This window comes from Salvelinus alpinus, chromosome 1, assembly GCF_045679555.1.
Source record: "Salvelinus alpinus chromosome 1, SLU_Salpinus.1, whole genome shotgun sequence".
NCBI classification, from domain to species: domain Eukaryota; kingdom Metazoa; phylum Chordata; class Actinopteri; order Salmoniformes; family Salmonidae; genus Salvelinus; species Salvelinus alpinus.
The window spans coordinates 31745496-31875628 of record NC_092086.1 but is presented as its reverse complement, the minus strand read 5'-3'; the positions used below and the strand labels follow the sequence as shown (position 1 = coordinate 31875628).

The window sequence follows — 130133 nt, the reverse complement described above, 5'->3', positions numbered from 1 at the left end:
AAATCTATCCTTTCGTAAAAAACATGTTGAAAGATGTGAGAGCTCACATTAAGCTGTGTCTCTCTCTCTCTGAGGGGGGCGTGTCCTCTACAATCCTACAAATCCTTACCCACATACGCAGTCAGGCACTAGCCTTTTGGGGGTCCTAAGCCCAAAATGTTGACTTTTTAACGTTCATTTCCTGCAATCTTACACATTTTGCCATGGATCATAGAGATAATGTTTCAGTTTTATAGCAAGGGCACATTTTGCAGTTTTACAGGTAATGCCTTGCAATTCTACACATTTTGCCATAGGGTGCAGAGAAATGTTTGCCGTTTTTAAGCTAATTTCCTTAAATTCTACACATTTTGCCTTGACTTATGGTATGTTAATATGATATCTGAGTGAGAGTTACTTACCAGAGCTGGCTAGGCTAACTTGCTGACATGGGCTAATTGAGTGACTGCCAGTGACCCCAACTGAATTCCTAATATTTGGAAAGTGATCTGCGGGCCGTGCCGCCTGTTACCCAATTCCTTGCATAGAGCATTACCTTTGGCCAAGGGTGTGCTGGTATATGCAATCTCAGTGGTACATCTCCTGCTATCGCAAAGAACAACGGGCAGTGCGTATTTTTGTGCGATGTGAAAAGATCTATGCTGGCTAGACCGTATCTCTCCCAGTCTTGGTTCACCACCTCGGGATGGAACCTCCAATCCCTGTATAGGGGATTCCCTCTGGACAACAAGTTCGCTCTCACATTCAGTACGCCTGGGACATGACTCACGTGTAGTGAAAGTAGGTGTGCCCTGCTCCACAAAATAATCCTGACAGCTATTCTGTGTAGATGCAGAGAGCGAGTGCCACCCTGGCAGTTGATGTATGCCACCCCAGTAGTATTGTCTGTCCCAACAAGCTCTTACAGTCTCACTGCAGAATTAGACATTCATCCACGTTCTCCAAATGTCAAATTTCAAAGTTGTTCCAAACGCCAAATTTCAACGTTATTTAGTTAGTCTTACTGCTCTGTATCGTTCCATTTCTCCAAACATCACATTTTGAAGCTAAGGGTTAAGTTTAGGCACTCATTACGAATGGTTAGCGTAAGGGTTAAGGTTTGGGATAGTGGGATCAGTAGTGGGATCAATAGTGGGATCAGACACACAACCTTCTGATCCAGAGTTGCAGTCATTCCAATGGGTAACGGTTAAGGTTAGGGATATGGTTGAACAGGGAGAGGCACTGTTGGAACAACATGATGTGGCTGTCCGATAGCGTAGCCCGATAAGAGAGAGATCCCAGTATTCTATTTTATGTGTGGGCATCAAAGAGCTCTTTTTCTGGTTGATCTTGAACCATAACTCTTTGAGGTGGGTTACAAGGGAAGCCGTGTCTCATACCGCTTGCTTGGGTGCTATAGCCTCCACACACTTGCTGAACGTACGGGAAGATAGGGCTAGCCCGAAGGGAACAGCAAGGTATTCGTAGGCTGTGTCTTCAATGGCGAACCTGAGAAGCTTCCTGTGAGCAGGCAGAATATTTATGTGAAAATAAGCATCCTGAGGTCGACTGGTGAACCAGTTGCCTTGACAAATAGAGCAAGACAGCACATTGATAGTAAGCATATGGAACGTGAACTTCCTCAAGAAGCTGTTGAGGACCCGTATGTCCAAAAGGGAACCAGGAAGTACCGGGAGTATAAGCCTAGATTGTTACAATGAGCGAAGGGGGGGAACATAAGAGCGGACTCAGAAGAGGAAGCCGGGATGAATGCACAAAAAGGTTTATTGATCACAGAGAAATGGGGAGTGCAGAACCGGGGTAGCTCAGAAAAACCAGGAGGGTGGAGTGAGGTTGGAGTTGGCTGAGTAGAACAGGTCCTGAGGGGAATCGAAGGTGATGGTGGTGAGTGATATACAGAGCAAGGTGGTTGGTGGTGAGATGTGGAACAGGAGACAGGAGCCAGAGACAGAGCGGTAACTGCAAGGAGAGGACACAAATGGTGTAAGGCAGGAAAACGAGCAAAGCAGCACAACAGGATCTTGAGAATAGACAAAAGGCTAGAATGATAACTGACTGAGCAGAGATTACGATCTGGCAGAGTGGAGGTGGCAGGAATGAGTATGTGGAGGTGGCAGGAATGAGTATATGTAGAGGTCTTGATTTATGGGACGATTTGCAGCTGGTAGGGATCTGCTCTGACTCCAGCACACCTGTCTCCAACCACACAATCACAACTGCAGGTTAAGACAATACCGGATGAACACCAGAGGGCGTAGTGGGCGCAGATGTGACATAGATGGCTCAAAGCCACTGATATTACTCTGCCCCTTTGATTAGTAGAGAGGAAATTGTCTGCTCTAGTATGCAGTCTGAGTCGCCATTTGCTATTGAAACCAAAACTCTGTTGAAAATGGGTGGCTTCATAGAGAACTGCAGTCTGTACCCCTTTATGACTGTGGACAAGACCCAGGGCTGGACTGCCAGTTCCCTACTCTTGCGGTGAGTCGCCCACAAGTCTGATGACTCTCACACACCAGTGTCATATTTTTGCTCTGTACCCTAGGCAAGGCGCCTGGATGCAACAAACTTTTGTATTACAAAGCACAGTGTTAAAACACTGGGCAATTTGTCTTCCTGCCTCTCTTGCTTGTGAAAGCGCCAATGAGAGAGTTATGGCACAGGGGGTGAGGCCCCTCCCATCTTCCCTGTGAGCGGATGCATAGAGATTAGCTGCTCTATATGAGCGGCAGGGTTTTAGGACAAGGACAAGGAGTGAACTGTTGGATGCTCCTCAGAAGCCCTTCTTTCCCCCAAGGGATTCAGGGTGCAGGACCCTGATGCGGTAGCAGCGAAAGACCGCTTCCCCTACTGTTAGCCTCTGTTAGGAGAGCCGAACTGTGGGTTAGCTGCCTGCTGCATTTCTGTGGGTTTTGAGTTACGTTAAACCCTGAAGCCCTGGCTCGTGGAAGGGGAGACCGGGTTACCACAGTACCCAGGTCTACAGGGCAAGCAGAAGTTGAAGGCTTCACCTTCATTCTTGCAGAGTTTGTACTTCTGCTGCATGGTTAATTCGGCACTATAGGAGCATCAAGGAAATCTGCCTATTCTTTGTACGAGAGGTTGGACAAGTTGAACCACACCGCTCTCTCCCCCGCGCGCCATAAGACTCATGGTGCACCCACAGCCTCTGGAGGCTCGGAAGTTGAGATCTGCAATGACGCAGATCTTGTCCCATTGGTCCTGGTTGGCTGTACCTTTGACTTAGAGAATGCTCATCTCTTGTAACAAATCGACCTGGTAAGCCAACAGTAGAGACGTTACATTCAACGCCCGTACTGAACATGCCACAGACACGTATACCTTTTGGAATATGGAGGCGGTGAAGCACTCCATCTTCCCAGGGAGATCAGTGCTGTTCATACTTTCCTCCCATTGAACCAGTCCCTCTTGGCACTGCCACCCCCCATGGGTGCAGGCCATGTATTTGTCATTGCGTGCTGATGTGCGCTGAGGGAGGAAGAGTACCTCGAGCCAATGGTCTTGAATCTCCTTTTCCTCCTCTCCCTACTTTCACTTCTCGTCCTCCTTGCTGTTTCATCTTGATACAGCAAATCGAGGACCCCGTATTCCATAAGGTATGTGGGGTAGCCTCAAGACAAGTTGTTTGGGGGCTGCTCTGCACACTCGCCGATGGAGGGAGTTTACAGGCAGTGCCCTACAATGTACACAGTACTTGTATTATTAAGCAAGTAAATCCAAGACACTCAATTTAGAATGTATGTTACGTTTCGTATGGTATGTATTAATTTGTGGATGTCCATCACCCATTTTGTATGATATGTTAGGAATAACAATTTGTATTATATGTTACGAATTTGCAAATCATACAATATGTTATGAATTTGCTAAATTTACAATATGTTACAAAATCTGCAAAACGTATGTTATGTTATGAATTCTAGCTAGGTGGCTAGGATAATAACGTTAGCTAGCTGGCTAGGATGCTAATGTTAGCTAGCTGGTTAACGTTAGCTAGTCAGCTAGCTTGCTAAATAGTGATTTTCGTAAATTAACTTTGTCTCTACATTAACTAACATATTCCTCTCAACTGTACATTTTTTTGCATGATTCGTTTTAATTACTTACATTTGCTTCCATCCTAGTATTTTTGTCAGCCATCTTTGCTGAAGAATATCTCCAGCACAGGGTCGCATACCGTCAAATTAGTCATGAGAACCACTCGATATGATTGGTCATAGCCCAGTGGTCGTCGCAGAGGATTTGCATAAAGTTGGGAAATTTTTAACTTTTTTACATCCTCCCACGCCACGTTTATGCCACCCAACAGTCCCCCGCTCTCCGCTTCCCAAGGCTTTTCTTCCATTGAAAATAAATGGGAAGCGGTGTTTCAATGCACGGCACCACATGCTAGTGTACACGGCAGGGCAAAAGAGCTTTCATTGTCTGCTTATATACCCCCTTTATTTATTTATCCTATAGTTCAGGGAGAATACTGTAAGAACAGCCCATGTTCTGAATTCTGTCCTCTACATTTCAAAAGTCTTAGCTTGCTCATTAATGTCTTAATTGAAATTACGTATTGCCTCTTATCCGCTCGTCATTCCCTTATGCCATAGTTTGTACATCGCAATTTTAAGTAGAAACCACATTAGTTTAAGCAAGTCAGCCATATCCACTATATTTCTTAAAAATGCAGTAAATGAGGTTGAATATCTGTTTCGTTGCCAGACAAGACTCCGTTGATAGCCAGGTGTAGCTGTGGTAAGGATTTACTCCATGGTGCTGAAAAGAAAGCTCTGCTGTTGGGACAGCTTTATGTAGGCCCTAACAGTTTGTGGGCACTGTTTGTCACCGTTATAGTGCAATTAATGTATTGTTTAATGTTGTGTTGTGTAGTGGCTTTGCTTGCACACATCTAAAACATTCTTTGGGAGTTTGCCCCACCACGATTTACATGCTAAAATCACCACTGAGAACAGGGTTTCCCAAACTCAGTACTGGAGCACTACACAGCTGATTAAAATAATAAACTCATCATTTTTATTTATTTTATTTCACCTTTTTTTAACCTGGTAGGCCAGTTGAGAACAAATTCTCATTTACAACTGCGACCTGGCCAAGATAAAGCAAAGCAGTGCGACACAAACAACAACACAGAGTTACACATCTAACTGAGGAGTGTGAGGTCTGAAGAAGTCATGTGATTTATTAGCTCAGCCTGGATGTAATCTTTTTCCTGTTTTTCCAGTTGAGCATTTTTCCTCAAGCACCTTCATTCATTGGTTTAAAGAAGTCATGTGATTTACCAGAAGCGCACAGTATAAATAAAGATGGACATGCATGACGCAGACACAAAAAAACGAAACTAAAATATTATCAGAGGGGTGTGAAAAGTAGTGTCAATATAACCATGACACTTATTTGGGACATCATTGAATACTTGAGAAATCTTATTCTTTGGATAACAGGTATAGACCATTTTTTGTCAATTTGTTTATTTTATATTATAATAATTGTATCATTGATGTTATGTTTACAAATTAGGCATACATTATATAGTTACTTATTTTGATACAGTGTTTCTTATTTTAAAGGGATATTTAGGGATCTTTTAGTGTTATCTTAATTTGTCCAATGTTGATATGGTCCCAGAAAATTGTGCATCGGCAGTAATATTTTTAAGATAACCGTAGCGCACTTTCAGTAAAAAAAAAAAAAAAAGTGATTAAGATGCATTTTGCACACAACACTCACATAGTCTGAGCAGACCTGGGTAAAAAATATCAGCTACATAAAATGCACTAATAAAAATAATACAAACTCCAGCACACAGGTAATCTTGATTCCAACAAATTAATGGATCTTTTAACTATTGTTTCAGTCTTGGTCGACCTTCATCAGGGTAGCTAAATAAAGTGCCCCTGAAATATTTGAAGTATTGGACAGTATATATTTGACCCCAGGTCTGAGTCTGTGATACAGTCAGGGTTAGTTAGAGTCACACCTGTTTACAGAAGTTGTGGCAGACAAGACAGAAGTGTAAGTAAAAGTAGGAGACTAATCGGTGTGTGTGTGTGTGGGTAGTCAGTTTTATGTACAGTAATTCCATTGGACTTTGTCTTTAAAGGGATGTGGCTGTTTAAATCAACTACACCACCTATGCCTACTGCAGGTAAGTTGTAGTTAATCAGAAACAAAGGCACATTCACTCTGTACCGTCCTACTGTAATGTACAGTATGCTGTCTCTGTTCCTGTATTGGTTGAACTCAGTTCACGTCCTATGTGTCTGGTGCATCATAGCAGCTCGGCACATGATTTTATGCCAACCTCTTCATTAGCCCACTACAGGACCATTTACTTATAGAAGTACAAAAAATATAAACCATCAAATTCACAGAAACTTTTTCATAACACATCAGGACGAACTATACACGCACACAAAAGTGTGATGTGAAGGTTGATGGTTCTATGTGGAATCATAATGACTCAAAGAACCCTTGGAGCTCTTCAATGTTTTTTTGCAGTTCACAAAAGGGTTCTTTGCTCTTTTAGTGATAATTAAAATGTAGGGGAGGTAGCTTATTCAAATATTTTGGGGTGTGGTGTTATAAGGGATTTGCGTCAATTCAATCTGGTATCAGGACAAAATGTGATTCAGAGTCACCGAATATACTTTAAGTATTTTTATTAAACTCAAGCGATAAATGGTAAATGCAATTTTCGTATATACGGGTTCTCTGTATCACCTCGCAGGATAGAACAGAGAACTGGCAGGATGTAAGTAAACAGCTGTTCTTATACGGTGACAGACGTAGTTCCAACCCGTCTGTTGGCCTATCACAGTAGAGGCTGAGCATGGTTTAAACTTTGCTCAGCCTATCGCCGGCGCTCAGGCTAGTCCCAGCCTCTTGGTGCTCCTTGGTGTCCGGCGCTGTTGCTGTGTAGATTACGCTCTCACACCCTAGAGACTGGGGCCAGACAGTTCTGTAACATTGTCTGAGCTATTTGCACCTGCATAGAAAGCATACTGTTCTTGCACAAGGTTAACCACAGCTTCTCAGCACACTATCTGGAGCACAATGTTACTTTCAGCACACACACACAGACGCCCAGGCTAACAGTTGCTAATATTATATCACATGTGATATAGCATTGGGTTATAGTGCAATAAACACAAATCCTAACAGTGTGCTCACAGCTCTTTCTGTGCAACTGGGAGTGTTGTGTGTACCTAATTTGTTGTGTTTTGCCATTACATATTATATGACCATGGCCAGTGACAGTGTCTTGTGAAAGAGTTGCATAACCTTGTGTCAATTGAGAATGGTTGTGGATGAAAAAAGGTTTGGCTCATTAATCTATATCGTCCAAATCAGGATGATCCATACTTCTTTGAAAATATTTATACCAATTTATTGAACTTACAGGCAACAAACGATCAAATCACTATTGTGGGAAACCATAACACAGTGTTAAGTACCTGAATGAACCGTAAGGGAAATCACTCTATAAACTATCATCACCGTGCCCTTAAGGAAATCACAAATAGTATGGACACATTAGAAATAGTGGATATTCGGAGACTAGTGAGGTATACATGAAGGAGACTTAATCAAGCTAGTCGTCTTGACTACTTTCGTGTCTTTTTCTCTCTTGCATCAAAGGTTAAAAAAGTTTTAATAGTAGACAGAATGTGATCGGATCATTATCTAATTGGCCTTCACATAACTCTCATAGAATTTTCACGTGGACAAGGATATTGGAAATTTACTGAAAGTTTACTGGAGGACAATTTATTTTTAACTAAGCCAAAATAATTTATAACAGAATTTTTCCAGTACAATATACAATAGCAGTCAAAAGTTTGGTTCACCTACTCATTCCAGGGTTTTTCTTTATTTGTACTATTTTTACTATCTTCTCTATACCACCCTACCTTGTCACAACACAACTGATTGTCTCAAACGCATTAAGAAGGAAAGAAATTCCAAATTAAACAAGATACACCTCTTTGAACAAGATACACCTGTTAATTGAAATGCATTCCAGGTGACTACCTCATGAAGCTGGTTGAGAGAATGCCAAGATTGTGCAAAGCTGTCATCAAGGCAATGGGTGGCTACTTTGAAGAATCTGTATTTGAAAATAGATTTGGATTTGTTTAACACATTTTTGGTTACTACATGATTCCATATGTGTTATTTCATAGTTTTGATGTCTTGACTATTATTCTACAATGTAGAAAATAGTTTAAATTTTTTTTTTTTTTTTTGAATGAGTAGGTGTGTCAACGTTTGACTGGTACTGTAGGTTCAGAAAATCCATTATTGTTTGGTATACCTTTAAATGTACCTTCAGAGGTCATTCAATTCAATTTTCATCAATAATACGAAAGCAGTTTCTGTCTAAGGAGACAAGACTAACAAGGGAAATACATTAACTAATAGTACAGGTAGATAGCAATAAAAACGATACTACAGAGATACAATATAAGTTAGAGAAAAAACTAAAAGAACTGGAGGAACTTATTCAAGAAAGATCTAATGTAATCTATTACAAAAATAAAGCAAACTGGATGGCAAATGGAGAAAAATTCACCAAATTCTTCCTGAATCTCCAAAAATAGTTTGCAGAAACGTTTTACTAAAGACGGAGTCATCTATGATTCTCTGAATTATAAACTCAGCAAAAAAGTAAACATCCTCTCACTGTCAACTGCGTTTATTTTCAGCAAACTTAACATGTGGAAATATTTGTATGAACATAACAAGATTCAACAACTGAGACATAAAATGAACAAGTTCCACAGACATGTGACTAACAGAAATGGAATAATGTGTCCCTGAACAAAGGGGGTGGGTCAAAATCAAAAGTCACAGTCAGTATCTGGTGTGGCCACCAGCTGCATTAAGTACTGCAGTGCATCTCCTCTTCATGGACTGCACCGGATTTGCCAGTTCTTGCTGTGAGATGTTACCCCACTCTTCCACCAAGGCACCTGCAAGTTCCCGGACATTTCTAGGGGGAATGGCCCTAGCCCCCACCCTCCAACCCAACAGGTCCCAGACTTGCTCAATGGGATTGAGATCCGGGCTCTTCGCTGGCCATGGCAGAACACTGACATTCCTGTCTTGCAGGAAATCACGCACAGAACGAGCAGTATGGCTGGTGGCATTGTCATGCTGGAGGGTCATGTCAGGATGAGCCTGCAGGAAGGGTACCACATGAGGGAGGAGGATGTCTTCCCTGTAACGCACAGCGTTGAGATTGCCTGCAATGACAACAAGCTCAGTTTGATGATGCTGTGACACACAGCCCCAGACCATGACGGACCCCCCACCTCCAAATCGATCCCGCTCCAGAGTACAGGCCCCGGTGTAATGCTCATTCCTTCAACGATAAACCCGAATCTGACCATCACCCCTAGTGAGAAAAAAAACACGACTCGTCAGTGAAGAGCACTTTTTTCCAGTCCTGTCTGGTCCAGCGACAGTGGGTTTGTGCCCATAGGCAACGTTGTTGCCGGTGATGTCTGGTGAGGACCTGCCTTACAACAGGCCTACAAGCCCTCAGTCCAGCCTCTCTCAGCCTATTGCGGACAGTCTGAGCACTGATGGAGGGATTGTGTGTTCCTGGTGTAAGTCGGGCAGTTGTGGTTGCCATCCTGTACTTGTCCCACAGGTGTGATGTTCGGATGTCCTGATCCTGTGCAGGTGTTGTTACACGTGGTCTGCCACTGCGAGGAGGATCAGCTATCCGTCCTGTCTCCTTGTAGCGCTGTCTTTGGCGTCTCACAGTACGGACATTGCAATTTATTGCCCTGGCCACATCTGCAGTCCTCATGCCTCCTTGCAGCATGCCTCAGGCACGTTCACGCAGATGAGCAGGGACCCTGGGCATCTTTCTTTTGGTGTTTTTCAGAGTCAGTAGAAAGGCCTCTTTAGTGTCCTAAGTTTTCACAACTGTGACCTTAATTGCCTACCGTCTGTAAGCTGTTAGTGTCTTAACGACCGTTCCACAGGTTCATGTTCATTAATTGTTTATGGTTCATTGCACAAGCATGGGAAACAGTGTTTAAACCCTTTACAATGAAGAACTGTGAAGTGAAGCCCAGCAACTCCACTCACACTTGTCTCCAATTCCACATCCCAACCCTCAGCTTCCCTCATCCCATCCCACCTATCTCTGCCATCCACCCTCTTCGGATTTCTATGCACCATATATCTTTCAACTATTCTGTGATATTTAACATACAATTTGAATCTATCTAATCGATTAGAATCCACAGATTGCGAGATGACGATAAGTACTTTTACTAAGAGTGTCACATTCGTCGTCGTGGAAATGACAGGACCAAAGCGCAGCGTGGTCAGCGTACATTTTCCTTTATTTGATGAAATGTCGCCAACAAAACAAGAAACAAAGAAACGACCGTGAAGGTTACTAGGGCAAAAGTGCCCCTTAACAAAGTTAACTACTGTCGTGTCTTTGGTAGGTTGGATTAAGTGTTATGACACGCCATTCTATAAAATACTTTCTCCGTAATTAATATTACCTGATTGAACTAATCATGTAAATGTAATTAACTAGAGAGTCGGGCACCACGAAATAATATTTATAGAGCTGTTATCTTCCGAATAAACTCTTAAAGATTTAGCAATATTTTACATCAATAGCAGTCAACATTAATCGTCATCTTACTTCAGTCTCATCTGAAAGTTGTAAATTCTTGGTTATCTTCACGAACCCTGGCTAACAAGTTGAATCAGCAATACAAAATTGGGTTTAATTATTTATTTACTAAATACCTAACTAATCACACAGAATCACACATACACAATTAAATCATAACTTGATTACAAATTGCCGTCATAGGAAAATGTCCCTAGCGGGCGGAACAGATGTGACAGCTTGTTACACAAAGGAAAGGGGGCTGGGTTTTAGTGAAAGAGCGGGAGACTGGAACAGAGGCGAAGCTGTGCTATCGTAAATACAGTATCTTATGCATTCTAAATTACCGCCCATTTGGAAAAGGAAAATGCAATAAATATTTACTCTGTGCTGCGCTTCAGTAGGTTGGTGGTAGATGGAAGACCGTGTTGCCAAACCGAGTCCTCGGTCCTTTGAAGAATGTCTCTGGTGGTCACTGGATACGTTGTAGTAACGTCGTTGTGTAGTAGACGGGATACTCTGACTGTCCTTCCTAACCTGCATTTGTAGCAACTGTTGCTAACTCAACGGCTAGAAGGTATCACTTCTGTAGTGAATAAGATTTCAAAGTTCATACCAGTCGCAACCAAAGCTCATGCTGATGTTGGCTTCGTCCTGTAGTTTTATCTGAACCATTCTGACATGGGATCGTCACCCTCATATCCTCGGAACAGAAAGTTATATTTTCGTCAATGGCTTATATAGTGGAGGGAGAGGGGTGTGTCTGAAAAGTTTATAACCCATGTCTCTTCACAGGGGCGGGCCACTGGTTGAGCAGAGGCCCAAACTTATGAAAACCCAAATCTCTCATTTGGAAGCTAAAATTACATTTCATCTCTTCACAAATAATTTCATATTCAAACATTTGAATTAAACAACAATTCCATGTGAATCCGATACCTCTGATGTTTAGACTTTCCACAGTAGAGTTTATGTCATTCTATCATTGATGAGAATGTATCAGAGGGCAACCGAACTGACATAATATACCTTAAGTACCACCGCATATGTTCAGTTGGTCGGATTACCAGAATATAGTTCATTTCCCCCCAACTTCTGATGTTCCCAGAATCTCTATGTTAACCAAAGGGGCTTTCTAATGTCACATCAGTAGAGTAGGGAGAGGAACGGGGGGGGGGGGAGAGGTATTTATGACTGTCATAAACCTACCCCCAGGCCAACGTCATGACACTACCCACACTGAAAGAATAAAAACCCTGTATAACCATGGATCAAATGGATCTACAAAGAACATTGCAGATTGAGAATGGTTCTATAAATAACCTTTCACCATAAAAGTTCTATAAATAAGCATAAAACCTCTTCCAAAAGAGTTGTAACCATAGCAGAACCCTTTGTTGGTGCTATGTAGCTTCTTTATATAACCTTCAAAAAGGGTTCTGCAATGGTTATAAGCAAAATAACCCCTGTTTGGTACTATTTAGAATTTGTTTTGTGTGTGTATGATCCAAGATCATAGTAGTATATCATAGTATATTGCATTTATATCAACATATGTTTGTTTAACAGTTTTTGAAAAGGAATGGAGGATCACACCCTGGGGGTACGTTTGAAAATACTGTGTACACTGTTCACCTCCCATCTAAACCTAACATTTAACTAAATGGCATCATTCCAAGTGCGTCTATTTGTTTAAAAGGTACACTCGGTGATATGACAGCATCATACAAATGGGGCGACTTCCTGCTTACAGACATACAGTAACAACAATAAAACAACAGATTGCAAACCAACCAAAACAGCCGCTTCTGGCTCTTCACAAATTATGCCTTCCCAATTTATGTGGCAGTCTTGGCACATGCTGTTGATTTCTGTAAGCAGGAATCTGCCTGCTGTGTCATGTCATATCGCTGAGTCTACCTCTAAACTTGTTCTCTACTCCCCTATGACAGTCAGAAAGAGGTAATACTGCAGAAATTGAAAGACTATGTTCCTGGAAACCCTGATATTAAGAGTATCCGAGTCTTGCTCCATGGACCAGTCGGAGCGGGCAAGTCCAGCCTTATCAACTTCATCAACAGTGTCTTTCAGGGTCACATTACCAGCATCGCACTAGCTGACAGTGCTATTGCAGGTGAAAGCTTCACCATAAAAGTAAGTTATTTACCAAGTGTTATATGAAACCCATTTATTGAAACCACAACATATTACCACAAATGCCTGTGAACTATTCTGAATTATTACTGCAAACTCAAATTGCAATGCTTTCAAATCTGCATTCTGTGTATAATTCATGAGAAATGCCACATCCTATTTTACAGTACCAAACCCACAAAATTGAAACAGGGAAACATGGAATCTACTACCCCATCGTCTTCAATGATGTCATGGGTCTGGAGGAAAGCAGTGGCAAAGGTGTGCATAAGGATGACATCATCAACGCCCTAAAGGGCCATGTAAAAGAGGGCCACAAGGTAACGTGAATAAAGTAAAACACAATATCACCAAGGAATCTCTGTTTCAGTCAGTATTGATTAAAACACATTTTTATTCCTCATCCTTGGCTAGTTTAATCCCATGTCACCATTATCAGAAGAGGATCCTGGCTACATAAAGATCCCCAGTTCAGAAGACAGAGTTCACTGTCTAGTCAGTGTCATGCCAGCTGATAAAATGGCTTTCTTGAGAGAAAGTGTAATCCAGAAGATGAGGGACATCAGACTAGCTGCCGCCGATATGGGTAAGAGGGCAAAATGTTGTTTAGTAGTACTTGTTGGCTATACAAACTAATAGTATGATAGGTGTACTATGTCTGAGTATGAACATCATTGCATTGCCTGGAAAGAAAAAGGACTGCTGGATTAAATCAGTTTGCTCTGGCAGGGATTCCCCAAATGGTTTTTCTCACCAGAGTGGATGAAGCCTGTCCATCAGTAAGGAAAGACGTGAAGAACATCTATCTGAGCAAGTACATAAAGGAGAAGGTGAGCAAAAAAAAAAATGCTTCTACACTAGAATTCTTTATTATAAGACAATCAGCCATAGACACACACATATAGATAGGCTACTGTCACGCTGGTATAAAGGATTTGGAGACAGGTGCAGGAATACATATGTATTTTTTTTAATATACCCAAAACAAACACGTATACAAACACTGGGATGTACCCAAACAAAAGAGCGAGGGTAAACCTCGTAGAACGACATGGGACGAGACCCGTAATACACGCAGCACAAAACACGCAGCACAAAGCTGAACCAACACATAGTTACTCACACAACCAACGGACATGGGAACAATAACCAACAAGACAATGGTGAACAGAGGGCACATATATACAATTACTAATCAGGGGGAAATAGGAAACAGGTGTGCGTAATTAGACAGTCTGGGGTTGGTGGTAATGAACCAGTTCAGTGAAGCCTAGAAGGCCGGTGACGTCGACCTCCGGAACTGGTGAACAGAATGAGCAGCAGTACCGGGGGGATCCATGACAGCTACAGCTCATTCCATTGCATTCCAACTGTATTCTTTCATTGCAGATGGAGCAGTGCAGTGCCAAACTGGGAGTACCAGTGAACTGCATCCTGCCTGTGAAGAACTACCATGAGGAAATTGACTTGAATGAAGACATGGATGTGCTGCTATTGAGAGCACTGAGGCAGATGGTGGACTTTGCAGATGACTTCATCAAAAATATCCCTCTCAAAATAACCCCAAAAGGTAACTGAGGATGCATGTACAGTATATTAGGGCTGACCCCATTTAGTCGACTGGTCGATTAATTGGTCGATAGGCTATTGGTCGTCGAATTGTTAAGTCCAGCAGTTGCAAACAATTTTTTTATGACATGTCTTGATTGACGCCTGTCTCAGTGGACTAATCTATTGCGGAGGCCGCGGGGATGTCACACCAGTAGTACATTTACCGTTAATTCCCAGAATTTCTAATCTACAATGTTTGTTTGGTGACCATAATTTCTGTTAATGTATTCAATATATTATTATTAGTCTTTTACAGTTCTCATTGTGGAGCGGACACATTATTTGTCATAAAATAGGCCTACCTGATTACGTCTTATTCCTTGTACAAATAGCCTACAGCTGTGTCTGTCCAGAGCTCACTGGTGCCGGAAATTCTGAGGGTCCAGAATATTTTATACAATGTTTTTATTTGTTGGCTTTAATTATTTTGCATAATTGGTAAATGCAATAGAAGTTACTTAAAGATTTGAATAATTTAGATTTAGATATCATTTTTATTAATCACATGACAATGATTGAGATATGACGACTTTATTATAAAGTAAATGAAATTGTTCCACGAAAATGTGCATATTAAAATCATAACTGGCACGCAGATCGGTAGAAATGGTAAGATGAACAGGTACTCCAATTGGAAAAGGTTGCCGACCCCCTGGTGTAGCATATTACCGACAACGGAGCATAATGGCAGAATCTGCAAAGGCCAGCAGCAGTGGGAGGAGGTGGTTCGGGAACAGGTTTTCACTTTGTAACACAATAAAATGTGACGAAATCCAAGTGGTATGATTACTTTTGCAAGGCACTGTATATAAATCATTGTCTCAGACGATTGTTTTTGTTTGGTTTTTGTTGGTTTTGGTTTTGGAGAGATGTCCCCCTGTCGCTATGCCTTTTTAGTAAATCACATGATCACATCAAACTTCTCAGTTAGAGACCTCAGACATCTCTAATCTGTGCTTCCTGTTCACATGAACATGGAATCAAGTAACAGAAAGAAATATTAGAAGATAAATCTTGATGAAGGTCATTTGACTGAAACCTGGATTAAACAGGACCAATTTATTAAATTGTTTTTTCCCCCTCATCAATCTACAAACAATACCCCATAATGACAAAACAAAAACAGGTTTTTCGAAAATTTGTGGTTATTTATAATTTTAAAAAACTGAAATATTAAATTTTTCTAAAGTATTCAGACCCTTTACTCAGTACTTTGTTGAAGCACCTTTGGCAGCGATTACAGCGTCGCGTTCTTGGGTATGACGCTACAAGCTTGGCACACCTGTATTTGGGGAGTTTCTCCCATTCTTCTCTGCAGATCCTCTCAAGCTCAGTCAGGTTGGATGGGGAGCGTTGCTGCACAGTTATTTTCAGGTCTCTCCAGCGATGTTCGATCAGGTTTAAGTTCGGGTTCTGGCTGGGCCACTCAAGGACATTCAGAGACTTGTCCCAAAGGCCCTCCTGCGTTGTCTTCGCTGTGTGTTTAGTGTAGTTGTCCTGTTGGAAGGTGAACCTTCGCCACATTCTGAGGTCCTGAGAGTTCTGGAGCAGGTTTTCATGAAGGATCTCTCTGTACTTTGCTCCGTTTATGCTTTCGTTAAAAAAATAATGATAAAAATACTCCTTCAAAATGCAATGTTGATTTAGTTATGGATCCATAACGAATTACTATGGGAATAAATATCACTGATTTACAGAAATATTGGAACAAAGTTGTCTAATGAAGGCAAACAGTTTAGAATCCTCCAATCCACTTGTGCTGAAGTCTACTCCCGACCGTCACGTTGTACAGCGACATATTTTCCATTCCATCCTAACGGAAACCCTGAGAAACACCATAATATGAATCAAATTGGCTTCTCAAATGGCTTCTCAAATGACTGCCTCGCCTGGTTCACCAACTTTATCTCAGATAGAGTTCAGTGTGTCAAATCGGAGGGCCTGTTGTCCGGACCTCTGGCAGTCTCTATGGGGGTGCCACATCATTCAATTCTCGGTTCGACTCTTTTTTCTGTATATATCAATGATGTCGCTCTTGCTGCTGGTGATTCTCTGATCCACCTCTACGCAGACGACACCATTCTGTATACATCTGGCCCTTCTTTAGACACTGTGCTAACAAACCTCCAAACGAGCTTCAACACCATACAACACTCGTTCCATGGCCTCCATCTGCTTTTAAACGCTAGTAAAACTAAGTGCATGTGTAATGATTGTGAAATGGCTCGGTAGTTAGCGGGTGCGCGCTAATAGCGTTTCAATCGGTGATGTCACTGAGACCTTGAAGTAGTTGTTCCCCTTGCTCTGCAAGGGCCGTGGCTTTTGTGGAGCGATGGGTAACGATGCTTCGAGGGTGGCTGTTGTCGATGTGTGCAGAGGGTCCCTGGTTCGAGCCCACTTCGGTGATGTCATTTACAAAATAGCCTCCAACACTCTACTCAGACTACATCCAATTTGTTATCACAGTGCCATCCGTTTTATCACCAAAGCCCCATATACTACCCACCACTGCGACCAGTATGCTCTCGTTGGCTGGCCCTCACTACATATCTGTCGCCAAACCCACTGGCTCCAGGTCATCTATAAGTCTGGTCATCCCCAAAGGCAACACTTCCTTTGGCCGTCTTTCCTTCCAGTTCTCTGCTGCCAATGACTGGAACGAACTGCAAAAATCTCTGAAGCTGGAGTCTTATATCTCCCTCTAACTTTAAGCATCAGCTGCCAGAGCAGCTTACCGATCACTGCACCTGTACACAGCCAATCTGTAAATAGCACACCCGACTAGCACATCCTCATTTTATTACTTACCCTCTTGCTCTTTTGCACCCCAGTATCTCTACTTGCACATCATCATCTGCACATCTATCACTCCAGTATTAATGCTAAATTGTAATTATTTTCACCTCAATGGCCTATCTCCCTGCTCTTCTACATTTGCACACACTGTACATAGATCTTTCTATTTTTCTTTTCTTTTGTGTTATTGACTGTTTACATTTCTCCAAAAAGTATGATCTTTGTCCCTAGGTACAAAAGTTTATATATCCACAGTAAAACAAGTCCTATATCGACATAACCTGAAAGGCTGCTCAGCAAGGAAGAAGCCACTGTTCCAAAACCGCCATAAAAAAGTCAGACTACGGTTTGCAACTGCACATGGGGACAAAGATCATACTTTTTGGAGAAATGTCCTCTGGTCTGATGAAACAAAAATAGAACTGTTTGTTCATAATGACCATCATTATGTTTGGAGGAAAAAGGGGGATGCTTGCAAGCCGAAGAACACCATCCCAACCGTGAAGCACGGGGGTGGCAGCATCATGTTGTGGGGGTGCTTTGCTGCAGGAGGGACTGGTGCACTTCACAAAATAGATGGCTCATGAGGAAGGAAAATTATGTGGATATATTGAAGCAACATTTCAAGAAATCAGTCAGGAAGTTAAAGCTTGGTCGCAAATGGGTCTTCCAAATGGACAATGACCCCAAGCATACTTCCAAAGTTGTGGCAAAATGGCTTAAGGACAAGAAAGTCATGGTATTGGAGTGGCCATCACAAAGCCCTGACCTCAATCCTATAGAAAATGTGTGTGCAGAACTGAAAAAGTGTGTGTGAGCAAGAAGGCTTACACCCAAAATTCACCCAACTTATTGTGGGAAGCTTGTGGAAGGGTACCCAAAACGTTTGACCCAAGTTAAACAATTTAATGGCAATGCTACCAAATACTAATTGAGTGTATGTAAACTTCTGACCCACTGGGAATGTGATGAAAGAAATAAAACCTGTTAATAAATCATTCTCTCTACATTTATTCTGACATTTCATATTCTTAAAATAAAGTGGTGATCCTAACTGACCTAAGATAGGGAATTAGAGGCTCCTCCAAGCCGTCGAGAGGGATGCATCCCAACCTGATGCTCACAGGAAGGAGGATGAAGAGACCCTCTTTGCCATGAGCCTGGTGCCAACACTGAAGAGGCTGCCTCAGCAAAGACAAGCAGCAGTCAAGGTTAAAATGTATCAGCTGCTTTTCCATGACAAGTTCAAGGGTACGTTTTTTTTCTTCTCCACATCACAGGTAGTGTCATAAGTGTTGCGACAGTGAAGTAAAGTAGGTCATTTTTACAGTATACTCATGTAGGTTAATTGGTATTTCAGATCAAAGTATTAATATGAGGTAAATGTATAGCTGTTGTTTCTGGGTTAGAAAATTTCCTAAAACAACAGTTTGCTGTCTAAATATTTGCCTGTCACATTCATCTTTTGATCTGAAATACAAATTCCGTGAGTAAACAGCAAGTATTACCAACTTTACCACACTGTTACTATATTTATGCCACTAACTACACTATACAAGCAGTATTTAGTTAACATAAATCTCACCTTTTATGGTGTCATATTATGTTAAGCTTGTATGTGTTGTTTTTCTCTTCCCTTTCAGAAATGGAGTCAATTTAGCCGACCAGCTCACAGGAAGAACAGGAAGAGGAGTTGTCTGGTTGTTGTTTTAACCTCCCTCATTGTACCTTTCTTTTCACACACGTCAGTTCTGTTTAAATTCAGTCAATTCATAAAGTAATTTGTTTATAAAGTCTTAGGATAGCATTCATTATTAGTGTTACATAGATTTCTGAATTGACAGAATTGAAACTCATACACCGGAGAATTCACAGATGCTCTTGTTGGTCTCTTACGAGACTAAAGGTGAATATATTTTGTTCATTTAAAACCACTTGAAAACCAGGGTGTTGAAACTGTTTGTGAAGTTATGTTCCATTGACTGGTCCATGACGTCCAGGGGCCATTTGTTTGTTTAGCTGTGTTATGGCTACACATTGTATTTTTTACAGAGACAGAGACACACACACACACCTCTTCTCCACTCCTCTCTGTACCTCAGATCTCCAGTGCCCTGCCCTCTCTCTCTTTATGGCCATGTCTGAAGTTCCCCTACTACGTCTAGGCTTTATGAGTAGTCCCTGTATCGGTCTGCAGTTGTGCCAAAAATACATGCTCTTGTTCTCTTACAGAGTACAGGCTACACATTCATTTTATTTATTTTTTACATACACATACACACCTCTTTCAGTAGTTCTATTTTTTAAAATATTTTTACAACACACATACCTGTCATGTTCTTTCCTGTACTTGAATACTTATTAAATTATGTTTTCATATTCAGTTGTTTCAGTTGTTTATTAATATCTCATTTAGACTTAATCTGCTTATTTCTTGATGAAAGTAAAAACACATTCTCTTCCTAATTCGTTTTTTTTCCATCTGTATTTTGTCAGGCCAGTGAACATGGTGGTAAACTGTACTATTTGTATGGACCCTAGGTTACCCTTTCCCTTTGTTATCATACTAACTGTATGTCGTATAACCTTAATTAGTACTCCCGCTCACCTGATGTACCATGCTAGGTGTGTATAATACTGACGTTAATGGGAGAGGGAAGGTTGTTAAGGTGTGGTCTTTACTCCCAAATGTCACTTAAATATAGCTTCCAAATGAAGAGAGACAATGATACATAAAGTAATCTGGGGGAAAAATGCTACTTTATGGACAATGGTGGATGGTTCTTAAAATAACCTTTGTGGTAGGGGGCTCTTAAAAGAGCCGTTTCACTCCACGGCATGCTGCCATGGGACTTCACCTGCTGGCGATGAGAAGTAGGTGGTCAGCTTCTCCCTCACCTGGAGTGCCTGTCTGGGGGCGTTGTTGGCACCTGCCCTGGTGACATCAGGTAGGTGACCATTTGACCTGCCCATCTCCATCCGGAGCGGCTCCTGGAATGACCTCCGCAGGTAGTTATAGAGAACATGTGGTCTTCACGCAGGCATCGACATTTGAGGGGCTGAGACCAAGCACTCTCCAATACATTCTCCACCGGGCTGCCAGAATCCCAAAGGCGCATTCAACAACTAACCTTGCCCTGGACAATTGTTTGTTAAAGATCCTTACAGGCTTTGGCAATGGCAGCTGGCGTCCAGCGTTGGGCCTCATGAGGTTGGGTCTTAAAGGGAAGGCCTCATCGCCGACGAAGATGTGGGGAACAGGTCCCAGGTCTTCAGCTCCAGGGAGTGATACAGGTGGTGGAATCTCCAGGGTGCCATCCTGAAGTGCCTGGCCGAAGGTAGAGTCCCGGAGGGTCCCGCCATCACTTCCCTTGCCGTAAGCACCAACATCGACAACACGGAAACAGTAGATGGCATCTACTACAGCCAAGAGTACAACTGAATATGTACCCTTGTAGTTGTAGAATTGCGAACCTGAGCACGGTGGAGCCTGGATTACTACATGTTTCTCGTCAATGGAGCCAAGACAGTTGGGGAAATTCCACCTCTCCAGGAACTCGGCAGCGATGGCCCTCCAGTCTTCCTCCTTGGGGACAGGCATGTATTCACCAACCAGACAGTCCCAAATGGCTTGTGCCACAGAGGGGACTGTAACGGCAGCCTTCCTCCTCTTCACGAGAAGAGAAGGTGTAGCAGGGATCGGACCAACACGCAGCGTAGCCAGTGCTCAACATGTTTAATAAACGAAACTGTGAACACTTACAACAATACAAAAATAACAAACGTGGCAAACCGAAACAGTCCTCTCTGGAGAAAATTAACACAAAGACAGGAAACAACCACCCACAAACCCCAACACAAAACAAGCCACCTAAATATGATTCCCAATCAGAGACAACACAAAACACCTGCCTCTGATTGAGAACCATATTAGGCCAAACATAGAAACAGACAAACTAGACACACAACATAGAATGCCCACCCAGCTCACGTCCTGACCAACACTAAAACAAGTAAAACACACAAGAACTATGGTCAGAACGTGACAGTACCCCCCCTCCTGAGGTGCGGACTCCGAACGCACCACCTAAAACTCTAGGGGAGGGTCTGGGTGGGCATCTGTCCGCGGTGGCGGCTCTGGCGCTGGACGTGGACCCCACTCCACCATTGTCTTAGTCCGCTTCAGTAGTGCCCTTTGAGCTGCGACCCTCGCCGCCGACCTTGGCCTGGGAACCCTAATAAATGGGCCCACGGGACTGAGGGACGCCTCTGGACTGAAGGACGCCTCTGGACTGAAGGACGCCTCTGGACTGAAGGACGCCTCTGGACTGAGGGGCAGCTCCGGACTGAGGGGCAGCTCCGGACTGAGGGGCAGCTCAGGACTGGCGGGCGGCTCTGGCGGCTCCTGACTGGCGGGCGGCTCTGGCGGCTCCTGACTGGCGGGCGGCTCTGGCGGCTCCTGACTGGCGGGCGGCTCTGGCGGCTCCTGACTTGCGGGCGGCTCTGGCGGCTCCTGACTGGCGGGCGGCTCTGACGGCTCAGGACAGACGGGCGGCTCTGACGGCTCAGGACAGACGGGCGGCTCTGACGGCTCAGGACAGACGGGCGGCTCTGACGGCTCAGGACAGACGGGCGGCTCTGACGGCTCAGGACAGACGGGCGGCTCTGACGGCTCAGGACAGACGGGCGGCTCTGACGGCGCTGGACAGACGGGCGGCTCTGACGGCGCTGGACAGACGGGCGGCTCTGACGGCGCTGGACAGACGGGCGGCTCAGGCGGCGCTGGACAGACGGCCGGCGCTGGACAGATGGGCGGCGCTGGACAAACGGGCGGCTCAGGCGGCGCTGGACAGAGGGGCGGCTCAGGCGGCGCTGGACAGACGGGCGGCGCTGGACAGATGGGCGGCGCTGGACAGACGGGCGGCTCAGGCGGTGCTGGACAGAGGTGCGGCTCAGGCGGCGCTGGACAGAGGGGCGGCTCAGGCGGCGCTGGACAGACGGGCGGCGCTGGACAGATGGGCGGCGCTGGACAGACGGGCGGCTCAGGCGGTGCTGGACAGAGGTGCGGCTCAGGCGGCGCTGGACAGACGGGCGGCTCAGGCGGCGCTGGACAGACGGGCGGCGCTGGACAGACGGGCGGCTCAGGCGGCGCTGGACAGACGGGCGGCTCAGGCGGCGCTGGACAGATGGGCGGCGCTGGACAGACGGGCGGCGCTGGACAGACGGGCGGCTCAGGCGGCGCTGGACAGACGGGCGGCTCAGGCGGCGCTGGACAGACGGGCGGCTCAGGCGGCGCTGGACAGACGGGCGGCGCTGGACAGACGGGCGGCTCAGGCGGCGCTGGACAGACGGGAGACTCAGGCGGTGCTGGACAGACGGAAGCACCTGTAGTAAGGAGACAGAGACAGCCTGGTGCGGGGGGCTGCCACTCGAGCTTCCTTGCCAGCCGTGTTTCCACATACCGCTGGTTCCTCTCTCCGGCTGCTTGTGCTCTCCTAGCTGCCTCCACCTGTTCCCATGGAAGGCGATCCCTTCCCGCCAGGATCTCCTCCCATGTGTAGACTCCCTTGCCGTCCAGAACGTCCTCCCATGTCCAGGAGTCCTGAGATCGCTGCTGCTGCTGCTGCTGCTGCTGCCCGTTACCACGCTGCTTGGTCCGGTTGTGGTGGGTGGTTCTGTAACGGCTGTCGTCGGTGGAAGAAGGTGAGGACCAAGGTGCAGCGTGGTAAGTGTTCATGATATTTAATAATAATCAAAACTGTTCTGTCTGGTGCAGACACACAAAGACTGAAAATAACCACCCACAAAACACAATAGAAAACAGGCTACCTAAATATGGTTTTCAATCAGGGACAACGATTGACAGCTGCCTCTGATTGAGAACCATATCAGGCCAAACACAGAAATAGAAAATCATAGAAAAACTAACATAGACAACCCACCCAACTCACGCCTTGACCACACTAAAACAAAGAAATAACAAAAGAACTAGTCAGAACGTGACAGACAAGTATTGAATATCCACAATAATGACTTAATAACTCAGTGAAGAGAAGAACAAAAATATATAGAATATATTCCAAAAGCATACATATTGAATGCAAAAAGGCACTACGCTAATGTAATATTGAGAAAAAAACATGGCAAAGGAATACACTTTTTGGCCTAAATGCAAAGCCTTATGTTTGGAGCAAATCCAACACAACACATAACTGAGTAACTGACTTATATTCATGTATGTTGGTGGCTGCATCAACGTATGGCTATGCTTGACATCAGCAAATACTGGAGAGTTTTCAGGATAAAAAGAAACAGAATGGGGCTAAGCATAGGTAAAATCGTAAATGGAAAACCTGCTTCAGTCTGGTTTACACCAGACACTGGGAGAGGAATTCACCTTTCAGCAGGACAATAACCTATAATACAAGGCCAAATCTACCCTGGAGTTGCTTACCAAGAGAACAGTGAATGCTCTTGAGTAACCAAGTTGCAGTTTTGACTTAAATCTGCTTGAAAATCTATGGCAAAACTTGAAAAATGCTGTCTGGCCTTGATCCCCAACATTTTGACAGAGCTTTAAGAATTATGAAATGAATAATGGGCCTTTCTGGAGGGCTGGTGCCATCTCTGCTCCTGGGAAACGCAGCTTGGTGGTGCGGTTTTGATGCCGGTGCTGATTGTATCCAGAAAGTCAATCCGAAGTCCAGCCACATGATTGCACTTCTCACCTACCCTAGTCACACAGGTACAGTGTGCCCTTGCCACTGGTCCTGTATTATGGATGACCAGTCCAGCTTGTTCATTTTTTTCCTTTAAATCAGGCAAGGACTTTGGCCCTGATATGAGTAGCATACTGCACCTTGTTGAGTTCCACCTCACTCGCTCACATGGTCTGACCTAAATACATTGTACCCTTCCTGAGAGGCTGCTCTGACCATAGCTAAAAACACAAAATTTACATCACTCTCCTCCCCAGACTGAACTTCCTCCTCCCTTATTCCTATCGTTCTCTTTGTGAGGAACTCCACTATTGAGCGGTAAGAGAATTTGAAAATACAAGTAGTTGAATATTGGAATGTATTTGGAAATACATGCCAATATTTTCCAAGTGTATTTGAAAATATACAAATACTTATATACTCCCATGCATTTGAACCCTGTCTGGTTGGTATTTGAAATAATGTATTTGGAAATAAGTATTTGAAAATACTTTAAAATTATAAGGTTAGGGTTAGGGTAAGGACGTCCCAATGAATCCCGGATAGCACTGGCTAATATGGTGCATTGGGATGCTATCAGAAACATTAACATTTGAAACAAGCATGGTAACAAGCATTCGTTGTTACACCTCTGTAATTACAGACTACAATTACCACCAGTTACATGTTATTACTGTGTAACTATGAATAATTACAATAATATGACGTGTTACCCAATCACTTGAAAATAGGTTCAAATACTTCCAATAAAAGTAGATGATTTGGCCACATTATTTTAAAATAATCAAATACACATGTATTTAAACACAGGTCTGATTAGCACTGTACATTGATATTACTTTGTTGCTAACACAAACTAATAGTATGATAGGTGGACTATGTATTTGAGTAGGAGCGTCATTGCATTGCCTGGAATGCTGGATTAAATCAGTTTGCTCTGGCAGAGATTCTCCAAATGTTTATTCTCACCAGAGTGGATGAAGCCTGTCCATTGGTGAAGAAAGACCTGAACAACATTTATCTGAGCAAGTACATAAAGGTAAAGGAGAAGGTGAGTAAAAAAAGCATCCGATTGTATTATGAAAGACTAAGATTTGTTAACCATCAAAAGGGTAGCTAGCCAGTGTCCCTAATACATAATCCATGGTAGTTACATACACAGCTACAGCTCATTCCATTGCATTCCAACTGTATTCTTTCATTGCAGATGGAGCAGTGCAGTGCCAAACTGGGAGTACCAGTGAACTGCATCCTGCCTGTGAAGAACTACCATGTGGAAATAAACTTGAATGAAGACATGGATGTGCTGCTATTGAGAGCACTGAGGCAGATGGTGGACTTTGCAGATGACTTCATCAGAAAGCCCCCACAAGATATCCAGTTGTGTTCAACACCACTGAAAGGGAGATGGATTCAAGACAGAGACCGGAGCAAATCCAGTCAGTCAAGACCAAGACCGGAGGGGGGGGGGGGGCGAGAACGAGTCAAGCCTGAGATCGGGAGGGATGCGAGGGGTTCGAGACCAAATCAAGACTGATACCAGAAAAATGTGAGTCCAATTCAAGAAGACCATGCTTGCCACTAGGGGTGTGCCGAGTGCTCGGACCAAACAAGTATCATAATGGATATGGAGAATTTTCAGAATACGATTATGACGCAAGTATTTTTTTGTATTTTTTTTGTAGTTATGCATGATCTGAAAAAAGTCATTTTCAGCTGCCAGCACGCATCTCTCTTTCACTCAACGTGTGAAGAGCTATGTGTTCTAAACAGCTATTGGCTAGTTATTCTGTCTGTAAAGAAACAGGTGGGATATCGGTTGAGCCTGCTGCAACGATTGAATTAGAACTAGCCACACTCCCTCTGCTTTCATTTCCCCACACAGACACACACAGAGCTCTGTTTCACTCACTCACTTTTCTCAGGGCACAAGTCTCCACTTCTCCAAACATTGTGTATGAATCAGAATCCGTTGCTAGTCCTTGTTGTTCAATATAGTTATTTCCTGTGTACTTTGCTGTGGCCGTATAGTTTTTTTTTTCAGTCTACTTGGCATTGTTTAGTAGGTCTACTTTGTATGTCCATATAATTGTTATGTCGTGATCCAAGCCCATGCTTGCTTGCTATTATTTTTTCTCGCCCAGGCATGTTTACTGAGTGACCGATCGGTAGAAAATAAAATGACAAATGTAGATAGTTTATTTAGATTTTGTTGTGGCATAATTGTCAGGAGAGAATTAGCCTACCTTAATCTCAGTCTGTTTGGTATAAATGCAGGCAGTAGTAGCCAGCCATGCATTAGGCTATTTATGAGCATTTTGATCTGTCAGGGTCATTTACCTTTGAACAATGTGTGTTAATGAGTGAAGGAACATAATGATGCTGTCTGCAATGCGCTCTGAGTGATAGCGCAGTAATGCACACTTGAAGTATAGGCTTTACAGGCATTTAAAGTGCACGCCGGGGGTTTTCTGATCAAGATCAGTGGCGATTTTGGCATGTAAATCTTGGTGGGGCAAAAAAATTAAAAACAAAAAGGGATGCATGCCAGGAAAGCCACTACACAACACTGTATGTGTGTATATATATATATATATTTTTTTTAGCTAAACAGGTGAGGCTCAATGCCCTGTATGACGGGTCGCCACTGATCAAGAGTAATCAAGAGTACATACGATTATGTCGGTACACATCTAGTTTCCACCATAATAAGAGAACCAAATGTCCACTATTTGTTCATCTAGTTTCCATCATAATAAGATAACCAAATGTCCACTATTTGTTCATATAGTATTTCACAAGAACATATGAATTCTTTAGACATACAGAACTGTGACAAATGCATGCTGAGGGCAAATAGAGAGCCACTCACCAACTCAAACAGTTCTAAAATAGATAAAAATACAAAATATTCCCCCAGTCTCACCTTACTAATAGTGAGCTAGCAACTTTCAAACAATGATCCTCACTCTTCCCTACCAGCAAATCAAGGAAATTCTGAGGAGCACTACACAGTTTTAGGATATTTTTCAATTAAAGTAAAGAACAGTAATGTTAAGAGTAAAGTAGGAAGACCAGAAAATAGTTGATAAGATATTAATGTGTCATGAAAGGAGGGTGGCGATTTGGCCTGGCAAAGCGGTTTTGTGGGCTGACTGAATGGGAGCTGATGATTGAGTTTTTCAATCAGCTGGTCTTGAAGAAATGATGAGTCCTCATTGTCCGAGACCGAGTCAAGACCGAGTAAAAAATGTATCTGACACCTAGACTCCGAGGCCGGACTCGAGTAGGCTACTACAACACTGAGGATAACTGAGGGATGCATACATTATCCAGAGTCACTTGCCTACACTGAATCATAATACAAGTGGGTCTACCATACAGCCACATAAAACCCCACTGAATAGTGTAGGCTACTTCTTCCTGTCTTATTATAGCTTTCCTTTCACATTGTTTGCTTATAACTGACAAACATGATCCCTCTAGAGTGGGACAATTTTGCCAATTGTTTTTTGTTGTTTGTTTTAGTCTGCCGTTTAGGTCTTTGGGTTTGTGAGATAGTGGGTTACAAATACAATTTATAATTTGAGGAAACATTTTATTTATTTTATTTTATTTCTCGTATATATTATTTAAATATTGTATTTATTATTTAGCTACTTTGTTGAGGAAAACTTTACTATGACTGATAGCTATCAATCTTAATTAAGATGAATGCACTAACTGTAAATCGCTCTGGATAAGAGCATCTGCTAAATGAATAAAATGTAAATGTAATCATTATTAGAGCAGGATCTTAAAGTATTTTGTAGACACATGAATTTAAATAGAGATGCCTTTATTACGAGTATAGTGTCGTATTACTATGTTATTACTATGATGTGTTTGACTAAATGACTAGCCCTAGGTTTAACATTGTAGGATACAAATATTCGGTAAAACTACATTCCCCGTGTAAAGATACGACGTCATCACGTGAAGGTATACTCAGCTGGGCTGCGTTCAGTAAGTTTTTGCGTTCTGGAACATTCAATTGAACAGAAACGGTGCTGTACTGAACGACCAGTTGAATAACGGGGAGATTGTGGGTTGGGGAAACTGAGGTATAATAAGAACGGTTGGGGAACTCTGTCAGCATGGCCACTGCCCTTTAAAGCGTCACTCATTGCTTCAAGCCACTCATCGCCACACCCACCAAACGGGAGCAAACGTACAATAACATTTTTGAAAACGTGTCATTCAGTACAAACACTTATTCAATGTAGCAACCGTTCAAGCGAACTGAACGCACCTCTCTTGTGAAAAGACGAAACTGGAGGAAAAAAATAATCCACGTCTATCGAACGCTTCCAGGGAGGTACTATTGCACGGATATTGTCTTTTCAATTCAAGCTTTTAAAGGGAATACACATTCGATTTTCTTAAAGAAAATAACGGAATTCATAGTGGCGGGGTAAGTGAAAATCCTATTCACAGGACCTATTTGTTCAAGGAAGGGAAGAAAATGGAGTTGGAGGACGGAGTAGTGTACCAGGACGACCCGGGGACATCGGCTATGATGTCGGAGCGGGTATCGGGCCTGGCCAACTCCATCTACCGCGAGTTCGAGAAACTGATAGGAAAATACGACGAAGACGTGGTGAAAGAACTGATGCCGCTCGTCGTGGCTGTGCTGGAGAACCTGGATTCGGTGTTCGCGGAAAACCAGGAGCATGAAGTGGAGCTAGAACTGTTAAAGGAGGACAACGAACAGCTCATCACGCAGTATGAACGGGAGAAAGCGCTGAGGAAACACGCAGAGGAGGTGAGTCCGGGCAGCGAAAGACGGAGAGAGGGAGTGAGATGGAGGACATTGACAGCCGATTTGAAACGCTGCCTCTCGCTGCAAGGCCACGCAAGCCAGTGTTTTTCATCACCAAAGCATCCCTACCGATGTCTATGTGTTTTGTAGAACATGCACGTGGTGCAAGGTTGTCAACAAGGGATACCCACGAGGCTAATAATCTTATATTGTGCAAGGAGAGCCACGTTCGTAATATCTGCGCCCCAGTTAGATGAGTAACTGTGTGATTAGTTTAGCATCATGCTAACAGTAGCCTACCCATCCATGGTGGATGGATTCACAGTAGCCTCAATTTCATCATCATGCACTAACACACACAGAATGCCCGAGACCTAGATGTTTTTCTCCAAGTTTATAGGTGCGCTTTTGATGTTGCCATGAGAGGACGTAGCCCCCAGTTACATTCAACCATCCATCCTTTTTTGTCAGACTGTTTGCCTGCTTGGCTATTGTAGTTGACAGAAACAGCTGTCAGCCTCCTATCACTTTGCATGTAAATATCTTTAGTACATTGTTTCTTCTCCAAAGATAGACAGAGACACTGGGAGAACAGTCTTCCTGACGCGGTAAATCCAGTCATGTCATCAGAAACATCCCACCTGTGTTCTGCTCTCATAGCCATTTGCCCCTGTCTAGACCAATGATGTGTATTAACCCTGGATGACTGACAGGGGGTGCTGTATTTAAGCCACCTAGCAGTCATCTTGGTACTTATCAATTGTAAAAAAAACATTTTGGAAGCTATAGAAATGCATTTATCAATGTCTACATTCGTTTTTGCCACGGCTATTATAGTACAGACACTTTAATGCATACTTTAAGTAAGTCAGGTGAGAGGCAGCTTCACCGCTGCGCCCTCCTCTGACTGACCATCAGATGCAGACCATCAGTCCCAGTAAATAAATGCAAATGATTATGCTCAGTGCCTTGCAAGTAATACCAACAAATGTTCTATTAAAAGTGTGATCATATACCTAAAATGTTTTAATATAATTTCAAAATGGTCTGAGAAGAACAACTTTGGCAGGGCAATTCAAGCATAGCCAACATGCATTGATGATGTATTGGGCCTATAGTCTACTGCACAAACCTCATTGTTACAGAACTGTTTTTAATTGGTTAATGTTGCATAGGTTTAGGTTTAAAACAAAATCTGAGCGGTAGATCCCGGATTGCATTTAGACTCAAAGTGATCTTGCATCAGTAAAGGTTGGTGACCACTGCTCTAAACTAAAGCATCAGTAATCAGACAAGAGTATAGACAAATACAGCCAGGCTATTATACAGCGTCCATAAGTGGGCAGCACTTACCTATTGTAGTCTAGGAAAAACCCTTAACTGTTTATGAATGAGTAGTTACACACTTACATTTATGAGAAGGGTGAATCAGGACTCATGTTATAGAGACAAACATTCCTAATCGAGCAAGGTACATTGGACACACACACACACAGAAGATGCTGTATTCTACCTCAGAAGCAGCAGGTTTAGTGACTCAGCAGTTTATCATGACTGCTCATCGGATGGAGAGAGGAGGAGAGGATGAGGTGAGAAAGGACAGAACAGAATTGAGAGGACAGGACAAGCGAGTGGAGAAGAGGAGGGGAGATCAAACAGAACTTGGTTTTACTGGTACTTGCAGTATGAAGGGCTTTCATGCTATATCTGCAATCACACCTTTTCTCACTGTATCATCCTGAATGAGTTGTTACTTGAGTAATCATGACATTGCTACTCAAATATGTAAAGATATAAAATAATCCGGAGTGTATAATACTGTGAGAATAAAGTTCCTTCTGTCAGTTCCACCCGTCAGTCTGCATCGTTTCAACTGCTTTGGATATGCGTCTGGGCGGCAGGAAGCCTAGTGGTTAGATGCAGGTAGCGTAGTGGATAGAGTCAAGTAGCCTAGTGGTTAGAGCGTTGGGCCTGTAACTGAAAGGTTGCTAGATCAAATCCCTGCCCCTGAACAACACAGTTAACCCACTGTTCCTAGGCTGTCATTGTAAGTAAGAATTTGTTCTTAACTTCTTTGGGCTGACAGCGCTTTCACTGGCTGATATGACAACAGCCAGTGAAAGTGCAGGGTGTCAAATTCAAAACAACAGAAATCTCATAATTAAAATTTCTCAGACATACAAGTATCTTATACCATTTTTTAAAGGTATTCTTGTTGTTAATCCCCACCACAGTGTCCGATTTCAAAATGGATTTACAGCGAAAGCACCACAAATTATGTTAGGTCACCGCCAAGTCACAGAAAAAGACAGCCATTTTTCCAGCCAAAGAGAGGAGTCACAAAAAGCAAAAATAGAGATAAAATGAATCACTAACCTTTGATGATCTTCATCAAATGACACTCATAGGACTTCATGTTACACAATACATGTATTTTTTGTTTGATAAAGTTCATATTTATATCCAAAAATCTGAGTTTACATTGGCGTGTTATATTCAGGAGTTCCAAAACATCGGGTGATTTTGCAGAGAGCCACATCAATTTACAGAAATACTCATCATAAATGTTGATAAATACAAGTATTATACATGGAACTTTAGATTAACTTTTCCTTAATGCAACCGCTGTGTCAGATTTCAAAAAAGCTTTCCCGAAAAAGCACACCATGCAATAATCTGAGTAGAGCGCTAAGACAAGACAACAAGCCAAACAGATATCCACCATCTTTTGTAGTCAACATAAATCAGAAATAGCATTATAAATATTCACTTACCTTTGATGATCTTCATCAGAATGCACTCCCAGGAATCCCAGTTCCACAATAAATGTTTGATTTGTTCGATAAAGTTCATAATTTATGTCTAAATACCTCCTTGTTGTTCGCCCAGTAATCCAAATCCATGACACGTGAGCAAACAAAGCAGATGAAAAGTCTAAAATTTTCATCACGGCCCGTAGAACTTGTCAAACGATGTATGGAATCAATCTTTAGGATGTTTTTAACATAAATCTTCAATTATGTTCCAACCGGACAATTCCATTGTCTGTAGAAAAGCAATGGAACTCAAGCTAACTCTCACGTGAATGCGCGTTTTCAGGTCTTGGCACTGCCAGTACCTGGCTCAAAGAGCTCTCATTCCCCCCTCCTTTATAGTAGAGGCATCAAACAAGTTTCTAAAGACTGTTGACATCTAGTAGAAGCCGTAGGAAGTGCAAAATGACCAATATCCCACTGTAAGTTCAATAGGGGCTGAGTTGAAAATCGACCAACCTCAGATTTCCCACTTCCTGGTTGGATTTTTCTCAGGTTTTTGCCTGCCATTTGAGTTCTGTTATACTCACAGACATCATTCAAACTTCAGAGTCTTTTCTATCCAATGCTACTAATAATATGCATATATTAGCATCTGGGACTGAGTAGGAGGCAGTTTACTCTGGGCACCTCTGGGCACCTTTTTCATCCAAGCTACTCAATACTGCCCACAGCCATAAGAAGTTTTAACTGACTTGCCTTGTTAAATAAAAAAAATAGTGTCTTAAGCTCCTCCCTCTAGTAAATATAACATATTAAGCTCCTCCCTCTAGTAAAGGTAAAGAAATAGGCATCAGGAATAGAAGAGCATCTGTCCAGGCCCATACACAGTCATGACCCTACCTTAGTGGGCAGAACGATCACCATAGAGCTAAAGGTTGCCTTACCCCTACAGCAGACCTAGGATCAGCTCATCCTACCACAATTTTTACCTCAGCCATTTGGGGTCAAAATAACAAAACTGAGCTTTGATCAGTGGTTACAGACAACTTCATCCAAGACTCCGAGACTGGGACTACAGAGAGACAGACGGTCTGAATCACATCCAATTCTCCTTCACTAAGACTCAGGGCCAGGCAGCAATAGGTCCACCAAACACACACACACGGACACAAACCAAAAAACACAGAAATAGGTCAAACCAGACTGGGCAGTGCAGTTTGGCTTCACTTGCTGCACTGCCCAGTCTGGTTTGACCTATTTCTGTGTGTGTTTTGGTTTGTGTCCATGTGTGTGTGTGTTTGGTGGACCTTTTGCTGCCTGACCCTGAGTCTTAGTGAAGGAGAATTGGATGTGATTCAGACCGTCTGTCTCTCTGTAAATTGCAATGCCTATTTCTACACTCAGCGTGTGGTGCTGTTTTAGGCCCCTCCGCTCTGTCCAGGCTGTGACACAGAGACAGTGAGACACACACACACACACACACACACACTCCAGCCCGCCTTGGGTTTCTTAATCCCAGGAAGCCCTGTGTTCCCCAGAAAAGATGCAGATGAGGAGGAGGGGGGGTGGGGACCGAGGTTTTCGTATTGTAGGCTGTGTGGGTTATGATTTCCAGGTCATGTGATCCTTTGTGATGGCCAGGGCTCAATGAGATGGAGAGACTTCCCTGTGCCTTGGCTTCTATTACGTACTCATGGGCCTGGTGTTGCACCATAAACCTTCCCCATTTTACTCAATATTGACCTACTCTGTTTCCAAGGGAATGGTTTGTCAAACCCTCTTGGATTTTATCTAGGAGAAAATAAAGAGCAACATCTGTTCCCCTAATGTCTTATAGGCCACTCTGAAATATGAAAAGGAAAACGCCACATTGCTGCTCATGTTCCTAAGTGATGTTATTATAACAACGTTTCCACCCTTAGGTCTTCATCAGGCAAAAGTACCTGGTTGTGCGTGTGTTCTTCAGCTTTTATAGGCCACTCTGCCACGTATTGATTCTGTTGTCGTTATTTAACAGATCGCTCAAATCGAAAACACAAACCTGTAAAAATAAAAAGGGTGTTTGGGTATGTGCATCTTCTCACCACTATGAGGAGTAAAGTCTCCATGATATAGTAGTTTATCACGCAGTTCCCTTTGTACAAATGATTGATACACTGTTTGACTGTTTATAGAAATGCGAGTGAGCGTAAGTAGGTTTCACTCCAGTTCGACATTCATCCCTAAGGTGTGGTTATAAACTGACACTTTACAGACATGTGGCAAGTAATACTTAATCCGTAACCGATGTTATGAATCTACATGGATGCAAACAATGGCCGCTCCCTCAGAAGTGGCACCACCGGTTCAAAAGTGGTGTGGCAAAATTAGTCTGTGTCTCTTCTGGGGCCTGGAGTTTTTCCTGATCATGACCTGGTCAGGTAAAACTCTGGGTCCTATTCGTAGGCTATGTCAAAATATTCTTATTATACACAGCTTCCCTTTTCATCTGTGCTATGACTATAGGCCTGTGGTTTTAATTGTCTGGTCATGTGAATTGAAAACAATCTTTGACCCCCCCTTTGTTCAGGGACACATTATTCAATTTCTGTTAGTCACATGTCTGTGGAACTTGTTCAGTTTATGTCTCAATTGTTGAGTCTTGTTATGTTCATACAAATATTTACACATGTTAAGTTTGTTGAAAATGAACACAGTTGACAGTGAGAGGACGTTTCTTTTTTTTGCTGAGTTGAGATGTTCTCGACCATGGACAGTGAAAACATATTTCACCCTTCGAGACTCTGCTTGCCTAGACTCACTACACTGCTTTCAACAACACCTTGTTGGGACATGAGACGGTCAATGAAACACCAACATTTCAGATGACACAAACTGACACTGGTAGTACTCCAAAACAAATTATGCAATTTTAACCATCGGTTCAAGAAGTATCTCTGGGTAGGCCAAGGGGCCTCGTTCAGAAGAGCAACATTAGATAACTAAAGTGCTGCAGTGGAGAGTGGAGATGATGACAGGGCAGTCCGTGTCCCAAATGGCATCCTATTCCCTATATAGTACACTACTTTTGACCAGAGCCCTAAGGGCCCATTTGGCGCACTACATAGGGAATAAGTTGCCATTTGGGATGCAAACTAACTGTTGAACTGCATTAACCAGAGTCCCGATGAGGGGTGTTATGAATCATGGGGATATGGAATGTTCCATGCTGTGATTCCTCATATGCATCATCTCCTCTCTCCTTTCCTCTTTATTGTGTCCATCCTTCCCAGCATAGGTTGGTTCCCTGGTGCTCACTGTAGGAACTGATTGCCTGTCAAATCCATATATTCAATTATTAAATCAACTACTTTCAACATTTTAATAGAAAATAATATACCCCTTTTCATGAAGTAGATTTTATTGAATGTTACTCATTCTGTTGCACTCTATTCTAACCAAACCTGCATTACCAGTTCATATCAGTAGGTGTCACTATGCGCTAGCTAATGTGTGGTCATATTGTCTGTAGACTGGTTTGTGGTGGAATTTGTAGGTTTTTTACTTTTAAGACAGGGAAATTTGCAACACAAACCTTTGTGAATAATCACCAGCTGTGCAAATAAATTAATATGCCAATGAACATTACTGGACTAACAAACTGTCTGACTAACCTTTCCAGGAACTTCCGTATCCATTGTCCTTGGGTAGCAGCAGCAGATCGTTTCATCTTCTTTATCCTGTGCCAAACACATTTATTCAGTGAGTCTAAATTATAATGTTAGTTGCTGGCTGCATGATTGCATCAACCTAGCTAGCTAATGTTAGGCTACTCTAAAGCTAACGTTAGTGATTTTGTTAGCTAGCTAGCTAGCTATAGATTGGATCATTCTAGATCGTTTTAGATGACTAAACTGCTTTTATTAACTGCTTTTATTCACACATGCCTTGTTTTCCATGAAAATGTGTGTTCACTCTCATGAGGAGGGTTTCCACTAGATAACACGACCACAGAGTCAGATTGCTCCAGGATTCCACACTGGAGAGGAGCTTGAGCGAAGAAATAAACCAAGTGCAGAGTCAAAAAACGATGTGCTGGTGCAACCAAAAAGAGTTGCTGAGAGGCGTGGTTGATTAGGCTCTGTAGGCTGTAGCTAGGAGACCACTGTGACTGACAAGTGAATCCACCTGTCACAGCGAGCATGGGGGTTACCATGTGAAATCCCAGGGAGAGGGTGTTATTCACTAAACATGTAAACGGGCTGAAATTGGGGGAGGTACTATGTCAACTTGTCCAATAAGAAATGCCTGCTTTCTTTTCTGTTGCAAAATGTTTTTCTATGACGTGAACTATTGAATTTGTCTGGTAAACGTGTTCAATGCCGCTGCATTCACACCAGATTGAAGTGCTGGGGGAAAGGCTGTCTTGCCACACGTTTTCCAGCAGCTCTGCGCTCCCTGGATTGTTCTTCTAGGGGAGAGGAGCACAGAAGGCCTGGATAATACAGTATGGTGGCCAGATGATTAGCTGCGGCCTTTCTTGCCGTGTTGAACGTTACAGGTAGAAATGTATTGTATAGAATGTCATGGCTTTGTTTAATGATGAAAAAATATAATTATCTGATGTACTGTAGGTAGCTCTAATTTCAATGCATCTATAAATGTGAAAACAGAAAAGAAGAAAGGAGAGGACTGAAGAGCAGGCTAGAGTAAAGGATTACAGCTGGCAGGATGTGGAAACACACACACACACACACACACACACTGGCTTTCTGTCCAGGACACACTTCTCTGACACACCAGGAGGATGTGGGAGGGGAGGGGACCTGCATTTCTGGGTGAACAGAAGACTTCCAGATCCTCTCTATCCTGTGGGAGTGTAACGTAGTAGTAGACATCCCTGCTTCTTAGAGTGTAGTCTAGACTATGTTGTGGCAGTAGATACACATGTACCCCTCTGCATAACGTACAGGGGGGTCCTGTATTTGGTCAAATAATAATTCTGCTTTCTATATTCGCAGTGTCTCTTTTAAACTGTATTACGCAATGTGTGGTGTGTGTGTGTGGTGTGAGAGAGTGGTGTGTGTGTGTGTATATATGTTACTGACGAGAAGAGAGAGTTACTGAGAGTCCTCTGTGTGTCTCTGAGCAGAAGTTCATGGAGTTTGAGGACAGTCAGGAGCAGGAGAAGAAGGACCTTCAGAACCATGTGGGCAGAATGGAGTCCCACTCCCGCCAGCTGGAACTCAAGATCAAGAACTACGCAGACCAAAGTAAGTTTACACACACACACACACACACACACACACACACACAGGCTGAATCCCAAATCAACCCCTTACCCTCCACTTGCACGTTCACACGCACCTCCGCCATTTGCACAAGTGTCCCAAAGCCGAGTGAGTGAAAACTATCGAGGGTGTGTAGGGGCTTATTAGCCCCTCCGGTAGGCACTTCGACTGAGCCTGCAACACTGCCTGCTCCATAGCAAAGTTCAATCCCATAAAGCACTGTGTTATTTTTGAGTTTGCCCAATTTCACACAAAAGAATGGAGAGACGTGCCTTATGCATTTGTTTATGTCTAATGTCGAGACTTGACACATGTAAAAGATGAAATACCTCCCAAATTAAATGTTTAACTGTTGCTGAGGTTTAGATTTTGTAAAACGACAGGGTGGATTTGTTCATTTGAAATTCATGCTTGTTTTATTATTTAAAAGTGGAACATGAATTGCATCATTCAAGTCAGGAGTGTGTCCTGACGATGATGGGTTTATTGATCCCCTCGCCACTCTCTGGAAGTCACCCTCAGAGTTTCATCAGCAACACGTGACAACGGAGTGATTTGGTAGGGGCGAGGAGGTGGTTCTCCTCTTTCTCCTCTTTCCCTCTCACACTGAATCCACACATACATTACCCACCCACCCACACACCTACATACATGCATTTCACATCATTGGTATGCCTACCATTTTGCACACAGCAGTCCATATATAGCATCTCCATGGAGCCCAGTGCAAATGTATTTCCACACACACACACACACACACACACACACACACACACACACACACACTCATTCACACTCTTTTTGGGTAACAGTAATGGGATTACAGGATTACTGTTACTCCCATCCTCTTTAAGTGGCAGCCAGGCACCACATCTTTTAGGGAACACAAGCATCCACAGTCTGATGTGATAGCTCAAACCTCTGTTAGCAATGACGTATTGAGGAGGAGAGAACCACAGCTTCATAAACTGACATACTGCTGTTGTTCTTCAGTCTTAGGAAAATGCCAATCTGACTGCCAGTTCCTGCTTCAGCCATTTCCTTTATTGTTGTCATGCTAAACAATTGCTAAAGCAGAAACAGACTGGCAATCCAGGACTGGGAAATGCAGATTGTAACGGCACACGCCCTGTGTGTATAAACAGTCACGAGTCCCATCCGTGTAGTTAACAATCTGTAGAGCACGCTGCCCTGGCTGCTGCCACTCCCAGTCTGTGGTGAATAATTCATGGGTCATTATGCTGTTCCAGACAGGCGTTCTCCAACCAGGGCAGAGTCCACAGCTACTCTGTGTAGAGTAGTCCACAGCTACTCTGTGTAGAGTAGTCCACAGCTACTCTGTGTAGAGTAGTCCACAGCTACTCTGTGTAGAGTAGTCCACAGCTACTCTGTGTAGAGTAGCCCACAAGCTACTCTGTGGATAGTCTTGAACAGCAGGCATCTTCTCTTACTTGCCCTCCTACTTCAATTGGGAAGCTTGTATGAAAGGAGAAGATGAGTGGACTTTCAGATCCGTGGTTACTTTGCAGGACAATGCTACACTAGACTGCTGTTTAGACATGGTGTGTATCTGCAGCAGGGTTGTGGTCAATTCCAGTAAATTCTGGAAGTACACTGAAATTTCAATTATTTTCAATGCTTTTCAGTTATGAAAATTGGATTTTGGTTTACTTTCTGAATTGCCTGGAATTAAAATGGAATTGACCCCAACCCTGATCTACACACACAACTCTTGGTTTCTTTGACAATGGCGTTCATTGTCTTTTGTCAAAAGAAACAGAATATTGCGTAGATGCAGTTCTTCCTCTCACCCAGTCCACCCAACAGAGTGAGCCAACGTTCTAAACACACTAACTCGGTCTACATCATACCCACTCTCGCCACTCCTCAGAGAAGGACCGCATAGCTGTCCTGCGGATGCCTGTAGGGCAGGCAGAGAGAAAGGCCCCTCCCATAGCTGGCCACAGTCACTGTGGTTCGTATGAATGGCTGGGAAGTATTTCCACCACAATGTGCATGTTAATGTAATACACTGCACTGATTCTTAAAAAACGTGATGAATCAATCCATCCATATGTGGTGACGGTTAGGCACCAGGCTAGACATGTACAGTATACATGGTATATGGGTGCAGTTGTATAGCACATACAGTATATGGCTCTGGCTAATTAGCCCTAAAACAGGGAGACAGACCTACCTACCTACCTAACTAATCCGGAGTCAGAACAACCTGTCCTCCTCTATGTGATGTGGAGTAGTGGTCCCTCATTCAGGAGATGTGTAATGGCTTGATATAATATCAATAACACCACATGGAGATGATGTTAATTAGGGAGATGGGGATGCGGCCCTTATCATGTAATCTACAGTCAGATAGAATGAATTCATTGGTCCCTGCCATGCTGATCAAAGGGAATTCATCCACCAAAGAGGAACTGATCATACTGTAATGAAGACCCATGAATAACGACACGCTGCACCCACTACTGGACTGCACTGCCAGTCCGATGACATCATCATAAATGGCCCACTACCACAGCCTTGTGTGACATGCGTTCCTAGTGCCAGTAGGCTACATCATGGAAATGGTACTGTTGACCTTGTTGTAGTGGTGCCATGTTCCCATGTTATATCATTCTCCCAGTACGCAATTATCTGACTTTACAGATTATTCTAGGGTTATCCCTGTACCAGAACATCACCACGAAAACCTCATAGCCGCTTCAACTCTGTTTGATCTAGACACAGAGTGGAGATGCTCTGTTTGATCTAGACACAGAGTGGAGATGCTCTGTTTGATCTAGACACAGAGTGGAGATGCTCTGTTTGATCTAGACACAGAGTGGAGATGCTCTGTTTGATCTAGACACAGAGTGGAGATGCTCTGTTTGATCTAGACACAGAGTGGAGATGCTCTGTTTGATCTAGACACAGAGTGGAGATGCTCTGTTTGATCTATACACAGAGTGGAGATGCTCTGTTTGATCTAGACACAGAGTGGAGATGCTCTGTTTGATCTAGACACAGAGTGGAGATGCTCTGTTTGATCTAGACACAGAGTGGAGATGCTCTGTTTGATCTAGACACAGAGTGGAGATGCTCTGTTTGATCTAGACACAGAGTGGAGATGCTCTGTTTGATCTAGACACAGAGTGGAGATGCTCTGTTTGATCTAGACACAGAGTGGAGATGCTCTGTTTGATCTAGACACAGAGTGGAGATGCTCTTTTTCATCTAGACACAGAGTGGAGATGCTCTTTTTCATCTAGACACAGAGTGGAGATGCTCTGTTTGATCTAGACACAGAGTGGAGATGCTCTTTTTCATCTAGACACAGAGTGGAGATGCTCTTTTTCATCTAGACACAGAGTGGAGATGCTCTTTTTCATCTAGACACAGAGTGGAGATGCTCTTTTTCATCTAGACACAGTGGAGACGCTCTGTTTGATCTAGACACAGAGTGGAGATGCTCTGTTTGATCTAGACACAGAGTGGAGATGCTCTTTTTCATCTAGACACAGAGTGGAGATGCTCTTTTTCATCTAGACACAGTGGAGACGCTCTGTTTGATCTAGACACAGAGTGGAGATGCTCTGTTTCATCTAGACACAGAGTGGAGATGCTCTTTTTCATCTAGACACAGAGTGGAGATGCTCTGTTTGATCTAGACACAGAGTGGAGATGCTCTGTTTGATCTAGACACAGAGTGGAGATGCTCTGTTTGATCTAGACACAGAGTGGAGATGCTCTGTTTGATCTAGACACAGAGTGGAGATGCTCTGTTTGATCTAGACACAGAGTGGAGATGCTCTGTTTGATCTAGACACAGAGTGGAGATGCTCTGTTTGATCTAGACACAGAGTGGAGATGCTCTGTTTGATCTAGACACAGAGTGGAGATGCTCTGTTTGATCTAGACACAGAGTGGAGATGCTCTGTTTGATCTAGACACAGAGTGGAGATGCTCTGTTTGATCTAGACACAGAGTGGAGATGCTCTGTTTGATCTAGACACAGAGTGGAGATGCTCTGTTTGATCTAGACACAGAGTGGAGATGCTCTTTTTCATCTAGACACAGAGTGGAGATGCTCTTTTTCATCTAGACACAGAGTGGAGATGCTCTGTTTGATCTAGACACAGAGTGGAGATGCTCTTTTTCATCTAGACACAGAGTGGAGATGCTCTTTTTCATCTAGACACAGAGTGGAGATGCTCTTTTTCATCTAGACACAGAGTGGAGATGCTCTTTTTCATCTAGACACAGTGGAGACGCTCTGTTTGATCTAGACACAGAGTGGAGATGCTCTGTTTGATCTAGACACAGAGTGGAGATGCTCTTTTTCATCTAGACACAGAGTGGAGATGCTCTTTTTCATCTAGACACAGAGTGGAGATGCTCTTTTTCATCTAGACACAGAGTGGAGATGCTCTTTTTCATCTAGACACAGAGTGGAGATGCTCTGTTTGATCTAGACACAGAGTGGAGATGCTCTGTTTGATCTAGACACAGAGTGGAGATGCTCTTTTTCATCTAGACACAGAGTGGAGATGCTCTTTTTCATCTAGACACAGTGGAGACGCTCTGTTTGATCTAGACACAGAGTGGAGATGCTCTGTTTCATCTAGACACAGAGTGGAGATGCTCTTTTTCATCTAGACACAGAGTGGAGATGCTCTGTTTGATCTAGACACAGAGTGGAGATGCTCTGTTTGATCTAGACACAGAGTGGAGATGCTCTGTTTGATCTAGACACAGAGTGGAGATGCTCTGTTTGATCTAGACACAGAGTGGAGATGCTCTGTTTGATCTAGACACAGAGTGGAGATGCTCTGTTTGATCTAGACACAGAGTGGAGATGCTCTGTTTGATCTAGACACAGAGTGGAGATGCTCTGTTTGATCTAGACACAGAGTGGAGACGCTCTGTTTGATCTAGACACAGAGTGGAGACGCTCTTTTTCATCTAGACACAGAGTGGAGACGCTCTGTTTGATCTAGACACAGAGTGGAGACGCTCTGTTTGATCTAGACACAGAGTGGAGACGCTCTGTTTGATCTAGACACAGAGTGGAGATGCTCTGTTTGATCTAGACACAGAGTGGAGATGCTCTGTTTGATCTAGACACAGAGTGGAGATGCTCTGTTTGATCTAGACACAGAGTGGAGATGCTCTGTTTGATCTAGACACAGAGTGGAGATGCTCTGTTTGATCAGTATACATCAACAGCACATATCAATTCATCACATGAAGTTACCCCGCCCTTGTTTTTCTTTCACATCAGAAACAAACACAGAATCCCTCTAGAATAGTCATGGCATTTTCAATTCAAACATTACCATAACATCACAGCAGTATTTTCAATTCAAACAGTACCCCAGTGTCCCAGCAGCGTTTGAAGAGTGTTAATGTCAGTGTAATTGATAGTATCCCTGTGCTGTGCTCCGGCTGTTGTGCTGCTCAATGCCAGGTTTTAGGCTAAACCAGACAGACTAATGGGAGGATTAGGGGTTTTTGTCACCTCTTAAATCTGGCCCATTTAAAATCATTTGAGAGAGATTACCTCCTCTCTCAGTGCTGTGAGTTCCCCGCCCCATTGGCGTCACACATCAGTCTAGTGTCTGATGGCTTATTACTGTTGAAGCGAGGACACCTAGTGGCAGATCATTGTCATTACAGGGAGTAGAGTACAGTTGGTCCCACATCTTTCCGTCTTGGGCTGCTTTCAATTGATGTTGAAATGTGGGCAGTTCAAATCAGAGCAGTTCTATTTGTGTGGTCGTTGAAGCTTTACCTTTTGTCACAATATGGTGTTACTGATGATTCCCATTGGTTAGCCTCTGTGTCTGTGTGTTTCCTTATAAGAACAGCTACTCATTTAACAGCTGACTAGACTGGCGTTGGATAAGACTGATGATGTCAGTCAGACTGACTGACTGTCTGTCTGACACACTAATCATCTGACTGTCTGTCTGACACACTAATCATCTGACTGTCTGTCTGACAAACTGATCATCTGATTGACTGTCTGTTTGACAAACTGATCATCTGATAGACTGTCTGTCTGACTAACTGATCATCTGACTAACTGTCTGTCTGACAAACTGATCGACTGACTGACTGTCTGACAAACTGATCATCTGACTGACTGACTGTCTGGCAAACTGATCATCTGATTGACTGTCTGTCTGACAAACTAATCATCTGACTATCTGTTTGACAAACTGATCATCTGATAGACTGTCTGTCTGACTAACTGATCATCTGACTAACTGTCTGTCTGACAAACTGATCGACTGACTGACTGTCTGACAAACTGATCATCTGACTGACTGACTGTCTGACAAACTGATCATCTGATTGACTGTCTGTCTGACAAACTAATCATCTGACTATCTGTCTGACAAACTGATCATCTGATTGACTGTCTGTCTGACAAACTGATCATGTGACTGACTGTCTGTCTGACAAACTGAACATCTGACTGACTGTCTGTCTGACAAACTAATCATCTGACTGTCTGTCTGACAAACTGATCATCTGATTGACTGTCTGTCTGACAAACTGATCATGTGACTGACTGTCTGTCTGACAAACTGAACATCTGACTGACTGTCTGTCTGACAAACTAATCAGCTGACTGTCTGACAAACTGATCATCTGATAGACTGTCTGTTTGACAAACTGATCATCTGATAGACTGTCTGTCTGACAAACGGATCATCTGATTGACTGACTGTCTGACAAACTGATCATCTGACTGACTGTCTGTCTGACAAACTAATCAGCTGACTGTCTGACAAACTGATCATCTGATTGACTGTCTGTTTGACAAACTGATCATCTGATAGACTGTCTGACAAACTGATCACCTGATAGACTGTCTGACAAACTAATCAGCTGACTGTCTGACAAACTGATCATCTGATAGACTGTCTGTCTGACAAACTGATAATCTGACTGACTGTCTGACAAACTGATTATCTGACTGACTGACTGTCTGACAAACTGATCATCTGACTGACTGTCTGACAAACTGATCATCTGATAGACTGTCTGTTTGACAAACTGATCATCTGATAGACTGTCTTTCTGACAAACTCATCATCTGACTGACTGACGGTCTGACAAACTGATCATCTGACTGACTGTCTGACAAACTGATCATCTGACTGACTGACTGACTGTCTGACAAGCTGATAATCTGACTGACTGTCTGTCTGTCTGACAAACTGATAATCTGACTGACTGTCTGTCTGTCTGTCTGTCTGTCTGTCTGTCTGTCTGTCTGTCTGACAAATTGATAATCTGACTGACTGACTGTCTGACAGACAAATTGATAATCTGACTGACTGACTGTCTGACAAACTGATAATCTGACTGACTGACTGTCTGACAAATTGATAATCTGACTGACTGTCTGACTGATGTTCTTTCTTCTCTTCTCCTTCAGTCGGCAGGATGGAAGAGCGAGAGTCTGAGCTGAAGAAGGAGTTCAACTCACTCCATCAAAGACACACAGAGGTAAAGAGAGAGAGAGAGAGAGAAAAGGGAGAAAAGAGGGACCTCTTCCTATCTGTACTGTTTTCCTAAGAATAAGATTTCAAGTACCAAAAGTAAAACTAACCTCTCTGTTCTGTCCAATACAGATGATCCACAACAACACAGAGCATGTAGAACTAACCTGTCTGTTCTGTCCATTACAGATGATCCATAACCACATGGAGCATGTAGAACTAACCAGTCTGTTCTGTCCATTACAGATGATCCATAACTACATGGAGCATGTAGAACTAACCTGTCTGTTCTGTCCATTACAGATGATCCATAACTACATGGAGCATGTAGAACTAACCAGTCTGTTCTGTCCATTACAGATGATCCATAACTACATGGAGCATGTAGAACTAACCAGTCTGTTCTGTCCATTACAGATGATCCATAACTACACGGAGCATGTAGAACTAACCAGTCTGTTCTGTCCATTACATATGATCCATAACTACATGGAGCATGTAGAACTAACCAGTCTGTTCTGTCCATTACAGATGATCCATAACTACATGGAGCATGTAGAACTAACCAGTCTGTTCTGTCCATTACAGATGATCCATAACTACATGGAGCATGTAGAACTAACCGCTCTGTTCTGCCCATTACATATGATCCATAACTACACGGAGCATGTAGAATGAACCAGTCTGTTCTGTCCATTACAGATGATCCATAACCACATGGAGCATGTAGAACTAACCAGTCTGTTCTGTCCATTACAGATGATCCATAACTACATGGAGCATGTAGAACTAACCAGTCTGTTCTGTCCATTACAGATGATCCATAACTACATGGAGCATGTAGAACTAACCAGTCTGTTCTGTCCATTACAGATGATCCATAACTACATGGAGCATGTAGAACTAACCGCTCTGTTCTGCCCATTACATATGATCCATAACTACACGGAGCATGTAGAATGAACCAGTCTGTTCTGTCCATTACAGATGATCCATAACCACATGGAGCATGTAGAACTAACCGCTCTGTTCTGTCCATTACAGATGATCCATAACCACATGGAGCATGTAGAACTAACCAGTCTGTTCTGTCCATTACATATGATCCATAACTACACGGAGCATGTAGAACTAACCAGTCTGTTCTGTCCATTACAGATGATCCATAACTACATGGAGCATGTAGAACTAACCTCTCTGTTATGTCCATTACAGATGATCCATAACTACACGGAGCATGTAGAACTAACCAGTCTGTTCTGTCCATTACAGATGATCCATAACAACACAGAGCATGTAGAACTAACCTCTCTGTTATGTCCATTACAGATGATCCATAACAACACAGAGCATGTAGAACTCACCTCTCTGTTCTGTCCATTACAGATGATCCATAACTACATGGAGCATGTAGAACTAACCTCTCTGTTCTGCCCATTACAGATGATCCATAACTACATGGAGCATGTAGAACTAACCTCTCTGTTCTGTCCATTACAGATGATCCATAACTACATGGAGCATGTAGAACTAACCTGTCTGTTCTGTCCATTACAGATGATCCATAACTACATGGAGCATGTAGAACTAACCTCTCTGTTCTGCCCATTACAGATGATCCATAACTACATGGAGCATGTAGAGAGGATCAAGCTCCACCATATGAGTGTAGTAGAGACTTCAGACTCTGGAATGGTGGGCAGAGTCAGGTAAGTCTTGGTGTTATACAGGTAACTGCCAAAATAATGGAAACATTTGATTAAATGAGGGTACAAAGTCTATTGAAAACAGGTACTTCCACACTGGTCTGTTTCCTGAGATGATAATTAAGAAATTAACATCCCATCATGCATAAATAAATATTCTGTGCAGGCCATTATTTTGGCTACCATGGCTATGCCCCCATAGGATGACAATGCCCCCATCCACAGGGGATAAGTGGTTTGATTCTTTAACTTAAATTTTTTTTTTTTTACCTTTATTTAACAAGGCAAGTCAGTTAAGAACAAATTGTTATTTACAATGACGGCCTACCCCGGGCAACACTGGGCCAATTGTGCACTGCCATATGGGACACCCAATCACGGCCTGATGTGATACAGCCTGGATTCAAACCAGGGACTGTAGTGATACTTATTGCACAGAGATGCAGTTCCTTAGACTGCTGCGCCACTCGGGAGACAGAGTTGATGAGCATGAAAAATAACTTAAATAAAAATACATTAAAGTACTACTGAAGTCATTTTTTTGGTATCTGTACTTTACTATTAATATTTTTGACAACTTATCAAATCAAATTAGTCACATGTGCAGAATACAACAGGTGTAGACCTAACAGTGAAATGCTTTCTTACAAGCCCCTAAAACCTCTTATAACTACCCCCCTCCTTCTTTCAATTTCCGCCTGAAGACATACCCAAATCTAACTGCCTCTAGCTCAGGCCCAGGAGCAAGGATATGCATATTCTTGGTACCATTTGAAAGAAACACTCTGAAGTTTGTGTAAATGTGAATTGAATGTATGAGAATATAACACAATAGATCTGGTTTAGATAATACAATGAAAAAACCATACGTTTTTTCTTTTTAATTTTTGTATCATCATCTTTAAAATGAACAAGATAAAACAAACATTCAGATATGAATATGGGGACAATTTCAGTGAAAAACATAAGAGGGCAACAGTACTTGTGCAAAGTTTCAGAATGATAACTTCCAAAATGAGTGTGCTACATGACATTTATCATGAAGTCACCCAGGTGTCCCACACAAGTAGCCCAAATGTACCCAAGTGGCCAAATTGGTGAAGGTATACATTTTGAAACAAATAACTACATACAAAATACCAAAATGGTATTCTAACACACCCCCCCAAAAAATGGAGAGAAAAAAAATGGGGGAAAAAATATATACATTTACAAAATAACATGGGTAACTATTTACACACTTTCAATATTTGGAAGACCCTCAGTCCTCTATCAAATCAAATAATATAGCCCTCAAGAGTAAATATGAGCAGTTTACCTCTAGATGGCCCGGGAGGTGTGGAACCAGAGACAGCAGGGGTCCAGCTGGATGAACCAGCTTCAGAGGGGGATGGACACGTTGGCAGCAGACACACGCATCTCGACCATGCTCCCTCTAATCCATAATATGTAGACTGAGTTGAGGAAGCATAGCCAATGTGTACTTTACATATTTCATTACATTTTTATATATTGAAACTAAAATGTAAAAACAATCACAAATAATATTTTATATTATTAATTTCAAACAACGGCATTAGCATGAGAAGAACTTACCAGTCCAAAACAATGTCCTCTCCGTTCAAAAAATATGCTTCCATTTGAGTAATTGTCGCTAACTGAGTCGTCTTCCAAAAGCATATGTTTCACTTTCACAATCAATTTCCTCTATAATTTTGTCTACATTCGTATATCTAGTCTTAGATTTAGCTTTCCCTGACTTATTCGCCATGATTTTCGATATATAAACATCTGAAGATGCTTGTTACCGAAACAGTGCTGTGCGTAATGAGTTTGGCTACTTCCAGTATGAAACTTCAATGGCGAATGATGATCTTTACGCCGGAGTGCACTACATGGGTTGGTCTTCCAAAACACAAACATTAGATATTGCCGTTTACCTCTGCTCATTGGCTATCTACCCAGATAGATTTCAAGACGATCAGTGGTCATTGGGTTAAAATACAGTCAATCAACGAAACAGCGGTCATATAATTGGTGCACAATGAGGTCGTTACTTGTCTTCCAATCGTTTTTTTTCGGGTCAATACGTCCCGCGAAATGACCCATCAAGTTTGGTTGTGTTACAAACAAACAGTTGATTGCAAGGAAACCAAACATGACTGGATAAAGTCAGGTTTAGTCTGTGTATTTACATCGAATGTTTCGTCAAAAATTTAATGACACGAAATTCAACGAGATAAGCGTTCACAAAATGTTTCGTGTTAGGCTATAAAAATGGATTTAACCGAACAAAAGACCATTCATTGTGTAACAATGAGCCTTGGGATTGCAAACAGAGCAAGATCTTCAAAGGTAAATGATTTATTTCATTGCAATCTGTGATTCTGTTACGCCAGTGCTGGTTGAAAAAGTAGTTTGGTATGGGGCTTTGTGCTCAGATAATCGCATCGTATTCTTTCGCAGTAAATCCTTTTTTAAATCTGACAACGCAGTTGGATTAGCAAGATTCTAGGATTTTGAACCATGTGAGACACTTGTATTTTCAGGAATGTTTAATATGACTATTTGTGGCGATCACCGTATGTTGTCGAATTCAAACCCGTATGCGGGATCCGTAGATCAGAGAAGTTAACCAACAATGCAGTTTTAATAAAATACCCCCCCAAAAAGTAAGAGGTAAGAGCAGCAGTAAATAACAATGTGGAGGCTATATACAGGGGGTACCGGTACAGAGTCAATGTGGAGGCTATATACAGGGGGTAATGGTACAGAGTCAATGTGGGGGCTACATACAGGGGGTACCGGTACAGAGTCAATGTGGAGGCTATATACAGGGGGTACCGGTACAGAGTCAATGTGGAGGCTATATACAGGGGGTAATGGTACAGAGTCAATGTGGGGGCTACATACAGGGGGTACCGGTACAGAGTCAATGTGGAGGCTATATACAGGGGGTACCGGTACAGAGTCAATGTGGAGGCTATATACAGGGGGTAACGGTACAGAGTCAATGTGGAGGCTATATACAGGGGGTACCGGTACAGAGTCAATGTGGAGGCTATATACAGGGGGTACCGGTACAGAGTCAATGTGGAGGCTATATACAGGGGGTACCGGTACAGAGTCAATGTGGAGGCTATATACAGGGGGTACCGGTACAGAGTCAATGTGGAGGCTATATACAGGGGGTACCGGTACAGAGTCAATGTGGAGGCTACATACAGGGGGTACCGGTACAGAGTCAATGTGGAGGCTATATACAGGGGGTACCGGTACAGAGTCAATGTGGAGGCTATATACAGGGGGTACCGGTACAGAGTCAATGTGGAGGCTATATACAGGGGGTACCGGTACAGAGTCAATGTGGAGGCTATATACAGGGGGTACCGGTACAGAGTCAATGTGGAGGCTATATACAGGGGGTACCGGTACAGAGTCAATGTGGAGGATATATACAGGGGGTACCGGTACATAGTCAATGTGCGGGGGCACTGGTGTCGAGGTAATTAAGGTAATATGTACATGTAGGTAGAGTTATTAAAGTGACTATGCATAGATAATAACAGAGAGTAGCAGCAGAGTAGATGGGGGGGGGGTAGCCATTTGCAAATAGTCTGGGTAGCCATTTGAATAGCTGTTCAGGAGTCTTATGGCTTGGGGGGTAGAAGTTGTTTAGAAGCCTCTTGGACCTAGACTTGGCGCTCCGGTACCGCTTGCTGTGTGGTAGCAGAGAGAACAGTCTATGACTAGGGTGGCTGGAGTCTTTGACAATTTTTATGGCCTTCCTCTGACACTGCCTGGTATAGAGGTCCTGGATGGCAGGAAGCTTGGCCCCGGTGATGTACTTTTACTTCACTACATTCCTAAAGAATATTATGTCCTTTTTACTCCATACATTTTTCCTGACACTCAAAAGTACTCGTTACATTTTGAATGCTTTGCAGGACAGAAAATTGTCCAATTCGCACACTTATCAGGAGAACATCCCTGGTCATCCCTACTGCCTCTGATCTGGCGGACTCACACATGCTTTGTTTGTAATGATGTCAGAGTGTTGGAGTGTGACTCTGGCTATCCGTGAATAAAAAAAACAAGAAAATTGTGCTGTCTGATTTCCTTATTATAAGGATTTTTTATTATTATTTGTACTTTTACTTTTGATACTACAGTATATTTTAGCAACTACATTTACTTTTGATACTCAAGTATATTTAAAACCAAATACTTTGTCTTTTATTCAAGTAATATTTTACTGGGTGACTTTTACTTGAGTGGTTTTCTATGAAGGTGTTTTTAGTATGAGAATTGAGTACTTTTCCCACCACTGCTTCTGGGAGGTTCTGAAGCGGCGCCTGAGAGCATTTTCCACCACCATCAACAAGAATTTACTGTGGTAGAATGGTGTCACATCCTTCCAATAGAGTTCCAGACACTTGTAGACTCAATGCCAAGGTGCAGTGAAGCTGTTCTGGCTCATGGTGGCCCAACACTTTATTAAGACACTTTATGTTGGTGTTTCCTTTATTTTGGCAGAGTAGTGGCTGCTGCATTCTGGTAAATGGTGTCACCATAGTCAACAACTGGCAGTAAAGTTGACTGTACAATCTGCTTCCTACTGTTTAGGGAGAGGCAAGATCTGTTTCTAAAAAATAAGCCCACTTTAAGTCTTAGCTTTTTAACTAGCTCATCAGAATGTTTTTTAAACGTTGTCAATACGAATGGCCAGATATATTTATAGTGTAGTTAGTGTAGCCAGTCATGCTAAACATGTCCCTCACACTGTATAATCTGACTGACCCTCTTCCTCTTCTGTCTCTCTAGGAAAGAGCGTCCCATGTCTCTGGGTGTCTTCCCCATGTCAGTTCTGACCCCTGACCTCCAGGCCAGGTCTGAGACGCCTGGCGCAGAGGCCTGGAGGTTCAACGACCTGGAACACCCGCGCTCCAATGCCAGCCTCAAGGTGGGAAATGGGGACGGCTCGATAACAGATACACAGACATGTGATTGGCACAGCCTAGAAAAAAATGGGGGCAATGAAACTGTCTATTTTAATGATCAGATACATTTGAATAAACCTGAGTCTGTTTATTTCTGCCTGGGTGAGGCTATAGGGCCCTGTTGAAATACATTTGAAATGGCTCTTTCTGCAGGAAGGGGGGCTTTGGACTAATCACGCACAATGTGAGAGAGCAAGGGTGCACCTCAATAGTCTGAAGTGGCTGCCTCCTATTGTTTCCTCCCCCTCATGTGCTTAGAGCACAGGGCTTTGGACTAGGCACGCTTAGCATGCCTAATGAAGAGGCCTTTAGAGAGGGCTCTGAGGGGAGAGAGTCGGCACCCCTCTGTGATGTCTTCTAGAAGGATCTGACAGGGGCTTCTGTGTATTCATACAACCGCCCTCCCCTCCTCCTCAGTACATGTTTCAGAGGGCCAACTTCATGAATATGCATAACTTAGCAGGATAGAATGCTCCTTATTTAGTCATTTGTCCTCATGCTGTTAGATGTCTGTCAGATGGTAACATCATGACATCATCGCTCTCTGGCACTGGATGAGATTCTCAGTAGTAAACCAAATGCCGTCACACTGCCCACAGACCCACAGTCACAAAGACTTACAGTGTGTTATTGTACCGTCCTGAACGGGGCTTTGCAGTTCCTTTACATAAGCGGTAGGAATAAGCATCACCACTTTGAATATTACTGGATGGAGTCTGTGTACATATCTGTTTTTCTCTTCAGTGATGGTAAAATACCCTAAAGGTGCCTGCGTTATTTCGGCTGCTGCTCCGCTTCGTTCAGAAGTGTGGCATGGTCTCCGGGACTAGGGGTAGATGGTCTGTGACGTGGTACATTCTGGGATAAAGGCTGCTGGCAGGCACCCAATCACTGGGGGAGAAAGAGCGCAGGCCGGCACGTGGTTGGATGTTTTGACTCTTTGTAAATGAGTAGTTGTATTGATTGTCAAAATGTTCTACTACATAACATTTTATGGTATGGCCAACCTAGAAATAGCTTTTTCTTTATGGAATCGTCTATTGTTGATCTGTAAGTGTAGTGACAGTGGTATCTCTTATAGACTGTATTGGTTTTCTTTATATAGGCTAAAAATACTCAGTCCCAGCGCTCAAAGCTGGTTGAAATGATGTCATTAGAACCAGTTGGGGGTTATGTGCAAACCCCATGTTGACATGACCATTGTTTTCTGACATGTATTCTCTTCAGATGAACTGCTCTGAGTTCATTAACAAATGCCATCGGTCACTCACTACTATTGATTGAGCACTGCTCTCTCGTCCAGCTGTCAATTCAAACAGCAAACATATGTCTCAGTCATGAACCAAATGCTGCGTGCCATTTCAACCAGATTACCACTGCTTCTGATGCCTGGACCTTTAGAATAGTATCGGAATCATTCATTGCAATAACCTGTCTCTTAGCCATACAGAAGAACCTAGAAAAGGGAGATTGCAGCCACCAATGAAAGATGTGAACATATGTATTTTCAGATTTAGTTTGGAATTCGAGTGTGTTCCAATTTGGAATTCGGTTTTTGAGTTCTCCATAAATAAGGGCGACCTCATAAGCGTTCAACCCCAAGAGTCAGTATGTGAGTAACTCAAACTCTAAACTTCATTGACACAATAATACTCTGACTATGTAAGTAGGGTTCTTCTGTATGGTTCAGTGACTGGACTTCATAGGCTTCAGTCAGCTGTGGTGAGATGGTAGTCACTGGGCTAGTTGGTCACCTCAAAACCTCCGACATGTTGAATCTAATAACCTTGACTTTCAGCCAGCCATCACCAGCTGTGAGCAATGTAGACCGACACTCACACACACTCACACACACACGCACGCTTGGCAGTGTGTGTTGCCTCAGTGCTTCTGCAGAAATGTGCTTCTTCATTGTAACTCTCTTCCCAAGCAGTTGGATGCAGACGACCCCCCAAAGAGAAGGCATGGTTACAGTACGCTGCAGATCTCTTGGGGGAATTCACTCCCAGACGACTGCAAGGTAGTTGTCTCTGTGCTGGTGGATAGGAAAACCGTCACTGCAACCCGCTTGTACATGCCATGGAGAGCCCCATGTTGTGTGTGTGTGTGGGCTTTAGTAGTTGTCTTCAGTGTGCTGTTTCATTTTTTCAGAGCAAGCAGCATCTCTTTGCGCATTATTCAAAGTCCCTCACTTCACAGACCACCTGAGCCCAATGCAACCATGTCAGGTTTCCCTTCAAATCCTAGATAGATCCTCCTCAGTGAGCTAAAGGAACAGTCAATGATCACCTCCATTTTAGTTTCCCCCCTAAAATGAGCTGTTTTGATCAGTCAGTGGTCTGTAGAGTGGGGAAGGCGTGGTTCCATTCAGCTTCTATGTTGTCGTGTTTCATTTTGCCAAACTGCATGGTACGAGCTGTACTTCTTTCACATGCTGTTGCTGTCCTAGCTCCGTTTCATTTTTTTCACGTGAACTTGGAAGCAAATTGTCTCACAGTATGTAGTTATCTCACAGTTTTAGCATGCATACTACTCTCCCTAGTTAAATAACAGTCTTCGTAGTTATAACACTCTTTGTAGTTTTACACAGTAGAACTACACTCTGTAGTTGTATATCTTATTGTACTCTATGTAGACTTAACATTGGAGATTAGATCACTTATTATTGTGTTGTCATTCATAGTGAATCTTGTGTTTGTTTCTGTTATGAGCTGACCTTTGAGTTGTGTGTGTGTTCTGTGTTGTTGTCTCTCAGTGAAGGAATGGCACTATCCACTGGGCCCATGATTGGTTTATGTTCTGTGTTGACCTCTGACCTCTTGTGAAGTCCATGTGAGCCCTGTGATCTGATGTGAAGTGTGAATTAGTGTGTATTAGCTGTTGACTGTGTTCTACCCTTCCTTGTCCCAGTCAACGTATTCCTGGTCCTGAGCTCAAACTACAGAAAATAGATCATCTACGATCAAATTCATATTTGATTATTGTACAGAATAATGGATACCAATTTATGTTTTTTAGAGCTTCTCCCAATTAAAAAGTCATCACTTCAAAGAAATACCTTTAAGAAATGTTATATATTAAAATGAAAGATCTTTACTCCCGAGTGACGCAGTGGTCTAAGGCACTGCATCTCAGTGCAAGAGGCGCCACTACAGCTCCTGGTTTGAATCCAGGCCGAATTACATCCAGCTGTGATTGGGAGTCCCAATGGGCGGCACACAATTGGCCCAGCATTGTCCGGGTTTGGCCGTGGTAGGCCGTCATTGTAAATAAGAATTTGTTCTTAACTGACTCATAATAGAATACATTTTTTATGGAAGTTGATGGGAGTCACAGGCGATGGGTTTCTGTCTGCACTACTTGTATCCTCAATGTCTTTAACTAGTGCTTGTTTAGTTTTGTCCCCAGCTCCAGTGTGTTAGCTTTAAGCCAGGTTGAGCTGTGGTGTTGTGGTGTCTTCCCTCTCTGAACTGTTACCATGGTGACATCCCTGTGTTCCTTAGTTTCTGTCCTGTCTCTACTGTACCTAGCACTAGAGACAGGAGTTTTTCCTCCACACATGACCTTACCAGGAAAAACTCCGGGCCCTAGTTCAGGAAAATGTTATCCCTTAATGGGTCACGGTCAGGGTTAGGGTTAACCTTTGACTCTTGACCTCTCTATGATCTCTATGATGACCCTATCGGTTGTGGTTGCAGGACGAGCTGTCGGACCTTGGCTCGAAGTCGATCACTCCCATGTCCACCACGGCCTCGGACGTCGCCATGGAAGGGGAGGGGCCAAACAGTAAGAGCATGGAGTTGCTAGCGGCACTGGGGAACAGGTCAATATCAGTGGGTATGAAATGTTACTCACGATACTGCAACTAAGTCCTCACGACAAGTATTACAATGGTAGATGACAGAGAGATTTGTCTTTGTATCCATTCTTGATGATCTAATAGCACATAATGAAGTTATCTTTGATTTGATTCTAGTCTGTATTATATGTGTCCTGTAGGTGTGCCAGAGAACGAGGATAGCTCAGATGTGCATGACATCATTGAGTCCACCCCTGAACTGGACATGGACCTCAGTGGATACAAAGCATCTAGGTAACCCCTACAAAACCATCACCATATAGTCAACTTGGGATAAATCCTCTCTTTCATTGACAAATTGAGACTACAATTTAGACCTTGAAATACATTGGGTATTACTCCTGTACAACCTGCTAAATGCTATTCTGCTAATCGCTCCACTATGCAGCACCCCGACCAAAGGAGGCATTGGCATTGAGAACATGGCGTTTGACCGCAACACAGACTCTCTGTTTGCGGAGCTGTCGTCTGCAGGCATAGGGGACGTCATCGGAGATGTGGACGAGGGGGCGGACCTGCTGGGTAAGCGAGGGAAGGAATCCTTTCCTATAGCAGCAAAACACCTCCCAGGATGTGTAGCGTTTAGCATTGTAGTAACATTGTTATAACACTGTAGTGACTTTATGGTAATGAAATATAACACCTTTAACAATCTGTTGCTATTAGCATTTGAGTAATGTTGTAGTAACATTATGATAATGAATTACAACACAAGGATCCGTTTCTATATAAGCTATACTGTAAGAACTAAAGCCTGACACCTTCAAGGAACAGTATTCATTCCCCCAGCATTACAGCAACTTTTGGGAAGATTTATCTATTAAAAAAAAAAATGGACGTACAAACTGTGTGACACTCAACTACAAAGTTCAACCACTGGATTCATTTAAAAGTGTATCTTTGGAATGTCTCTTGACAGATGGAGTTTAACTAGTTTTGGAATGTCTCTTGACAGATGAAGTTAAACTAGTTTTGGAATGTCTCTTGACAGATGGAGTTAAACTAGTTTTGGAATGTCTCTTGACAGATGGAGTTTAACTAGTTTTGGAATGTCTCTTGACAGATGAAGTTAAACTAGTTTTGGAATGTCTCTTGACAGATGAAGTTAAACTAGTTTTGGAATGTCTCTTGACAGATGAAGTTAAACTAGTTTTGGAATGTCTGTTGACAGATGAAGTTAAACTAGTTTTGGAATGTCTCTTGACAGATGAAGTTAAACTAGTTTTGGAATGTCTCTTGACAGATGAAGTTAAACTAGTTTTGGAATGTCTCTTGACAGATGAAGTTAAACTAGTTTTGGAATGTCTCTTGACAGATGGAGTTTAACTAGTTTTGGAATGTCTCTTGACAGATGAAGTTAAACTAGTTTTGGAATGTCTCTTGACAGATGAAGTTAAACTAGTTTTGGAATGTCTTTTGACAGATGGAGTTTAACTAGTTTTGGGATGACTTGTGTTAACCCCTTGTGAGTGTTGAGTGTGTTGTTTACCCAGGTGACCTCCCTACGTTGTTCCTGCTCCTGTGTTCAATGCATGCTAACTCATGAATAACTATAGTAGCAGGCCACTGAGTTAGACAATAAACTGACACTATTTTACTACATTCAGCTCACTAATACACACTGGCTGTTGCACTGAAGTGAAATAACCGTTGCTGTTAAGTAAATACAAAGCTAAACTGGATTTAGAAGTTGTGCTTGTATCAGTTAAAAGTCATTCTCTGCTGTTAGCTCCATCAGTGTCTAACCCGCCTCTCTCTCTCCTCGTTGTGTCCTCTCCTCTGGCTTTTGTCCCTAACCCCAGTGGAGTACTCTGGTGTGTATTATGACCTCAAAACCTCTCCTTTGCTCCTTCTCCTTTGTTATTTCTCCTCCGATACCTCTCTCTATGTCCTCAGAGAAAAACTCTATTCCAGGGATGGGTATCTGCAGTTGTGTGTGCAGGATTTTGCTCCACCCTAACACACCTGACTTAATTAAAGAAAACATGTTCTATATTGGAAAACCATAGCTAGTTTATTAGGCTTTGTGAATCTGGTGTGTTTTAATGCTGGGCTGGAACAAAAGCCTGCCTGTATACACTGTGGCCTTTCAGGACCAGTTGCCCATCCCTGCTCTACATTTGGCCTGCTCTACATTCGGCCTCTCACCACCTCATATCTACAGCTCATAGCTCTACTACTACTGCCTTGACCTAAATTTGACCCCCGCAGCTCCTCGCTAGCATTACAGTGGCAACAAAAGTTGATCACAAGATGAAACCGGACATATGAAAGCTGTTAGAAGGGCTAAATGCATTTTGAAAATTTTTGTTCTTCATATAACTGCTTTGGTTATACTGATTTCTGTCTAACATGCACCATAAGCATGAAGAATAACTCATCGTACAGCTTTAATAACACATTTTTTACTTTACAGCTTAACTAGATTGTTTGTGTGTTTGTTTTTATAGCTTCTCTAGCTTTCCCAACTGTCTCTCTACCCTAGAACTGTAACTTATTCCTTTCCCCACTAGCCTGTTAGGAGTACCCTAGCTCTCATTCCTCCGTTGTGTTCCTCATACATACCTCATGTCTCACTCTCTCCACCTCTCTCTCCTTTTCTTGCCTGACTTGGATTGCATGGTTTTCTCAGATCTTAGCTTGCTTGGTAAGACCTCACCCGCTCGCTCCATCCTACTCTGTTGCGACATGTAACATGTTCTGTGTGGTGGCTGTTGGGGTTGTCCCTGATTTGTATTTCTTAGAAATATCTCACTATGAGATATTTAACACCCTGAATGGACTGATTCTTTATTTTATCTATATGAATATTTAAGTCAGTCAATGTGACTGTGTTCATTCATTGAAGTAAACGCACCTCCATAAATATTGATTTATTTTGGATAAAGATTTAAAAACATAGTTGATTAAGAACTATTTGATACATAAGAGAATCTATCCATGCCTTCTATACATGCTGTTCTATAAACTCCAGTTGTATGAACACAAAGCAGAAAACTAGGTAATTTCTCCCCTGGCTGGTGTTGCTCCTTATTTACAGGTATGGGTCGTGAGGTTGAGAACCTGATCACGGAGAACACACAACTAATGGAGACAAAGTAAGAAAAACACACTGAGAGTGGTATAGTTTTAGATTTATTTGACATTTATACTGAACAAAAATATAAACGCAACATGCAACAATTTCAAGGATTTGAGTTACAGAGTTCCATAAATTCATTAGGTCCTAATCTATGGATTTCACATGACTGGGAATACAGATATGCATCAGTTGGTCACAGATACCTTAAAAAGGTAGGGGCATGGATCAGAAAACCTGTCAGTATGACACATCTCCTTCACATAAAGCTGATCAGGCTGTTGATTGTGGCCTGTGGAATGTTGTCCCACTCTTCAATGGTTGTGCGAAGTTTCTGGATATTGGCAGGAACTGGAACACGCTGTCCTACACATCGATCCAGAGCATCCCAAACATGCTCAATGGGTGACATGTCTGGTGAGTATGCAGACCATAGAAGAACTGGAACATTTTCAGCTTCCAGGAACTGTGTACAGAACCTTGTGACATGGGGCCGTGTATTATCATGCTGAAACATGAGGTGATGGAGGCGGATGAACGGCACGACAATGGGCCTCAATATCTCATCACGTTATCTGCCCATACCATAACCCCACCGCCACCATGGAGCTCTCTGTTCACAACGTTGACATCAACAAACCGCTCGCCCCCCCGATCACATACACATGGTCTGCGGTTGTGAGGCCAGTTGGCTGTACTGCAAAATTCTCTAAAATGACGTTGGAGGTGGCTTATGGGAGAGAAATGAACATGAAATACTCTGGCAACAGATCAGGTGGACATTCCTGCAGTCAGCGTGGCAATTGCACGCTCCCTCAATTTGAGACATCTATGGCATTGTGTTGTGTGACAAAATATGACATTTTAGAGTGGACTTTTATTGTCCCCACCACAAGGTGGACCTGTGTAATGATCATGCAGTGCAATCAGCTTATTGAAATGCCACATCTGTCAGGTGGATGGATAATCTTGGCAAAGGAGAAATGCTCACTAACAGGGATGTAAACACATTTCAGCACAACATTTGAGAGAAAGAAGCTTTTTGTTTCTGGGATCTTTTATTTCAGCTCATGAAACATGGGACTAACACTTTACATGTTGCATTTATATTTTTGTTCAATGTATACCTCCCAAAGTTATTAAAATGTCATTAGTCTTTTAAACTGGTCTAAAGTCAATTCCATATTTTGATAGCTTTGTAGATCCCACTATACTGGACTATATACTGGAAGCACAACATAACACAAACATCTTTGCATGCAGTGTTGTAAGGTGTCACATTCATTCCTTTCCCCCCTTGTTTCCTGTAGGAACGCTCTGAATGTGGTGAAGAATGACCTGATAGCGCGGGTGGATGAGCTGTCGTGTGAGAAGGAAGTGTTGCAGGGGGAACTAGACGCCGTGACACAGACCAGGAAAAACCTGGAGGAGAAGAACAGAGAGCTGGAGGAGGAGCTCAAGAAGTGGGTCAATAACAACAACAACACACGATAACACACTACACACAACTGATCATGTTGTATTCGGCGCATGTGACAAATCAGATTTGATTTGATTTGACAACAGCAACACACCATATTCATATGGCCACCCAATTATAAGACTGTTTTTAGGGAAATCACCAAGAGTAAACTGTCAACATGAACACATGGCATAGCATATTGTTGATGAACCTGATTGAACCAATTCTTCTGTTGTTCCAGAGTGCGTGTGGAGATGGGGGAGGTGAAAGGGAAGCCAAACGAGGAAGAGGATGTGAGTGCCTCTTACCATATGTATAACATTGTCCTGTATAATGTGACTGTACCTCTTCATGTCCTTTAGTGGTGCCCCTTTCTATATTGTAATCACTGTTAAATGTATATTTTTATCATATTGCTGCAAAATGTACCTTCCTTAAAATTCAGCTTGTTACTGTGATTGGTGCGTTGTATGTCCGACCAATAAAAAACACCCTCTCTCTCTGGTGTTCCAGAGTGACGTTCCTACAGCCCAGAGGAAGAGGTTCACCAGGGTGGAGATGGCTAGAGTCCTCATGGAGAGGAACCAGTACAAGGAGAGACTGATGGAATTACAGGAGGCTGTTAGGTGGACAGAGATGATCAGGTGAGGAGGAGGAGAGGAGACAGTAGGATTGAAGGGAATCGAATAGAGCCCGTATACAATGCAATCTCTCAGCTAACCATGTATTTTTAAACAATATGGCCAATTAAACAATTTGGTCAATTTTATCTCCACATTTTCCACTAAACCAGGACTTTCCTCTTAATCTGAATGCTAGACTTGAAACTAGGCCACTGCCATACACTTGAGTCAGTGGCGGTCGGTGCCATTTAAGATCAGGGAGGACCATTTTTAATGAGCATGGCCTTATTTCTATTACAGCATATTGGATAAATGTCATTCACATTCCCCATTTCTTTCCGCTTGCTTTCGTTTAAGATTTATTTTTTCAACAGAATCGGTAGAATGAATTCACCCCTGATCACCCGCAAACACAGTTCACTTTCATAGAAGCCACATACAAACAGCATAATCACTTTGTTTGTTGTATGATTCCTTCTCATATCCACGCTCTCTCTGTAACGGCGTTCCTCCTCCTCTTCATCCGAAGAGGAGGAGTAGTGATCGAACCAAGGCGCAGCGTAGTGAAATGACATGATTTATTGAACACGACGAAAAACAAACTAAACTTGCATAAACAAACAAAACAAATAAACGATGCAGACAGACCTGAACGACGAACTTACATATAACGTGAAGAACGCAATGAACAGGAACAGACTACATAAAACGAACAAACCGCAAACAGTCCCGTATGGTGCAAACATATACACAGACACAGGAGACAACCACCCACAACGAACACTGTGAAACAACCTACCTAAATATGACTCTCAATTAGAGGAACGCCAAACACCTGCCTCTAATTGAGAGCCATACCAGGCAACCCTTAAACCAACATAGAAACAGACAACATAGAATGCCCACCCAAACTCACGTCCTGACCAACTAACACATACAACAAACTAACAGAAATAGGTCAGGAACGTGACACTCTCCTCTTCTCACCCTTTCCCTTCGCGTGTGGACGTCATTGCACAACACAACAGCTGTCTGTGACCAGGTGCAAATGATCGCTAACCACTACACCAAGCCTACATTGTTTTCACCATGTTAGCTAATGTCATAGTCAACATATCTACAAGAACTAATGTGTTAGTAAACCTGCTACAATCATGCAGTACGGTGTACAGTCAGTAAGCAGTTCAGCAGTTACACTGGTGAGCCCCGTGGCAATACATTTATTAAACCAAAAGCTTACCTTGACATGGAAGAGTTCCAGTGTTGGATAGCCATAGCCAGCTAGCTAACGAGAGAAAGAGGCTCAATATATATATATATATATATATATATATATATATATATATATATATATATATATATATTGTAGAATCAGATACCTATATGAAGGAATAGGCAAAGGACTATGGATACAACATATTCATCCTTTCCCCAGTTGTTTCCTTGGCCTCTGCTATAGTAATATGCTGCAGTTGCTTTGTAACTGGTTCCCAGAGAGACGTCAAAGTCCATTGTTTCAGAACACCAAACTTTTGGAGATCAAATGTTAATAAATAGAATGAAACATAATACTATGTTGCCTAGTGAAGGGTTTCCTTCTCCACAACCCCTTTCATATACACTCTTTAAGCTCCACTCTGAGACTTCACTGAAATCATCCTTCTGCTCTATCCTTGCTCTACCAATTTAAATGAATGAGTTGAAGGGATAGTTCAGAGAAATTACATAGTTATCTAAATATCTCTTTACTTAGAAGGCATTTTATGGACAAGGAGTGACTGCAATCAACACTTTGGTTTTGTTAAACTAACCAATGTCGTAAGTAATTCTGCTGAACTGTCCCTTTAACATGATGTTGTGTTGTCTTCCCAGAGCCTCCAGAGAAAACCCTTCCCTTACTGAGAAGAAGAAATCCAGCATCTGGCAATTGTAAGCAGTCTCAAATAATCTCTCCTTCAATGACTACCTGTACGAAATAACTCATAGGAATTATATACATTTCTGATATGATCTATTCAACACTATCATCATGATATCATATGCTAACATTCTGGAAATTCCATCCCTGTTTTCTTTCTTTTTGGATGTGCTATTAAATGTTCAGTCTTAGGTAAATGTTTAAAAAATCATAGCCATCCCTCTCTTGCCCCTTGGTACAGTAACTACAGTCTAGCCATGGGTTTAAATACTATTTCAAATCCTTTCAAATCCTTTAGCTTTGCTTGATTGAGCTTGCCTATTGCAACGGAACCAATAGAAAATTCCCAACTGCGCATATCCCGCCCACCTGGCAGTCCATGCAGGCTAAAGCAAACGTTCAAAGCATTTGAACGATTTTAAATAGTATTTGAACCCAGGTCTGCTACAGTCCCCTGAACAATAGACATATCCTGGATGTGTACTACTCTTCATGTTTTCCATCCAATCCACAAACAAATCAGTCCCATGTGATTCTCTTGCCCTCCCCCCCGCCTGCCTATTTTGCCTTACGTTGTCCTGCTAGTCTGCTTAAAGACTGCTGAGAGGTCTATGTCAGCTGATTGTATCTCCTTCATGTCCTCTCAGAAGTTGTATTTGTTTAGAGGACAATTTATGGACAAGTGCTTAATTCTGCAATAGGCCTATAACCTGCTGTAATGCAGAGATTTAAATATGTCCAACTCTTTATTAATGCGCACTCTTGTAAGATCTACTGTCCATTACAGTATGATGTGTAGACATATGAAGAAAACAATGAAAAATATAATTGCATGCTTCTTTTGATCAACTGACAGAGGTGTCCTCCTTCATCCCTGTGAGTTTTACTGTGACTGTCTTAACATGGGGCTCTTTCCTCTTACTGTGCTGTGGAGCTCATTGTAAACACATGTTATGCAGTCTATTGAAATCTATCTGCTTGATTACCATCTGTCCCACACTATCAGATTACTATCTGCTATCAACATTCAGATAACATATGCCAAAACGTATATACAAACACAGAAATACACAGGTGTAGGTGTCCTAATGTACAGTATTAGTGTACTGTATGTAGGCTTATAATACTATATATTAATATGTATGACTCCCGTTCAGTTAAGGGGCCCCGAGTGGTATTGTGATGGGTGGGCTTTGGCTCTGTTAATCAACGTTCCCAAATCCCCAGCATGCTTCACTTCACTATACTTGAGGTGATGGTGGTGGTGGTGGGTGACTGTTTACTGTTGGTTGGTGGTTGACCCCCGGCCTTGCTCCTCCCTATACCAACCCCCCCCCTCCCCCTTCGCATCCCTATGGTTTCTCTCTCCCCCCCACAGTTTCAGCCGTCTCTTTAGCCCCTCCTCCACCAGCACGACAGTGATGAAGAAGGCGGAGTCCCATGGGAGGGAGGTGAAGTACATGCCCCCTGCAGGAGGGGGAATGAAGAAGAGGAGCAGCACCTTCTCCCAGTTCCCCACCGAGAAGTCCAAGGCCTTCGACTTCCTCAACGAGGAGTGAGTAGTGACACAGCACTCATTCTGTCATGTGTTAGTACTGTTGTAGCTCTCCTTATTCCTCTCTTGACCTCTGCCATGATGAGCCATGCTCATTCACTCCATGTATTACACAGCACTTATAATAGAATCATGGATATGTAGGTCAACTACTTATGATGGTTAGAACTGTTCATAACCTGTTCTATTTTAGAACTGTTCTTAACCTGTTCTATTTTAGAACTATTCATAACCTGTTCTATTTTAGAACTGTTCATAACCTGTTCTATTTTAGAACTGTTCATAACCTGTTCTATTTTAGAACTGTTCATGACCTGTTCTATTTTAGAACTGTTCATAACCTGTTCTATTTTAGAACTATTCATAACCTGTTCTATTTTAGAACTATTCATAACCTGTTCTATTTTAGAACTGTTCATGACCTGTTCTATTTTAGAACTGTTCATAACCTGTTCTATTTTAGAACTGTTCATAACCTGTTCTATTTTAGAACTGTTCATAACCTGTTCTATTTTAGAACTGTTCATGACCTGTTCTATTTTAGAACTGTTCATGACCTGTTCTATTTTAGAACTGTTCATAACCTGTTCTATTTTAGAACTGTTCATAACCTGTTCTATTTTAGAACTGTTCATGACCTGTTCTATTTTAGAACTGTTCATGACCTGTTCTATTTTAGAACTGTTCATGACCTGTTCTATTTTAGAACTGTTCATAACCTGTTCTATTTTAGAACTGTTCATGACCTGTTCTATTTTAGAACTGTTCATAACCTGTTCTATTTTAGAACTGTTCATAACCTGTTCTATTTTAGAACTCTTCATAACCTGTTCTATTTTAGAACTCTTCATAACCTGTTCTATTTTAGAACTCTTCATAACCTGTTCTATTTTAGAACTGTTCATGACCTGTTCTATTTTAGAACTGTTCATGACCTGTTCTATTTTAGAACTGTTCATGACCTGTTCTATTTTAGAACTGTTCATGACCTGTTCTATTTTAGAACTGTTCATGACCTGTTCTATTTTAGAACTGTTCATAACCTGTTCTATTTTAGAACTGTTCATGACCTGTTCTATTTTAGAACTGTTCATGACCTGTTCTATTTTAGAACTGTTCATGACCTGTTCTATTTTAGAACTGTTCATAACCTGTTCTATTTTAGAACTCTTCATAACCTGTTCTATTTTAGAACTGTTCATAACCTGTTCTATTTTAGAACTCTTCATAACCTGTTCTATTTTAGAACTCTTCATAACCTGTTCTATTTTAGAACTCTTCATAACCTGTTCTATTTTAGAACTCTTCATAACCTGTTCTATTTTAGAACTGTTCATAACCTGTTCTATTTTAGAACTGTTCATGACCTGTTCTATTTTAGAACTGTTCATGACCTGTTCTATTTTAGAACTGTTCATAACCTGTTCTATTTTAGAACTGTTCATAACCTGTTCTATTTTAGAACTGTTCATGACCTGTTCTATTTTAGAACTGTTCATGACCTGTTCTATTTTAGAACTGTTCATAACCTGTTCTATTTTAGAACTGTTCATGACCTGTTCTATTTTAGAACTGTTCTTAACCTGTTCTATTTTAGAACTGTTCATAACCTGTTCTATTTTAGAACTGTTCATAACCTGTTCTATTTTAGAACTCTTCATAACCTGTTCTATTTTAGAACTCTTCATAACCTGTTCTATTTTAGAACTGTTCATAACCTGTTCTATTTTAGAACTGTTCATAACCTGTTCTATTTTAGAACTCTTCATAACCTGTTCTATTTTAGAACTGTCCATAACCTGTTCTATTTTAGAACTGTTCATAACCTGTTCTATTTTAGAACTCTTCATAACCATGCTACACAAACGTTCATATACTCCTAGGGCTTGTTTCTCATGACCCATATTGGGCATATTTCTGGACCTCAAAGCCTTTTCATTGGAGAATCTCATTTGACAGTGCTCTCTAATCCAGGATTCAGCAAACCAGCCCATAATGTAATTTTTTGTAATGAAATTCCCTTTTTGTCTTGTCTCCCTCCCTGTCAGAATGGACCCGTGCGCCTCTCCGTCCCGTAGGGAGCAAAAGAGGGCCCAGTACAGACAGGTCAAAGCCCACATGCAGAAGGAGGATGGACAGGTACAGGCCCATGGATGGAGTCTACCCAGCAAATCTAAGGTAGGAGAGGAGCGGAGGGAGAGAGAGAGGGAGAGAGTTCGCAATAATAACCATATCCAAGTTTTTCTTTTTTATATGACATCTTGTGTGTCCTTTCAGGTAGTGAACGGGGGCCCAACAGAGAACAAAGAGAAGAATCTACCTGTGCCAGTCTACCTGAGGCCCCTGGACCAGAAAGATGCTTCTATGAAGGTGAGCACAGCACACACTGGGATTAAGTTAACTTCATTTTGATCTGTGAAAACATACATTACTTTTGTGCACAATGCAACATTTGAATACCAAGTTGTGATACACAAGTATATTACATGTTTTGCAATGGAGGCTGCTGAGGGGAGGACAGCTCATAATAATGTCTGGAATGGAGCAAATGGAATGGCATCAAACACATGGAAACTTTGTGTTTGATGTTGTTGATACCTTTCCACTCATTCCGCTCCAGCCATTACCACGTGCCCGTCCTCCCTAATTAAGGTGCCACTAACCTCCTGTGGTGTATTGAGCTTTTTTAAATACAATTTCTCTAAATTTGAGGTTGTTTGATTGATTGATATGTCTGCAGCTGTGGTGTGCTGCGGGTGTGAACCTGTCAGGAGGGACGATCAGAGAGGGAGGGTCCATGTTGGAAGGACAGAGCAGGAAGGGCTCTGTGAGCAGCCTGGACCATTTAGAGACAGAGAACAAGGTAAGGGGGAGGTGTTTTGAGCATGTTGGCCAAGGGGGGTGTGCCCGTACCTTAAGCACCTTGACATAAGGAGGGTGTCTCATCAGGATCACAGGACAGTATATGGAAACTTCTGACTGTTTTAGAGAGCTTGTATATCAGTCAACAAAAGTACTGTATGCTGGAACTTTATACAATATAAGTGTGTTTAAAACAGCTTATTACTGTTTTTGAGAGCTTGTACTGTAAATGACTGGAGAAAGAAGACTGGATAGTAATACATACAGACACAAGTTAAAGCTCCCATATTTACGAGCACTGGCCTCAAGCCATCATGACAGGGCTCAGTCAAGTCAACATTGTTAGCCCTTACACATACTAGTCCTGGTATAATGGAGCCGTTGCTCAGCCTGTCCTGTCCTTGCTCCAGGAGCAGGAGAAAGGTGAGAAGGACAAGGAGCTGCGTCTGCAGGATGAGATGTCCTGCAGGGTGTGGATCTGTACCAGTACCCACTCCTCTACTAAAGTCATGGTGCTGGAGGCCAACCAGCCCTCTGACCTGCTGGACAGCTTCTACGCCTGCAACTCACACGTCCTCTGCATTGCCAGCATACCAGGTGTGTGTGTGATGTTTGTGTACAGTTAGGAATTTATAGTATTAAGATAGTACGTATGTTTCAAGATGGGTCTGTATATGTCAGTGTTGGCTGGTTTTACTTTCAATCAGATGAAGCAGGTCATTGTAATGTCTGAATGGAATGAATGAAACGGTACTGTGTGTGTGTGCTCACTTCTGTGTGTTTTCACATGTCTGTTTGTCAGGTGTGTTGGAGACAGACTACCCTGCAGGGGAGGAGCTACCTGTACCCCAGGACCAGGAGTCCGGGCCAGTTGATGGCGTGTCATTGGCAGGCAGCGTGGCCAGTCTGGGCTCCACGGGCAGCGACGGCGCCTTGGCAACGGAAGGGACCACCGCCGTCCTCCAGATGGCCGGGGCAGGGCTCAATGACCTCCCGGCCCAGCACAGCTCAGGTAACACAGACACAGGAACTGGCCGCGGTTCAGGACATTATAGCAGTGGTCACCTCCATCACTAGTCCTGGAGAGATACAGGGTTTGAAGGCATTTGATCCTGCCCAGAACTATACCATTTGATTCAACCAGGAGTAGTTGAATGAGGGGTTTTAGTGTTGGCATTTTCACACTTTCACACACATTGAAACTGGGGTATGCCCTGGGTTCCACACTGAATCATCCTTTTGTATCTAATGCATACTTACTGTAATATTTTCTCTCTACATATTCCCCCTACCTCCACCCAACAGTGGATCTGTCCAGAGAGCCCAGTCCTGCAGAGGATGGGGTCCCCACGGCGGAAGAGGCCACAGAAGCTACAGAGGAGGGGGAGGAGAGCCAGGGGCTGGTCGTCAGTCAGTCAGGCATCTACACAGAACACGTGTTCACAGACCCTCTGGGAGCCGGCCACCATGAGTCCTCCACTGCAGACACACAGAGGTGAGACTGTCTGACCTAGTACTAATTAGTAGTGACCTGACCAGGGAGAACTCTGGTCCATTGTTTAAGGCACTGGGTTATATACATGAGTAATTAGAGAATGTATGACTTTCTTAATGTGTGTTTGATACACTAAAGCTCACCAGCCCTGTTCTTTCTCTCTGTCTCCCAGGGACCAGGAGGGGGTGGGTGAGGCGTCTCTTCCCGACGACATGCTCCCTGCTGGGGAGGACGTCCAGAGGATGAGCAGCGCCCTGCCCACCATGTGGCTGGGGGCCCAGGACGGATGGTGAGGACAAGGGAGTGGTCACCAGGGGCCACTAGGGCCACACAGAAATAAATGAGTATGGAATATACAGTAGAATCTCTTTGGTCAAGAAAAGAAAAACGCATTATACATTTTTTGTAATTTCTCTGTTAATCTTAATTTTTGTTTATGCACCCTGATCCGTATAATTATCTATAGAAAATCATCCCCATTTATTTGGAGTTTGTGTTTTTTAATCTTTGTCTCCTCCCTCTCTAGTTTGTATGTGCACTCGTCTGTGGCTCGGTGGAGGAAGTGTCTCCACGCCATCAAGCTAAAGGACTCCATCCTCAACATAGTGTGAGTACTCTGAGGACTCCATCCTCAACATAGTGTGAGTACTCTGAGGACTCCATCCTCAACATAGTGTGAGTACTCTGAGGACTCCATCCTCAACATAGTGTGAGTACTCTGAGGACTCCATCCTCAACATAGTGTGAGTACTCTGAGGACTCCACTAGTACTCAGTCATTTATATACAGTACCAGTCAAAAGTTTGAAGCTGGTTGAGAGAATGCCAAGAGTGTGCAAAGCTGTTATCAAGACAAAGAGTGGTTACTTTGAAGAATTTCAAATATTAAATATATTTAGATTTGTTTAACACTGTTTTGGTTACTACATGATTCCATATGTGTTATTTCGTAGTTTTGATGTCTTCACTATTATTCTACAATGTAGAAAATAGTCAAAATAAAGAAAAACCCTTGAATGAGTAGGTGTGTCCAAACTTTTGACTGGTACTGTACATGATTGATATGATTTTTTGATTATTTCACACACAAAGGTTCCCAAAGAGAGACAGACAGTACTTGTAGTGAGTATTCAGGCCATGCATATCTCACCAGACATGTCTTGTAGTGAGTATTCAGGCCATGTATATCTCACCAGACATGTCTTGTAGTGAGTATTCAGGCCATGTATATCTCACCAGACATGTCTTGTAGTGAGTATTCAGGCCATGTATATCTCACCAGACATGTCTATGTGTGCTCTCTGTCTGCAGGCATGTGAGAGGAAGAGTCCTGGTTGCCTTGGCGGACGGCACGTTGGCTATATTCCACAGAGGCCTCGGTAAGGATGCATTGATTCAAGCCATATTGTGACGCTGGTTAGCGTTTTTGTAATGAATCTTCTAGCTGGCCCAGCCACAAAGTAATACAATATTAATTTAAACCTAACAATAACCGTAACCACACTGCTAACCCTAATGCCTAACCCTAACCTTAAATTAAGACCCAAAAGCAAATGTGTGTTTATATGCATTTTTACAATATAGACAATTGTGACTTTGCAGCTGGCCTATCTAGCGGAAATCACTCAGTTCTGCCTCCAGGACCAGACTGTAATAAACGTCAACCTGCTATTGTGATGCTCCCTGGAGTAAAACGGCTTGGCAGCCATTTTGTGTCACAAGCATATCGTTTCTCTGTGTGTTTCTCCCTATGCAGATGGACAGTGGGATCTGACCAACTACCACCTACTAGACCTGGGCCGGCCGCACCACTCTATCCGCTGTATGACAGTGGTGCATGACAAGGTGTGGTGTGGCTACAGGAACAAGATCTACGTCATCCAACCCAAGGCCATGAGGATAGAGGTACATCATCTGACATGGTTTATACTGTAAACCTTCTGATGGTAGAAGGGGGAACAGTGTAAAGGGATTTGTGTTTCGGAAAAGTGCTAGATAAATGTGAATCCTTATGACTTTCCCCACAGCCGTTAGAAGTCTTTTCCAAAATTCCCAAAAGGAAGTTTCACACTATAATCTCCCTTTTGGTTTGAAGATGTTTTGTTGTTCTAATTGTTGTAGTTCTACTTTTAAGTCTTTCATCCATGAAATTGATAAAGCCCCTTTGGTGACTTATTCCACGTAGGTTCCAATAACTCCAGCCCACTTTGACCTTTGAGATCAGTGTCTTATGTTTCTTGTGATCTAACATTTGTTTATTCTCTCAAATGTACAACCTCAATCAAATAGAATATACACTGTATATCGGCCCATGATGTCTGTGCAATATCTAATAGTGATATAGTGTGGTTTAACATGGTTATAATGCTAACTTATCTATTTCCTCCTGTGTAGAAGTTGTTTGACGCCCACCCCCGGAAGGAGAGTCAGGTGCGTCAGCTGGCCTGGGTGGGAGATGGGATCTGGGTATCCATCCGCCTGGACTCCACCCTCAGACTGTTCCACGCCCACTCCTACCAGCACCTCCAGGACGTCGACATAGAGCCCTACGTCTCCAAGATGCTGGGTACTGTACATTGACTCACTGTTCAAATCAATACAACTTTATTGGCATGAAGTATTGACATTGACAAAGCAGAGGAGTTTTAGGATGATAGATGAAAAATAACTTTGTTTCAATAGAATGCATGGGGAATACGTGAATGATTGTGCTTAGGGCTGTTGTGGTTACCGTATTACCACCACACCGGCGTCATGTGTCATGACCTCAGTCAAATTCCACATGACCGTTGATTCACAGTAATCTTCTCTTATGCACTCTGGACATGCGTTGGTACAGTAGTACCCAACTCGCTAACGACCGTCAGGTCGCTAATGGCCCGGTACTCAGGGCTCTATTGTCCCTCTAACCACTCTGACATCAATGCAAATGCAATCGAAAATCACATCAAACACATCATCAAAACAGTACCATGCTTACATTTTGTTGTCTTGCCCGTTCACCCTCTGAATGGCACACATACACAATCCACGTCTCAATTGTCTCAAGGCTTAAAAATCCTTCTTTCAACTGTCTCTTCCACTTCATCTGATTGAAGTGGATTTAACATCAATAATGGGTCATAGATTTCACCTGGATTCACATGGTCAGTCTGTCATGGGAAGTGTTGTGTACACTCAGTGTACGTTACCCTGTTACACTGTCAATTTAGCATGAGTTTAAGCAGTGTTATGACCCTGTCCTCTCTTCTCCCCTCTTCTCTAGGTACGGGTAAACTGGGCTTCTCCTTCGTCAGGATCACAGCCCTCATGATATCCTGTAGCCGTCTGTGGGTCGGAACAGGAAATGGTGTCATCATCTCCATCCCGCTGTCAGAAGGTAAGTCCATACGAGCTACATCTCAGTCATCTAAGATGGCCTCCTCTCCTCACCTTCCCTCATTCATTGTTCCTTGCCCCTTGAAAATGTTCACGTCCCTCAAAGACTAAGTTTTATAACAACACAACGATCATCAAAAATGTTTCAAGCCCCTGTAGTTGTTGGGTGGTGAAAAGGTGTATCTACTTTAACTTGGCCCATTCATTCACGCAGGTTGACGTTTATTGAGCGATTTCCACTTGATGGGCCAGCTGCAAAGTCAAAATTGGCTGTATTGTAAAAAGTAATGAAAACAGAAAATAGCTTTTTGGTCTTAATTTAAGATTAGGCATAAGGTTAGCAGTGTGGTTACAGGGTTTAATGTCTGTGGCTGTGCCAGCTAGTGGCTATCCTGCTGAGCTGCCTCAGTACATGAGTCATCCCAATAAATACCAAACTGCTTCATTAACACTCATACAGTCAATGAAACAGCTCCAATTAGCTGTCTGTAAATGAGAGAGTGGGTATTCATAGACTCTATACTCCTCCGCTGCCCCATATATCCCTCCTCCTCTCCTCCCTCTTTCACTGAAGCTATAGGTCCTCCTCAGCATGGAGTCTTACTGAGGGGCCTCAGGGGTGAGTCTCCATCACACTTAACCAAACTTCTCTCTTTCTTTACTACTCTCTCCCTCTGTCCCTCTATCCCTCCTTCTCTTTCCTGCTGTCTTGCCCTTTCTATCTCTAGTGCTTCTATTCCTAGTCAGTTCCATATAGCTGCATCTTCTCCTCTTTTCCTCTCTACCCTTCTCTCTCTCTATCCTCCTCTCCGTGTATTTGGGCCTGGTTTGTGCTCTTTGGTCAGTTCTGGTCTCTCCCTGAATGTTGTTTCTGATCCTAGTAGTGGGTCTCTGGTCTCTCCCTGAATGTTGTTTCTGATCCTAGTAGTGGGTCTCTGGTCTCTCCCTGAATGTTGTTTCTGATCCTAGTAGTGGGTCTCTGGTCTCTCCCTGAATGTTGTTTCTGATCCTAGTAGTGGGTCTCTGGTCTCTCCCTGAATGTTGTTTCTGATCCTAGTAGTGGGTCTCTGGTCTCTCCCTGAATGTTGTTTCTGATCCTAGTAGTGGGTCTCTGGTCTCTCCTTAAGTTAGTTTTCTGCTTCTCTCTATGCAGCTAGACAAACAGAGAGACCCAACTGACTGCTTCATTGTCTGTGCAGGGCAATCAGTCAGGGCAATGTCTTTTAGTTTTAACTTGTCTGCATTGTTTCTAAATGTTTCACTCCATTCATTTCATAATGACTCCTTCCTTTCCAAGTGTAGCATGTTTACAGCGTGACCTTGGCTTTGGATCTACTGTATGTGTTTTCAGGATGGCCTTGCTGTTCTTAGGCACAGGCCTTAGCCGTGGTATATTGGCCCTATACCACAAACACCCAAGGTGCCTTTTTGCTATTATAAACTGGTTACCATCGTAATTAGAGCAGTACAATTTTTTTTTTGTCATACTCGTGGTATACGATCTGATATACCATGGCTGTCAGTCAATCAGCATTCAGGGCTCGAACATCCAGTTTATAATGGAGGCTTTGCAGTGTGCCGCTTGCTATGGATGGATAACAAGCTAAATCGATTCACTTCGCAAAACATTACAGTTAAGAAATTCTTCATTTAAGGCCAGGAGTTTTTCCTGACATCATTACTCTATAGGTTTTGTTTTTAACTCTATAGTTGTCTTGTTGTTGTTGTGACGTTGTAGCCAACAAGACAGCGGGTGCAGTGCCAAATCGCCCTGGCGGTGCCGTACGGGTGTTCAGTGAGGAGGGCACGGAGAGCACTTTGCCAGGCAGCTTCGTGCCCTACTGTTCCATGGCACAGGCACAGCTGTGTTTCCACGGACACAGAGACGCAGTCAAGTTCTTTGCAGCAGTCCCAGGTAAGCAGCAAGGGGTAATGATCATTAGGGTGTGCAACGAGAAACATTTTGCAACAGAAAATTAAAATGATTGTGCGCAGGCAGTCCCTACCTGTTTCATTCAGTTTTCTTCCTGAACTTGACCGAGAAAGTACTCAATACTTAACTTCCTGTTCCAGGTCAGGTGATCCCGTCCCCCGGACCCGGAGGGGATTCTGGGTCGGATGACCCCGCCTCTGAGTCATCTGACATGGCGACCTCTGAACCTGCCAAAACCTTCCTGGTCATGAGTGGAGGAGAAGGCTACATCGACTTCAGAATGGGTGAGTAGAGTGTGTGTGTGTGTGTGTGTGTGTGTGTGTGTGTGTGTGTGTGTGTGTGTGTGTGTGTGTGTGTGTGTGTGTGTGTGTGTGTGTGTGTGTGTGTGTGTGTGTGTGTGTGTGTGTGTGTGTGTGTGTGTGTGTGGGTATGACGTTATATGACGTATCACTCCTCAACAGGTGATGATGTAGGAGAGGTGGATGGCAGCCTATCGGAGCCCACCATGAAGCAGGCCACCCCCGCCAAACCAGAACGCAGCCACATCATCGTCTGGCAAGTCACTTCTTGCCAGGAGTGAGCCGATCACAGACTGCCACATCACTACTCGGTCGCACAACCCCCCCGCATGCCCCTCCCTTAGGTTTTAAGTTGTTATTATTGATATTATTATTACTACTGTGGATGACTACATTGTTGCTAAGGATTCTTTTAGTGTCTGTTTTAAATGTATCCATAAATTTGGGGCCCTAATGTTTGCCAGGCAAGGTTAAAGGGAAGTAGTGAAGTCAACTCCTGATAAGTGCACATGGGATAGATAAGTACACTCTTTTTAAGTGCAGTGCACTTCACCGGGCCCTTTTCAAACCGTTGTTTTCACTTGCTCCAGATATCTGCAGCACATTCTAGAAGTCGATGCGGTATAAATGCAGCTCAGTGTTTTAAAGTAACTGTCCAGTGACCGGTATATGCCCACACCATTCTGTTGTTGGGGTAAGCCCACACCATTCCATAGAATAGCAGCTTTCTTTTTACATATTAACATTTTTAAAACTAGGAAAACTATGTCACTCATATTGTCATTAATTATAGGTCATATTTCATTGAAATCTGGAAACACTGGACAGTTACTATAAAGGGACAGGCTTATATTATGCCAGGTTATTACATATGTACTGTACCACCATGTGTAGGTGCTACGTACTTCCCATAGTTCAATAAGGGTCAAATAACGTCATTTTCCTGTGAGGCAAACTTCTTATATGATATTTACTGCACATACAATAATGGCACAGGATGAACAAATAGTTAAAATAACAGTACAGTCAACAAAGATGAGGAACTGCATTATATTGATTTAAGATGACATTACATAAGGGAACATCAGTATTGTATGTTTAGAAACAGAAGACAAAAGGGAATGGTTAAGTGGTTTTGCACTGAATTGATGACATCTTATTTTGTAAAGTTACGATATGGGACTGTATGTGTGTGGGTTCAATGTCGCCTTTACCGTGTCGAGCATTTTAGATCGTAACCTTTGAACAAAACAGATTTATTTTTGCTACCTTTGTGGTGTTGGTAATGTGAGCAATGTTTGAGCACCTATGTGTGTAGAAAGGACTGTGAGATGTAATGTAGGGCCCTGTTCCAATACTTTAAAAAGCCTTTCTTATTTCCTCACTTTCTTGAAGTAATCGGGGAGAAAAGATCAATTTTGAAGTACTGTAACGGTGCTGAAGTTAGTATCAGCCTGCATGGGGAAGTCTTGTACTGTATCTCCGTCCAAATGTCTGCTTGCTCTGCCATTTTGGAGCCAAACTCTCTGTTCCGCCATTTTGGGGAAATGTGCTCCTGCTGCAATTTAGGGTCTTCCCTCATGCTAGAGCTCCCTGGCACTTTGAAACATAATGTAGGCCGCTTGAAGTAGAACACCCGTCCGTGGTAATGTGCACTTATACTAAACATGTGCTAACTATTTTAGGGGAAAAGGGTGTAACGGACTATTTATTTCTGTCAAGGTGTACCCAGTTACCAAAGGACAAAAAAATTAAGTATGAAAAGAATATTAAATGTCATTCGTATCTAACATTATCCATTTGCATCTTCTCTGGGGGTTTTAAGTAAAGTCATAATAGCAATGATTTGATGATGAATATATATTTTTTAAGGTTTCATCTCTGAAAAATTGTATATTTCACAGGGAATTTATTAATGAACGTAAGTGTTTACGTTGCACCTTAAAAATCATTGTCCACACAGAACTAAGTTTGCTTTGTGTTTAATTTGTTTTTGTGTTTTTACAAATGCATTCAAATAACTTTTTTTACTTTTGATTTTGTGCTCTTTGTACTTGTTGTCTGTGAGACACTTCTATAAATGAATCTGTATTTTGATGGTGTCTGTAACCTGAAAGCAGAAAAACCAATAGACAAGTGTTTAATTTTTATATATTTGAAGAAAAGAAACTGGGTTGGGATTGGTTAGGCCTCGGCCTATTTATTTTCCAATTCAGAAGAAATCACGTCCATATCGTGTTGTAGCCATTCCAGTATTTATTTTTCTTATTGAGCCTCGGTGGTTCAGAATGTAACTTTCTACATGGAAAACATAATAGGAGAATATTCAAACTGATCAGTGATAATGGTGCCATAAAATGAAACCGTGGCCAATAGAAAATGGAAAATACACAAGGATCAAAGCTAAACAGTAACGTCTGTGGACTGATCAGGAGAACTACACATTCATGGTACTAAGCTATGCATGTTTTTTTTAAAGAACACTGCTATGTATTGGTTGGTTCAAATCCCTGTTAACTGCCACCGTTTTGGGTGGGTGGATGTCTGCATGTGTGTGTGGCTTGCATTTGAGTGTGTGTGTGTGTGTGTGTGTGTGTGTGTGTGTGTGTGTGTGCGTGTGTGTGTGTGTGTGTGCATATGTGTATCTCCAGTACCCCAGAGGATGGTCTGTAGTATGTACCAGGCCTTTCTCTGGGCCCCTAAAGCCGTATGGCCATAACTGTGGTTTCTCCTGGTAAATGTTTGCTAAAACAGCATCATAGCCTTATTTTTAACAATCTATTAAACTCAATTTCATGGGGAATTCATGACTATTGATTCAGCTGATTGATTGATTGATTGATTGTTTTATTGACATTTATAAGTCAAGTTAACATAGCAGTTGTGCATCAATGCATTCCACAGGTGACAGCCAGGAAGCGGCATAACATCACACAGAAATACTACATCTCTGATTCAGAGGGGTTGGGTTAAATGGGGAAGACACATTTCAGTTGAAGGCATTCAGTTGTACAATTGACGAGGTATCCCCCTTTCCCTTAATATATTATGAATTATAATGTGACCTTAAACCTAGTGATAACCTGTTTCAAATGCAGAAGTTACATGTCAAAACAATACATTCTCACTTTTATCTCAATGAGACAAATGTGTTGTAGAAAGTGGAGTAAAAATGGATAGATGAGTGGCACAAATCCATTAGCAGCATTCAATGTGGCATTTGCATTTTTAAGAGCTTAGAGCCATGCATGTCCCATTTTCTACCAGTAGGGGGCAACATTATTCTGCACACAGTCAAGGGCTACAGCACGTTAAACTACTTCCATGAAATTGTATTGTGATGTAATTTTCCCCCTCCTCCCACTCCCTGCTCCACCCAACTCCTCTCATAAGCCATGCAGGGGCTGTGCCCAGTCTATCCTACGGACATATGTACACGCATGCTGACGTGCTTGGGTGTCTGATGTCACGCATAACCAGAGAGGGGATTCTGAGTCTGTTATGTAGCCTAGCGAGCTACTGCTACTGTTGCCATTCGTTCAGCCTCAGAGGGATGATGGTAATCTGTTAGAAAAACACCTCTGACGTTCAATACCCTGGCCTGCATCGTTTTAATGCTGTTTATGAAGAGAGAGACAGTTATGGTACACAGTCAGAACACCTCTGGCATGCCAGCTATAGCTAGTGTTTATGTAGATACATCTGTGTTTTTGTGTTCCACCCCCTCACCTCTTTCCCTCCCTCTCCTTCCTCTCCTTCTCCTGCCTGTAGGTCCAACTGCTCTCCAGGTGATGACTCCACAGCAGCAGCAGGGTAACGGTATACTTGGTTATCAGGTGGATCTCACGGTTCGTCTCCCACACACGTTACACAGAGGGAGATGGGGTAGTTGAGAGAGAAAAAGAGACTGTTCCGGTGGGACATGCAGAGATACAGAGTTAGAGAAAGAGATCCTGTGTACTAGGTAGTATGGTGCTCTGTGGTAGGCTGTTGTTACAGCAGTCAAGAGGTAGACTAGCCCAGTCTATCCTCCCCAATCTCCCAGACTAGACCAGTCTATCCTACCCTATCTCCCAGACTAGCCCAGTCTATCCTACACTATCGCCCAGTACATGGAGTTAGACTCGGCTACAGTATTAGATTACCAGACCAGCTGTTCTCTCTATGTTTCCATTTCTCTCTATCTCTCTCTTCCTGTCTGTCTAGTGGTCTCAGACAGAGGCTAGGGTGGGATGAGGCTCTGGTGCCTGTGCCTTTCTCTAGTCCACCCATCCATCCAATCTGTCTGTCTAACCCTGCCTCGAAACCAGCATAACTCTGTCTCTCACCCTGACTGAGCCCTAAGGATGAGGGAGTCAGATGAGGGTGGGAGGGGTGAAAAGTGAGAGACAAGGGAGAAGAGAGATGGTGATGACATGTAGTGAAAGAAGAGGGACTTGGCCCTGCTGCCAGAGAGGGAAGTGTCACAAGGCAAATGGCCAGGTCAGCGAGAGAGAGACGGTGGGAGAGGGGGAGGAGAGAGGGTAGATGAGAAAATGAGAGGGGGGAGAGGGAATAGGAGAATAGATTGGGTGAGGTGAAGATTTTAAAGGAGATAGGAAAGGGGAGAGGCTGGGCAGATGACAGGAAGGAGAAGAGGAGAGAGATAGAGTGAAATTCCTGTGTATGTACAGCAGCCAGTGTGTGCGAGCATGCCTACGTAATTCTGTGTGAGCACATGCACAAAATGTCTCCCCACAAACTGTTCAGCCACAGCTATTGTTGTTAATGTGTGTAAAGATGCCCACGTGTCCCGGCAGACATTTAATACTGTGTCTACTCCACAGAGCCTGACCAGACACAAAACACACACATACAACCATGTATTGAACTCTGCCCCCATAGAGGAATTCATTGAAACCCATGTCCAGTTCAGTCCAGCAGTGACTGATTCCCTCTCTTCAATTACTGATCCTCACTCTCTGTGTTTCTGTGTACAGGATGTTCAGGTGCAGGGAGGGGCTGACCGTTAACAGGGACAGGAGGACAACAGGACCATAAAAATCACCCTCTCACCTATTCCGCAGTGGGGATGTGTGCGTGCGTACGCACGCTCGTGTGTGCACTCACGTGTTTATGTTGTGCGTGTGTGTTTACCTCCTCCAGTGCTGTGTGATTTAAAGCCCCTGAATGAGGAGTGTGTGCCCTTGTCCGCCCGTGGAAGCGTGCAGTATTTCAGTCACGGCTGCAGTAAGCATTTTCCTAGCCAGCGCAGCACAGTACAGCACATTACAGCACTGTCAGGAGGCACACACAACGCACACAAATAAACAGAAAACACAGGACTGGGCGGCGCTTGGACATGATTGACAGCTCCATATTGACCAATAAAAGGTCACGAGAGTAGGTAAACAATGATTGACATCTCTGTATCGACCAATGAGAAGTTGTGAGGGCATATAAACAATGCTAGGGGAGTGTGGCTGTGTCTGGGGACCCTGTGTGAGTTATTTGTAGAGTGTGACGGAAGCGCTGAGGGGTTGAGAGGGGGACGGTATTCAACGTAACACCATGTGCTCCGTGAGTGAGGGAGGTCATGTCTATATGGGTGCAGTGGAGAGAGACTGGTTCCTTCTATATTTATGCTGGGTTTAATGCACAGTCCTGTCAGTCCTATCTATCTGTCTAGGTGTATGCATTGGGGTTGTTGTTCTGTGGCCCACTTTTTCATGTTTTCTGAGCAAGAGAACATGGAACTGTGTTTCTCTCTCTCTTTCAATTTAAAGGCTTTATTAGCATGGGAAACGTATGTTTACATTGCCAAAGCAAGTGAAATAGATAAACAAAAGTGAAATAAACAATAAAACATTAACCGTAAACATTACACTTACAAAAGAATAAAGACATTTCAAATGTCATATTATGTATATATACTGTGTTGTAATGATGTGGAAATAGTTAAAGTACGAAAGGGAAAATAAATCAACATAAATATAGGTTGTATCTCTCTTTCTCCGTCTCTCTATCTCTCTCTCTTACTCCTTCTCTCTCCATCTCTCTTTCTCTCTCAATCTATCTCTCTCCCTCCCCCTCTCTCAATCTCTCTCTCTATCGCTCTCTCTCTCCATCTCTCCCGCTCTCTGTCACTCTCTCTATCTCTCTCTCTTATTCCCTCCCTCTGTCTCTCTCTCCATCTCTCTCTCCTCAACTCTCTGTCTCAGATCATTCCCTCTATCTTTTTATCCTATCTCTAAGCAGTGTTTCTCATGTGCCCTAGGGAGTGAGATAGCTAGGAGAGTATGAGGAGGTGAGTGAAGCTGAAGACAGGACTAGGGGGTTATACATTAGAGAGTGGGTGAATGAAGAAGTGAATAGGTGAGTTAGTGAGAGAGTGGTTTAGTGAATATGTGAATGAGGGAGTAAGTGTTGTTGAATAGGTGATGAGCGCCAGAGTGTAGGAGACCTGCGTGTTTGGGGGTAAAAGGGATGTGAGGGCGTTGGATTGTGAGTATGTGAGAGTGAGTTGCTCACATGAAAAAAGACTACAGTTTACTATAGAATACTAAACTGTAGTATACTATAGGATACTATACTACACACGGTAGTATCCCTCAATCATGGGTAATACTTACTATAGCATGTTGTAGTATACTGGAGAATACTACAGTAAAAACTACAGTATTACAGTGCATTCAGAAAGTATTCAGACCCCTTAAATTTCAGCCTTATTATAAAATAGATTAAATTCAAAATTTTCCTCATCAATCTACACACAATAACCCATAAAGTGAAAACAGGTTTTAAGATTTGTTTGCAAAAAACAGAAATACCTTATTTACGTAAATATTCCGACCCTTTGCTATGAGACTCGAAATTGAGCTCAGGTGCATCCTGTTTCCATTGATCATCCTTGAGATGTTTCTACACTTGATTGGAGTCCACCTGTGGTAAATTCAATTGATTGGACATGATTTGGAAAGGCACCTGTCTATCTACAGTGGCTTGCGAAAGTATTCACCCCCTTGGCATCTTTCCTAATTTGTTGCCTTACAACCTGGAATTAAAATAGATGGGGGGTTTGTATCATTTGATTTACACAACATGCCTACGACTTTGAAGATGCAACATATTTCTTATTGTGAAACAATCAAGATATAAAACAAAAAAACAGAACTTGAGCATGCATAACTATTCACCACCCCAAAGTCAATACTTTGTAGTGCCGCCCTTAGCAGCAATTACAGCTGCAAGTCTCTTGGGGTATGTCTCTATAAGCTTGGCACATCTAGCCAATGGGATTTTTGCACATTCTTCAAGGCAAAACTGCTCCAGCTCCTTCAAGTTGGATGGGTTCCGCTGGTGTACAGGTATTTTTAAGTCATACCACAGATTCTCAACTGGATTGAGGTCTGGGCTTTGACTAGACCATTCTAAGACATTTAAATGTTTCCCCTTAAGCCACTCGAGTGTTGCTTCAGCAGTATGCTTAGGGTCATTGTCCTGCTGGAAGGTGAACCTCCGTCCCAGTCTCAAATCTCTTGATGACTGAAACAGGTTTCCCTCAAGAATTTCCCTGTATTTAGCTCCATCCATCATTCCTTCAATTCTGACCAGTTTCCCAGTCCCTGCCAATGAAAAACATACCCAGAGCATGATGTTGCCACCACGCTTCACTGTGGGGATGTGTTCTCGGGGTGATGAGAAGGAAACCTGTTTCAGTCTTCAAGAGATGATGAAATTATGTTTATGAAGAAACAGATCATTTGTGCATAGGCATACCTGGTCACGGACATAAAGGCCACTCGGGTCTTCATTGAAGAAGTAGGGTAAGAGCAGGATCACTGCAGGTGTACGGTGTTTCCTCCAACACATTGGTGTGGCTGGCTTCCGGGTTAAGTGTGCATTGTGTCAAGAAGCAGTGCGGCTTGGCGGGGTCGTGTTTCGGAGGACGCACGGCTCTCGACCTTCACCTCTCCCTAGTCCGTACAGGTGTTGCAGCAATGGGATAAGACAATTAGATATGACGAAAAGGGGGTAAATTTATTCCCCCCAAAAATTGTGAATGGGTATAATGTGTATGAATAAAATGTATATATAGTATAGTCATTTTGAAATTACTAAATCGGGTAATTTTGTATACATTTATTTAAAATTGCATCGGGGCGCTTCTGGGGTGATTCTGGTAAGATGTCAGAAAAGTCGTCTGAATTCCGGTAGACGGAAACGGCCTGATGTACTTGGGCCGATTCTGGGCAGTCATTCATTTTGAGGACGTCCTCTAGGGTGTGGATGTTCTCCCCATCAAAGGCCATTGCGGGCCGATTCAATCAGTTTCAGCCCCCCGGAAGAGCGCTGCTTCTGGGCCAATTCCTCATTGTTAGCTGGGGTGTGTGTACAGTATGTCAGTAAGTACCTTTGTGCATGTGGGTCTGATTCTGTGTCCTTGTGTGTGTGTGTGTGTGTGCGTTCGTAACTATGTGCATGCATGCGTGTCTTAATGTGTGTGTCTGAGTGTTGGGACGTGAGTGAGTGACATCAGCACCTAGTGGAGCGTGACGGTAGCTGGGGGCAGCAGGAGAACATGGGTAATATAACACTCCTTCTCTCCTTTATAGATCTCCCTTAGCCCCTTAGCCCCTTAGCCCCGGCTACTGTTACACAGATGACAAACACACACTGCCTGCTGTTCTCACTCTCTCGCTTAACTCTTTCCCTTATGTCTGTACTTCTCTGTCTGTCTCTATATCTCTATCTCTGTTTCTCTCTCTCTTCTTCTCCCCCTCGTCTCATTTGACGTACCACACATTCCCTCTGCTCTGGTGTGCGTCATGTCCAGTAAACACTCACCCAACGTCACCTGTCCCTCAGAGACCTGACAAACTGCTGGGCAGTGGGTGAGAGGAGAGGAGGGGGGTGGACAGTTGTTTTCAACTTATCTCTCATTCCTTTTGCTCCCGCCTTTCTCAATTCACCCTTTACCCTTTTCTCAGTTCTACCCTATGGTTCTTCTTCTCTACCCTGTTTTCCCCACAACCCTTCATTTCTCTGCTCTGCTCTCCTCTCCCCAACCCTTCCTTTCTACCTCTCTCCTGTCCCCAACCTGCCTACCTCTTTCAATTTCTCCCTCCTTTGTCCCATTCCCTCTCCCCCACCTCTCTCCCACTGGACCTAAAGCTCCCCTGACCTTTCCCCAGCACCATTGCCTGCCCACCATCGCCCCCTCACTCTGATCACACTGACGACCCTTGAAGCCTCAGCCAGGGGGAAATACTGACTCTGTTACATCACATTCTCCATTACTCTGCCAAGCTGTAGAGCATTATGTGTATCTTTGTGTATGTCTGTGTGTTGGTTCTTTGTGTGTTTCCTCGTGTGCATCTCACCCCCTTTGTTTTGTCTGTCATCACCCTTTGATGAGGAGGTGACATCAAAGCTTCCTCCTGTTCCTTTCAGCACCTTCTCAGACGTGTGTGAGTATACGTAAACGGCACAACCAACAGCTGGAGAGTAAAAAAAATTTTTTTTTGCCCAATTGTTTACACACTGAAACTGGCCCACGAGGCACAATGACCCACACTTTTAACTCATTTAGCAAAACCAGACACCAGATCTACATTACTACTGGCCCATGTTTTGCTTTACACTCAGATTGCAATTCTATAACAAACATTTGGCAAAACACAACACACAATTCTCAATCTTTGGCACAACCTTCACAACTAGGTTATTGAAAACCCTGCCATCTTCCATAACATCAGAGGGGGCTTATCAACCACAGCCCCCATCCTTAAGAAACACCATCTCCGGATGAAGCAAATCGAGTTCCATTTGAAAGGAATTCCCAGAGTGAAGGATAAACGGTGTGCAAGTAAGCAATGTAGTAGTACTACACTATTGAGACATTAGAGACTCATTGATGATGCCAGTGAACTTTACTATACAGCAATTACAGTATTTACTGTCATTTCAGAGAATCATGGAGTTGGATGCAAGTCCCATCCCCCAGGAACTCATATTCATAGATGAGGCTGGATTCAATTTAGCAAAGACGAGGAGGAGAGGAGGGAAGATCATTGGTCAACGCGCCATTATTGAGGTACTGTACCTGGCCAGCACGGGGGAAATGTCACCATCTGAGCAGCTATGAGCCTCAATGGGGTTCTCCACTGCCATGCCACCCTTGGACCATACAACAATGGGGTTCTCAACTGCCATGCCACCCTTGGACCATACAACAATGGGGTTCTCCACTGCCATGCCACCCTTGGACCATACAACAATGGGGTTCTCCACTGCCATGCCACCCTTGGACCATACAACAATGGGGTTCTCCACTGCCATGCCACCCTTGGACCATACAACAATGGGGTTCTCCACTGCCATGCCACCCTTGGACCATACAACAATGGGGTTCTCCACTGCCATGCCACCCTTGGACCATACAACAATGGGGTTCTCCACTGCCATGCCACCCTTGGACCATACAACAATGGGGTTCTCCACTGCCATGCCACCCTTGGACCATACAACAATGGGGTTCTCCACTGCCATGCCACCCTTGGACCATACAACAATGCCCATCTCTTTCATTTACTGAACACCTTTTCAGCCAGAGCAGAGCGGGTCAGGTGATCCTGAGCAGCAAATGTATGTTCTAAATTGGGACAACGTTTCCATCGGGCTGCTCAGATCCGCAACTGGTTCCATGACCATCCCAGGTTTACAGTTCTCCATCTCCCACCATATTCCCCATATCTCACCCCACTGAGGAGTTGTTTTCAGCATGGCGGTGGAAGGTGTATGATCGCAAACCCCATGAACGTATGGCCTTTCTCCAGGCAATTGAGGAGGCCTGTGGTGCCATTCCAGCAGAGTCCTGTCAGGGGTGGATGTGTCATGCCAGAAGATATTTCCCCCGCTGTCTGGCAATGCCTGGGATGTTGATGAAAATCTGTGGCAGGAACAAAAAAGACATTTTGAATTATGATCTTGATTTTACTGTATTTTGACAGTTTCTTTTTCTATTCCATACAATTGATCTAACATACAGTATTGTATTCCTTTGCATATGCAAAATATATTTACTGTATGTTTGCATTTTTTCTGTATGTGTGCTTACAGTATGCTGTTTGACATGTATTGAGTCATGTTGAAATATAAAACAAAAATTGTTGTATTTGTGTTTCTTTCTATATATATATGTGTGTGTGTGTGTGTGTGTGTGTGTGTGTGTGTGTGTGTGTGTGTGTGTGTGTGTGTGTGTGTGTGTGTGTGTGTGTGTGTGTGTGTGTGTGTGTGTGTGTGTCATGCCATGCATCGGAGAAAAGTGGTGAGCTACTGATTAGTTCCAACCCCAAAAAGATGTTACCCTCATGGGTTAAAAATCTGTCAGCCTTGGGGGTAAGCTAACTCAAGCCCCATAACACCTTGAGTGCGAGCTATGGTGGGAAGTGGAGAAAGAGGGGCAGAGGGGGGTGTAGGGGAGAAGTGGACTGTGAAAACAGGCCTATATTTGGAGAGGGGACCCAGTCAGTGTGGGTGGTCCTGTTTAAAAGATGTACAACCTGAGACCATGAAAGTGTTACTCACTAATATATACATAGATATTCTATAGGTACAGAATACGTGCTGTATATATTAGTCTACACATTCTACCTATACATGGTTAATGGAGTGACTTTCTATACAACTGATGAGAATATGCGGCTTATAATAGAGCTTAAGCACCGCATCTTTTACATAATCACCAGTTGTGAACGCCCACACGTGATTCTGATTAAATGGGCCACTGGAGAAATGTAATTTAATAGATGGTGTGGGTTCTTCCAAGAGATCTGTTTGATGGTGCATGATGATGAGATGATTCATTAAAATGTAGATAACATATTTTACAGCTATGAGGATCTCTCTGTCCTTGACTGCGACTTCTAAACTGAGGCTGTCTATTATTGTACTGTGTTCACAGAATTCATGTTCACAGAAATTGTGTTCACATAAATTGTGTTCACAGGAAAACATCTTGGCAGCATGTGGGCACGAGATAAGGCAAATCAAATAATCTCAGACAGTTACACAGACTCTCAGTCCTAACTGTAACTGTTTTTGAGGGAAGCTATGAGATGTGAAAAAAGGAACAAGTTGACACCTTGTAATCAAATCAAAGTTTATTTGTCACGTGCACCGAATACAACAGTGAAATGCTTACTAACCAACAGTGCAATTATTTTTATTTTTTTAAGTATTCAGTGAACAATAGGTAAGTAAAGAAATAAAAACAACAGTAAAAAGACAGTGAAAAATAACAGTAGCGAGGCTATAACGTGTGTGCGGGCTAATTGAGGTAGTATGTACATGAATGTATAGGTAAAGTGACTATGCATATATGATAAACAGAGAGTAGCAGCAGCGTAAAAAATGGGGTTGGGGGGGCACACAATGCAAATAGTACGGGTAACCATTTAATTGCCTGTTCAGGAGTCTTATGGCTTGGGTGTAAAAGCTGTTGAGAAGCCTTTTGGTCTTAGTCTTGGCGCTCCGGTACCGCTTGCCATGCGGTAGTAGAGAGAACAGTCTATGACTGGGGTGGGTGGGGTCTTTGACAATTTTTAGGGCCTTCCTCTGACACCGCCTGGTGTAGAGGTGCTGGATGGCAGGCAGCTTGGTCCCAGTGATGTACTGGGCCGTACACACTACCCTCTGTAGTGCCTTGCGGTTGGAGGCCGAGCAGTTGCTGTACCAGGCAGTGACGCAAAAATTAAAAAATGCAGACGACAAAAATAAGAAGGCCAAAATAGCTATATGAGCACTAATGGTATACTGTAGCTCATTTAAGGTGCACCATAAAAACATACAGATTATTATTAATATATATCCTCAATTATAAACCACCAACCCTAAATGTTCTGACATGTATGAGGTGTGTACTGAAGTGACCAACAGTTTGTTTTTCCTCAACAACAGGAGTCCTGATGTGTCCATCTGGAAAACAGTCAAGTGTGAGTGCGTGCTGATGTGTTCCTCTTTTATTTGAAGGTGTGCGTGAGTGCGTGCATGTATCACCCTCAGAACCCTCAGCCGTAACCTACGTCTGTTTGTATTGGGCTACTTTACAGACACGGGCAACTTGACTTTCCATGTAGGGCCTACAAGGAGTGAGAACACAATGTGATGTTTATAGTATGAGTAGTCTGCCAGTGGATGCTATGTATGGCATGGTAATAGAGATATGGCAGTCACTATGCTACAGTCTGGACTATGGAATGGGCTGACGTCATATCATTAGTAGGCAGAGATAAGGGATATCAGCAGGCCTGAGGTCACCAGCCATTAGCCCTGACAGACAGGGTAGGGTTGACATGGAGCAGGAGACGCCCAGCCAACCCAGTGTCACACTGCCACACTGACATGTCAACACCTAGGGATGTGGCTGGAAGGTTAATGTATGGATTGGACTGAGGTTGTGACTCTTTCTCTATCACGATGTCTCTCTTTCTCTTACTTTCTCTATGTCAGGATGGACTGAGTGTGACTCTCTCTTTTCATAACATGTCCTTGAGTAAAATGAGTCTCTGTCTGTGTGTTCTCTATGAGTTTCTCTTTGCTTATTTCTTACCCTCTCTCTGTCACACTCAGTAATATAGAACACTTTCACCCTCTCATGTATATTATGGTGTGGTTGTCATAGAGACACTGCTTTGTGGTAACATCTGCTAGTCTGCATTACCCCTGGAATGGATATGAAGTTTGTACATTCAATGCTGAAGGGCTCAACCGAAAAAGTGAAAGTACACACCCGCACACAAACACCTAGAGCAGTGAAGAGTTCAATCTAACCGTCCCTCCCATGCAACCGTGTGCTGTTTGGGAGATATTATATACACATCCCACTCCAAGGAATGCAGAACATTGCTGACTACATCTATTTTTTCAACACAGGCTTGGATCATATTGGAAAATGCAATTCAATATATGCAGACTAAAAAGCTGAGGCAACTGCTTAGGCTAAAAATACGTACAAGGATTTAAGAGGAAGACGGTATCAGAATCTGTTTGGCTCTAAGCTCATACAGGAGGCCTGATATCCCTGGCTCCTGAATTTCATAAAAATACATGTGGAAGGTGGACCCAAATGTGAGCACAGACACACACAGAGAAACACACATGCAAACAATCTTATCCCTAACAATCTCCCTCTCTCTCTGTCTCTCTCTCTCTCTCTCTCTCTCTCTCTCTCTCTCTCTCTCTCTCTCTCTCTCTCTCTCTCTCTCTCTCTCTCTCTCTCTCTCTCTCTCTCTCTCTCTCTCTCTCTCTCTCTCTCTCTCTCTCTCTCTATAAGGTATGATGTGTTTAGTGTGCTGTGTAGTGTACTTGTGGTGAGACTGTGTGATAAATCTCTGACAGGTAGGCAGACATGGGAGCAGAACGCCTGAGTCTGCAAATCATTTACCGTAAGACTTTTTACCACTTACTATACGTCATTCTCACTACTACAGCAGGAGAGAACTATACATCATTCTCACTACTACATGAGAGAACTATACATCATTCTCACTACTACAGGAGAGAACTATACATCATTCTCACTACTACAGGAGAGAACTATACATCATTCTCACTACTACAGCAGGAGAGAACTATACATCATTCTCACTACTACATGAGAGAACTATACATCATTCTCACTACTACAGGAGAGAACTATACATCATTCTCACTACTACAGGAGAGACCTATACATCATTCTCACTACTACAGCAGGAGAGAACTTTACATCATTCTCACTACTACAGGAGAGAACTATACATCATTCTCACTACTACAGGAGAGAACTATACATCATTCTCACTACTACAGGAGAGAACTGTACATCATTCTCACTACTATCATTCTCACTACTACAGGAGGAGAGAACTGTACATCATTCTCACTACTACAGCAGGAGAGAACTGTACATCATTCTCACTACTACAGGAGAGAACTATACATCATTCTCACTACTACAGGAGGAGAGAACTGTACATCATTCTCACTACTACATGAGAGAACTAAACATCATTCTCACTACTACAGGAGAGAACTATACATCATTCTCACTACTACAGGAGAGAACTGTACATCATTCTCACTACTACAGGAGAGAACTGTACATCATTCTCACTACTATCATTCTCACTACTACAGGAGGAGAGAACTGTACATCATTCTCACTACTACAGCAGGAGAGAACTGTACATCATTCTCACTACTACAGCAGGAGAGAACTGTACATCATTCTCACTACTACAGGAGAGAACTGTACATCATTCTCACTACTACAGAAGAGAACTGTACATCATTCTCACTACTACAGCAGGAGAGAACTGTACATCATTCTCACTACTACAGGAGGAGAGAACTGTACATCATTCTCACTACTACAGGAGAGAACTGTACATCATTCTCACTACTACAGGAGAGACCTATACATCATTCTCACTACTACAGCAGGAGAGAACATTACATCATTCTCACTACTACAGCAGGAGAGAACTGTACATCATTCTCACTACTACAGGAGGAGAGAACTGTACATCATTCTCACTACTACTACAGGAGAGAACTATACATTATTCTCACTACTACAGGAGAGAACTGTACATCATTCTCACTACTACAGGAGGAGAGAACTATACATCATTCTCACTACTACAGGAGAGAACTATACATCATTCTCACTACTACAGCAGGAGAGAACTATACATCATTCTCACTACTACAGCAGGAGAGAACTATATATCATTCTCACTACTACAGGAGAGAACTATACATCATTCTCACTACTACAGCAGGAGAGAACTATACATCATTCTCACTACTACAGCAGGAGAGAACTATACATCATTCTCACTACTACAGGAGAGAACTATACATCATTCTCACTACTACAGGAGAGAACTATACATCATTCTCACTACTACAGGAGAGAACTAAACATCATTCTCACTACTACAGGAGGAGAGAACTATACATCATTCTCACTACTACAGGAGAGAACTGTACATCATTCTCACTACTATCATTCTCACTACTACAGGAGGAGAGAACTGTACATCATTCTCACTACTACAGCAGGAGAGAACTGTACATCATTCTCACTACTACAGCAGGAGAGAACTGTACATCATTCTCACTACTACAGGAGAGAACTATACATCATTCTCACTACTACAGGAGAGACCTATACATCATTCTCACTACTACAGGAGGAGAGAACTGTACATCATTCTCACTACTACAGGAGGAGAGAACTGTACATCATTCTCACTACTACAGGAGGAGAGAACTGTACATCATTCTCACTACTACAGGAGAGAACTGTACATCATTCTCACTACTATCATTCTCACTACTACAGGAGGAGAGAACTGTACATCATTCTCACTACTACAGCAGGAGAGAACTGTACATCATTCTCACTACTACAGGAGAGAACTATACATCATTCTCACTACTACAGGAGGAGAGAACTGTACATCATTCTCACTACTACATGAGAGAACTAAACATCATTCTCACTACTACAGGAGAGAACTATACATCATTCTCACTACTACAGGAGAGAACTGTACATCATTCTCACTACTACAGGAGAGAACTGTACATCATTCTCACTACTATCATTCTCACTACTACAGGAAGAGAGAACTGTACATCATTCTCACTACTACAGCAGGAGAGAACTGTACATCATTCTCACTACTACAGCAGGAGAGAACTGTACATCATTCTCACTACTACAGGAGAGAACTGTACATCATTCTCACTACTACAGAAGAGAACTGTACATCATTCTCACTACTACAGCAGGAGAGAACTGTACATCATTCTCACTACTACAGGAGAGAACTGTACATCATTCTCACTACTACAGGAGAGAACTATACATCATTCTCACTACTACAGCAGGAGAGAACATTACATCATTCTCACTACTACAGCAGGAGATAACTTTACATCATTCTCACTACTACAGGAGAGAACTATACATCATTCTCACTACTACAGGAGAGAACTGTACATCATTCTCACTACTACAGGAGGAGAGAACTATACATTATTCCCACTACTACAGGAGAGAACTATACATCATTCTCACTACTACAGCAGGAGAGAACTATACATCATTCTCACTACTACAGCAGGAGATAACTATACATCATTCTCACTACTACAGGAGGAGAGAACTGTACATCATTCTCACTACTACAGGAGAGAACTGTACATCATTCTCACTACTACAGGAGAGACCTATACATCATTCTCACTACTACCGCAGGAGAGAACATTACATCATTCTCACTACTACAGCAGGAGAGAACTGTACATCATTCTCACTACTACAGGAGGAGAGAACTGTACATCATTCTCACTACTACTACAGGAGAGAACTATACATTATTCTCACTACTACAGGAGAGAACTGTACATCATTCTCACTACTACAGGAGGAGAGAACTATACATCATTCTCACTACTACAGGAGAGAACTATACATCATTCTCACTACTACAGCAGGAGAGAACTATACATCATTCTCACTACTACAGCAGGAGAGAACTATATATCATTCTCACTACTACAGGAGAGAACTATACATCATTCTCACTACTACAGCAGGAGAGAACTATACATCATTCTCACTACTACAGCAGGAGAGAACATTACATCATTCTCACTACTACAGCAGGAGATAACTTTACATCATTCTCACTACTACAGGAGAGAACTATACATCATTCTCACTACTACAGGAGAGAACTGTACATCATTCTCACTACTACAGGAGGAGAGAACTATACATTATTCCCACTACTACAGGAGAGAACTATACATCATTCTCACTACTACAGCAGGAGAGAACTATACATCATTCTCACTACTACAGCAGGAGATAACTATACATCATTCTCACTACTACAGGAGGAGAGAACTGTACATCATTCTCACTACTACAGGAGAGAACTGTACATCATTCTCACTACTACAGGAGAGACCTATACATCATTCTCACTACTACCGCAGGAGAGAACATTACATCATTCTCACTACTACAGCAGGAGAGAACTGTACATCATTCTCACTACTACAGGAGGAGAGAACTGTACATCATTCTCACTACTACTACAGGAGAGAACTATACATTATTCTCACTACTACAGGAGAGAACTGTACATCATTCTCACTACTACAGGAGGAGAGAACTATACATCATTCTCACTACTACAGGAGAGAACTATACATCATTCTCACTACTACAGCAGGAGAGAACTATACATCATTCTCACTACTACAGCAGGAGAGAACTATATATCATTCTCACTACTACATGAGAGAACTATACATCATTCTCACTACTACAGGAGAGAACTATACATCATTCTCACTACTACAGGAGAGACCTATACATCATTCTCACTACTACAGCAGGAGAGAACTTTACATCATTCTCACTACTACAGGAGAGAACTATACATCATTCTCACTACTACAGGAGAGAACTATACATCATTCTCACTACTACAGGAGAGAACTGTACATCATTCTCACTACTATCATTCTCACTACTACAGGAGGAGAGAACTGTACATCATTCTCACTACTACAGCAGGAGAGAACTGTACATCATTCTCACTACTACAGGAGAGAACTATACATCATTCTCACTACTACAGGAGGAGAGAACTGTACATCATTCTCACTACTACATGAGAGAACTAAACATCATTCTCACTACTACAGGAGAGAACTATACATCATTCTCACTACTACAGGAGAGAACTGTACATCATTCTCACTACTACAGGAGAGAACTGTACATCATTCTCACTACTATCATTCTCACTACTACAGGAGGAGAGAACTGTACATCATTCTCACTACTACAGCAGGAGAGAACTGTACATCATTCTCACTACTACAGCAGGAGAGAACTGTACATCATTCTCACTACTACAGGAGAGAACTGTACATCATTCTCACTACTACAGAAGAGAACTGTACATCATTCTCACTACTACAGCAGGAGAGAACTGTACATCATTCTCACTACTACAGGAGGAGAGAACTGTACATCATTCTCACTACTACAGGAGAGAACTGTACATCATTCTCACTACTACAGGAGAGACCTATACATCATTCTCACTACTACAGCAGGAGAGAACATTACATCATTCTCACTACTACAGCAGGAGAGAACTGTACATCATTCTCACTACTACAGGAGGAGAGAACTGTACATCATTCTCACTACTACTACAGGAGAGAACTATACATTATTCTCACTACTACAGGAGAGAACTGTACATCATTCTCACTACTACAGGAGGAGAGAACTATACATCATTCTCACTACTACAGGAGAGAACTATACATCATTCTCACTACTACAGCAGGAGAGAACTATACATCATTCTCACTACTACAGCAGGAGAGAACTATATATCATTCTCACTACTACAGGAGAGAACTATACATCATTCTCACTACTACAGCAGGAGAGAACTATACATCATTCTCACTACTACAGCAGGAGAGAACTATACATCATTCTCACTACTACAGGAGAGAACTATACATCATTCTCACTACTACAGGAGAGAACTATACATCATTCTCACTACTACAGGAGAGAACTAAACATCATTCTCACTACTACAGGAGGAGAGAACTATACATCATTCTCACTACTACAGGAGAGAACTGTACATCATTCTCACTACTATCATTCTCACTACTACAGGAGGAGAGAACTGTACATCATTCTCACTACTACAGCAGGAGAGAACTGTACATCATTCTCACTACTACAGCAGGAGAGAACTGTACATCATTCTCACTACTACAGGAGAGAACTATACATCATTCTCACTACTACAGGAGAGACCTATACATCATTCTCACTACTACAGGAGGAGAGAACTGTACATCATTCTCACTACTACAGGAGGAGAGAACTGTACATCATTCTCACTACTACAGGAGGAGAGAACTGTACATCATTCTCACTACTACAGGAGAGAACTGTACATCATTCTCACTACTATCATTCTCACTACTACAGGAGGAGAGAACTGTACATCATTCTCACTACTACAGCAGGAGAGAACTGTACATCATTCTCACTACTACAGGAGAGAACTATACATCATTCTCACTACTACAGGAGGAGAGAACTGTACATCATTCTCACTACTACATGAGAGAACTAAACATCATTCTCACTACTACAGGAGAGAACTATACATCATTCTCACTACTACAGGAGAGAACTGTACATCATTCTCACTACTACAGGAGAGAACTGTACATCATTCTCACTACTATCATTCTCACTACTACAGGAAGAGAGAACTGTACATCATTCTCACTACTACAGCAGGAGAGAACTGTACATCATTCTCACTACTACAGCAGGAGAGAACTGTACATCATTCTCACTACTACAGGAGAGAACTGTACATCATTCTCACTACTACAGAAGAGAACTGTACATCATTCTCACTACTACAGCAGGAGAGAACTGTACATCATTCTCACTACTACAGGAGAGAACTGTACATCATTCTCACTACTACAGGAGAGAACTATACATCATTCTCACTACTACAGCAGGAGAGAACATTACATCATTCTCACTACTACAGCAGGAGATAACTTTACATCATTCTCACTACTACAGGAGAGAACTATACATCATTCTCACTACTACAGGAGAGAACTGTACATCATTCTCACTACTACAGGAGGAGAGAACTATACATTATTCCCACTACTACAGGAGAGAACTATACATCATTCTCACTACTACAGCAGGAGAGAACTATACATCATTCTCACTACTACAGCAGGAGATAACTATACATCATTCTCACTACTACAGGAGGAGAGAACTGTACATCATTCTCACTACTACAGGAGAGAACTGTACATCATTCTCACTACTACAGGAGAGACCTATACATCATTCTCACTACTACCGCAGGAGAGAACATTACATCATTCTCACTACTACAGCAGGAGAGAACTGTACATCATTCTCACTACTACAGGAGGAGAGAACTGTACATCATTCTCACTACTACTACAGGAGAGAACTATACATTATTCTCACTACTACAGGAGAGAACTGTACATCATTCTCACTACTACAGGAGGAGAGAACTATACATCATTCTCACTACTACAGGAGAGAACTATACATCATTCTCACTACTACAGCAGGAGAGAACTATACATCATTCTCACTACTACAGCAGGAGAGAACTATATATCATTCTCACTACTACAGGAGAGAACTATACATCATTCTCACTACTACAGCAGGAGAGAACTATACATCATTCTCACTACTACAGCAGGAGAGAACTATACATCATTCTCACTACTACAGCAGGAGAGAACTATACATCATTCTCACTACTACTACAGGAGAGAACTGTACATCATTCTCACTACTACAGCAGGAGAGAACTGTACATCATTCTCACTACTACATGAGAGAACTAAACATCATTCTCACTACTACAGGAGGAGAGAACTATACATCATTCTCACTACTACAGGAGAGAACTGTACATCATTCTCACTACTATCATTCTCACTACTACAGGAGGAGAGAACTGTACATCATTCTCACTACTACAGCAGGAGAGAACTGTACATCATTCTCACTACTACAGCAGGAGAGAACTGTACATCATTCTCACTACTACAGGAGAGAACTATACATCATTCTCACTACTACAGGAGAGACCTATACATCATTCTCACTACTACAGGAGGAGAGAACTGTACATCATTCTCACTACTACAGGAGGAGAGAACTGTACATCATTCTCACTACTACAGGAGAGAACTGTACATCATTCTCACTACTACAGGAGAGAACTGTACATCATTCTCACTACTATCATTCTAACTACTACAGGAGGAGAGAACTGTACATCATTCTCACTACTACAGCAGGAGAGAACTGTACATCATTCTCACTACTACAGGAGAGAACTATACATCATTCTCACTACTACAGGAGGAGAGAACTGTACATCATTCTCACTACTACATGAGAGAACTAAACATCATTCTCACTACTACAGGAGAGAACTATACATCATTCTCACTACTACAGGAGAGAACTGTACATCATTCTCACTACTACAGGAGAGAACTGTACATCATTCTCACTACTATCATTCTCACTACTACAGGAGGAGAGAACTGTACATCATTCTCACTACTACAGCAGGAGAGAACTGTACATCATTCTCACTACTACAGCAGGAGAGAACTGTACATCATTCTCACTACTACAGGAGAGAACTGTACATCATTCTCACTACTACAGAAGAGAACTGTACATCATTCTCACTACTACAGCAGGAGAGAACTGTACATAATTCTCACTACTACAGGAGAGAACTGTACATCATTCTCACTACTACAGGAGAGAACTATACATCATTCTCACTACTACAGCAGGAGAGAACATTACATCATTCTCACTACTACAGCAGGAGATAACTTTACATCATTCTCACTACTACAGGAGAGAACTATACATCATTCTCACTACTACAGGAGAGAACTGTACATCATTCTCACTACTACAGGAGGAGAGAACTATACATTATTCCCACTACTACAGGAGAGAACTATACATCATTCTCACTACTACAGCAGGAGAGAACTATACATCATTCTCACTACTACAGCAGGAGATAACTATACATCATTCTCACTACTACAGGAGGAGAGAACTGTACATCATTCTCACTACTACAGGAGAGAACTATACATCATTCTCACTACTACAGGAGAGACCTATACATCATTCTCACTACTACAGGAGGAGAGAACTGTACATCATTCTCACTACTACAGGAGGAGAGAACTGTACATCATTCTCACTACTACAGGAGGAGAGAACTGTACATCATTCTCACTACTACAGGAGAGAACTGTACATCATTCTCACTACTATCATTCTAACTACTACAGGAGGAGAGAACTGTACATCATTCTCACTACTACAGCAGGAGAGAACTGTACATCATTCTCACTACTACAGGAGAGAACTATACATCATTCTCACTACTACAGCAGGAGAGAACTATACATCATTCTCACTACTACAGCAGGAGATAACTATACATCATTCTCACTACTACAGGAGGAGAGAACTGTACATCATTCTCACTACTACAGGAGAGAACTATACATCATTCTCACTACTACAGGAGAGAACTATACATCATTCTCACTACTACAGCAGGAGAGAACTATACATCATTCTCACTACTACAGCAGGAGAGAACTATACATCATTCTCACTACTACAGGAGGAGAGAACTGTACATCATTCTCACTACTACAGGAGAGAACTATACATCATTCTCACTACTACAGGAGAGAACTATACATTATTCTCACTACTACAGGAGAGAACTATACATCATTCTCACTACTACAGCAGGAGAGAACTATACATCATTCTCACTACTACAGGAGAGAACTGTACATCATTCTCACTACTACAGGAGAGAACTGTACACCATTCTCACTACTACAGGAGATAACTATACATCATTCTCACTACTACAGGAGAGAACTGTACATCATTCTCACTACTACAGCAGGAGAGAACTTTACATCATTCTCACTACTACAGGAGAGAACTGTGCACCATCCTTACTACCACAAGAGAGAACTATACATCATTCTCACTACTACAGCAGGAGAGAACTGTAAATCATTCTCACTACTACAGGAGAGAACTGCACATCATTCTCACTACTACAGCAGAAGAGAACTGTAAATTATTCTCACTACTACAGGAGAGAACTGCACATCATTCTCACTACTACAGCAGGAGAGAACTGTACATCATTCTCACTACTACAGGAGAGTACTATACATCATTCTCACTACTACAGGAGAGAACTATACATCATTCTCACTACTACAGCAGGAGAGAACTGCACATCATTCTCACTACTACAGGAGAGAACTATACATCATTCTCACTACTACAGGAGAGAACTGCACATCATTCTCACTACTACAGCAGGAGAGAACTGTAAATCATTCTCACTACTACAGGAGGAGAGAACTGTACATCATTCTCACTACTACAGGAGAGAACTGTACATCATTCTCACTACTACAGGAGAGAACTGTACATCATTCTCACTACTACAGCAGGAGAGAATTGTACATCATTCTCACTACTACAGGAGGAGAGAACTGTACATCATTCTCACTACTACAGGAGGAGAGAACTGTACATCATTCTCACTACTACAGGAGAGAACTGTACATCATTCTCACTACTACAGGAGGAGAGAACTGTACATCATTCTCACTACTACAGGAGAGAACTGTACATCATTCTCACTACTACAGCAGGAGAGAATTGTACATCATTCTCACTACTACAGGAGGAGAGAACTGTACATCATTCTCACTACTACAGGAGAGAACTGTACATCATTCTCACTACTACAGCAGGAGAGAACTGTACATCATTCTCACTACTACAGCAGGAGAGAACTATACATCATTCTCACTACTACAGCAGGAGAGAACTATACATCATTCTCACTACTACAGGAGAGAACTATACATCATTCTCACTACTACAGGAGAGAGCTATACATCATTCTCACTAATACAGGAGAGAACTATACATCATTCTCACTACTACAGCAGGAGAGAACTTTACATCATTCTCACTACTACAGGAGATAACTATACATCATTCTCACTACTACAGGAGAGAACTGTACATCATTCTCACTACTACAGCAGGAGAGAACTATACATCATTCTCACTACTACAGGAGAGAACTATACATCATTCTCACTACTACAGCAGGAGAGAACTATACATCATTCTCACTAATACAGGAGGAGAGAAATATACATCATTCTCACTACTACAGGAGAGAACTGTACATCATTCTCACTACTACAGGAGAGAACTGTACATCATTCTCACTACTACAGGAGGAGAGAACTGTACATCCTTCTCACTACTACAGGAGAGAACTGTACATCATTCTCACTACTACAGCAGGAGAGAACTGTACATCATTCTCACTACTACAGGAGGAGAGAACTGTACATCATTCTCACTACTACAGGAGAGAACTGTACATCATTCTCACTACTACAGGAGAGACCTATACATCATTCTCACTACTACAGCAGGAGAGAACATTACATCATTCTCACTACTACAGCAGGAGAGAACTGTACATCATTCTCACTACTACAGGAGGAGAGAACTGTACATCATTCTCACTACTACTACAGGAGAGAACTATACATTATTCTCACTACTACAGGAGAGAACTGTACATCATTCTCACTACTACAGGAGAGAACTATACATCATTCTCACTACTACAGGAGAGAACTATACATTATTCTCACTACTACAGCAGGAGAGAACTATACATCATTCTCACTACTACAGGAGAGAACTGTACATCATTCTCACTACTACAGCAGGAGAGAACTTTACATCATTCTCACTACTACAGGAGAGAACTGTGCACCATCCTTACTACCACAAGAGAGAACTATACATCATTCTCACTACTACAGCAGGAGAGAACTGTACATCATTCTCACTACTACAGGAGAGTACTATACATCATTCTCACTACTACAGGAGAGAACTATACATCATTCTCACTACTACAGCAGGAGAGAACTGCACATCATTCTCACTACTATAGGAGAGAACTATACATCATTCTCACTACTACAGGAGAGAACTGCACATCATTCTCACTACTACAGCAGGAGAGAACTGTAAATCATTCTCACTACTACAGGAGGAGAGAACTGTACATCATTCTCACTACTACAGGAGAGAACTGTACATCATTCTCACTACTACAGGAGAGAACTGTACATCATTCTCACTACTACAGCAGGAGAGAATTGTACATCATTCTCACTACTACAGGAGGAGAGAACTGTACATCATTCTCACTACTACAGGAGAGAACTGTACATCATTCTCACTACTACAGGAGGAGAGAACTGTACATCATTCTCACTACTACAGGAGAGAACTGTACATCATTCTCACTACTACAGGAGAGAACTGTACATCATTCTCACTACTACAGCAGGAGAGAATTGTACATCATTCTCACTACTACAGGAGGAGAGAACTGTACATCATTCTCACTACTACAGGAGAGAACTGTACATCATTCTCACTACTACAGCAGGAGAGAACTGTACATCATTCTCACTACTACAGCAGGAGAGAACTATACATCATTCTCACTACTACAGCAGGAGAGAACTATACATCATTCTCACTACTACAGGAGAGAACTATACATCATTCTCTCTACTACAGGAGAGAGCTATACATCATTCTCACTAATACAGGAGAGAACTATACATCATTCTCACTACTACAGGAGAGAACTGTACATCATTCTCACTACTACAGGAGGAGAGAACTATACATTATTCCCACTACTACAGGAGAGAACTATACATCATTCTCACTACTACAGCAGGAGAGAACTATACATCATTCTCACTACTACAGCAGGAGATAACTATACATCATTCTCACTACTACAGGAGGAGAGAACTGTACATCATTCTCACTACTACAGGAGAGAACTATACATCATTCTCACTACTACAGGAGAGAACTATACATCATTCTCACTACTACAGCAGGAGAGAACTATACATCATTCTCACTACTACAGCAGGAGAGAACTATACATCATTCTCACTACTACAGGAGGAGAGAACTGTACATCATTCTCACTACTACAGGAGAGAACTATACATCATTCTCACTACTACAGGAGAGAACTATACATTATTCTCACTACTACAGGAGAGAACTATACATCATTCTCACTACTACAGCAGGAGAGAACTATACATCATTCTCACTACTACAGGAGAGAACTGTACATCATTCTCACTACTACAGGAGAGAACTGTACACCATTCTCACTACTACAGGAGATAACTATACATCATTCTCACTACTACAGGAGAGAACTGTACATCATTCTCACTACTACAGCAGGAGAGAACTTTACATCATTCTCACTACTACAGGAGAGAACTGTGCACCATCCTTACTACCACAAGAGAGAACTATACATCATTCTCACTACTACAGCAGGAGAGAACTGTAAATCATTCTCACTACTACAGGAGAGAACTGCACATCATTCTCACTACTACAGCAGAAGAGAACTGTAAATTATTCTCACTACTACAGGAGAGAACTGCACATCATTCTCACTACTACAGCAGGAGAGAACTGTACATCATTCTCACTACTACAGGAGAGTACTATACATCATTCTCACTACTACAGGAGAGAACTATACATCATTCTCACTACTACAGCAGGAGAGAACTGCACATCATTCTCACTACTACAGGAGAGAACTATACATCATTCTCACTACTACAGGAGAGAACTGCACATCATTCTCACTACTACAGCAGGAGAGAACTGTAAATCATTCTCACTACTACAGGAGGAGAGAACTGTACATCATTCTCACTACTACAGGAGAGAACTGTACATCATTCTCACTACTACAGGAGAGAACTGTACATCATTCTCACTACTACAGCAGGAGAGAATTGTACATCATTCTCACTACTACAGGAGGAGAGAACTGTACATCATTCTCACTACTACAGGAGGAGAGAACTGTACATCATTCTCACTACTACAGGAGAGAACTGTACATCATTCTCACTACTACAGGAGGAGAGAACTGTACATCATTCTCACTACTACAGGAGAGAACTGTACATCATTCTCACTACTACAGCAGGAGAGAATTGTACATCATTCTCACTACTACAGGAGGAGAGAACTGTACATCATTCTCACTACTACAGGAGAGAACTGTACATCATTCTCACTACTACAGCAGGAGAGAACTGTACATCATTCTCACTACTACAGCAGGAGAGAACTATACATCATTCTCACTACTACAGCAGGAGAGAACTATACATCATTCTCACTACTACAGGAGAGAACTATACATCATTCTCACTACTACAGGAGAGAGCTATACATCATTCTCACTAATACAGGAGAGAACTATACATCATTCTCACTACTACAGCAGGAGAGAACTTTACATCATTCTCACTACTACAGGAGATAACTATACATCATTCTCACTACTACAGGAGAGAACTGTACATCATTCTCACTACTACAGCAGGAGAGAACTATACATCATTCTCACTACTACAGGAGAGAACTATACATCATTCTCACTACTACAGCAGGAGAGAACTATACATCATTCTCACTAATACAGGAGGAGAGAACTATACATCATTCTCACTACTACAGGAGAGAACTGTACATCATTCTCACTACTACAGGAGAGAACTGTACATCATTCTCACTACTACAGGAGGAGAGAACTGTACATCCTTCTCACTACTACAGGAGAGAACTGTACATCATTCTCACTACTACAGCAGGAGAGAACTGTACATCATTCTCACTACTACAGGAGGAGAGAACTGTACATCATTCTCACTACTACAGGAGAGAACTGTACATCATTCTCACTACTACAGGAGAGACCTATACATCATTCTCACTACTACAGCAGGAGAGAACATTACATCATTCTCACTACTACAGCAGGAGAGAACTGTACATCATTCTCACTACTACAGGAGGAGAGAACTGTACATCATTCTCACTACTACTACAGGAGAGAACTATACATTATTCTCACTACTACAGGAGAGAACTGTACATCATTCTCACTACTACAGGAGAGAACTATACATCATTCTCACTACTACAGGAGAGAACTATACATTATTCTCACTACTACAGCAGGAGAGAACTATACATCATTCTCACTACTACAGGAGAGAACTGTACATCATTCTCACTACTACAGCAGGAGAGAACTTTACATCATTCTCACTACTACAGGAGAGAACTGTGCACCATCCTTACTACCACAAGAGAGAACTATACATCATTCTCACTACTACAGCAGGAGAGAACTGTACATCATTCTCACTACTACAGGAGAGTACTATACATCATTCTCACTACTACAGGAGAGAACTATACATCATTCTCACTACTACAGCAGGAGAGAACTGCACATCATTCTCACTACTACAGGAGAGAACTATACATCATTCTCACTACTACAGGAGAGAACTGCACATCATTCTCACTACTACAGCAGGAGAGAACTGTAAATCATTCTCACTACTACAGGAGGAGAGAACTGTACATCATTCTCACTACTACAGGAGAGAACTGTACATCATTCTCACTACTACAGGAGAGAACTGTACATCATTCTCACTACTACAGCAGGAGAGAATTGTACATCATTCTCACTACTACAGGAGGAGAGAACTGTACATCATTCTCACTACTACAGGAGAGAACTGTACATCATTCTCACTACTACAGGAGGAGAGAACTGTACATCATTCTCACTACTACAGGAGAGAACTGTACATCATTCTCACTACTACAGGAGAGAACTGTACATCATTCTCACTACTACAGCAGGAGAGAATTGTACATCATTCTCACTACTACAGGAGGAGAGAACTGTACATCATTCTCACTACTACAGGAGAGAACTGTACATCATTCTCACTACTACAGCAGGAGAGAACTGTACATCATTCTCACTACTACAGCAGGAGAGAACTATACATCATTCTCACTACTACAGCAGGAGAGAACTATACATCATTCTCACTACTACAGGAGAGAACTATACATCATTCTCTCTACTACAGGAGAGAGCTATACATCATTCTCACTAATACAGGAGAGAACTATACATCATTCTCACTACTACAGCAGGAGAGAACTTTACATAATTCTCACTACTACAGGAGATAACTATACATCATTCTCACTACTACAGGAGAGAACTATACATCATTCTCACTACTACAGGAGAGAACTATACATCATTCTCACTACTACAGCAGGAGAGAACTATACATCATTCTCACTAATACAGGAGGAGAGAACTATACATCATTCTCACTACTACAGGAGAGAACTGTACATCATTCTCACTACTACAGGAGAGAACTATACATCATTCTCACTACTACAGGAGGAGAGAACTGTACATCATTCTCACTACTACAGGAGAGAACTGTACATCATTCTCACTACTACAGCAGGAGAGAACTGTACATCATTCTCACTACTACAGGAGGAGAGAACTGTACATCATTCTCACTACTACAGGAGAGAACTGTACATCATTCTCACTACTACAGGAGAGACCTATACATCATTCTCACTACTACAGCAGGAGAGAACATTACATCATTCTCACTACTACAGCAGGAGAGAACTGTACATCATTCTCACTACTACTACAGGAGAGAACTGTACATCATTCTCACTACTACTACAGGAGAGAACTATACATTATTCTCACTACTACAGGAGAGAACTGTACATCATTCTCACTACTACAGGAGGAGAGAACTATACATCATTCTCACTACTACAGGAGAGAACTATACATCATTCTCACTACTACAGCAGGAGAGAACTATACATCATTCTCACTACTACAGCAGGAGAGAACTATATATCATTCTCACTACTACAGGAGAGAACTATACATCATTCTCACTACTACAGCAGGAGAGAACTATACAACATTCTCACTACTACAGCAGGAGAGAACTATACATCATTCTCACTACTACAGCAGGAGAGAACTATACATCATTCTCACTACTACTACAGGAGAGAACTGTACATCATTCTCACTACTACAGCAGGAGAGAACTGTACATCATTCTCACTACTACATGAGAGAACTAAACATCATTCTCACTACTACAGGAGGAGAGAACTATACATCATTCTCACTACTACAGGAGAGAACTGTACATCATTCTCACTACTATCATTCTCACTACTACAGGAGGAGAGAACTGTACATCATTCTCACTACTACAGCAGGAGAGAACTGTTCATCATTCTCACTACTACAGCAGGAGAGAACTGTACATCATTCTCACTACTACAGGAGAGAACTATACATCATTCTCACTACTACAGGAGAGACCTATACATCATTCTCACTACTACAGGAGGAGAGAACTGTACATCATTCTCACTACTACAGGAGGAGAGAACTGTACATCATTCTCACTACTACAGGAGGAGAGAACTGTACATCATTCTCACTACTACAGGAGAGAACTGTACATCATTCTCACTACTATCATTCTCACTACTACAGGAGGAGAGAACTGTACATCATTCTCACTACTACAGCAGGAGAGAACTGTACATCATTCTCACTACTACAGGAGAGAACTATACATCATTCTCACTACTACAGGAGGAGAGAACTGTACATCATTCTCACTACTACATGAGAGAACTAAACATCATTCTCACTACTACAGGAGAGAACTATACATCATTCTCACTACTACAGGAGAGAACTGTACATCATTCTCACTACTACAGGAGAGAACTGTACATCATTCTCACTACTATCATTCTCACTACTACAGTTGGAGAGAACTGTACATCATTCTCACTACTACAGCAGGAGAGAACTGTACATCATTCTCACTACTACAGCAGGAGAGAACTGTACATCATTCTCACTACTACAGGAGAGAACTGTACATCATTCTCACTACTACAGAAGAGAACTGTACATCATTCTCACTACTACAGCAGGAGAGAACTGTACATCATTCTCACTACTACAGGAGAGAACTGTACATCATTCTCACTACTACAGGAGAGAACTATACATCATTCTCACTACTACAGCAGGAGAGAACATTACATCATTCTCACTACTACAGCAGGAGATAACTTTACATCATTCTCACTACTACAGGAGAGAACTATACATCATTCTCACTACTACAGGAGAGAACTGTACATCATTCTCACTACTACAGGAGGAGAGAACTATACATTATTCCCACTACTACAGGAGAGAACTATACATCATTCTCACTACTACAGCAGGAGAGAACTATACATCATTCTCACTACTACAGCAGGAGATAACTATACATCATTCTCACTACTACAGGAGGAGAGAACTGTACATCATTCTCACTACTACAGGAGAGAACTATACATCATTCTCACTACTACAGGAGAGAACTATACATTATTCTCACTACTACAGGAGAGAACTATACATCATTCTCACTACTACAGCAGGAGAGAACTATACATCATTCTCACTACTACAGCAGGAGAGAACTATACATCATTCTCACTACTACAGGAGGAGAGAACTGTACATCATTCTCACTACTACAGGAGAGAACTATACATCATTCTCACTACTACAGGAGAGAACTATACATTATTCTCACTACTACAGGAGAGAACTATACATCATTCTCACTACTACAGCAGGAGAGAACTATACATCATTCTCACTACTACAGGAGAGAACTGTACATCATTCTCACTACTACAGGAGAGAACTGTACACCATTCTCACTACTACAGGAGAGAACTATACATCATTCTCACTACTACAGGAGAGAACTGTACATCATTCTCACTACTACAGCAGGAGAGAACTTTACATCATTCTCACTACTACAGGAGAGAACTGTGCACCATCCTTACTACCACAAGAGAGAACTATACATCATTCTCACTACTACAGCAGGAGAGAACTGTAAATCATTCTCACTACTACAGGAGAGAACTGCACATCATTCTCACTACTACAGCAGAAGAGAACTGTAAATTATTCTCACTACTACAGGAGAGAACTGCACATCATTCTCACTACTACAGCAGGAGAGAACTGTACATCATTCTCACTACTACAGGAGAGTACTATACATCATTCTCACTAATACAGGAGAGAACTATACATCATTCTCACTACTACAGCAGGAGAGAACTGCACATCATTCTCACTACTACAGGAGAGAACTATACATCATTCTCACTACTACAGGAGAGAACTGCACATCATTCTCACTACTACAGCAGGAGAGAACTGTAAATCATTCTCACTACTACAGGAGGAGAGAACTGTACATCATTCTCACTACTACAGGAGAGAACTGTACATCATTCTCACTACTACAGGAGAGAACTGTACATCATTCTCACTACTACAGGAGAGAACTGTACATCATTCTCACTACTACAGCAGGAGAGAACTGTACATCATTCTCACTACTACAGGAGATAACTGTACATCATTCTCACTACTACAGGAGGAGAGAACTGTACATCATTCTCACTACTACAGGAGAGAACTGTACATCATTCTCACTACTACAGGAGAGAACTGTACATCATTCTCACTACTACAGCAGGAGAGAATTGTACATCATTCTCACTACTACAGGAGGAGAGAACTGTACATCATTCTCACTACTACAGGAGAGAACTGTACATCATTCTCACTACTACAGCAGGAGAGACCTGTACATCATTCTCACTACTACAGCAGGAGAGAACTATACATCATTCTCACTACTACAGCAGGAGAGAACTATACATCATTCTCACTACTACAGGAGAGAACTATACATCATTCTCACTACTACAGGAGAGAGCTATACATCATTCTCACTAATACAGGAGAGAACTATACATCATTCTCACTACTACAGCAGGAGAGAACTTTACATCATTCTCACTACTACAGGAGATAACTATACATCATTCTCACTACTACAGGAGAGAACTGTACATCATTCTCACTACTACAGCAGGAGAGAACTATACATCATTCTCACTACTACAGGAGAGAACTATACATCATTCTCACTACTACAGCAGGAGAGAACTATACATCATTCTCACTAATACAGGAGGAGAGAACTATACATCATTCTCACTACTACAGGAGAGAACTGTACATCATTCTCACTACTACAGGAGAGAACTATACATCATTCTCACTACTACAGGAGGAGAGAACTGTACATCATTCTCACTACTACAGGAGAGAACTGTACATCATTCTCACTACTACAGGAGAGAACTGTACATCATTCTCACTACTACAGCAGGAGAGAATTGCACATCATTCTCACTACTACAGGAGGAGAGAACTGTACATCATTCTCACTACTACAGGAGAGAACTGTACATCATTCTCACTACTGCAGCAGGAGAGAACTGGTACATCATTCTCACTACTACAGCAGGAGAGAACTATACATCATTCTCACTACTACAGCAGGAGAGAACTATACATCATTCTCACTACTACAGGAGAGAACTATACATCATTCTCACTACTACAGGAGAGAGCTATACATCATTCTCACTAATACAGGAGAGAACTATACATCATTCTCACTACTACAGCAGGAGATAACTTTACATCATTCTCACTACTACAGGAGATAACTATACATCATTCTCACTACTACAGGAGAGAACTGTACATCATTCTCACTACTACAGCAGGAGAGAACTATACATCATTCTCACTACTACAGGAGAGAACTATACATCATTCTCACTACTACAGGAGAGAACTATACATCATTCTCACTACTACAGCAGGAGAGAACTATACATCATTCTCACTAATACAGGAGGAGAGAACTATACATCATTCTCACTACTACAGGAGAGAACTGTACATCATTCTCACTACTACAGGAGAGAACTATACATCATTCTCACTACTACAGGAGGAGAGAACTGTACATCATTCTTTCTACTACAGGAGAGAACTGTACATCATTCTCACTACTACAGCAGGAGAGAACTGTACATCATTCTCACTACTACAGGAGGAGAGAACTGTACATCATTCTCACTACTACAGGAGGAGAGAACTGTACATCATTCTCACTACTACAGGAGAGAACTGTACATCATTCTCACTACTACAGGAGAGACCTATACATCATTCTCACTACTACAGCAGGAGAGAACATTACATCATTCTCACTACTACAGCAGGAGAGAACTGTACATCATTCTCACTACTACAGGAGGAGAGAACTGTACATCATTCTCACTACTACTACAGGAGAGAACTATACATTATTCTCACTACTACAGGAGAGAACTGTACATCATTCTCACTACTACAGGAGGAGAGAACTATACATCATTCTCACTACTACAGGAGAGAACTATACATCATTCTCACTACTACAGCAGGAGAGAACTATACATCATTCTCACTACTACAGCAGGAGAGAACTATATATCATTCTCACTACTACAGGAGAGAACTATACATCATTCTCACTACTACAGCAGGAGAGAACTATACATCATTCTCACTACTACAGCAGGAGAGAACTATACATCATTCTCACTACTACAGCAGGAGAGAACTATACATCATTCTCACTACTACTACAGGAGAGAACTGTACATCATTCTGACTACTACAGCAGGAGAGAACTGTACATCATTCTCACTACTACATGAGAGAACTAAACATCATTCTCACTACTACAGGAGGAGAGAACTATACATCATTCTCACTACTACAGGAGAGAACTGTACATCATTCTCACTACTATCATTCTCACTACTACAGGAGGAGAGAACTGTACATCATTCTCACTACTACAGCAGGAGAGAACTGTACATCATTCTCACTACTACAGCAGGAGAGAACTGTACATCATTCTCACTACTACAGGAGAGAACTATACATCATTCTCACTACTACAGGAGAGACCTATACATCATTCTCACTACTACAGGAGGAGAGAACTGTACATCATTCTCACTACTACAGGAGGAGAGAACTGTACATCATTCTCACTACTACAGGAGGAGAGAACTGTACATCATTCTCAATACTACAGGAGAGAACTGTACATCATTCTCACTACTATCATTCTCACTACTACAGGAGGAGAGAACTGTACATCATTCTCACTACTACAGCAGGAGAGAACTGTACATCATTCTCACTACTACAGGAGAGAACTATACATCATTCTCACTACTACAGGAGGAGAGAACTGTACATCATTCTCACTACTACATGAGAGAACTAAACATCATTCTCACTACTACAGGAGAGAACTATACATCATTCTCACTACTACAGGAGAGAACTGTACATCATTCTCACTACTACAGGAGAGAACTGTACATCATTCTCACTACTATCATTCTCACTACTACAGGAGGAGAGAACTGTACATCATTCTCACTACTACAGCAGGAGAGAACTGTACATCATTCTCACTACTACAGCAGGAGAGAACTGTACATCATTCTCACTACTACAGGAGAGAACTGTACATCATTCTCACTACTACAGAAGAGAACTGTACACCATTCTCACTACTACAGCAGGAGAGAACTGTACATCATTCTCACTACTACAGGAGAGAACTGTACATCATTCTCACTACTACAGGAGAGAACTATACATCATTCTCACTACTACAGCAGGAGAGAACATTACATCATTCTCACTACTACAGCAGGAGATAACTTTACATCATTCTCACTACTACAGGAGAGAACTATACATCATTCTCACTACTACAGGAGAGAACTGTACATCATTCTCACTACTACAGGAGGAGAGAACTATACATTATTCCCACTACTACAGGAGAGAACTATACATCATTCTCACTACTACAGCAGGAGAGAACCATACATCATTCTCACTACTACAGCAGGAGATAACTATACATCATTCTCACTACTACAGGAGGAGAGAACTGTACATCATTCTCACTACTACAGGAGAGAACTATACATCATTCTCACTACTACAGGAGAGAACTATACATTATTCTCACTACTACAGGAGAGAACTATACATCATTCTCACTACTACAGCAGGAGAGAACTATACATCATTCTCACTACTACAGCAGGAGAGAACTATACATCATTCTCACTACTACAGGAGGAGAGAACTGTACATCATTCTCACTACTACAGGAGAGAACTATACATCATTCTCACTACTACAGGAGAGAACTATACATTATTCTCACTACTACAGGAGAGAACTATACATCATTCTCACTACTACAGCAGGAGAGAACTATACATCATTCTCACTACTACAGGAGAGAACTGTACATCATTCTCACTACTACAGGAGAGAACTGTACACCATTCTCACTACTACAGGAGAGAACTGTACATCATTCTCACTACTATCATTCTCACTACTACAGGAGGAGAGAACTGTACATCATTCTCACTACTACAGGAGGAGAGAACTGTACATCATTCTCAATACTACAGGAGAGAACTGTACATCATTCTCACTACTATCATTCTCACTACTACAGGAGGAGAGAACTGTACATCATTCTCACTACTACAGCAGGAGAGAACTGTACATCATTCTCACTACTACAGGAGAGAACTATACATCATTCTCACTACTACAGGAGGAGAGAACTGTACATCATTCTCACTACTACATGAGAGAACTAAACATCATTCTCACTACTACAGGAGAGAACTATACATCATTCTCACTACTACAGGAGAGAACTGTACATCATTCTCACTACTACAGGAGAGAACTGTACATCATTCTCACTACTACAGCAGGAGAGAACTGTACATCATTCTCACTACTACAGCAGGAGAGAACTGTACATCATTCTCACTACTACAGGAGAGAACTGTACATCATTCTCACTACTACAGAAGAGAACTGTACATCATTCTCACTACTACAGCAGGAGAGAACTGTACATCATTCTCACTACTACAGGAGAGAACTGTACATCATTCTCACTACTACAGGAGAGAACTATACATCATTCTCACTACTACAGCAGGAGAGAACATTACATCATTCTCACTACTACAGCAGGAGATAACTTTACATCATTCTCACTACTACAGGAGAGAACTATACATCATTCTCACTACTACAGGAGAGAACTGTACATCATTCTCACTACTACAGGAGGAGAGAACTATACATTATTCCCACTACTACAGGAGAGAACTATACATCATTCTCACTACTACAGCAGGAGAGAACTATACATCATTCTCACTACTACAGCAGGAGATAACTATACATCATTCTCACTACTACAGGAGGAGAGAACTGTACATCATTCTCACTACTACAGGAGAGAACTATACATCATTCTCACTACTACAGGAGAGAACTATACATTATTCTCACTACTACAGGAGAGAACTATACATCATTCTCACTACTACAGCAGGAGAGAACTATACATCATTCTCACTACTACAGCAGGAGAGAACTATACATCATTCTCACTACTACAGGAGGAGAGAACTGTACATCATTCTCACTACTACAGGAGAGAACTATACATCATTCTCACTACTACAGGAGAGAACTATACATTATTCTCACTACTACAGGAGAGAACTATACATCATTCTCACTACTACAGCAGGAGAGAACTATACATCATTCTCACTACTACAGGAGAGAACTGTACATCATTCTCACTACTACAGGAGAGAACTGTACACCATTCTCACTACTACAGGAGAGAACTATACATCATTCTCACTACTACAGGAGAGAACTGTACATCATTCTCACTACTACAGCAGGAGAGAACTTTACATCATTCTCACTACTACAGGAGAGAACTGTGCACCATCCTTACTACCACAAGAGAGAACTATACATCATTCTCACTACTACAGCAGGAGAGAACTGTAAATCATTCTCACTACTACAGGAGAGAACTGCACATCATTCTCACTACTACAGCAGAAGAGAACTGTAAATTATTCTCACTACTACAGGAGAGAACTGCACATCATTCTCACTACTACAGCAGGAGAGAACTGTACATCATTCTCACTACTACAGGAGAGTACTATACATCATTCTCACTAATACAGGAGAGAACTATACATCATTCTCACTACTACAGCAGGAGAGAACTGCACATCATTCTCACTACTACAGGAGAGAACTATACATCATTCTCACTACTACAGGAGAGAACTGCACATCATTCTCACTACTACAGCAGGAGAGAACTGTAAATCATTCTCACTACTACAGGAGGAGAGAACTGTACATCATTCTCACTACTACAGGAGAGAACTGTACATCATTCTCACTACTACAGGAGAGAACTGTACATCATTCTCACTACTACAGGAGAGAACTGTACATCATTCTCACTACTACAGCAGGAGAGAATTGTACATCATTCTCACTACTACAGGAGGAGAGAACTGTACATCATTCTCACTACTACAGGAGAGAACTGTACATCATTCTCACTACTACAGCAGGAGAGAACTGTACATCATTCTCACTACTACAGCAGGAGAGAACTGTACATCATTCTCACTACTACAGGAGAGAACTGTACATCATTCTCACTACTACAGGAGGAGAGAACTGTACATCATTCTCACTACTACAGGAGAGAACTGTACATCATTCTCACTACTACAGGAGAGAACTGTACATCATTCTCACTACTACAGCAGGAGAGAATTGTACATCATTCTCACTACTACAGGAGGAGAGAACTGTACATCATTCTCACTACTACAGGAGAGAACTGTACATCATTCTCACTACTACAGCAGGAGAGACCTGTACATCATTCTCACTACTACAGCAGGAGAGAACTATACATCATTCTCACTACTACAGCAGGAGAGAACTATACATCATTCTCACTACTACAGGAGAGAACTATACATCATTCTCACTACTACAGGAGAGAGCTATACATCATTCTCACTAATACAGGAGAGAACTATACATCATTCTCACTACTACAGCAGGAGAGAACTTTACATCATTCTCACTACTACAGGAGATAACTATACATCATTCTCACTACTACAGGAGAGAACTGTACATCATTCTCACTACTACAGCAGGAGAGAACTATACATCATTCTCACTACTACAGCAGGAGAGAACTATACATCATTCTCACTAATACAGGAGGAGAGAACTATACATCATTCTCACTACTACAGGAGAGAACTGTACATCATTCTCACTACTACAGGAGAGAACTATACATCATTCTCACTACTACAGGAGGAGAGAACTGTACATCATTCTCACTACTACAGGAGAGAACTGTACATCATTCTCACTACTACAGGAGAGAACTGTACATCATTCTCACTACTACAGCAGGAGAGAATTGCACATCATTCTCACTACTACAGGAGGAGAGAACTGTACATCATTCTCACTACTACAGGAGAGAACTGTACATCATTCTCACTACTGCAGCAGGAGAGAACTGTACATCATTCTCACTACTACAGCAGGAGAGAACTATACATCATTCTCACTACTACAGCAGGAGAGAACTATACATCATTCTCACTACTACAGGAGAGAACTATACATCATTCTCACTACTACAGGAGAGAGCTATACATCATTCTCACTAATACAGGAGAGAACTATACATCATTCTCACTACTACAGCAGGAGATAACTTTACATCATTCTCACTACTACAGGAGATAACTATACATCATTCTCACTACTACAGGAGAGAACTGTACATCATTCTCACTACTACAGCAGGAGAGAACTATACATCATTCTCACTACTACAGGAGAGAACTATACATCATTCTCACTACTACAGCAGGAGAGAACTATACATCATTCTCACTACTACAGCAGGAGAGAACTATACATCATTCTCACTACTACAGCAGGAGAGAACTATACATCATTCTCACTACTACAGGAGAGAACTGTACATCATTCTCACTACTACAGCAGGAGAGAACTATACATCATTCTCACTACTACAGCAGGAGAGAACTATATATCATTCTCACTACTACAGGAGAGAACTATACATCATTCTCACTACTACAGCAGGAGAGAACTATATGTCATTCTCACTACTACAGGAGGAGAGAACTGTACATCATTCTCACTACTACAGGAGAGAACTATACATCATTCTCACTACTACAGGAGAGAACTATACATTATTCTCACTACTACAGGAGAGAACTATACATCATTCTCACTACTACAGCAGGAGAGAACTATACATCATTCTCACTACTACAGGAGAGAACTGTACATCATTCTCACTACTACAGGAGAGAACTGTACACCATTCTCACTACTACAGGAGAGAACTATACATCATTCTCACTACTACAGGAGAGAACTGTACATCATTCTCACTACTACAGCAGGAGAGAACTTTACATCATTCTCACTACTACAGGAGAGAACTGTGCACCATCCTTACTACCACAAGAGAGAACTATACATCATTCTCACTACTACAGCAGGAGAGAACTGTAAATCATTCTCACTACTACAGGAGAGAACTGCACATCATTCTCACTACTACAGCAGAAGAGAACTGTAAATTATTCTCACTACTACAGGAGAGAACTGCACATCATTCTCACTACTACAGCAGGAGAGAACTGTACATCATTCTCACTACTACAGGAGAGTACTATACATCATTCTCACTACTACAGGAGAGAACTATACATCATTCTCACTACTACAGCAGGAGAGAACTGCACATCATTCTCACTACTACAGGAGAGAACTATACATCATTCTCACTACTACAGGAGAGAACTGCACATCATTCTCACTACTACAGCAGGAGAGAACTGTAAATCATTCTCACTACTACAGGAGGAGAGAACTGTACATCATTCTCACTACTACAGGAGAGAACTGTACATCATTCTCACTACTACAGGAGAGAACTGTACATCATTCTCACTACTACAGCAGGAGAGAATTGTACATCATTCTCACTACTACAGGAGGAGAGAACTGTACATCATTCTCACTACTACAGGAGGAGAGAACTGTACATCATTCTCACTACTACAGGAGAGAACTGTACATCATTCTCACTACTACAGGAGGAGAGAACTGTACATCATTCTCACTACTACAGGAGAGAACTGTACATCATTCTCACTACTACAGCAGGAGAGAATTGTACATCATTCTCACTACTACAGCAGGAGAGAACTATACATCATTCTCACTACTACAGGAGAGAACTGTACATCATTCTCACTACTACAGCAGGAGAGAACTATACATCATTCTCACTACTACAGCAGGAGAGAACTATATATCATTCTCACTACTACAGGAGAGAACTATACATCATTCTCACTACTACAGCAGGAGAGAACTATATGTCATTCTCACTACTACAGGAGGAGAGAACTGTACATCATTCTCACTACTACAGGAGAGAACTATACATCATTCTCACTACTACAGGAGAGAACTATACATTATTCTCACTACTACAGGAGAGAACTATACATCATTCTCACTACTACAGCAGGAGAGAACTATACATCATTCTCACTACTACAGGAGAGAACTGTACATCATTCTCACTACTACAGGAGAGAACTGTACACCATTCTCACTACTACAGGAGAGAACTATACATCATTCTCACTACTACAGGAGAGAACTGTACATCATTCTCACTACTACAGCAGGAGAGAACTTTACATCATTCTCACTACTACAGGAGAGAACTGTGCACCATCCTTACTACCACAAGAGAGAACTATACATCATTCTCACTACTACAGCAGGAGAGAACTGTAAATCATTCTCACTACTACAGGAGAGAACTGCACATCATTCTCACTACTACAGCAGAAGAGAACTGTAAATTATTCTCACTACTACAGGAGAGAACTGCACATCATTCTCACTACTACAGCAGGAGAGAACTGTACATCATTCTCACTACTACAGGAGAGTACTATACATCATTCTCACTACTACAGGAGAGAACTATACATCATTCTCACTACTACAGCAGGAGAGAACTGCACATCATTCTCACTACTACAGGAGAGAACTATACATCATTCTCACTACTACAGGAGAGAACTGCACATCATTCTCACTACTACAGCAGGAGAGAACTGTAAATCATTCTCACTACTACAGGAGGAGAGAACTGTACATCATTCTCACTACTACAGGAGAGAACTGTACATCATTCTCACTACTACAGGAGAGAACTGTACATCATTCTCACTACTACAGCAGGAGAGAATTGTACATCATTCTCACTACTACAGGAGGAGAGAACTGTACATCATTCTCACTACTTCAGGAGGAGAGAACTGTACATCATTCTCACTACTACAGGAGAGAACTGTACATCATTCTCACTACTACAGGAGGAGAGAACTGTACATCATTCTCACTACTACAGGAGAGAACTGTACATCATTCTCACTACTACAGCAGGAGAGAATTGTACATCATTCTCACTACTACAGGAGGAGAGAACTGTACATCATTCTCACTACTACAGGAGAGAACTGTACATCATTCTCACTACTACAGCAGGAGAGAACTGTACATCATTCTCACTACTACAGCAGGAGAGAACTATACATCATTCTCACTACTACAGCAGGAGAGAACTATACATCATTCTCACTACTACAGGAGAGAACTATACATCATTCTCACTAATACAGGAGAGAACTATACATCATTCTCACTACTACAGCAGGAGAGAACTTTACATCATTCTCACTACTACAGGAGATAACTATACATCATTCTCACTACTACAGGAGAGAACTGTACATCATTCTCACTACTACAGCAGGAGAGAACTATACATCATTCTCACTACTACAGGAGAGAACTATACATCATTCTCACTACTACAGCAGGAGAGAACTATACATCATTCTCACTAATACAGGAGGAGAGAACTATACATCATTCTCACTACTACAGGAGAGAACTGTACATCATTCTCACTACTACAGGAGAGAACTGTACATCATTCTCACTACTACAGGAGGAGAGAACTGTACATCCTTCTCACTACTACAGGAGAGAACTGTACATCATTCTCACTACTACAGCAGGAGAGAACTGTACATCATTCTCACTACTACAGGAGGAGAGAACTGTACATCATTCTCACTACTACAGGAGAGAACTGTACATCATTCTCACTACTACAGGAGAGACCTATACATCATTCTCACTACTACAGCAGGAGAGAACATTACATCATTCTCACTACTACAGCAGGAGAGAACTGTACATCATTCTCACTACTACAGGAGGAGAGAACTGTACATCATTCTCACTACTACTACAGGAGAGAACTATACATTATTCTCACTACTACAGGAGAGAACTGTACATCATTCTCACTACTACAGGAGAGAACTATACATCATTCTCACTACTACAGGAGAGAACTATACATTATTCTCACTACTACAGCAGGAGAGAACTATACATCATTCTCACTACTACAGGAGAGAACTGTACATCATTCTCACTACTACAGCAGGAGAGAACTTTACATCATTCTCACTACTACAGGAGAGAACTGTGCACCATCCTTACTACCACAAGAGAGAACTATACATCATTCTCACTACTACAGCAGGAGAGAACTGTACATCATTCTCACTACTACAGGAGAGTACTATACATCATTCTCACTACTACAGGAGAGAACTATACATCATTCTCACTACTACAGCAGGAGAGAACTGCACATCATTCTCACTACTACAGGAGAGAACTATACATCATTCTCACTGCTACAGGAGAGAACTGCACATCATTCTCACTACTACAGCAGGAGAGAACTGTAAATCATTCTCACTACTACAGGAGGAGAGAACTGTACATCATTCTCACTACTACAGGAGAGAACTGTACATCATTCTCACTACTACAGGAGAGAACTGTACATCATTCTCACTACTACAGCAGGAGAGAATTGTACATCATTCTCACTACTACAGGAGGAGAGAACTGTACATCATTCTCACTACTACAGGAGAGAACTGTACATCATTCTCACTACTACAGGAGGAGAGAACTGTACATCATTCTCACTACTACAGGAGAGAACTGTACATCATTCTCACTACTACAGGAGAGAACTGTACATCATTCTCACTACTACAGCAGGAGAGAATTGTACATCATTCTCACTACTACAGGAGGAGAGAACTGTACATCATTCTCACTACTACAGGAGAGAACTGTACATCATTCTCACTACTACAGCAGGAGAGAACTGTACATCATTCTCACTACTACAGCAGGAGAGAACTATACATCATTCTCACTACTACAGCAGGAGAGAACTATACATCATTCTCACTACTACAGGAGAGAACTATACATCATTCTCTCTACTACAGGAGAGAGCTATACATCATTCTCACTAATACAGGAGAGAACTATACATAATTCTCACTACTACAGCAGGAGAGAACTTTACATAATTCTCACTACTACAGGAGATAACTATACATCATTCTCACTACTACAGGAGAGAACTATACATCATTCTCACTACTACAGGAGAGAACTATACATCATTCTCACTACTACAGCAGGAGAGAACTATACATCATTCTCACTAATACAGGAGGAGAGAACTATACATCATTCTCACTACTACAGGAGAGAACTGTACATCATTCTCACTACTACAGGAGAGAACTATACATCATTCTCACTACTACAGGAGGAGAGAACTGTACATCATTCTCACTACTACAGGAGAGAACTGTACATCATTCTCACTACTACAGCAGGAGAGAACTGTACATCATTCTCACTACTACAGGAGGAGAGAACTGTACATCATTCTCACTACTACAGGAGAGAACTGTACATCATTCTCACTACTACAGGAGAGACCTATACATCATTCTCACTACTACAGCAGGAGAGAACATTACATCATTCTCACTACTACAGCAGGAGAGAACTGTACATCATTCTCACTACTACTACAGGAGAGAACTGTACATCATTCTCACTACTACTACAGGAGAGAACTATACATTATTCTCACTACTACAGGAGAGAACTGTACATCATTCTCACTACTACAGGAGGAGAGAACTATACATCATTCTCACTACTACAGGAGAGAACTATACATCATTCTCACTACTACAGCAGGAGAGAACTATACATCATTCTCACTACTACAGCAGGAGAGAACTATATATCATTCTCACTACTACAGGAGAGAACTATACATCATTCTCACTACTACAGCAGGAGAGAACTATACAACATTCTCACTACTACAGCAGGAGAGAACTATACATCATTCTCACTACTACAGCAGGAGAGAACTATACATCATTCTCACTACTACTACAGGAGAGAACTGTACATCATTCTCACTACTACAGCAGGAGAGAACTGTACATCATTCTCACTACTACATGAGAGAACTAAACATCATTCTCACTACTACAGGAGGAGAGAACTGTACATCATTCTCACTACTACAGCAGGAGAGAACTGTTCATCATTCTCACTACTACAGCAGGAGAGAACTGTACATCATTCTCACTACTACAGGAGAGAACTATACATCATTCTCACTACTACAGGAGAGACCTATACATCATTCTCACTACTACAGGAGGAGAGAACTGTACATCATTCTCACTACTACAGGAGGAGAGAACTGTACATCATTCTCACTACTACAGGAGGAGAGAACTGTACATCATTCTCACTACTACAGGAGAGAACTGTACATCATTCTCACTACTATCATTCTCACTACTACAGGAGGAGAGAACTGTACATCATTCTCACTACTACAGCAGGAGAGAACTGTACATCATTCTCACTACTACAGGAGAGAACTATACATCATTCTCACTACTACAGGAGGAGAGAACTGTACATCATTCTCACTACTACATGAGAGAACTAAACATCATTCTCACTACTACAGGAGAGAACTATACATCATTCTCACTACTACAGGAGAGAACTGTACATCATTCTCACTACTACAGGAGAGAACTGTACATCATTCTCACTACTATCATTCTCACTACTACAGTTGGAGAGAACTGTACATCATTCTCACTACTACAGCAGGAGAGAACTGTACATCATTCTCACTACTACAGCAGGAGAGAACTGTACATCATTCTCACTACTACAGGAGAGAACTGTACATCATTCTCACTACTACAGAAGAGAACTGTACATCATTCTCACTACTACAGCAGGAGAGAACTGTACATCATTCTCACTACTACAGGAGAGAACTGTACATCATTCTCACTACTACAGGAGAGAACTATACATCATTCTCACTACTACAGCAGGAGAGAACATTACATCATTCTCACTACTACAGCAGGAGATAACTTTACATCATTCTCACTACTACAGGAGAGAACTATACATCATTCTCACTACTACAGGAGAGAACTGTACATCATTCTCACTACTACAGGAGGAGAGAACTATACATTATTCCCACTACTACAGGAGAGAACTATACATCATTCTCACTACTACAGCAGGAGAGAACTATACATCATTCTCACTACTACAGCAGGAGATAACTATACATCTTTCTCACTACTACAGGAGGAGAGAACTGTACATCATTCTCACTACTACAGGAGAGAACTATACATCATTCTCACTACTACAGGAGAGAACTATACATTATTCTCACTACTACAGGAGAGAACTATACATCATTCTCACTACTACAGCAGGAGAGAACTATACATCATTCTCACTACTACAGCAGGAGAGAACTATACATCATTCTCACTACTACAGGAGGAGAGAACTGTACATCATTCTCACTACTACAGGAGAGAACTATACATCATTCTCACTACTACAGGAGAGAACTATACATTATTCTCACTACTACAGGAGAGAACTATACATCATTCTCACTACTACAGCAGGAGAGAACTATACATCATTCTCACTACTACAGGAGAGAACTGTACATCATTCTCACTACTACAGGAGAGAACTGTACACCATTCTCACTACTACAGGAGAGAACTATACATCATTCTCACTACTACAGGAGAGAACTATACATCATTCTCACTACTACAGCAGGAGAGAACTGCACATCATTCTCACTACTACAGGAGAGAACTATACATCATTCTCACTACTACAGGAGAGAACTGCACATCATTCTCACTACTACAGCAGGAGAGAACTGTAAATCATTCTCACTACTACAGGAGGAGAGAACTGTACATCATTCTCACTACTACAGGAGAGAACTGTACATCATTCTCACTACTACAGGAGAGAACTGTACATCATTCTCACTACTACAGGAGAGAACTGTACATCATTCTCACTACTACAGCAGGAGAGAACTGTACATCATTCTCACTACTACAGGAGATAACTGTACATCATTCTCACTACTACAGGAGGAGAGAACTGTACATCATTCTCACTACTACAGGAGAGAACTGTACATCATTCTCACTACTACAGGAGAGAACTGTACATCATTCTCACTACTACAGCAGGAGAGAATTGTACATCATTCTCACTACTACAGGAGGAGAGAACTGTACATCATTCTCACTACTACAGGAGAGAACTGTACATCATTCTCACTACTACAGCAGGAGAGACCTGTACATCATTCTCACTACTACAGCAGGAGAGAACTATACATCATTCTCACTACTACAGCAGGAGAGAACTATACATCATTCTCACTACTACAGGAGAGAACTATACATCATTCTCACTACTACAGGAGAGAGCTATACATCATTCTCACTAATACAGGAGAGAACTATACATCATTCTCACTACTACAGCAGGAGAGAACTTTACATCATTCTCACTACTACAGGAGATAACTATACATCATTCTCACTACTACAGGAGAGAACTGTACATCATTCTCACTACTACAGCAGGAGAGAACTATACATCATTCTCACTACTACAGGAGAGAACTATACATCATTCTCACTACTACAGCAGGAGAGAACTATACATCATTCTCACTAATACAGGAGGAGAGAACTATACATCATTCTCACTACTACAGGAGAGAACTGTACATCATTCTCACTACTACAGGAGAGAACTATACATCATTCTCACTACTACAGGAGGAGAGAACTGTACATCATTCTCACTACTACAGGAGAGAACTGTACATCATTCTCACTACTACAGGAGAGAACTGTACATCATTCTCACTACTACAGCAGGAGAGAATTGCACATCATTCTCACTACTACAGGAGGAGAGAACTGTACATCATTCTCACTACTACAGGAGAGAACTGTACATCATTCTCACTACTGCAGCAGGAGAGAACTGGACATCATTCTCACTACTACAGCAGGAGAGAACTATACATCATTCTCACTACTACAGCAGGAGAGAACTATACATCATTCTCACTACTACAGGAGAGAACTATACATCATTCTCACTACTACAGGAGAGAGCTATACATCATTCTCACTAATACAGGAGAGAACTATACATCATTCTCACTACTACAGCAGGAGATAACTTTACATCATTCTCACTACTACAGGAGATAACTATACATCATTCTCACTACTACAGGAGAGAACTGTACATCATTCTCACTACTACAGCAGGAGAGAACTATACATCATTCTCACTACTACAGGAGAGAACTATACATCATTCTCACTACTACAGGAGAGAACTATACATCATTCTCACTACTACAGCAGGAGAGAACTATACATCATTCTCACTAATACAGGAGGAGAGAACTATACATCATTCTCACTACTACAGGAGAGAACTGTACATCATTCTCACTACTACAGGAGAGAACTGTACATCATTCTCACTACTACAGCAGGAGAGAACTGTACATCATTCTCACTACTACAGGAGGAGAGAACTGTACATCATTCTTTCTACTACAGGAGAGAACTGTACATCATTCTCACTACTACAGCAGGAGAGAACTGTACATCATTCTCACTACTACAGGAGGAGAGAACTGTACATCATTCTCACTACTACAGGAGGAGAGAACTGTACATCATTCTCACTACTACAGGAGAGAACTGTACATCATTCTCACTACTACAGGAGAGACCTATACATCATTCTCACTACTACAGGAGAGAGCTATACATCATTCTCACTAATACAGGAGAGAACTATACATCATTCTCACTACTACAGCAGGAGAGAACTTTACATCATTCTCACTACTACAGGAGATAACTATACATCATTCTCACTACTACAGGAGAGAACTGTACATCATTCTCACTACTACAGCAGGAGAGAACTATACATCATTCTCACTACTACAGGAGAGAACTATACATCATTCTCACTACTACAGCAGGAGAGAACTATACATCATTCTCACTAATACAGGAGGAGAGAACTATACATCATTCTCACTACTACAGGAGAGAACTGTACATCATTCTCACTACTACAGGAGAGAACTATACATCATTCTCACTACTACAGGAGGAGAGAACTGTACATCATTCTCACTACTACAGGAGAGAACTGTACATCATTCTCACTACTACAGGAGAGAACTGTACATCATTCTCACTACTACAGCAGGAGAGAATTGCACATCATTCTCACTACTACAGGAGGAGAGAACTGTACATCATTCTCACTACTACAGGAGAGAACTGTACATCATTCTCACTACTGCAGCAGGAGAGAACTGGACATCATTCTCACTACTACAGCAGGAGAGAACTATACATCATTCTCACTACTACAGCAGGAGAGAACTATACATCATTCTCACTACTACAGGAGAGAACTATACATCATTCTCACTACTACAGGAGAGAGCTATACATCATTCTCACTAATACAGGAGAGAACTATACATCATTCTCACTACTACAGCAGGAGATAACTTTACATCATTCTCACTACTACAGGAGATAACTATACATCATTCTCACTACTACAGGAGAGAACTGTACATCATTCTCACTACTACAGCAGGAGAGAACTATACATCATTCTCACTACTACAGGAGAGAACTATACATCATTCTCACTACTACAGGAGAGAACTATACATCATTCTCACTACTACAGCAGGAGAGAACTATACATCATTCTCACTAATACAGGAGGAGAGAACTATACATCATTCTCACTACTACAGGAGAGAACTGTACATCATTCTCACTACTACAGGAGAGAACTATACATCATTCTCACTACTACAGGAGGAGAGAACTGTACATCATTCTTTCTACTACAGGAGAGAACTGTACATCATTCTCACTACTACAGCAGGAGAGAACTGTACATCATTCTCACTACTACAGGAGGAGAGAACTGTACATCATTCTCACTACTACAGGAGGAGAGAACTGTACATCATTCTCACTACTACAGGAGAGAACTGTACATCATTCTCACTACTACAGGAGAGACCTATACATCATTCTCACTACTACAGCAGGAGAGAACATTACATCATTCTCACTACTACAGCAGGAGAGAACTGTACATCATTCTCACTACTACAGGAGGAGAGAACTGTACATCATTCTCACTACTACTACAGGAGAGAACTATACATTATTCTCACTACTACAGGAGAGAACTGTACATCATTCTCACTACTACAGGAGGAGAGAACTATACATCATTCTCACTACTACAGGAGAGAACTATACATCATTCTCACTACTACAGCAGGAGAGAACTATACATCATTCTCACTACTACAGCAGGAGAGAACTATATATCATTCTCACTACTACAGGAGAGAACTATACATCATTCTCACTACTACAGCAGGAGAGAACTATACATCATTCTCACTACTACAGCAGGAGAGAACTATACATCATTCTCACTACTACAGCAGGAGAGAACTATACATCATTCTCACTACTACTACAGGAGAGAACTGTACATCATTCTGACTACTACAGCAGGAGAGAACTGTACATCATTCTCACTACTACATGAGAGAACTAAACATCATTCTCACTACTACAGGAGGAGAGAACTATACATCATTCTCACTACTACAGGAGAGAACTGTACATCATTCTCACTACTATCATTCTCACTACTACAGGAGGAGAGAACTGTACATCATTCTCACTACTACAGCAGGAGAGAACTGTACATCATTCTCACTACTACAGCAGGAGAGAACTGTACATCATTCTCACTACTACAGGAGAGAACTATACATCATTCTCACTACTACAGGAGAGACCTATACATCATTCTCACTACTACAGGAGGAGAGAACTGTACATCATTCTCACTACTACAGGAGGAGGGAACTGTACATCATTCTCACTACTACAGGAGGAGAGAACTGTACATCATTCTCAATACTACAGGAGAGAACTGTACATCATTCTCACTACTATCATTCTCACTACTACAGGAGGAGAGAACTGTACATCATTCTCACTACTACAGCAGGAGAGAACTGTACATCATTCTCACTACTACAGGAGAGAACTATACATCATTCTCACTACTACAGGAGGAGAGAACTGTACATCATTCTCACTACTACATGAGAGAACTAAACATCATTCTCACTACTACAGGAGAGAACTATACATCATTCTCACTACTACAGGAGAGAACTGTACATCATTCTCACTACTACAGGAGAGAACTGTACATCATTCTCACTACTACAGGAGAGAACTGTACATCATTCTCACTACTACAGAAGAGAACTGTACATCATTCTCACTACTACAGCAGGAGAGAACTGTACATCATTCTCACTACTACAGGAGAGAACTGTACATCATTCTCACTACTACAGAAGAGAACTGTACATCATTCTCACTACTACAGCAGGAGAGAACTGTACATCATTCTCACTACTACAGGAGAGAACTGTACATCATTCTCACTACTACAGGAGAGAACTATACATCATTCTCACTACTACAGCAGGAGAGAACATTACATCATTCTCACTACTACAGCAGGAGATAACTTTACATCATTCTCACTACTACAGGAGAGAACTATACATCATTCTCACTACTACAGCAGGAGAGAATTGTACATCATTCTCACTACTACAGGAGGAGAGAACTGTACATCATTCTCACTACTACAGGAGAGAACTGTACATCATTCTCACTACTACAGGAGGAGAGAACTGTACATCATTCTCACTACTACAGGAGAGAACTGTACATCATTCTCACTACTACAGGAGAGAACTGTACATCATTCTCACTACTACAGCAGGAGAGAATTGTACATCATTCTCACTACTACAGGAGGAGAGAACTGTACATCATTCTCACTACTACAGGAGAGAACTGTACATCATTCTCACTACTACAGCAGGAGAGAACTGTACATCATTCTCACTACTACAGCAGGAGAGAACTATACATCATTCTCACTACTACAGCAGGAGAGAACTATACATCATTCTCACTACTACAGGAGAGAACTATACATCATTCTCTCTACTACAGGAGAGAGCTATACATCATTCTCACTAATACAGGAGAGAACTATACATCATTCTCACTACTACAGCAGGAGAGAACTTTACATAATTCTCACTACTACAGGAGATAACTATACATCATTCTCACTACTACAGGAGAGAACTATACATCATTCTCACTACTACAGGAGAGAACTATACATCATTCTCACTACTACAGCAGGAGAGAACTATACATCATTCTCACTAATACAGGAGGAGAGAACTATACATCATTCTCACTACTACAGGAGAGAACTGTACATCATTCTCACTACTACAGGAGAGAACTATACATCATTCTCACTACTACAGGAGGAGAGAACTGTACATCATTCTCACTACTACAGGAGAGAACTGTACATCATTCTCACTACTACAGCAGGAGAGAACTGTACATCATTCTCACTACTACAGGAGGAGAGAACTGTACATCATTCTCACTACTACAGGAGAGAACTGTACATCATTCTCACTACTACAGGAGAGACCTATACATCATTCTCACTACTACAGCAGGAGAGAACATTACATCATTCTCACTACTACAGCAGGAGAGAACTGTACATCATTCTCACTACTACTACAGGAGAGAACTGTACATCATTCTCACTACTACTACAGGAGAGAACTATACATTATTCTCACTACTACAGGAGAGAACTGTACATCATTCTCACTACTACAGGAGGAGAGAACTATACATCATTCTCACTACTACAGGAGAGAACTATACATCATTCTCACTACTACAGCAGGAGAGAACTATACATCATTCTCACTACTACAGCAGGAGAGAACTATATATCATTCTCACTACTACAGGAGAGAACTATACATCATTCTCACTACTACAGCAGGAGAGAACTATACAACATTCTCACTACTACAGCAGGAGAGAACTATACATCATTCTCACTACTACAGCAGGAGAGAACTATACATCATTCTCACTACTACTACAGGAGAGAACTGTACATCATTCTCACTACTACAGCAGGAGAGAACTGTACATCATTCTCACTACTGCACATGAGAGAACTAGTAACATCATTCTCACTACTACAGGAGGAGAGAACTGTACATCATTCTCACTACTACAGCAGGAGAGAACTGTTCATCATTCTCACTACTACAGCAGGAGAGAACTGTACATCATTCTCACTACTACAGGAGAGAACTATACATCATTCTCACTACTACAGGAGAGACCTATACATCATTCTCACTACTACAGGAGGAGAGAACTGTACATCATTCTCACTACTACAGGAGGAGAGAACTGTACATCATTCTCACTACTACAGGAGGAGAGAACTGTACATCATTCTCACTACTACAGGAGAGAACTGTACATCATTCTCACTACTATCATTCTCACTACTACAGGAGGAGAGAACTGTACATCATTCTCACTACTACAGCAGGAGAGAACTGTACATCATTCTCACTACTACAGGAGAGAACTATACATCATTCTCACTACTACAGGAGGAGAGAACTGTACATCATTCTCACTACTACATGAGAGAACTAAACATCATTCTCACTACTACAGGAGAGAACTATACATCATTCTCACTACTACAGGAGAGAACTGTACATCATTCTCACTACTACAGGAGAGAACTGTACATCATTCTCACTACTATCATTCTCACTACTACAGTTGGAGAGAACTGTACATCATTCTCACTACTACAGCAGGAGAGAACTGTACATCATTCTCACTACTACAGCAGGAGAGAACTGTACATCATTCTCACTACTACAGGAGAGAACTGTACATCATTCTCACTACTACAGAAGAGAACTGTACATCATTCTCACTACTACAGCAGGAGAGAACTGTACATCATTCTCACTACTACAGGAGAGAACTGTACATCATTCTCACTACTACAGGAGAGAACTATACATCATTCTCACTACTACAGCAGGAGAGAACATTACATCATTCTCACTACTACAGCAGGAGATAACTTTACATCATTCTCACTACTACAGGAGAGAACTATACATCATTCTCACTACTACAGGAGAGAACTGTACATCATTCTCACTACTACAGGAGGAGAGAACTATACATTATTCCCACTACTACAGGAGAGAACTATACATCATTCTCACTACTACAGCAGGAGAGAACTATACATCATTCTCACTACTACAGCAGGAGATAACTATACATCTTTCTCACTACTACAGGAGGAGAGAACTGTACATCATTCTCACTACTACAGGAGAGAACTATACATCATTCTCACTACTACAGGAGAGAACTATACATTATTCTCACTACTACAGGAGAGAACTATACATCATTCTCACTACTACAGCAGGAGAGAACTATACATCATTCTCACTACTACAGCAGGAGAGAACTATACATCATTCTCACTACTACAGGAGGAGAGAACTGTACATCATTCTCACTACTACAGGAGAGAACTATACATCATTCTCACTACTACAGGAGAGAACTATACATTATTCTCACTACTACAGGAGAGAACTATACATCATTCTCACTACTACAGCAGGAGAGAACTATACATCATTCTCACTACTACAGGAGAGAACTGTACATCATTCTCACTACTACAGGAGAGAACTGTACACCATTCTCACTACTACAGGAGAGAACTATACATCATTCTCACTACTACAGGAGAGAACTATACATCATTCTCACTACTACAGCAGGAGAGAACTGCACATCATTCTCACTACTACAGGAGAGAACTATACATCATTCTCACTACTACAGGAGAGAACTGCACATCATTCTCACTACTACAGCAGGAGAGAACTGTAAATCATTCTCACTACTACAGGAGGAGAGAACTGTACATCATTCTCACTACTACAGGAGAGAACTGTACATCATTCTCACTACTACAGGAGAGAACTGTACATCATTCTCACTACTACAGGAGAGAACTGTACATCATTCTCACTACTACAGCAGGAGAGAACTGTACATCATTCTCACTACTACAGGAGATAACTGTACATCATTCTCACTACTACAGGAGGAGAGAACTGTACATCATTCTCACTACTACAGGAGAGAACTGTACATCATTCTCACTACTACAGGAGAGAACTGTACATCATTCTCACTACTACAGCAGGAGAGAATTGTACATCATTCTCACTACTACAGGAGGAGAGAACTGTACATCATTCTCACTACTACAGGAGAGAACTGTACATCATTCTCACTACTACAGCAGGAGAGACCTGTACATCATTCTCACTACTACAGCAGGAGAGAACTATACATCATTCTCACTACTACAGCAGGAGAGAACTAT

The 130133-nt window shown here is 42.0% G+C and overlaps 3 protein-coding genes and 1 long non-coding RNA gene across 11 annotated transcripts; 2 read left to right on the top strand and 2 right to left on the bottom strand.

The window, feature by feature from the left end:
• Window positions 1-1749: 1749 nt before the first annotated feature.
• LOC139573417 (uncharacterized) lies at window positions 1750-2803 on the bottom strand. The gene is made up of 2 exons (XR_011674593.1): window positions 2060-2803; window positions 1750-1962 (listed from the first exon to the last, which is right to left on the bottom strand). It is a non-coding gene; the product is annotated as an uncharacterized lncRNA (long non-coding RNA).
• A 2514-nt stretch (window positions 2804-5317) lies between these two features.
• Window positions 5318-14534, top strand: LOC139573411 (interferon-induced protein 44-like). The gene is made up of 8 exons (XM_071396822.1): window positions 5318-5474; window positions 6134-6178; window positions 12248-12281; window positions 12631-12832; window positions 13000-13152; window positions 13247-13418; window positions 13562-13662; window positions 14222-14534. The coding sequence occupies exons 1-8, from the start codon at window positions 5417-5419 to the stop codon at window positions 14408-14410; spliced, it is 954 nt and encodes a 317-aa protein (XP_071252923.1). The 5' UTR covers window positions 5318-5416; the 3' UTR covers window positions 14411-14534.
• A 13667-nt stretch (window positions 14535-28201) lies between these two features.
• Window positions 28202-76270, top strand: LOC139573376 (C-Jun-amino-terminal kinase-interacting protein 4-like). Of its 8 annotated transcripts, none has more exons than XM_071396778.1 (32): window positions 28202-28762; window positions 36647-36767; window positions 44236-44306; window positions 45914-46008; window positions 50830-50968; window positions 52939-53025; window positions 54704-54791; window positions 55005-55098; window positions 55253-55386; window positions 56667-56678; window positions 57905-57962; window positions 59254-59406; window positions 59647-59698; window positions 59919-60049; window positions 61901-61957; window positions 63325-63501; window positions 65550-65679; window positions 65779-65871; window positions 66242-66364; window positions 66774-66960; window positions 67166-67375; window positions 67669-67858; window positions 68031-68147; window positions 68385-68465; window positions 69169-69236; window positions 69614-69762; window positions 70252-70423; window positions 71123-71236; window positions 71810-71854; window positions 72974-73150; window positions 73309-73452; window positions 73630-76270. In XM_071396778.1, exons 1-32 carry the CDS (start codon window positions 28463-28465, stop codon window positions 73746-73748), a joined length of 3888 nt encoding a protein of 1295 aa, XP_071252879.1. In that variant the 5' UTR covers window positions 28202-28462; the 3' UTR covers window positions 73749-76270. The 8 variants fall into 8 exon arrangements, with proteins under 8 accessions (XP_071252879.1, XP_071252851.1, XP_071252893.1 ...); XM_071396750.1 differs by having other exon boundaries at window positions 28203-28762; window positions 54704-54842; XM_071396792.1 differs by lacking the exon at window positions 52939-53025 and having other exon boundaries at window positions 28203-28762.
• Window positions 76271-83523: 7253 nt separating this feature from the next.
• LOC139559342 (uncharacterized) lies at window positions 83524-83997 on the bottom strand. Its single transcript, XM_071375311.1, has one exon. It carries the CDS (start codon window positions 83995-83997, stop codon window positions 83524-83526), a length of 474 nt encoding a protein of 157 aa, XP_071231412.1.
• Window positions 83998-130133: the final 46136 nt, after the last annotated feature.

Coding starts and splice junctions, on each gene's coding strand:
- LOC139573411 (XM_071396822.1), top strand. CDS start 5,417: ATGACACTTATTTGGGACATCATTGAATACTTGAGAAATCTTATTCTT. Junction 6,179..12,247: donor ACCACCTATGCCTACTGCAG/GTAAGTTGTAGT, acceptor TTTGTTTAACAG/TTTTTGAAAAGGAATGGAGG. Junction 13,419..13,561: donor ACTAGCTGCCGCCGATATGG/GTAAGAGGGCAA, acceptor TTGCTCTGGCAG/GGATTCCCCAAATGGTTTTT.
- LOC139573376 (XM_071396750.1), top strand. CDS start 28,463: ATGGAGTTGGAGGACGGAGTAGTGTACCAGGACGACCCGGGGACATCG. Junction 28,763..36,646: donor TGAGGAAACACGCAGAGGAG/GTGAGTCCGGGC, acceptor GTCTCTGAGCAG/AAGTTCATGGAGTTTGAGGA. Junction 46,009..50,829: donor GGAATGGTGGGCAGAGTCAG/GTAAGTCTTGGT, acceptor CTGTCTCTCTAG/GAAAGAGCGTCCCATGTCTC.
- LOC139559342 (XM_071375311.1), bottom strand. CDS start 83,997: ATGGCAGTGGAGAACCCCATTGTTGTATGGTCCAAGGGTGGCATGGCA.